The sequence below is a fragment of the Engystomops pustulosus genome, chromosome 1 (genome assembly GCF_040894005.1).
Source record: "Engystomops pustulosus chromosome 1, aEngPut4.maternal, whole genome shotgun sequence".
In the NCBI taxonomy this organism is placed as follows: domain Eukaryota; kingdom Metazoa; phylum Chordata; class Amphibia; order Anura; family Leptodactylidae; genus Engystomops; species Engystomops pustulosus.
Genome location: NC_092411.1, coordinates 68,503,007 through 68,622,043, shown reverse-complemented (window position 1 = coordinate 68,622,043; position 119,037 = coordinate 68,503,007). Strand labels below are relative to the sequence as shown.

Genomic DNA, 119,037 nt, shown 5'->3' with positions numbered 1-119,037 from the left:
GTGAAGACCTTGGCTCCATGGAGGCGGTAAAAGAGTTACGTGATCAAGGGTAGTTGATACCGGTTCTTTGCCGTAACCTTTTTAAGACCACGGTAGTCGATGCAGGGGCGGAGAGACCCGTCTTTCTTGACCACAAAGAAGAAACCAGCACCGGCAGGAGAAGAAGATTTGGGAATGAACCCATTCTGCAAATTCTCCTTGATGTAGGCCAACATCGCTGTGGTTTCTGGCACATTGAGTATACCCGACCCTGTGGAGGAGATGTGCCCAGCAGCAGGTCAATAGGACAGTCGTAGGGACGGTGCTGTGAGTCTGCTTGCTTCTCCGAGAAAACGTCAGCAAAGTCCATAGATGGAGTGGGAAGACGCACCAAAGGCTTGGAGGACATCAGAGAAGCGGGACTGGCATTACGGTCCCCAGCTAAGAACTTCACAAGTCAACCAGTTGGGCACAGGTGTGTGGCGCTGCAACCACGGAAGGCCCAGAAGAACAGACAACATGGAACGAGGTAGCACGTAAAAAGAAAGATTCTCTACAACACGATCCGGTACCGCACTGAGCCCCTTGCATAGGGAGAATCTCCCCACTGACTGACAGACTAGATGACCAGCGGCTTCTCGAGACAGACCACAGGAAGATGATAATGAGAGGCCAGGGCAGCATCCAGGAAGGCAGAAATTTTAAACATTACCTTTCCCGGAGCTGAGTAAGACTGGTATGTTTAGATGTGGAGAAGCTTTGTTCACACCTAGGGACGCTTCTCCCAAGAACTGGTGCGTGCATTTCCCGGACGCTGAGGATGGAGTGGGCAAGTCTTAAGGAAGTGTTCCTATCTGGCGCAATAGAGACAGAGGTTCTCCGGATGTCTATCTGAGTGACCAGAGAGATGAGTCCCCTCGGTGTAGAAGGCAAGTCATGTGCAAACGGTGTGTCAGAGCCCGCTGCAAAGCGGGTTGGACTTTCTGCAGCGTGGTACCACCAGGTTGCGCCACAGGCATGACTTTTTCTGCGGTGGTGGCCAAGGAATAGAACAAAGTTGTGAGGCAGAAGCATGGTTGGGGACGTAGCGGTAGGTCAGGACAGGCAGCACAGGAGCGAAGTCAGGAATGGAATCTAGATCACAACGGGAAATCGGTATAATTGCAAAGGGAAAAGGACACAGCTTTCTCTCAGGCAGGGGACACAGGAAGGGGCTGGAATTTATTAGGGCAGGCGGACGGCCTTTAAAATCTTACATAGCCATGCCCTTAGATTACATGTGCCCAAGGAAACGGGGACGCGCGCCGCTTAAGCCAAGGAAGGTAAGTGAGTGTGCTGGCTGGCTCCGGGGGCACAGCGACCTGGTATATGGGTCGCAGGAGCACCTGTGACAACAAGGTTGTTAAAGAGAATGTTAATTCTACAAACCACAGTATATAGGATCACAATAGATCATATCAGAATACCAATTCCATAAAAATACATAAATCTTTATTAGTAAATATCACTGCAATCAATGTACAATAAAAACACACATCTAAAAGCCACAAGAACAAACATGTGGTGGTCGCCAGTCCCATCAAGTATACAGGATCATTTTATTCACCTGTGTATTGCATACTGGTCATAAGTACCAGGGACATAAAGGATACTACCACCACAGCACCCCGACGTACATTTCGCTGTCGCTTCCTTGAGGGGGGTTTGTTCTTGTGGCATTTAGATGTGTGTTTTTATTGTATATTGATTGCCACAATATTTATTAATAAAGATTTATGTATTTTACAGATTTGGTATTTTTATATGATATATTGTGATCTATTGTGATAGTATAGGGATTGTTACTTTGCAAGTATAGAGTAATCTTTATTGGTATTCTGGTAGAGAATGTTGTCCAGTTCTGGAGCACTCACAAATACACCTGTACTATGAATGGGGTGAGTGATCACACAGATACATAATGAACCTGGTTTATTAGCAACTGCATATCAACAGCAGCATCAGCACTGACTTAGCCATATCTATGGCTGAATGTGGTCCCCGCACAGCATTCACAATGTGAGCCTCGCTCTGCATATGAACCTTATCGGACAAAAGCTAAGGAAATGCTGATTTGTTAGCTGACTGGATATTATAAGAAGCTGAAAAGATGCTCCATTGTCAGCAGCACATGTCAATCAACACGGGAACATTAGGAAGCTGTCACATGGTGCGTTCTTGGACCGTTCTTGGTGCTTTATTTGTATGCTTACTATATGTTTGGCTGGTTTGAATCTGTTTTTCTTTAACAGCTGCTTACACTTACAGAAATAAACGGATTCAAACCGGCAAAACCCATGTGTTTAATAATGCATGCATTTTCAGTGTGTTTAAAAACGCACCAAGAATGCTCCAAGAACTGTCCAAGAAGGCACCCATGTGACAGCACCGTTCAGTCAGTTTCTAGATGTCGTTTTTGAAGCCAAAAGCAGGTGTGGATCAAAATGGGTAAGAACATATCATTCAGAGCTGCTACTCCTCTTTTTTTTTTTTACTCCTGGTATGGATATAAAAAACTGCATCTGGAAAAACTGAACGTTTGAACGCACCCTCAAAACGCACCCGTAGGTTACCTTTGTACAATAAAAACAAACCCGATTTACATCAGCGTCTGAGATCTTCTCATGCACTGATTGATGGCAGTAGAAAAAGACTGCAAGGGCTATTGGCTCATACAGTCATGGCCAAAAGTTTTGAGAATGATAAAAATGTTAATTTTTACAAAGTCTACTGCATCAGGTTTTATAATGGCAATTTGCATATACTCAATGTTATAAAGAGTGATCAGCTTAACAGCAATTAATTGCAAAGTCAATATTTGCCTATAAAATGAACTTTTTCCCCCAAAACGCATTTCAACGTCATTGCAGGCCTGCCTTAAAAGAAGCAGCTAACATCGTTTCAGTGATTGCTCCATTAACACATGTGTGAGTGTTGATGAGGACAGGGCTGGAGATCAATCTGTCATGATTAAGTAAGAATCACACCACTGGACACTTTAAAAGGAGGCTGGTGCTTGGTAACCATGGTTAACAGAAGAGAAACAATGATATCTCTAAAGAAACATGTGCAGTCATCATTGCACTGCACAAAACTGAACAGGGAAGAGTATCTCAGCTAGAAAGATTGCAACTCAGTCAATAATCTATCACATCTTCAAGGAGACAGGTTCCATTGTGGCCAAAAAGGCTCCAGGGTGCCAAGAGCCAGGACAATCTCTTAAAAGTGTTTCAGCTTAGGGATGGGGCTACCAGCAGTGCAGAGCTTGCTCAGGAATGGCAGCAGGCAGGTGTGAGTGCATCTGCATGACTCTTGGAGCAAGGCCTGGTGTCAAGGAGGGCAGCAAAGAAGCCACTTCTCACCAGAAAAAATATCAGGGACAGACTGATATTCTGCAAAAGATACAGGGAGTGGACTGCTGATGACTGGGGTAAAGTCATTTTCTCTGATGAATCCCCTTTCCGATTGTTTGGAACATCTGGGAAACAGCTTGTTAGGAGAAGACAAGGTGAGCGATACCACCAGTCTTGTCTCGTGCCAACTGAAAAGCATCCTGCAACCATTCATGTGTGGGGTTGCTTCTCAGCCAAGGGAATCGGCTCTCTCACAGTCTTGCCTAAAAACACATCCATGAATAAATAATGGTACCAGAATGTCCTCCAAGAGCAACTTCTCCCAACCGTCCAAGAGCAGTTTGATCAACAATTCCTTTTCCAGCATGATGACACCTTGCCATAAAGCAAAGGTGATAACTAAATGACTCAGGGAACAAAACATAGAGATTTTGGGTCCATGGCCTGGAAACTCCCCAGATCTTAATCCCATTGAGAACTTGTGGTCAATCATCAAGAGACGGGTGGAGAAACAAAGACCAACAAATTGTGACAAAATGCAAGCATTGATTGTGCAGGAATGGACTTAGGATTTGGTCCAGAAGTTCATTGAGAGCTGCCAGGGAGAATTGCAGAGGTCCAGAAGAAGAAGGGTCAACACTGCAAATATTGACTTGCTGGAGGGGCGTGGCCTAGCTGCCGATGGATTAAGCCGCACGGCGCCGGAGCTCCGCAACAGAATCCTGCTTACCGCTATTATACGGCCTGGTGGAGGGTGACAGGGCACGGGTCCCCAGCGGTATCCTCCGGTGAGCGGTGCAGGCGGGTCCGCGAGCAGAATGCCGGGAAATAAGAGGCAGAAATCGGTGGGGAGGCAGCCGCAGCGGAGCTCCCAAGATGGCGGCCGCCAGTCAGAGGAAGGGCGGGCCCTGAGAGCTGACACTGCCGCCAAGCTCAGCAGCTTTGCCCGGGCGGTGAACCCGGTGAGCAAGTATGTGAAGGGGAGCAGGACACCACACAGGACCTCAGGCAAGTCACCAGGGTCCAGATTTGAGGTGCTGTCTGAGCCCATGTCTGAGGAGGAGGACACATCGGCGGAGGAGAGGGAGATGGAGGAACCTGTGACAGCAGCAGGGGAAGGAGAGGGGGAGGCTGCAGAACCCACGCTGGCTGACATTCTAAAGGCTGTGCAGCATAATGCGACAACATTGCTTAAACTCACAGGCCGGGTAGATAGCCTAAAGGAGGATATTTTATTGATGCGTCACGATATACATAAAGTGGCAGAGAGAACCACTGCGGTGGAAGTGAGAGTGCAAGAAGTGGAAGACATCCTCCCTCCCCTGCGCCAGGAAGTGCGTGACCAGTCACAAGCAGTGTTAACTCTACAAGCCAAGGCGGATGACTTGGAAAATAGGCTTCGCCGCAATAATGTGAGAATCGTAGGCATGCCAGAGAAGGTGGAGGGTCAAAATCCGGATGAGTACTTCGAGAAATGGCTTTTGGAGGTTTTTGGAAAAGATAATCTCACTTCCTTGTTTGCGGTGGAGAGGGCGCATCGGGTGCCTACCAGGCCAGGACCACCGGGAAGACCACCTCGACCAGTACTGGTCAAGTTATTGCACTACAAGGACCGTGATCGTATCCTGCGAATGGCCCGGGACCGTAATGATATAACGGTTAATGGGGTGAGAGTGGCATTCTTCCAGGATTTCTCGGCGGAGGTCCAGAGGAAGCGCATGCAGTTTATGGATATCAAGAGGAGGCTGAGAGCTTTGGAGGTGCCCTATTCAATGCTGTACCCGGCAAGGCTGAGGGTGGCAGCTTTTGGAAGCACACAATTCTTTGATACACCTAGAGCTGCGCTGCAATGGGTAGATGCCAATGAAGGGCGTCTGAGAAGACCAGCGGAGAACCCGGCGAGAGAATAGACTTCTCCACATCTGCCTAGTTTTGGGAACTGTTGCTTTGGTGGGGGAGCCATTGATGCCTTGGGGCTTAAAACCAGGTCGTATATCTATATACACTGTTGTGAATGTTCAAATCCTGTTTGTAGCGGGAGTTAATATGTAACATATCCTGCTTGCGGAAGGCGAAATGTAATACCTCTGTATAGTGGGATTACGTTCAGAGGGGTGGGAGTTGCAAGGTTGGAGGGATCGGGGGATACGTTGTTTAAAATTGCTATTCTTTATATGGTTTGCTAGGGTGCAAATTGTTCGCCCTGTCTTAGTTGGAAAAAGGGTTCAAATGTTTATGGTTTCAAGGGGGAGGTTAGCGGTCCAAGGTAAAGCTGGATTAAGGAGAAAGTTGCTGTGCCTCACAGGAGGGAGCCTACGGGATAATTGGGGGGAGAGGGAGAAAGCGGGTCGAAATGGCAATGATTGAAAAATTTACCTGCTTATCCTGGAATATACGGGGATTGGGATCAGCTAGGAAGAGGAAGGCTGTATTCGAGTGTATTAAAGAACGTTCAGCAAAGGTGGTAGGACTACAGGAGACACATCTCTCGAAAGAAACGGCACACTTAGTTTGTAGGGGGGGGTTCACTAAGGGCTACCATGCTTTTCACACTAGTTATTCTAGGGGAGTGAGCTTGCTTATACACAAGGATCTACCCTTTACATGTCACTCTACATTTACTGATCGGGAGGGCAGATATGTGGGAGTCCATGGCCAGATATACAGATGGGAATGTGTACTGGTGGTAATCTACATTCCTCCTCCATATACTAGTGGACCTCTAAGGGATTTGCTGAGGGAATTAGCAAAGGTACCAGAGGTGCCTGTGATAGTAATGGGAGATTTTAATGTGGTACTATGTGAGGGACAGGATAGATTGACTTCGGGGGGGAGGGGAGGGAGTAATGACTTGACGTCATTTGGGCGGCTGTGCAAGGAAGTCGGATTGCATGACTTGTGGCGGGAGCGAAATGTGAATGTGCGACAGTATTCATGTGTATCTTCCACGTATGGGTCTCTGTCGAGGATCGATATGGTCTTGGGGTCTGAATCTGTAATACCTGTGGTGCTAGACATTCAATATTTGCCGAGGCAAGTATCAGATCATACTCCTATACTTGTATCGATAAAATGTGGAGGGGAGTGGAGAAGATGCAAAGGGGGATGGAGGATGAATGCTTTCTGGCTAAAGGTGATTAACTGTATGTTAGTTAAAGATAGGGTGAAGGAGTATTTAGAATTTAACCAGGGCTCGGTACCGAGAGTAGTACTATGGGACGCAATGAAAATTTTTCTACAAGGGGCTTTGGCTAGGGAAATAAAACAGGTAAAGGATAGATCGAGACAACTGGGGCAAGAGCTGCAGGGGAAAGTGGTGGAGTCGGAGGAGAGCTATGTCCGGCACGGGACAGCGGAGATGAAGGAAGAATGGGTAGCGGCTCAAAAGCGGTACACGGAACACCTATTGGATCAGGCGGATAATAAGCGGATGTTCCTGAAGGAACAGTTTTACGCGGAGGGGGAGCAGACGGGTAGATTGCTGGCGAGAATGGCACAGGCCCAGAAGGATCATCCCTATGTGTATAAGTTAAAGGATATGGGTGGTAATTTGGTCAGCGATACCAAAGGGGTCTTGGAGACATTTACTGATTTTTATAGACAGCTGTATGCAACACGAGCGAATTATACGGGGGACCAATTGGGGGATTTTCTGAGGGAGATTGACATGCCGGTGCTGGGAAGGGAGGCATGGGAGTTATTGGAGTCCCCGATCACTCTGGAAGAGCTGGAAGCAGCAGTGGGAAGTATGGCAAGCGATAAAGCCCCTGGGATGGATGGGCTCCCGACGGAGGTATATAAGGAATTTGGAGATATATTGTTGCCGCAATGGTGGGAGACGCTAAAAGAATGTTTTGAAGGGGGGAGTCTTCCGAAATCGTGTTATGAAGCCTTGATAGTAGTCCTTTTGAAAGAAGGAAAGGATGCACAGTTACCTGACTCCTATAGACCGGTGTCACTTTTATCATCGGATATTAAAATCCTAGCCAAAGTTTTAGCCAATAGACTGAGCTTAGTGATAGGAACAGTAGTCCACAGGGATCAATCAGGGTTTATCCCGACTAAATCCACAGCGATTAATTTGAGAAGGCTTTTTCTGAACCTGCAGGCGGGAAGGGAGGAGCGGGAGGAGTCTGCAATAGTCTCTTTAGACGCCGCTAAAGCCTTCGACAGTATAGAATGGAGGTATATGTGGGCTGTCTTGGCAAAGGTGGGAATTGGACCGAACTTTATCAAATGGGTCCGTTTATTATATCAGGCACCAGTAGCATGCGTTCGGGTGAATGGGGTCATCTCGGAACAATTCTCCTTACAACGGGGTACGCGCCAGGGATGCCCTTTATCGCCTTTGCTATTCGCTTTGGCCATGGAGCCATTAGCTTGTTGGATCCGGCAGCATGACAGAATTCAAGGCTTTCGGTACAGTGGGGGGGAGGAGAGAATAGCGTTATATGCGGATGATGTCCTGTTGTTCCTTTCCAGGGTTCAGCAGTCACTGCCAACGGTGATGGAAGTCATCAAGAGATTTGGGGAGTACTCCGGACTACGCATTAACTGGTCGAAGTCTGCGATATTACCACTAGCTCAAAACCAACAATTGCGGGTAGGGGAGGAGGAAATCCCGGTGGTGGAAGAAGTTAAGTACCTAGGTATCAGGATTACTAGGAGAGTCTCCGATTTTATTGATCTAAATTTGGCTCCAATATTGTCCAATATGCGATCTAGAATAAGAGTGTGGAAAACACTACCTCTTTCTCCTTTGGGACGGGCCAATCTTATTAAAATGACTTTAATGCCACAATTACTATACGTACTGCACAACTCCCCGGTATGGATACCAAAATATTGGTTTCAGAGAATTCACGGGCAATTTAGGGAATTGATCTGGAAACAAGGGGCTCCTCGTATCAAACTTACGAAATTGCAGCTACCTAAATTTAAGGGGGGACTGGCGGTGCCGGATGCGTGGGCATACTACCTAGCAGCCCAATGTCAGCATTTTGGAGGATGGGCTCTGGAAGGGAGAGAGTCATGGTGCCCGTTGGTAGTCAGGCACTTTGGGGGGATATTGTCACCGGTGGCGCTACTGGAGACAGGGAAGTTGGGAAACAGTGCAAGGCAATATTCGACTATGGCATTGATGAATAAGGTATGGCGGACTTATAAGCAAGTAGTGGGGGTGGGGTCCTGGAATAAGTACACGCCTTTGTGGGATAATCCGTTTTTGGGAGAGGTATACATGCTAGATGACACAAGGCGGTGGGAGCAGAAAGGGATTAAATACTTACACCAACTATATGTAGATTCGGTATTGAAATCATTTCAGCAGCTGGAGGAGGAGTTTGAGGTTCCCAGGCAAATGTTTTACCAGTATCTCCAATTAAGGCATAGTTTACAGTCGCAGTTTGAGTCAGGGGAAGTGGAGTTTTCTTCACTAGGAGTGATGACGGGGGTGGTTCAGGCGAAATCCATGAGAGGACTAATCTCTCTGCTCTACGGAGAGGTACTGGATAAGGTGCTGGGAGACCAGATGAATGGGATACGGCAAAAGTGGGAAAGGGATATGGGTGAATTGGAAGAGGAAGAGTGGGAAGAAGCACTAGAGTCCCCCTGTAAATTATCACTGAACGTGGCACAGCGGCGCTCGCAGCTATTCTTAGTACATAGAGCTTATCGTACTCCAGTCCTGTTGAGAAAAATGGGGATCCGTAGCGAGGCTAGGTGTCCGCGATGTTTGATGGATGAGGCTGACATTATGCACATGTTCTGGTCTTGTCCGGCGTTGAGGGACCTATGGGATAAGGCTAATAGACTGGTAGAAAGAGTGTTTGGTGTGACAATAGGGTCTGACCCAAAGGTGTGTGTACTGGGTTGTGTGGGGAAACTGGAGAGTACCAGAGCACAACAACAAGCAATATCTAAGATCTTATATCAAGTGAGGAAGACAATAGCTACACATTGGCTGGATGTTGCGCCTCCTGGTATATCAGAGGTTAAGAAAATGTTGAATGGCACAATTCGTATGGAAATGGGGGTTTACCTCAAACGTAATGCATTAAGGAAGTTTGAAAAGCAGTGGAGCAAATGGTTGGCTTGCCCAAGACTTGGGTCAGAAGAGCTGCTCAGAAGGTGGAGGCAGGTGTGCCCAGAGGGACTGTTAGGGGGAAGGCAGGAAGCGATATAACACAGGGGCGAGTTGTGAGGTGCAGCAAAAAAGGGAGTTTAATCCTGGACTAGAAGGGACTGGACCGCTGGGTGGGAGGGGAGGGGGGGTTTGTTAAGAAAGGGAGGGGAGGGGTTGATTCATGGTTTTGGTCATGTGATGTAATTTATACATTGGAATTTATACCAATACAAATGTCTGTTTTTCAAAATGGATGTAAATTTATATGCTTTAATAAAGACCATCTGATTTAAAAAAAAATATTGACTTGCTGCATTAACTCATTCTAACTGTCAATAAAAGCTTTTGTTACTCATAATATGATTGCACTTGTATTTCTGTATGTGATAAAAACATCTGACAAACAGACATAAAAACCAGAGGGTAACAGATCATGTGAAAATATAATATTTATGTCATTCTCAAAACTTTTGGCAATGACTGTATATGGGACCATGTGTGTGAACCAATTGATATACGAGGAGCTGAGGTTACTTGCTACCCAGTGAAACAACAGCTAGCACTCAGCCCAAAATAATGTTAGTGTGCATGTAGACTTAGTCTGAAGATTTGATAAAGAGATATTTTTACCATCTTCCATAAAAGTCTTGGTCCTAATAAGACTTTTGTTACACTTTTTTTTTAATGAAGCTCTTGCTGCTGTTGTAATGTTTTACATGACTTCAGCTTGGATAGTGGAAATCTTACCCTGACACATTCTTTCACACTTTCTAAAAATATACAATCATGATATAAGATATGACATGCCTGCTTTCTGCAATTTTTTTTTTTAGTCAAGTAATTTTCCACTCTGACACCTGCAGCACAGTAGATGTGTGTATTACAATGTAATAAATACATCTATCCTATGCTGTTGTTTTTAATAATTTGAATAGTTAATATTTCCCCACATCATGTGATTAGATTTTATCTCTAACTTCCTGATACCATTCATTGTCTGAAGTACATAAACTATTACCACTAAAATGCACCTATTGTATCACAGATGAACGTTTCTGTCGCTGAACTTCTGTGGAAAGAGTGACACCTGCAGGTCTTTTCAATATTAAAAGAGGAAGCTAGTTCAGCACTAATTCTGGAAGGTGACCGTGTCTTTCAGAATAATAGTGTTTTTACACAATGGGTATATTTACGTAGGAAACCTACACTGCTGGACGATTTCTTTGCACATTTACTTACCCATCCGTGGAGTTCACAGAAAGTGCATTGTCCAACAATAATTCACTAAGATTGTGTGCCCGATTTCCTGCACAGGTCCAACGGAGTTCGCCTTATTCTACCTGGTGCATGTAAGTGCATTGTCTTGCAACACAATTTGAAACTTAAATCCTGCGCTTTGTCTGTATCATTCGGCATGCCCCCCCATTTCTTTCGCATGAAAGCCAGTGCAGCTGCTCCAAAATCTAATCACGTGCGACACAATCCCAACGCAGACACCTGTTAAATACCTGTCAAAGTCGTGCAAATCCCAAAAATGGCGAACAGTCCGACGAAAGTGCGATTCGGAACCGTTGGAAAATAAGCCCTATTGTGATTTTCACTGAACAATTGTAATAATAAATCACTATGTAGGATAAATACTTACCTGTCTCATAATTGGAAAATATTTTTAAAATCTTGTTATTTCTGCTGTCAGGCAAAAAAATCCTTATTTTAAAGACTTTTGGCCATTAAAATATCTTGTATTCCCCCTGAAGAGCAACAGGTGAGATGAAGTGTGACTGTGACTTACTGGATATAACGGGTACCTAGCTGTCTAATGACATCTAACCTGTGAGACTAAAGGCAATGACCTGAGTAGCTATTTTCCCTAAATGGTTAACCCTTTAGATGATGCACTTTTTGATTTCTGGTGGGGGGAATGAGGCTCTTTCTTTCTATTCTGTTCTGTTCTAGGCATTACCATCCATGACAACATCTGCAAAAGGCTTAAAATACAGGCAAACCCTTGTAATCCCAGTTTACCCCCGTGACATAAATAACATAAATGGAACACAGATTAGGAGGTTAGTCAGTAAAAGTGGCATCTAATAACTTTCAGATAACGATCTGCTACTTCAGATACAGGACTTCATGGCACCTTCTCCTGACTACGCTGTTACCCCCACATAAATCATATATATATTTATTTGGATTCAAAATTTGAGACTAAACTCCCTTCCCAGCCTGATTGCCTCACATTACTCTAAGGGTCCATGAACAGGAACGTATAGGGAACGTAAATACAGCCGCAAATTTATGGCCACATATACGTCCCCAATAGTTGTCTATGGTGCCTGGGCTCTGTACTGTGAGCACAACGTGTGCTCACTGTACAGTGCCATAGCCGCAAAAAAAAAACAGCCTGCTCTATCTTATGGTCGTGCGGCACTATTTTCTATGAAGAGGAGAGGGGTGAGCAGCACTCGTTTTTCCTCCTCTTTAATGCGCCCGATGTGTGCCCACCTGGCGTAGCAAGTGGAACATCTACAAGACATTCCCTCCCTGTGCCAAAGTGCAAAAGAAAGAGATATACACAAGTAAAAAAAAAAACACAGAAGAATAGTCTTCAGATTTGGATCACGCAACAAAGAGGGCAAATGTAGTAAAAAATCACAAAGCAGAAGGAAAGTCAAAATACAGGCTAAAGTCAAGATACGAAAATTTTTTTTTTTTTAGAAAATAACAATTACATGCTCACCGTAAGTATTTCACTTAACAATTTTTTCTTGGAGGAGCCTTTTCGATACTGTTGCCTTTATTGACATGTAGGTAATACCTATCTATTCAGATGTCTCTTGCTCCTCCTTGTGGGTGTGTACAATGTCGTAACACAAGAGTTCTGTGTCTATTTTTTTGTATGAATAAATTGACAACTGGGTGTTGCCTTTTCCCTGCTGGAGGGATTGCACAAAGAAACAAAACATTTTTGTATATAAAATGTCTGGAAGTTTCTGCATATTCTACACCCTTCCTGTTGTAAAGATCGCTGAATCCAGGTGGTGGGGTGACTCAATGTCTGGCCACTGCTCCCAGAGTGTGGGGTGGTTGTGTCCGGAGAAGCCATCTTGTTTCTCAGGGCCAACATGGCTACATTTATGAGAAATTATCTTCACAAAGGAACATTTTTTTTAACAATATCCAATTGAAGAAATGTTTACATATGGCAAATGAATTTATTTAAATGTGAATGCCCAGATGGGAATACCCCTTTAATGCACTTGACAGGAAGGGGGAGGGAGCTGTACGAATGTGGAGGAGAGGAGACAGGGACTGAGATAATGTAAATTAAACTTATATAAACTACTGAAATCTACAGATAGGAATATCCCTTTAATGTTATTGTTGCATCTGGCAGGTATTAAGAAGGTCATGAGGACATCTCAGGTCAAATTGAAAGAAATGGAAGCTGCCAATAATGAATGTTCAACCCACACTAGTTTTATGTTTTTTGTAAACACAACTGCATTGTAATGTTGAAAGAAAACCATTGTATCTGAAACTGGCAAATTATATATCCAAGGAGTATATAAGGTCATGTATCTCCACAAAACCCCTAGAAGCCAAGACACTGGTTCATATATGGTGTGCCAACTTTGACTGAATGGTCTGTAAAACTTGTGTTTTGTGTGGAAATATTTACTATTGAATAATGAAGTAAATCATAATATTACGACAAAGAACGGAATAGGGCGTGCACAGCTGTAGTATAGACTGGTCCGCACACCAACAAGAGACAATATACACTAAGAAGAAAAGAAGTGTGCTATTCCGGACCCAAAACTGATTTTCAATACAATTCAATCTTTATTAAATAATTCATGAAATACACAACTGCTTGTTTAAAATCAATTAAAAATATCAAAAAAGGCACCCACTCTGTCCTGTGTCCTTTTTTGATATTTTTAATTGATTTTAAACAAGCAGTTGTGTATTTCATGAATTATTTAATAAAGATTGAATTGTATTGAAAATCAGTTTTGGGTCCGGAATAGCACACTTCTTTTCTTCTTAGTGTAAATCATAATATTATTTATTTGTTATAGAGTACTATTAATTCCATGGTGCTGTACAAACAATAAGAGGTTGACATACATTACACTACCAAAAGAAAAAAAATGCAATGACAATACAAAAACTACAGGGATCAGGAACATGTGGACGGAGGACTCTGTCCATGAGGGCTCACAATCTATATGGAGGGTTGATGGAGACACAAGGTGAGGGAGCAGAGCAGTGCACTAATTGTGTGTTGTAGGCGATCCTGAACAGATGGGTTTTCAGGTTACATTTGGAAGGTGGGGGATAGTCTTACACAGTGAAGCACATTTATTTCCTCGGTCCTGCAGAGTTCACGAAAGTGCATTGTGCGACGATCATGCATTGTGCCGCGATTCACTAAGATCACGCGCCCAATATCCTGCATGTGTCCTGCATTCCTGCATGTAAGTGCTTGATCTTGCGAAAAAATTTAAAAGTTAAATCCTGTGCTCAGTCCGAATCAATCGGATCGTCCGACAGCCCGCACACCGATTTCTGTTGCATAAAAGCCAGCGCAGCTGCGCCACAATCCCCAGTTAAATACCTGTCATAGGGGTACCCTTAGAAAATAAGCCCCATTAAAGGGGTATTCCAGGAATCAGCATAATTCATATACAAATGGGTACTTAAAATCTAAGCTAATATGTAATTAGTTGTTATTTAAAAATTTGCTCCCCTTAGCAGAAAATGCTGGTGACATAGACTGTAAAGAAGAATTAAAATGCTACTGGCCCTTTAATTAGTCCGTCTGGCGTGCAGACACATGACAGAAGATGCCGCTGGTCAAATGTCCACATCACATGTCTTGCACCTGCCTGGGCAGGTCATGTGATCATCACTATGTTTGGCTGTAGTGGGTTGGTTGCAGTGCATCCAGTATGACCAGTGTTGTAGTGAGACATCATCTCAGTGCAGTAATGTGCAGTGATGGCAGTTACACATCATTACTATGGGAACAGAGCAGGACAGTTACATCATCACTAGGAGCAGAGCATAAGAGGGAGGAGGAGTTAATGAGAACAAAAGGATCATGTGACTTGTAGTTTCCAATGGCATCCATCTTGATGATAACTTCGCATACTTTAGAGTGGCCATAAAATTTTGTGAATCATAAAATCAAACTATTGTAGCTACATTTTGTGACTAACAACATCGAGTTTTGTTACATTCATTTATTTATAGCATTATGGATTTTTGTATCAAGAATTCATATTCCTGGAATACTCCTTTAACTAGAAATGCTATACAAAACTTCATCCATCTTCATAGATGTTGAATCCCAATCATGTCCAAAGCAGCTGTTTGGGCCTGGCACAATAGTGTACAGACCTGGAAGCTAATTTCTCCATGCCTGTGTAGTCACTGTCCACCATTACTGCATGCTTGGCTCTTGTACATGCATTGTGCCAGACATATAGTATTTTCCTGGCACATAAACTATTCACTTCTATGAGAGCTGTATAGTAGCAGATGGATGGCAACACTGCGCTGATGTGATACACCTCCACCTATAGATAGGTCAGTAGTAGTTTATGTGTCCATAACCCTTACAAAACCCTTGTAATCTGGAATTTAAGGGAATCTGTCAGCAGGATCAGGGTACATAAACTACCACAGGGTTACAGTTAGATTCTCAAACTTAGTAATCACAGTGTTACCTATCTCCATTTACCTAATCCATCTATCTTTTGGGTGTAACTTTTAATTTACTGGAGATAAGTCCCACAATTCTATGTCTTTAGGCACATGCACATATAATTACACATTAATTCATTGCAGTAAAGTGAGACTTACTGTCTTGGCTCCACCAGCACACGGTAAATAATTGCAGACTAACTTATAATTTGCCAGAGATGAGTCTTGCACTCAGCACTGGCAAATTAGGTTATTAAACTTAAACACTGAGTGACAAATGTGATTGAAATAAGGATATTTTGGTGCTTTAAGGGTCCCCAGTTTGATAACAAGTTCTTTGTAACGGATTTGATAGATTACAATTTTCTATACAGTATATATATATATATATATATATATATCTCCCAATATGGCTGTATATATATATATTCAGTGTCAAAAAACAAATACATGTTCCAATGTGTTGAGGATTACTTATCTTAGAACTCTTTGAAATTTTGTTTGGGTCGCAGCCACATGAAACATGAGACAAAATACGCTCAAACAGCCCACCAGCTATCTCCAAATATATCAGATATTTAGATGCTGAATCAGTTCCACTTTGTGAGCTCCATACAGAGATATGTCATCCAACCCCCGAGGCGGGACAAAAGCTGGAGGCCCTACCGTCATAGTGTTCTGTTGCCATGGCCACCACTCCTATTGTTGTGTGTGGCTACTCTTGGATTGTAGATCACTGTGCCTTGCTGCTGCCGCTTTCTTTCCAGATACTTTAAATTGGGATCTTTAAAATTATACATTATCGTCTTCACAAGCAAGATTTGTATGGTAAGGTCTGTATAATATTATAATATCTAGTGAATTGAAGAATTTATAATAATTTCTATGGAATTATGTCTAATCACATTTTAGCACAGAATGAAGTGGTAAGGAACAATCACTTCCCTGCATTGACAATATGTATACTTCTGTCTGGAGGTGTTTTACTATATAGTTATTAACAGCAAAAAAAAAAGTAAACATATATAAGTGTTCCAATGTAAAAAAAAAGTAAATCACATGTCATCATGTAATCACAGAAATTGAGTCATCTAAAGCGCTATTGCTACAGTGAATGTCTTACTAGTTTTTAGTTACTTGATTTTTATTATTTTAATATGATTTAACATGTAAAAAGTTTGCATTAAAAAGCATTTCACTGGTTCTCTATTTCCCCAGGTTGCAGGTTATAGAGTTGTTTCAGGAAAACATAATTAGGGAATATCTCAAAAAATAAAACAGTGCAAGGTAAAAGTAGAAAAGCTTACGCCGTACCACAGTTATGAAACAGTTTGATGCTGGATGATACATCTGGCATAGTGTAAGACAATGGGGCTTATTTACTAAGGGATTTAGAAGGGGATTGTGTCGCATGTGACCGGATTTTGGCGCATCGGCGCCGGCTTTCATGTGACCGAATCCGACTGATTTGGACAGAGCGTGAGATTTAACTTTAAAATTGTGTCGCAAGCCATGCACTTACATACACCGGGAAAAGGAAGGTGAACTCCGGCGGACCTGAGCGGGGAAGCGACACATGCAGGATATTGGGCGCACGATGTAAGTGAATCGCGGCAGAGTGCATGATCGTCGGACACTCTGGATCGGAGAACTCGCAGGACCTCGTAAGTAAATGTGCCCCAATGAATTCTAACTATGCACCTCCTATTTTTGTGGTTTAGGAAAAACTTAGATGGTCTTGTGCAACACAGAAGTGGCGCAAATAATTCCGCAATCTTTTGGCTAATGCAAAATACCAACAGTGTGAGTATTAGGCTGCCTAGGACCCAGTATTAAGATAGAAGAAAAGTATATAACATGTGTATATAACATGTACTATATGTGATGTATATATGCTGTATGTGTATAGGTGTCTGTGTATACTGTATGCAAGTATAAATATTTTTGTTTGTATATGGCACTGTATGTATGTGTGTGCATGCTTTATATGTGTGCGCATTAGTGTAAAATGGAAAAAGTTCAAGTCCGCACAGTAAAGTGACTCCTGAGAAGGAGGGGTGCAATGCCTCCAAGGATTTCGGCTTGATCCTGGTTTGTAGTCAACGAATGGAAAAGGCAGGCAGCACTACAAGGTTCAAATCAAACGTGAGTGATTTTTATTGAAACGGGTAGCGACGTTTCGGTGTTGGACATTTGGACGTTTCGGTGTTGGACGCATAACATAATTTTTCAACAGTGGCTTTATAATCCTCTTAACCAGTGTTGTTTGTCAAGAAGAAGGCCAAATGTTCCCTTTTGCTTGTCACAAATACAAATATCATATTTTAGGTCCATTTACAAGGATATCATGTGGTTGTGATTTCAGGTGGTGATGCCTTTTGTAAAACATCCCAAGAACATTGAGCCACCCTGGAAAGATTGGGACAGAAAAGCACAAAAGTGTGGCCTGAGGCATACAGTTTACTGTGTGAATGGGGATCAATACACAGGAGAGTGGCTAAATAATCAAAAGCATGGTAAGTCTAGAAATCTGTGCCTTCCATTAACATTCCATAAAAGCCAATGCAAAGGAAAATTGAAGAATTAGTTACTTTACAGTTACAGTACTCTAACCTTTCATTTTTAAGATTTAATAGATACACCTAACTTATATCTTACGGACACACAATCAAGAGTGGTTCCTGTCATGTTAATGATGCCCAGAATACTACCATGCTCAACATGCTACTGTTTACTGCAAAGAAGGGTTAATTTACAAAGGATTTTGTAATTATTTCATTTAAAAAATCTTTTTGCAATTTTGAATTTGGGATTTTTCAGGTAAGGGCACTTTTCTATGGAAAAGCACCAACTCCATTTATGAAGGGGAATGGAAATGTGGAAAAAGAAGTGGTTTTGGGACATATAATGTGGAAGACCCCAACACTGGAGAATATGTAAAGGTTTACTCTGGAAGCTGGAAGAACGACAAAAAACATGTATGTTGCTGTTTTAATTACTGAAAAAGATAAGATGCATATAAACATTTAAAGTTTATAAAGTTTATATAAGTTAAATTTACATTATCTCAGTCCCTGTCTCCTCTCCTCCACATTCGTGCAGCTCCCTCCCCCTTTCTGTCATGTGCATTAAAGGGGTATTCCCATGTGGGCATTCACATTTAAATAAATTAATTTGCCATATGTAAACATTTCTTCAATTGGATGTTATTAGAAAAAAAATGTTCCTGTGTGAAGATAATTTCTCATAAATGTAGTCATATGGTCCCTTAGAAACGAGATAGATTCCTCAGATACGAGCACCTCACATTTTGGCAGCAGTGGGCAGACATGCGCTATTGAGTCCTGTCTGACCTCCTGATTCAGCGATCACTACCACAGGACGGCTGTGGGACATGTAGTAACTCCCGGACATTTTATATACAATAACCTTTTGTTTCTTTGTGCAATCCATCCAGCGGTCCCTCCAGAGGTGACCATATCCAAGGACACAGTCTTGTTTCTAAGGGACCATATGACTACATTTATGAGAAATTATCTTCACACAGGTAAAAAAAATTTACCGTAATAACATCTAATTGAAGAAATGTTTATGTATGGCAGATTAATACAAATGCACTGAGTTGCCGCAATGTCATTGACTGATTAGAAATTAAGTGTTATATATATATATATATACACTCACCGGCCACTTTATTAGGTACACCTGTCCAACTGCTCGTTAACACTTAATTTCTTATCAGTGCATTTAGGCATGTAGACATGGTCAAGGCAATCTCCTGCAGTTCAAACCGAGCATCAGTATGGGGAAGAAAGGTGATTTGAGTGCCTTTGAACATGGCATGGTTGTTGGTGCCAGAAGAGCTGGTCTGAGTATTTCAGAAACTGCTGATCTACTGGGATTTTCACACACAACCATCTCTAGGGTTTACATAGAATGGTCCGAAAAAGAAAAAACATCCAGTGAGCGGCAGTTCTGTGGGCGGAAATGCCTTGTTGATGCCAGAGGTCAGAGGAGAATGGGCAGACTGGTTTGAGTTGATAGAAAGGCAACAGTGACTCAAATCGCCACCCGTTACAACCAAGGTAGGCAGAAGAGCATCTCTGAACGCACAGTACGTCGAACTTTGAGGGAGATGGGCTACAGCAGCAGAAGACCACACCGGGTGCCACTCCTTTCAGCTAAGAACAGGAAACTGAGGCTACAATTTGCACAAGCTCATCGAAATTGGACAGTAGAAGATTGGAAAAACGTTGCCTGGTCTGATGAGTCTCAATTTCTGCTGCGACATTCGGATGGTAGGATCAGAATTTGGCGTCAACAACATGAAAGCATGGATCCATCCTGCCTTGTATCAACGGTTCAGGCTGGTGGTGCTGGTGTCATGGTGTGGGGAATATTTTCTTGGCACTCTTTGGGCCCCTTGGTACCAATTGAGCATCGTTGCAACGCCACAGCCTACCTGAGTATTGTTGCTGACCATTTCCATCCCTTTATGACCACAATGTGCCCAACATCTGATGGCTACTTTCAGCAGGATAATGCGCCATGTCATAAAGCTGGAATCATCTCAGACTGGTTTCTTGAACATGACAATGAGTTCACTGTACTCAAATGGCCTCCACAGTCACCAGATCTCAATCCAATAGAGCATCTTTGGGATGTGGTGGAACGGGAGATTCACATCATGGATGTGCAGCCGACAAATCTGCGGCAACTGTGTGATGCCATCATGTCAATATGGACCAAAATCTCTGAGGAATGCTTCCAGCACCTTGTTGAATCTATGCCACGAAGAATTGAGGCAGTTCTGAAGGCAAAAGGGGGTCCAACCCGTTTCTAGCATGGTGTACCTAATAAAGTGGCCGGTGAGTGTATGTGTATATATATATATGTATGTGTGTGTGTGTATGTTTTTTTTTTAAGAAAGCTAAATGGATCTTGGTGTATCTCACTGAACTTTATAGGACTACCTCTGCCCATCTAAATAGAAACCAATTTCCACCGCCCAGCTGAAAATATGAAGACATTTTCTTTCATGTGTTCTTTAAAATGGTCAGATGGAAATTATGTGCAGTAGATTTGAAACTGTACAAACAAAGGTAGATACTCTAATACGTTTTTTTCTTAGGGTTACGGGACATACTTCTACACAGATAAAGAATATTATGAAGGCGACTGGCAGGATGGACAAAGAAGTGGTTGGGGCAGAATGTACTTTGCTAATGGAGATATTTATGAAGGAGAATGGATTGAAGATAAATACTGTGGCCAAGGGATGTTACGTTTAGGTAAATCAGATTGTCATTGTCTTTTGTGGTAATGTATCTCGGCTCAAACAAGGTGAATGAAATGATGAACACAATACAGCATGAAGAATCTGCATGACGATTCACATCATAAAATGTGCAGAAAATCTCCATAAGTTACTGCAGAGTTTCATGAAATATCAGTAATTTCATGAAACAGGGAATTTTTTTGTATACAGAGGCCAGCAGTGCCTTCCCGACAGCTGCCGCACTCCTGGTACACACTGAATGGTGTAGAAGGCATGGGGCAGTGATTGGGATGTCTCCATCCGGCCTCTGTAAACAAATAGTGACGGATTGCACAGTGGCTGAACGGGAGTGCCAGAGGAGGTGAGAAGTTCGTTATTTTTACAGCCCCTGCCATATTTGTGGTAGATATTTTAGGACTACACAGAGCATCCTGACAGAGGATTGACCTGACAGTGGCAGGTAAGTTATAAAGCACAATTATATTGTAATGACAGGTTCCTTTACATTACAAACTTCTACTTTCTCGCATTTATACAGTCACTAAAATGCAGACTTTAATCATACTTATCATACTTTAAAAAAAAATCTCATATTATATTATTAAGTAAAAAATGTTACATTATGCAAGGTTCAGGCTGTGTCAGACAATTCTCATTTATTTGTCATATTTATTGTCATATTGGGAGAGATTTATTAACCAGTCTATGACAGAATTCTGTCATAGTTTGCACTAAAATACTGTCTGCACTATATTTATAAAGGGTTTTAGACAGTTTTCTGTCTCTCCTACGACTAGCTCGACAAAAGGGGCTTGGACTCGCACCAAAAAAAAGGTTTGTGCGCCAAAAATACTGCTGACCCGACAGAATTGTGTCCTAATTTTCTGGTGTAAAGTAAACCAACTAATAGGAGGTGCAGAGTACGACTAGACAGTCTTATACTGTACCAGATTTATCACCCAGCACCAAAAAATTATTTGAATGCGGTGCAGAATAAGACTGTCTAGTCTAACTTTGCACTGTCTAACCTTAGGACTCTTTTTATAAATTTGCCCCAAATTTTGTATTTACAGCAAATGAAAATCGCTATGAAGGTTCCTGGAAAGAGGGGAAGAAGCATGGACCTGGAAAGTTTTATTACCTTGACAAAGGCCAAATGTATGAAGGGATATGGGTAGAAGATATTCCAAAGTGTGGATCTGTGGTAGATTTTGGACGTTCAGAAGCACCATGCCCTACCAAATATCCTATTCCAGAGGTAAAAAAAAAAAATCTTTATTTTTTGAACCAATAGAGAGTAAAATAACTACAGGCTTGCAAAGTAATAGAAATAAACAGCACTACTCATCTATTGAAAGTTCTTATTGGCAGTGGCGTAACTAGAGTTCTCTGGGTCCAGGAGCAAAAATCCTTATGGGGCCCCTTCTCATAATCAAAATAACTTATAAAAAGTCTACCATTTATCAAGGGAATCCTTGACGTCCCATGGGAGATTGTTATTCAAAAATCCACTATATAAACCCAAGTGCCCCCTTTTTGTTGCCGAATCCTCCCTTTCTTTATGTCAAGTGCCACCTCTTTTCCAAGTGCCCCTTATTTTTTTATGCCAAGTATCCACTTTTTTGACAAATGCCCCACTTCTTTACAAAGTGCCCTCTCCCTTTTTGCAGTGTTGCAGAAAAAAAAGTACTAGCCTTTGCCATGATGACCCTGTGCGTGGCTTTGACACTCTACTAATGGTGGTGAGAACAAATGTTCATAACCACATTACAGAATAAAGAAGCTTAGGACGTCAATTAACGGCACGCTGGCCCTTTAAATCTTCTGAAGCCGGCGTGTGCGCCTAGGAGACAGGACTGGAAGCAGGAGCGAGGACGGGCGAGTAGATTTTGTGGGATACGGGGGCACAGAGAGAGGCACAGGTGAGCTTCAGATTATTAAATCTGCCTATTTGTTGAATTGCCATAGATTATCCTCACAGATTACACCATTTAACATTAGGGAGTCTAAAGGCACATGTATTAACCAATAATACTGAGTGAAAACTTATTTTCAATTATTTATCAGTGCATATAGACACTATACATTTCAGACAGCATGTTTGAAAATAATGGCCCACATTTACTAAAAACAGTGTAGTCTGTACTAAATGCAGTTTGCCTGTGTAGTGTGCAGGGGGCGCCAGATTCAAGATTTGTGGTGCTTGTTCTTTATGAATCTGGTGTCCTTTACACTGCTCCGACAGAGTGTGCCATTTTTTTTGTGCACCTTTAACATGCATGTTAAATGTGGCGCACGATCCGACTGTTCACCAGGACCCCACTTTCAGTACAACATTTTGTGTTGCGTTGGGTATAGTGCAGTGTGCCCCACAATTTGTGACACAAATGTGTTTCGGACAATTCTTAAATACATGTGCAAGCAGTTTGAACGTGCAAAGTCTGACTGGCGCAGGAGCTTTAGTAAATATGTGCCAATTAGTCCAAAAGGCCTCCCAAACCTATAAAGGGGACTTAAACTTAGCAATTTCGCACATTTTTTTGCTGTAATTCGATGTACTATTTTATGGTTGCACAATTCAGCCTACAATTTTTTTTTACATTTTTGGGCCTCTTCCTGTATCTGTGCTGGGTGTGTAACCAAATCTAAAATGCACATGCAGATTTGTCTCTGCCTCTATGCAGCACGATTTGTGACTTGAGTGGCATTTTGGAATTTATAGACCCCCTTCACTTATGGCTCCCACCACCCAACATTTTGCCGGTCATTGATCAAATACTCATCCTGTAAAATGTTACTGGGAACAGTATAATTTTATAATAGGACAGATCAATGGGAGCTACCAGTATTTTAGCACATGACTGCTGTGCAAGTAGATTGAGAGGACAGCCAGAATACTGGTTACATTTATTTATTTGTGGTTGTCAAACTAGGACATCAGTTGCTGGTATTTTTTTTTTTAACTAAGGGGACAACCGCTATGGGCTGCTTAAAGTACCCCTGCAATGCATCTTTGTTGACAGACAATGCCCACTCCTTACTGCAAACCACACAGTGCAAAGTTCTATGTATACTTTCATGCTGTGCAATGTTCATCTAAACTAAAGATACATACATATAAGTAGTCAATAGAGGGCACTCACTCATATTTTCCAAGACCTGCACTTCAAGCTAGAAGATAACAGAACTACTAATGACAGACCATTTTTTCTACATCAGGAAGTTGTGACATGACATGTTTTTCAGAACTATTGGCACACAGACCAAGCATCTCTCTTGCAATCACATATCCTTTATTTAGAGGCAAAAGTAATATCTTTATTTGAAAATTGTAAAAAAAACATTAATTTAAAAAACTATAAATGATACATTCAAATATTTTATACCCCCAAATAAAAATAAAATTGAGACATTCACAGAGATAAACCTTTTAAGGTTTTCTTCATAAATATGGACCCCCCCTTCCTTCCCCAGGGGGCTGAAATGGCTTAAAAAAAACTCATTTACTGGTACTTCTGGGTTTCAGGGGCTCACTTCATCCAATGAGTGTCCTCCTCAGACCAGTGTAGTGAAGTTCCCTAGAAAACTGAAGTGACGTCCTATGGTCTGAAGTGGCCACTCATTAAATGATGGGAGTCTTGAGACTCCCCAGAATTCCTGGCCTGGTCCAGGCCCAAAATTGGGAAGTACAGGAGCAACTCTCGGAGCCAGAGCTGGATAAGTATGTCTTCTTTTTTCTTCTCCACCTCGCCCATTCTATAACCTATTCCATACTGTACATCTGCATAGAAAAGAAGTCAAGTTTGATTTCTTCATTGATCTTTTTATCTAACTGATCAATTCTGTGAACAAGGGGTTAAATCTACTGCAAACCTTACACTTAAAAAGAAAAATAACAGGAAATTGGAAAGGAGCCAAAAAAAAAATATTGAAGTATAGTAGCATTTAAAAAAAAAGTGGTAAAAGCGCACATTACTTCCCCTATATAAAAAGAAGAAGAATGCTCTTAATCATAATTGTCAGCACTTAAACAGAGTTCTCATCATTTTAACACAAAGAATAATTGCCTATTAATATAAACTATAGCAGCATTAATTCTCAAGGGACTTGATTTCTTTATTCAACCCGCTGACTATGTGACTATGTAGTGTCAAAAATACCATCTGTTTCCTCCAGTCTACTGTGCATCCTGTTTCCGCCACTTCTTCTAGAAAGCAAACCACCCATTCTCTCCATAGCGTTTCAGAGAAGAACAAGTTATCAGATATAACGTGAAATGTAAAAAAAAAAAAAAAATCACTAGTCTACAGTAAACACCCACAGCATGAAATATATATATATATATATATATAGTGTGCTGTTTATCAAAGCTAATGTCAATGGTTAGAAAATACCCGAAAAATTACACACCTAAAGCATTGTGTATTGTGGGAGTATAATTTTTGGTTAAATCAATATTTCTAGTTAAGACACATGGAAACCTTATTTCATTAGTGCACTATTTTTATGCATTGAAAACATGATTTATTTTAGCTTCCATAATCAAATTTTTAGTATTATTTTTTTTTTTAAACAAATTGAGCATATGGTGCCAAATCTAATATACAGTCTTTGGAGATTGCACTGTATTTAAGAAGAGTCTGCACTAGTTTTGTGCCCTGGCTGTACTGTTTCTGACAAGACAGAAAAAATTGCTCCTAGAGGCAAGTGTTAGTGCTTAGTCGGATATTGCGACAGATTTAATACATTGACTCCACAGAATTCTGTCTCACGCTGTATGTTAATGGTGCACCAAAAAAAAAAAAAGAGATCAAATTGCATTGTATCAATTTAGCTATAAGGTGAAATGCATACACTTTCTGGATGCAGCCAACAGCTAAACAATTTACCGTGTACCCCTCAACACCCGCTGATTATGGTTCCTTCCTAATCATGCCTAGTGAAAGGAGCCTGTACTGTATTTTTCTGTATTGTTATTGTACATTTATTAATTCTGTTAATAAAATTTAAAATGAAAAAAGTGCCCCACCTAATAATACCCACACTGAATAATGACTAAGTAATGCCACCCACCGCAAGTATTAAAGTTTACCTGTCCCCAGACTTTCAATAATAAGCCTAATTACAAGTTCCCATAGCACTACACTAACTTGTGCCCACACTGGGGAACATTTACTTACCTGGTCCTGTCGCAATCCCCGAGGTGCGTTGTCTGACGAGGATGAAGTCCGGCGCGATTCACTAAGATCGTGCGCCCAATATCCTGCATGTGTCGCTTCCCAGCTCAAGGCCACTGGAGTTCACCCTTTTTCTTCCCGGTGTATGTGAGTGCATGTCTTGTGACACAATTTGAATTTTAAATACCGCGCTTAGTCCGAATTAGTGGAGTTGTCCAAAGGCCACGCCCCCGCATGAAAGTTGGCGCGATTGCGCAAAATCCAATTGCGTGCGACAAAAACCCCTGTTAAATGCAAAACGCAAAGCGGAAATAGTCAGGAAACCTGATGGAAATGCGGTCCATGGACCCTTAGTAAATGTGCCCCACTGTATTTAGCTAAAAAATGCATAGTTCATATCCCCAGAAAATAAAGTTTGTAAGCCTACCTGGCACCCTGCATGACGGAGAAGGTGGTGCTGATAACTCTATTCTCCAATACATTACTCATCCCTACACAGAGCGTACGCTTAGATCATCCTGCTCAAAATCAGTTCAGTGACTTATCACAGTGATCAGTTTCCTGTAATGTAATTGTACCAACACAGCTACACTTCAGGTGTATCTAAATAAGACAAGCTGTGACAGAGGTTGCTATTACTGGAATACAGTGAAGCTGCTTTTCCGCTTTCAGCAGTGACGCAGTTTCTGTGTTTTTGCTGTGGTGGGAAAGGGGGGGTCAGTGCGCAACTTTTTATGAAATGGAAGAAGTATATTTGTATAAATGACATCCACTACACTACTACTGTAATACACTGTGGATTGTCAGAGTGTAATATGGATTACATCTGAGTTGGCGTGAAACCAAAATTTGGACTTAATTCCTAAATATTAGTGGCCTATGTTGACATCAATTAATGTATGTCATCTGTCTAGTGCCACCTAACACTTCCCGCCCAGCCAGCAGGGCCAGGGAGCCAAGGTTCTGTACACATTGTACAAATTTTTGCGGAAACAACCAATTTTAGCAGAACGGGTATATCTTATCTATGGGGGATTCCTAACTTTCACCCTTTGACAGATTTTAGTAAAAAGAAAATAGACTTCATTGATCCTATCTTTTACTGTCATGGCAGATAAGACTAGATAAAATGATCTGGCATTGACTTATTCCCCACTAATTTTGAAGAGCACACGTGTATGGGGAAGGAGTGGAAGGGCACCTTCACTTTACTATCATAACTATGCTCCACTACTCCACAGTAAAAAAAACAAACATCTTTAAGGCCACATTCACACGACAGTAGGGGGACGTATGTATGGCCGCATACGTCCCCCATAGATCGGCAATGGCTGCATGGAGCCATATTTACCGCTGCATACATGGGAAAAAAGATTTCCTTCATTCCCCGTGTCACAGGCCGTATGTAATGCAATGGAGAAGGGTCACCCCCCCGCTCCTCTCCATGGTGACCGACGTATGCACGTCCGGTCGTAGCCACGCGGGCATACGTCAGTGTGAATGTAGCCTAAGTGTACGTAACTCCTGGACTATTTTTTTTCTCTCCGCAGGTAAAAGTAGCAGATCCTGAAGGTGTTCTTGAAGCAGCTCGACTGGAATTTCTTGAAAAAGAATAATGATAACAAACCTCACTAAAGCTTTATCTCTGTGCCATTTGTATATAACTGTATTACTACAATCAGATTGTCATATTTAGATAGAGACTTGTGTACTAGATGGGAAACAGGACTAGCATCTATATGGACATCTATATTTACACTGCTTTACTAGGAAATAAGGAGCAAAAAAGATTTCCCTTACAATCTTCTGTACTTTAATAATTAGATAATTCTTTTATTTATATAGGGCACACAGATTCCACAGCCCTGCACAGAGCTTGCCAAATCGGTCCTTATGTAGTATGAAGGGCGAGTATAATCCTGGTGACGTATCTCACAAAATAACAGCCAGGAAAAAAAATTTACATCCTGATGTTCTTATAACCAAAGGCACCAACTCAAAATAAAACATAAATGCTCCCTGGTTATCCAAATAGAGAGCTTTTTAGGAACACACTAGGGTACATGCAGTAGGAAACAGAATATCTTGCAATCTTCTGGCCAATTGTAACAGGTTACTGATATGTTGCAGTGAACATTTGACCAGTCTATGATAGCATACATTTAAAACAATAAATACTTTGGCAAAATAAAAAAAAATAAAAAAAATTTGTTAAATGAGCCTATTGGAAACTAAATACAGAGGGTACATATGTGGACCATAGAGTTACATGTTTGGATGTCTCTTTTTCATTAGTTCTCTAATTAAAAGAGTTGGCCACTTTTAACAAATAATGTAATTGTTTATGTAATGAAAAATTTTGCAATATACTTTCTATAGAATCTTCATTGTTTGTGTATATAATTCTGTCATGGTCATGTGACATCACACAGGTGCATGACTCATTATTAGGGATGAGCGGACCCGGGCCTGAATGCACATCCCCACCGGAAACATCCTTTAAATGATGCAGGTGGGAGTGTGCTTCACCATTTTCCTGAGGATTATTGCTCCCTGTGATCTCATTGGGGCACGACCATCATGAAGTGCCAATGTGCATGCAGAATTTAAAGAGTTAACACCTTCCTGGAGATAACATTGCAGTTTGGGTCATCACTACTTGTTATCACACACTGCCCCGATTTCTATCTGCAATAATAAGTTGTGTACCTTTGTGTCACCACATTACAATGGGCAGATATATATCCACAGGAAGTAAAAATGAAGCTTCTTATAGTATTACAGCAAGCAGTGATCTAGAAAACCACAAGGAATTGATTGGATATTGAAAAAGTATATAACTTTTGTTTACTCAAACAATATATCAATTATTTGCTGAAAGTAGAAAATTCCTTTAACAAAAAAAAAAAAAGTCAGCTGCATCGCTACTTTGGCTGCGAGAAATAACTGTACAAACTGACAGAAGTCGCCTAACGATGGTGTAAACTTGGCCTTAAATCATGTGTATAGTTTGAAAAGAGATCTCCAGAATCGGGGGAGTTTGTATCTCTGGACATCTATCTCACCATAAGCAAGAAAGAAGGCAAATACATGTGTGCAGATCATGGTTCTGAAGAATCTCTAGACAATTCTGCACAACCTATAATAAATGAAGAATAAAAGGCACAAGACATGGAAAGTTCACCCAGCCTCCCTTTTATTTAAAGGCTCTGAAGTATAAATAATTTTAGTAAAATGACATTCTGCAGTTTTCTTTCTTACAGTGCTTCTAGCAATTGCAGTATCATGGTGTGCTCATTACATATACTGTTCCATATAGAAGGACATACAATAGCTGTGCATGAAGACAGGACGTGATGGACCTACGTGCGCAGAGGGTTAGACATTTATATCCATGTCCCCATTTCTTAGCATTTTACAATTACAAAGAGAAACATTACAACATGTTGAATACACCAGGTTTTCTGGTAATCTCACAGCGACCATTGCAACTCACAGTTCACATTTTAAGATTGTTCAAAATATATGTAAATGTGTACATATAAAAATATATATATCCCTCCTTCTTTGTAAGGAAAACTATAGCCAAAACAAATGTCTTTACCATGCTGGCAAAGTATTAGGGTTTAATAATAATTCCTTTATTTATATAGCGCCTACAGATTGCGCAGCACAGAGTTTACCAAATCAGTCCTTGTCCCCAATGGGGCTCACATTCTAATCAACCTACCAGTATGTGTTGGAGTGTGGGAGAAAACCAGAGGACCTGGAGGAAACCCACGCAAACACATTTATTGACCGCAGACAGGTGCCGTGGCTTATCCTTTTCATTTTCTTAGTCCATTTCCATTGTCATTTATTTTGTAACATTTGTAAAATAAATTCAAGGGTTTCTGTAAAATTGATCTAAACCACCTTTTCGAGGAGGCAGTTCTTTCGGGATTTTTTATAGGTGTATAAAAATGTGATACAAATAACATCATAATTTTATCAAGGTCTCTTTGGTGCAGTACTTTGTGTGCATTAACGTTACTATAGCAGAAGTTCCACAAACACCCCTGAGGGTCTGTGAAACTTACAATGCAGTACTTTCAGTATCCACAGAGCAAGTGCACTTAAGCACAGCAAGATTTGTAAGAAACAAAAGTGCAAATCTTTACAGTTAAGCTTTTCCTCTGTTTATGATGCATGATTTTCTCTAAAAAAAAAAAACATTTTGCAATATATTGACCCATGTACTACAGTACTATATCAAAGTAGACTGTCACTGGTTATACTTTTGTGGTACCTTACACATTGATATTCTGCCAATTAATATTCTAGATCTATTTTTTGGTTGACTTAAAACATAGTGCTACTCTGTGTTTTAACACAAAAAAACTAAGCATCAAATCATGTCTATCTTTACCTCAATTGCCTGTGATGAATTGTTCAGCAGGAGTGGCATGTGGATGGATGCAATCCCCTTATAATTCACATAAACAGATGTATCTTCTTTATTATATGTATTACATGTATCCTATTATTATACTTCTTTAGTAGATTCCTAACCGTCAGTGTAGAGAAATATCAAAATGTGTCTATAAAATGTAAACTCTGCTGTTCAGTTTCTACAGCAATGATAATTTTATATGTAACGGAACTGGTGCAATCACATAAAATACTGATTTTATGATCCTGGCACACCGTAACAGGGAAAGTTTTTAATAATACTGACAGAACACATATTTTTGCTTAATTTTTATAAAATAATAACCTAATCACTTGATATGAAAGTGCCCTATAGGATGACCAACAGTCTGGGCAAAGGGATTTAGAGGAATAAAGTGTAGGTATGTGTGTAGGTGTAGGGGTGTAGATGTAGGTGTGACAATTCAGATATATTTGTTATATAGTTTCCCTTTATAGGTCACAACAAAGTCTAGAAGCAATTATCTCTGTTGCCACTTTATCAATGTGCTTCAATTAAGAAACATAATGAATATACATTTTTCTTCATTTAATAAAAAAAAAATAATCTTCTTACAGAAGAGAGGCTATACCTGTATTTTTTCCCCATTAGTGGCCAAGAGTTGCAATAACCATTACCATTTCAACAAGACCCTCACATTATTGCAACAGGGTGTGAGTCCATATTTGTACATATAATGTAACAGATCAGATCAATGCATCGGAGGCACTTTAGACAACATGGTAAACATATGCAAAAGATTACAAAGGTGTGAAAAATGCTGTAGAAATGTTGATTGGGGTCAACTATACAAAACTGTATATTTTTTAGAAACACTCTTGGTTAAATATATAAAGCAATCCAGTGGCTCACACAAATGGCTAATGTGGCATGCATAACAAAAGCTTTTCTGCCAACTTCCCTGCATGCAGCTGAAGACTTCCAGTGACAACGACAAGCAAAGCAGCCAAATACTCATTGCTCGCCCAGAGAAAGGAGTAAGACAGCTGTATTCCTCATATCAATTATATAAATGGGAAAAATCCAGGCAAACATGCTGCAATGTAACATAACAGTGATAAGTATATTTTCTGAAGGTCTAAACCAGGACTGGTCCACAGCATGAATGGAGATTTCCAAGCAGCTAGTTGTGGAACGCAGACTATGCCAAAAGCCTGCAAAACCCACAGTGTGCCCTGAGAGAGCTAGATCTTAGGCAAACTGAGAATGCATAGATATTTACCCCTCCCCATTTCACACTGGACAATGGTCATAAAGAACCGATTGAGTTCTAGATATGATTTCTGCCTCAAAGTGCATTCCTATCATTAAAGAATTAGCCCTTCCTGAGCTCCAACTCAGCCCTCTTCTCACTTATGTATCCCAAACCTCATAAGACGGAAGCAATAAACCCTTTATAAAAACAATTCTTATGGGTAATGACCAGGAGATTGGACCGAGTCCCCTCTGTGATCCAACTGGTCCTGAAGTTGAGCCAGTTCTGCAAGTTCATTCAACTCCTGGAACTGTCTATCCGTTTTGTGACCAACAAGTGACCTATAAAAGTGAACAGCGAACACTATAAAAATTAATCCAAATGGCACCATTATGCAGGTTGAAGCTATGGCAGCTTCTTTCCCAGGACTGATGGAGGAGTTATTATTGACCAATGACTTGGGATTGTTCACTGGGAGAAATTTTACCCAACAAAGCAGCACAACCTCTGCCAGAAAGAGAAGAGTTCCAATAACCGTGGAGAAAGCCCAAGCTAACTCGATGTGACGGTGCATCCTTTCATGGGGAGATTCCTTCACAGAGTTGAGATTGTGGACGTTGCTCACCGCTTCAATGTTCGGTAAGATGCAAGTGCTGATCATAAGTGCAAATAAGTGTACAGCAACCAACACAGTGGTACAGGCACTGAAAGCTATGAGGAGGCCGGCTGGGTACTCATGTCCTGCATCTAACTGAACTTCCACCATTGCAACCTAAAATGAGAAAGAAATACAAAAAACTGAGTAACTTCTCATAAAACAAAACAATAAAATGCAACAAATGTAAAAATATACAGCTACTATACTTTTATGGTGAATGTAATCTAGCTACTGTTTGTACAGCTAGCATACAGTTGCCAAATATGGTCGTGTAAAAGGGGCTATAAAAAAAAAAAAAAAAAATCCATGCATCAACCCATTACTATATAATAGTCATTTCATATTGAATAACAGAGCTTTTAGCAAAGATTATCCCGAAATATTTAAGAAAACTTTTTTTTTTTGGTGTGGTTAAAAAAGGAAAATAATTATAGCTACAAAAATGTTGTCAATCAAATACAGGATCAGTTACTGTTCTCCGTATAAACCTGGCTAAATTAAAAAAAAAAAAAAAAAAAAAAAGGATAATGAAAATTTGTACTTGAAAAAGTGCTTGGCAACTGTAGAAGATTCATTTGTTCCTTACTCTCCCCCTCTTGACCTTATATAGACTGGGAGAGGGGGACAAGACGGGGCTGCCGTACAGCTGACCCACCAATCCGACATGCTGCGTTCAGTTCAGCTTAATTGGATTTTAGAGCAGTAAAGAACACACAGGAAGGGTATTCAGGGATACACAACTTTATTCAGGACAAAAACCCTGGTCGCATAGTATTTGAGAACTGTCGATAATAGGTTATATGTGCATGTTTATCCGTAGATATGACAGATACTATTTACACATACACAACACTTCACAGAGATGATGAAAAAGCAGCCGCTGGATAACCTAGTAGGAGGAGCCTACAACAAGAATCCATAACTAGCACACAGCTTATTCCAGCTATTATGGAGATTTCTAGTCATATTTAAGGGATTAGGCAAGTATTAATAAGTGTCTGAAAGCAACATAACCATGGAGATGCCAGACTTATGGGATGGAAACTAAGTAGCTTTGTTCTGCAACAATTCCCTTTATGTTTCTGCTATTTATTTGTAATGCGGGCATACCGCCGTGTGCTGGAGAGGAGGTGACCCCTCCTCCCACCACAGAAAACAGCGGTGTGCGGCCGCACACTCGCAAAAAGATATCTTTTTGCGATGTATGGCGCAGATCAGTGCCACACATTTGTGGCACCATACCGCCGCTGGGCTGCCAAATTTGCGGCCGCATGCATGTCCCCCTATACGGCAGTCTGAATGAGCTCTAAGAATCATTTTCCAATATACCTAGACACCCATCTGCTAAATTTACTTGAAGATATATAGAGAGAATACTAGCAATCACATGAAAGGATGTTTGCAAGTTCTCATGAAAGAACAAATGGTTCCAGGATTTTCTTTTTAATTAAGAAATTCCTCCCTCCAACAAGGGATATATTCAATGTTAGGTTCAAAGGCGAAGTATTAAGCCAAACAACGCCCCTGAGCTCCGACAATTGTCCATTTATCACCAACTACATAGAAACCAAACACAGCGTAGTGCAGGATGTGGTCAGTGTTTACACTATACCCTGCATTTCCAATTTCCCAAAGTTTTCACAAAGAAGGGAGAAACAAGTGATTTGCTTCTGATTAGAGAGGAAGACAAATAGTAAATGAGAAGAAAAGAAAAAGCAATAGACAGGCAAAAAGCCATATTCTTGAAATAAATCGATATGACCAAACATTAAAGGGGTATTCCCATCTGGGTATTTACATTTAATTAAATCCATTTGCCTTATGTAAACATTTCTTCAATTGGATGTTAATAAAAAAAAATGTTCCTTTGTGAAGATAATTTCTCATAAATGTAGTCATGTTGTCCCTTAGAAACCAGATAGCTTCCTTGGATACGACCACATCACACTCTGGCAGCGGTGGCCAGACATGCGCTAGAGAGTCCTGCCGGACCACCAGGATTCAGCAATCATTACCACAGGACGGCTGTGCGACATCTAGTAACTCCCGGACATTTTATATACAATAACCTTTTGTTTCTTTGTGCAATCCCTCCAGCAGAGGTGGCCGTATCCGAGGAAGCTATCTCGTTTCTAAGGGACAACATGACTATATTTATGAGAAATTATCTTCATACAGGAACATTTTTTTTAATAACATCAAATTGAAGAAATGTTTACATATGGCAGATTAATGAAACTGAATGTGAATGCCCAGACGAGAATACCCCTTTAAGTACCAGATATTTTTTTTTATGCATTTTCATTTCTCACTCCAAGGCTACATTCACACTGACGTATGGGGGACGTATATACGCGCAGCACCGTACCCCGGAAAAAGATAGGACATGTTAGGGGCGGTGACTGCCAAATGACGCGCGGTAGTCACCGCCGGCCTATGGAGCGAGCGGGTGGTCCGGGGAAGAGGCAGCGCCTCGGACCGCCCCTCATGAATACATCGGACCGCTTTGAGAGCAGTCCGATGATTACACTGTGCCCCGTCGCAGTGTTAGATAGCGTTTCCGGTAATGCTATCCTTCTAACACTGCGGCGTTTGTTCAAGCATTTTCGTAAGCAGCTCCTAGTGCCAAATTTTAGGTGACAGGTCCTCTAACTTTATTTTTTATTTCTCTATATACAGAGTTGTATGAGGGCTTGTTTTCTTCCTAGTGATGGCATTTCATATTCCACTTAGTGTATTGGGAAGCCAGAAATTTTTTTTTTTTTAAATGCAATGAAATTACAGAAAAAAACCCAACTTTTGCACCATTTTCTTGTGTACACCGCTTTTACTGTGCACTCCGAATAACACCTCTCATGTATTTTCACAGGTTGGTCTGATCATAGGTAAATTTGTATAGGTTTACTTATGTTTTAATAGATTTTAAAACATTTAAAGCTTTTGAACGAAAGAAAAAAAGGTTCTTCATCTTGCCCTATTCTGACACTAATACGTTTTTCATACTATGGTATACGGTGATGTGTAAGGTGTAATGTTTTGCTGTGCAAGAGCTTTTAAGAGATGTATAATGGTTAATTATCCCCCCCCCTGCTTTACAAAAACATAACAAAATAGCCAACCCTAGTGTAAGAGGCTATATTATGCAGATATAATTCCAACCTGTATCTATCAGTCCTGGTGTATACAATTTTGGTTGCCCTGGGATCCGACCCTAAATCAGAGGTCTGCTAGAAAGTGATTAAAAGGTCACACACAGTCTAAAATGGTAGCAATGAAAACGTCATTTCATCTCCAAAAAAATTACATACAAAGTATGAAAGAGTTAAAAGCCTCAAAAGATGGTGAAACTTTTTTTGTACACATTTAAAAAAAAAAAATGAAAACAAAGAAAACCGACAATGAAACCTGTATAAATTTGGCATCACCATGATCGCACCAAACCGAAAAAATTAAGGAGACAAAGTAGACAAATTAAGTAGACATATCATTTGGAGCAATTTCACCATATTTGGATTTTTTTCCCCCACCTTCCCAGCACATGGCACGAAATAATAAATAATGTCACCAAGTCAAATTTGTTATGCAGGAAATAAACCTTCACACAGCCCTGTACATGGAAAAATGAAAAAGTTATTGATTTTTGAACATGGGGAACAAAGAAATGAATGAAAAAAAACACTGCAACACGAAGGTATTAAATGGTCGCAGATGGAGAGTCATGTGATCTTCTGTCCATGATCTACCTTCCAGGACCCTAATCTTATGTTCATGAATACTATCATAAGGTCCTGGCAGGTGATCAAATGATCCTCAATCTGCAGCCATTTTATGGGCAGGAATCACTGATTAGTTAAAAGACCTATAAAGAAAGTAGTGCAGAACCTTTAATAGATATAATAATATATTGGCAAGTTACCTAGTATCCTTTCCCCCCACTTTATAGAAAGCATGAGGTATAGTGGCCAGCCCCTTTAAAAACTTCCATTACAGTAACCATAAAAGGGTTAATTTTACAACCAGCCGCAGGCACAATTCATTTTTATCCCCCCACCTCCGGCTTATTCAATCTTCATGGCTAAATCTCATGATGAAAGCTGGAGCTAAAGAGCACCGTGGCAATGTCCTAATCTATAAATACTTGTATTTCATAATCCTAAACTATGCCGAGGCTTAACTACAAGAACTAGGTCTGGGGCACACGGCAAAAGCCCAATACATTGTAAAGTGAGCAGTGAACAACCGAAATACACATCTCACAAAAGATGGTAAATGAAAGATTTAAATAGATTAAGTAGCAATGTCATTTGCAGGATGTCTCATATGTCTGTATATTACAGTATGGTGACTGGACACCAACCAAAACAGAACTGACATACAGATGGTTTATAATGAGCCAATGGGTTCTCGTAACTGGATTCCAATGAGTCTGATCACCTTGAAGGGGTTATTCTGGTCATCTTGAGTACAGGATAGCAGCTGCACATCAACCAACAACTGTTGTCCATTCTTTTGCGGGAACAAGAGATCCCTGTTCCCGTGATCAGTGCGAGTCACTAATGCATAGTTGCTCCATTCATTCTCTATGTGACGGCTGGGATCCAGTTGAATAACGCAAACCACCAATATATAGCTTTCACATCAAACCGGATGAACAGGTACTAAGCAATTCTAGAAATCCTTTCATCAATCATCCAATACCCTGGCAGACCTCAAAAAGTCAGCGGGACTGTTGGATATACTTGTCAGCTGTCTGACAGACTGGGCAACGGATCAGGGTTTCCGATTATAATTATGTGAACAGAGTATTAGGATAAGATTTTAATGCATTCACAAGAAGGAAATCAGCCGACACGTCATTCTATCTTTTTGGCTTCACTTTAACACAATACAAAAGTATCATTGTAGGGCGTTGGGCCTCCTTCTTATACATATGTTTTCATTTTTAAAGCAAGTTTAAAAAGTTTACCAAAAAACAAAACAACACACACACAAATGATTCTGCAGCCTGTTACAATAGCTGCTTGATGAAGCATTACACAGTGATATTATGTTCTGGGTCAGTGCTTGTGAAGAGGTGACAGGGTTACCTAGAGCTCATGCCTAAAGCAGCCTAGATGAATAGGATCAATGACATTCATCCGATGTCCATCCATATTTCGCCCTCGATTTGTGTTTGATACGACCATGGCTGGTATTGCAGCTAGGTTCTATACAAATGGACAGAGCTTGTAATACCACACACTACCTATAGTCAGATGTGGTGCTGTTTTAGAAAGAAAGCAGCCATGTGTTACAACTTTAGACAACCCCTTTAAAATCAGTTTCTCAATTTTTATTTAATACTCTGTCTAAATAGCCGGGTTTATGCAAGTGCAATACAAACATTTTCTATGTTTTAACAACTGTATGTTATATCCCGCTCACAGTAAAGGGGGTAATATATTGATTGGTAGGGGCACGACTGCTGGAGCCCCAATGATCATAAGAACAGGGTCCTGTTTCTCCTAATAAATGAAGAAATTTATTTACTGGTGTGTACAGTGCTCTGCCACGTACAGCATAGCCATAAAGCATGATTCACAAAGCTCCCAGAAGTTAGACCTCCAAAATAACTTAAAAGGACAACAGTCAGCCCCCACATTCAACATGTACAGGGTCCCTGATGACCGTTTTCCGGGAAAGGCAATAGCAGCTTTCCAGTTTCAATGACAGGCCTTTTCTTTTATTGATATAGAGGTCTTGTGCCGGACAGGTAGAAGCCTCACAACAGACTCATCTCAGCATGCCTCAAATTTTAACTTCCGTGCTTTTTCTAAAATGCTGAGATCTGGATCCTGTGGGGACCTCATGCTATCTGTGGAGTGCGCTACCAAAGGCGTACAGCATGGACATGTAATAACAAACAAGAACTTGTTTTAAAGTGTTCCAGGATTCCCCATTTTTTCTGCAATTACATGAACATCAGGTTCCCCCTGCCAACATCTGATGTACAGGCAAAAAAAAAATTACAAATATTCTAAACAGATAATAAACAATTAATCCCAACAAATAAAACGCCGCTATAAACTATGTCAATAACAAAAGCTTTGCTTCCCAAAAGAATATAGCACAAAATCTTTTTATTTTTGTTTTAATAAAGGTGCCATTACGTGTAATGCCAAAGAAACCTTTGTGTAAGGAAGAACATTGTGTAACCGATGTCAGTGAGTTAATGCTGCACCTCTGCTCCACAACAATTTACCCTACATATAGCATCCGCTGTACCAGTCACTGAAGTCCAAAATTCTGAAGGAGCAGATGAGAAGACTCTTGGACTGTGGACTGGTTGCCATGCACCGAAGACTCTGATCCCATTCATCCCAGAGATCATTGACCACATCACAGCATCCGCTAATAGAGGAAATAGCCAAAAGGATGAGGGGTGGCAGAAACAGAGGGCTGCCAGGGGTAATGAGACATCAGGGGTCACTGGAGCAGAAGTGAGGTAACTGGCTGCTCCTCTAGTCACCACACAAGCAGCAGTAACGTGACATACAGCAGCAGCCGTGAAGTAACTGGCTGCTCCTCTAGTCACCACACAAGCAGCAGTGACGTGACATACAGCAGCAGCCGTGAAGTAACTGGCTGCTCCTCTAGTCACCACACAAGCAGCAGTAACGTGACATACAGCAGCAGCCGTGAAGTAACTGGCTGCTCCTCTAGTCACCACACAAGCAGCAGTAACGTGACGTGAAGTAACTGGCTGCTCCTCTAGTCACCACACAAGCAGCAGTAACGTGACATACAGCAGCAGACATGAAGTAACTGGCTGCTCCTCTAGTCACCACACAAGCAGCAGTCAGTGTGAGCACAGGCCTCTACATTCTCTGACCTATGAAACATAAAACTTGCAGGCACACAAGCCCCCCCGGGCCGCCGTACCAGTCGCGTCCATGCAGTGACAGGGGGTAACCTTGAGCAGACACAGCGGCCTCTCTTACCATGGCGAATCCGGAGAGCAGCGCCGAGGTGCGGCTGGAGGCTTTGAGCTTGGCCCGGCTCAGATAGAGCTTCCTCCAGGACAGCGCCTGCATCGAGTGCTCGTTCAGACTCATGAGCTCCACGTAGCTCCGGCTAATCCACTCAGGGTAGGACAACTCCTCCTCCTTCACCTCCTGCTGCTGCTGCTGCTGGGGCCGCGGGCGGGATCTCTGTGGCACTGGACTGCGCTCTGGTAACATTTGCCCAAAGCCTAGTAGAGGTAAGTCATGGTACACACCGGGGAACTGCGTGGCCTCCTACCGAGACAGACACCACGAGCGCTGCAGGCCTCTGCCAGAGAGGGCGTCACCCACCCCTTTCCGTCAAGTCTGACTAAATTGTCGCCTTACTTCTGCCAACCACTTTTCCACTTCCGCCAGCCGGCTACAGCGCGCAGGACGTCAGGAAAGGCGCTATTATATGCTTGTCAGACATTTACTGCTGTCTTTCTACGCCCCCTGGTGGCTGCAGCAGGGAGCTACAGATCACACCAGCGCTCCTAAATTATGTTCGTTGGAAAACCCCTTTAACTATTGCGTTCCTTTAGCCCTAAAATTTTAACATTTACAAAAGATAAAAAAAGAAACCCATCTTAAAATTTGTTACGCAATTTCTCCCAATTACAGAGACACCCCACATGTGGACGTTACTTGTTGTAGGGGCACAGTTTTGCGTTTTAGTGGTAGAATTTAGTGGTTTTTAGTTGGTTCATGGTGCACCTTTTTGAGCTATAAAATATTTGTCTATCCGTTAATGTTGGCTTATTATCGGTGAGATGAGATGCATTTTTCAATCATACCATATACCCTAAGTAACATGTTAAATTTATTGAACGGTTCAGTACAGTTACCTAAATTTCTATATTTTTTGCATATGTTTTATCAATTTTGTACAAAAAGCCCTAATGAGGGGATAAAAATCTAGAATTTTTACATCACTATTTTCCAATAGCGCTTAATCTATATAGCTTTATAACCCTGACAGGCAGAAGTGATAAATTGTTGCACCATCGCCCAGCAGCTGTGTATGAGTCATCTAAATCAGGTTGATTAGTCCTGTCTGGACAGTTCATGCAGCTCCTGTGTATGTGGAAGGAATGTGTTTTTCCCAAGCTTTCCCAAGGTCCTGAATTTTATAATTGTTTTTTGAGCAAAACCATTCAGCACAGGGATTAAACAAGATTTGTTTCTGCATCAGTGTAGCTACAGTATTGTCAAGGTATGTTTGGTTCACAATGCATAAAAACAAATGATAGATTTCCTTTAAAGCAATCAGAAAGATTGCAGTTGTGTGTATATTCAGAGGGCAGAATGGGGAGTTAAGGGTAAGGCTTAAGTGTTTAAATGAGGCAAAGCCACAGGTACATACATGCAGAGACATGTCTAATGGAAGAGATTATTTGAAAAGTCAACCCCTCTAAACTTATAAACAGATTCTCTTTATATGGGGTGCAAAATGTTGATACCTTTGGGGCAGATTCTACACCATTAACAAAATGCCTCAGCAGTGAAATAAAGGTAAATGGGAAAGCAAGTCTAATAATAAATTATATGTATTTTTTTGTTATTTACACAATGCAAAGATCTAAAACATTTTTGGCACACAACGTTCGGAATCTCATTTTCACCATTTTTATGAAATAACTGTGCCATAAAGAACAAATGTTCTAGTCTAGACCGCTGAGCTTGGCATTAAAAACAAAATGGGTGTGGTACTATGTACATTGTGCCAACAGTTTAGTGACAAACAAAACTAACTTATTCCTGGTATAAATTTGGCAGATTTACCCATAAAGTAACCCATTTAACTGCTTAAAGGCTCCAGAGAGATGGAGGAGGCTAGTATAAATGACCTTCCTTTGTACTCAAGAAGAGTGAAGAAATCAGGAGATACCTCTCTGCTCTCTAGCCACCACCCTTGCATTCCAGGACAAGCTCACACACACAGACTTCCTGCTGGCAAACAACAACTTATCAACACATCATAATGAGCGTAAGGGTGCATTCAGACGGCCGTCTGGGGGGATGTATATGCACCCGCAAATTTGCGGGGACATATATTGGGCCGCACATATATGCATATGTGTGTTCCGTGCCATACACGAGGAAAAGATAGAGCATGCTCTATCTTTCCCTGTGTGTGAGGCCCTGGTCCGCTTTTCTCTATGGAGGGGTCACCTCCTCTCCAGCGCTCAGTGGTATGCCTGCTCAGCTGTAGCCAGACGGACATACGCCTGTGTGAATGTACCTGAAAGCTGCAAGCTACAGACAGATAAGATCTTTATATCAGGGAAGGGAGGTATATAGCAGAACTGTGTGTGTTATAGGCAACCAGATACTAGTACAATGTTCAGAAGCTAAATAAAAGTGTATATAAACCTGTACCTGTGCCTGCACTTCATGATCCGTCTATTGCTGTGTGGTGACAATGTGGTTAGATTATCAGGGTACAGGTTTATATACACTTTTATTTAGCTTCTGAACATTGAGAGTCCCCACCCACACCCTGGGATTTTACACAGACCATCACAGAGTTATAGAAGCTAAAACGGCAATAAAAACTGAGTAAAATTGTAAAGTAAGGGGTTAAATATGATAAGGGGATTGAAATTTGAAATTGAGAATCCTCTTTCATGGGCAAACCCGTTTAAAGGTTCTGTACAATGAAACCTATACAGATTACTACTACTCCTATAAGGCATTAAAGGTTCACAGATTCTGTAAAATAACCTATCCAGCAGGATGTTATAATTGTCCCGGGCTGAACTCTCTTCATACAGATTGAGTGTTTGCTACATTTTGAGTCCCAGAGGTTAACCCCATAAATGCCACTTTTATTGTCATTTTGCAACTCATAAAAATGTAAATAAAAATTGATCAAAAGGTTGTAACGTCCCACACATGGTAATAATGTAAAAGTCCTTTCATCCTGCAAAAATGACACTTTACATAGCTCCATACTCTAAAGTATGAAAACGTTATCAGCCTCAGAATATGTCACCCCACACCCTGGGCCTCACATCTCTTGAATAATTTTTATCCCCTTCTCACTCTGCACAGGATCTGTCTACTAGAAAACCTCTGCCACCTCTGTGCTTAGGAATGAAGTATCACATCCATAACATGATCGGGGCGGGGCAATTGGACTGGTGAGTGGTGGCATCAGAGCGGTCACACATAACATATTGTGTCATATTACTATCCAATTGTGTACTTATGGGGTCTTCTCTCTTTCAGCATTCTTACACCTTCTGGGACCCTCCTCCATCTCTCTGACACATAGTCATGTACTCTCACATTCCCCTTACGAAACATTTTCCTTCCAGCCGCGGAGCCATGACAAGAGAAGCTGCAGCGTGACCCCCCACACACACACACCATACAGAGGACCACTATGAATTTATAAGAATTATAATAAATTAATCTAATGTATTTATCACTTCAAGGTCTGGATTATTCTGTGGGGAAGGGGGGTTGCTATACGGGGGCCCTGAGATATTGGGGTCAACACTGCACCAACTATTCAGTAATTATAAGAAGATTCATTAGTACCCCCCCCCCCCCCCAACTCTCTCCAACTCTACATCTGCTACTGTGTAATGTATACAGACTTTACACAATGTATATGGCCAGCATTACACCTCCACAGGTCACTACAAATATTCTAATGGGTGTTAATGGGGTATTTTAATGGTATTACTTTAGTCACAAATGGATATAATTTGGATCTGCCATGTGACTGCAAGGCCCATTAGAGACACTGAGGGGAATTGATTAAGACTGACATTTTAAAGGGGTTTTCCCCATGAAAGAAAATACTCAAATTTCAATCCCCTAGTGATGTTAACACAATAAAGATAATTGTTAACCCTTTACTTCAAAATTTTACTAGTTTTATTGCTGTTTTATCTCCTATCACTCAGTGATGGTACGTGTAAAATTTAAGAGGCCCATTATGATCCATCTAGTTCTGTGAGCTGACAATGTGGTTACAAGGTTTATATACACTTTCATTTACGTTCTGAACATCCTAAAAGTATCTGACACATAGAAAGAGAGATGGGACAGATCAGAGATGATAAGCTCCATGAGATGCCTATTGCACACAATGACAGGCAGCTCTCCTACATCTCTGCTATTCCACAACACACTAGCTCTGTTGTGTCTCCCCAAATAAATAACTTATCTGTCTGTAGCTTGTAGCTATCCTCACGCTGCTGCTGGTAGGAACTCTATGTATTACAGCAGGAAGTCAGTGGGTGGGGGGGGACGGTTACTTATACTTTCACAACCTTGACTGTTGGAATCTGAGATCAGACTACGGAAAGCATAGACTGATGTATTAAATTAGTGCACGGCTGTAAGTAATGCGCACACAAAACTTATCAGTTGGGCGACATAAAAATGCTGACACAAATGAGATGTGTGCCGAAATACATGAATTGCACCTTTTTTATTTATTTCAATCCATTTTTTTCTTGGTCTGTTTTGCGCCAAATATTGCGCCTAAAAAAAGCCAATAAACTCCACATAAATGTGGTGGATGAGGTGGAAAAGATAGGCCATGCCTACTTGCGCCAAAAAAAAGAGGGACGAGTTGGGATTGTCGGAAGAAACCATTCTTTCTGGCGCAAAACCCATTGTAAGTGATCTGCGTACATTATGCGCCACAAAGACAGACATTACCCGGCACTTTTATGGCGCAGATACGATAATACATCTGCCCCAGTGTGTGAGCACCGTCCTGGACTGCAGGGGGGTGGGGCTAGAGTGCAGGTAGTAGTCCATGGCTGTCAAACAGAAATCCAAGATGGCGTCCCCAACGCTAAGTCAAAAGTTGCAGGGTCGTATCTAGGGGCAACTAAAAATGTGTACAGCAGGACTGATAGACAGGTTGGACTTTTATCTGAGAAATGCAGTATTTTTTTTAATAACAGTGAATTAGAGAATGTGTTATTTTGTTATCCTGAGTATATTTAAGAAACTTGTCTTCTGCAACAATAAATCTATCTATAAATCTTTATAATCTTTCATATTTATCTATCTCCTATAAAATTCTCTTACAGCCCCATATTACACATTGTCTAACCATACTACTGTTTGTAAACTACAAAGTGTTACTATTGTGCAGGACTACTACTATTGTGCAGCGACTGTTAATAATAGTTTTATTTTGTGGCCCTACTTTGTTTAAAACCGATTCACCACCATAAGCAAACGTGAGCACAGAACTAAATCCACCCCAATATCTGTGAACAATAGTGACCAGAAGCCGCACCACCACCGAGACAAAAAGAGCCCTGTGCTAGGACAACAAAAACACATGCAGCAAGGGGCGGGGAAACCCTGCGCACAGGCCCCGCCCCCTCAGATGGCTGTTGTGGAAACTACAGAGGAGCACACTTCACGCACTAGTCATAACAAATAAAGGAGTGAGCTGCTACCGCGCCTGCGCACACCCAGCCCCCGTGACCGGCCAAAACATCAATAGGAAAAGGGCTTCCGAGTGTCAGCAAATGCCTGCCGTAGTGTCAGCAGCAGTGGCAGCCCACGCGTGTCCGCAGGAAACTTGGCAGTCATGTGGCCCCTGCTGCGCCCGGAGCCAGTACTGCCCCCTATAGGGCATGACGTCAGCGGCCCCGCAGCCTGCGCCGCTTCCTCGTACTTTGTAGAGCGGAGCGGGGAGCAGTAACTTTTTATTGTTCGGGCACAGGACAATGCGTGGCAGAGCACCGGCCCCCTGCTGCAAGCACTTTATAGCCCTGCTCCATCACTAACATGGAGGCAAAGAAAGCGCCTGGAAGGAGACTGGTGTGTACCTGTGTTGTAGTGTCGGTAGTGTCCTTTGTGTGGATGCTGGGGGCAGCACTGAGGCTCTGGAGTGGGCTCGGCATGGCTTTGTTATGGTTTGTGCTGTGAGCGTGCAGCTCCGTGTGTCCCCAGCTGCTGCTGCTGCTCATAGACACAGCAGGCCCCGAGCCGTGCCCTGTGATCCAGCCTCCGCTTCCGTGTTTATGTCCACACATGGCGTTTAAATGTCCTGCGTGGGTTCTTCATGGCTCGCTGTAGTTATGCTTTTCATATATGTAATGATGTTGCAGAACAACCAATCCCCCCGCTAGAGGATGACTCGGGCAGTAATGGTTGTGTTCACTGGTTGTTCAGCTCTGAGCTCGTCCATGTCTGTTCTCCCCACAGCGGACCATCGACCGGACCCAGTACGCGGAGAGCGAGGATCTGTCTGATGTGGACGACATGGTCAGCGTCCGCGGCTTCAGCCTGGAGCAAAAGCTTAGCAGCAACAACTACCGCGGGGACTACGTGCAGTCCATGGACGGCAAAGGTAGTGACTGCTGCCCGGGCACCGGACACCGCCGCCTGCACGTGTGCTGCTCGGGGGACGCTTCAAATTTCCCGCCACGAGTCGTACACAAGGTGTAATGACGCAGCGTCATACATGGAGGGACTACTGTGAGGGGAGGTTTAGGACTGGATGAGGGAAGGGCCACACACTGGATGCTCTTATTTACAGAACATGCTCTTCTACACCATACAGAGAGTGTTTAAAATAAAAATATATACATTTTTATAATGTCATATAAAAGACATTATAGATTAAATACTACTGAAGGGAAACTGTAAGCTGCATTCACACCTGTCCGTCTGACCACTGACACACAGGGCAGGCATCTCCAGTTTCAAAACGTGGTCCACACAGCGGACGCGCTTCACAGTTGGGTTGAGTTGCGGCATATTTATATGTAACACTACTGCACTGTATTTACAATGTCGCTGGTTAACCCGGGAAAGCAACTAGAAGCCATGCCGTTTTCACCGAGAATCTGAAGGCATTTCTCAGGAATATAAACGCAACATTTATTCCAATCAATTAAAAAAAAGATACACGAGAGCTGTTGCTATAAAAACAAAGCAAAAAAACCTGCCATCTTAGGCTGGGTTCACATCACATTGTTTGAAATATGTTGTAAGTACAGGTCCTTACAACGTATGGCACAGATGTATCCCACTGTATACGATGTATGGGGTGCTTGCCTAGTGATGTCACTGTCCCAACATGGACAGTGACATCACTGGATCCCCCTCCCAGAGTGACGTATCCGCTCCGTGAGGCTGGGGGGAACGTATGCAATACGCTACATCGACTCCCCATAGGCGTCTATTGTCTTCGATGTACGCATACATCGCTCAGCAAGAGGCCTCGCTACGTCCTTCCATTCTATGTCATTGTTTAAGCTCGGCATATACGCTCATATATACACTGAACGTATACAGTATATGATGTGAACCAAGCCTTAGTTGTACTTCACATGAGTTACAGGTGTGGTGGGACTCAACATGCAGAGCTAGGCTTTTATTACAGGTCTGTTGGACTTCTGAATATGAGATAACTAGCCTCTTTACTTCTATCTGCAACTTATCAAGTTGGTACCTAATTATTAAAAAATAAACGTACACTGGCGATTTCATATGATCAGTGTGGCATTTAAGTGTAATTTTAAGTGTAAGTGCAGATGGGGCTATATATTATATTAGAACCTCTGCTAGGCTGATCTGTCCATTTAGTCTTAGCGTTAAAGGGAACCTATCACCACAAATCTACCTATAAAGGTAGATTGGGTGGTAGGTGGATCAATGGGACGTGAGGATAGCCCTTTTAAGGGCAAATTTACTTATGCGGCTACTGGGGCGTGGAGTAGCCACATCTGAGGTTACACGAGGCGGCTACTCCACGCCCCGGTAGCCTCTTTTCCCCTCCTACTCACCATCTTCGGCGCGCAGCTCCGCGTAGCTGCGAGCCCTCGTCCGGCGATCCTGCCATCTGCGCATGCGCAGAAGAGCAGGCCTGCGCCTGTTTCAGAGCAGTGACCGCGCAGGCGCGGGCCTGCTCTTCTGCCCATGCGCAGACGGCAGGATCGCCGGACGAGGGCGCGGAGCTGCGCGCCGAAGATGGTGAGTAGGAGGGGGAAAAGAGGCTACCGGGGCTATCCTCATGTCCCATGGATCCACCTACCACCCGATCTACCTTTATAGGTAGATTTGTGGTGGAAGGTTCCCTTTAAGGATCCCTCCTTTGTATCTTTAGGAGCCTGCTTGTGACAAACTCCATGTGGGCTGGAGATTTAGTATCCTAAAATGTTGCATAATTGACCCCTGTTGATTTATGGCATTAATGACACGTGTCTGGTCAAAATATCTTAAACGCTAAGGGTGTGATCACACGTTCCGCCTTGATTCCATCTGTGCCATGGCCCAATTGCATAGTAATTTTATGGTAACGTATGCAATCCGTAATCAGCACCCAGTGTCTTGTATTGTCTAAATACCACAGAAACGCATATGTAATTGGGCTGTGGCACGCCTGTGTGTGCTTTGATTCAGTTTAAAACGTACATGTGACAGCACCCTAAGGCTACATTCACACGACCGTATGATTTCTCCAGTCCCGTATTTACGGGTTGTATATACGTGACGTTTTTCATCCGTATGCAGCACGTATGTAACCAGTATTTTATACGTCCCCATAGACTTCTAGGGCATACGGAACTGAAATACGGGAGAAAATAGGACATGCTCTATATTTTTATACGGCTAGTATACGATACGGTACGGAACGGAGTTAACAACGGCAATATAAATGGTCAGATGTATTGTCCATTGAAATGAATGTGGCCGTATGTAATCCGTAAAAAAACGGTACGGTACGGATACGGCCGTTTTCATACGTCCGTGTGAATGTAGCCGAAGACTAAGGGGCAGAACAGCCTAGCAGAGGATCTAGTATCATAAGTAATCTATAGCCCCATCTGCACTTTGCAGTTACACCACACGGTGCCACACAGATCATATGAAATTGCCAGTGTTGGGACCCGTTGTACGTTTATTTTTAAGCAATTTGGTGCTAAAGTGATGAATATGGGGTAACTAGTCTCTTTAGTACCTAAATCTGCAGATTAACAGACCTGTAATAAAAGGCTCTATCCCTGCATGTTGAGCACCACTACACCACAGTTACTCATACGAAGCACAACTAAGGTGGCAGCTTTTTTAGCAACAGTCCTCTCAAGTATGTTCTTTTAAGGGATTGAATTAAATGTTAACTTTTAATTCCTGCCAATTGCCTCCAGATTCTCAGTGAAAATAGCCATTTTTTTAGGTGACATAAACTTAACCCCTTAACGTCTTGTGATGTACTACTAGGGCACGCATTGGCTGTGGTGCTAGCGAGGGCGGCGCCATGTTGGCTAAGATCATATCTTCTCGTGATGTCATCGGGGAGCCTTGCATCACACAGAGACGCGAGGCTGTTATACACCATCGACTACAATGTGCGATTTTCACATTGTAATAGATGATGTTGACTATCCCCATATGCTGCCATACTGTGGTAAGATCAATCAGACAACCTAGGGTTAAAGTACCCTAGGGCAGTGATGGCGAACCTTTTAGAGACAGAGTGCCCAAACTACAACCAAAATGTATTATTTGTTAGCAAAGTGCCAACATGACAATTTAACCCATATGCTATTTATACCTGCTGTATGACAAGTTTCAATTGTATTGGCATCCTTAGAACACCAATACAATAGAATGATAATGGAGAAATTTGGATTGCAGCTTCCCTCTAAGGTCCCCTGAAGAGGAAGAAGCAGGGGACTCAGAGCAGGAGCTCCAACGATAATCCGTCTCTGTCTACACCAGGGGTCCCCAAACTTTTTACATAGGGGGCTGTTCACTGTCCCTCTCAGACTGTTGGAGGGCTGGACTAAAATTTAAAGGTAAATTGCGGTACATGTGACCACATCCGTAATACACTGCCCCCCCTTCAATTAATTATTTAATATACTGCACCCCCTTGTGAACTATTTTATATATTGGGCCAATTAATTAAGTGGGTCAATTAATTATTAAATATACTGGGACCCCCTCTCCATTAATTTTTGAACATGCTGTCCCCCATTAATTACTAGACTGCCCCTCATAATTATTTTCTATACCCCCCCTTCCACCATTAATTATTTTCTATGCTCCCCTCCACCATTAATTATTTCCTATGTTGCCCTCCCCCACACCATGTGCAGTCCTGGGCTGTCTTGGACTACAGGAGGAAGCTTCGAATCCTGTCTGGTGAATTCTGTACTGGGTGCCCACATAAAGGGCTCTTAGTGCCACCTCTGGCACCCGTGCCATAGGTTTGCCACCACTGCCCAAGGGGGTGGCAAAAATTCTACCCCCCCCCCTTCCCTAGAACTGATAGCTAATACGTCGATACCTAATGTGTTTATGATTTTTACTGTTTATTTATATCAGTTCTAGGGAAAGGGGGGTGATTTGAATGTTTGTTTTTTATTATAACTTTTTTTTAGTATTTTTCAGACTCCCTAGGTACTTTTAACCCTAGGTTGTCTGATCGATCCTACCATATACTGCCAATATGGGGATTTTCCTCCTTATTCATTACAATATGCTGATAGCACATTGTAATGAAAGGGTTAACACGAAGCAGCCTCGGGTCTATGGAGAGGGCTCTGCCCGTGAGCCCTCTTCATGCACCCGGCTTGTGATGTAGTACTACGTCACATGTTAAGGGGTTAAATACCGTCACTATGAAGTGCAATTTGTTACACAGAGCTCTTTACATGGAAAAATAAAAAAGTGATGGTTTTTTTTAAAGTAGGGAGTGAAATATGAAAAAGCAAAATCGAAAAAGGGCCTGGTCGTTAATGGGATAATACTGCAGTCCCGTTTCTCAGTGAAACTAGAGGGAGGACCATGCTACCAGAATTGAACAAGGCCCTCTGGACGTGTAGTGCAAAAAACAAGCTACACTGTTCGAGGCTGCACTTAAGCTGTGCTTTTGCATTGTGTTTAGAAATGCAATGCAAGGGAAAAGGGCTCAGCGGTAACGAGAGCTCGGAGTTTTGCACATACACAAAGCAAAACATTGGGTGCTTCTTGCCAATTATATCTGTTCAGGTGCTTTCAGAAAAAGGGTACAATGGTTTATTATTATTATTATAAAGCAGTTTCCTTAAAAAGTTACTCCTATTGGTAAGGCACACATAGTTTCCATTTATAAGGGCGCGGTCACACAGTGCGTTTTGGTAGCACTTAATTGTGGTTTGAAACGCATTGCAACAGCTGAGGAGAGGTGATTTGCCTAATTACATTACTGTTAACATTTGCGTTTCCAAACGCAATGTGATGTTAACGCATATTTTAACAATATAGTTATTTGTTTTGTTAATGCATGCGTTGACATCACGTTTACATTGTGTTTTGTAAATGGAAATGTTAACAGTAATGTAATTAGGCAAATCACCTTGTTTTGTAAATGCTAATGTTTACAATAATACATTATTAATGTTTACAATAATGACAAATCACCTCTGTTGTAATGTTTCAAAGTGAAATGAAAACGTAACCAAATTGCACCATGTTACTGCGCCCTAAAGGAAATCACAACAGAACCACACACATTTGTGGTGTTTGTCACCTTGGCCAGGAGAATTTGGGTGTATGCTTGTAACATAGTCTTAATCTTATGGGTGCATGTCTTGGTATCTTTTATATAAATATTATTCTTATTTACATTAGTTTGAACATAACTATAGAAATTGTAGGTCAGTGTTACATGAAGTTTACAGTAAGATTTACTTGAGTATTATGTATGATTAATTTTGAAAAAATTTAATTTATACAGATTTCACTTACAAGTATGCTCAAAGAGAAGCTCTCAAAGTCCCTCTTCTCTTTCGCACAAAGGAGGGATTAGGTATTAAGTGAGTATCGCTATAAATGAAGATATACTTTTTCTAAAATCTTTTATGGGATTTGGTAATGGTGTTTGCTTTGGTGGTTATGTTTTAATCTGCACTATATTGCAAAGTATGCAATTGTCCCTTGCAAAAATATATGAAAACGAATGCAAACTGCCTTAGTCCAGTTTGCCTCACTGGTGTGCACTTTGCGCCACGTTATTTAATAGTGTAGCAGGCTCTTGGTTAATCTGTATCTCAAACTACAAATAAGCAATTGTTGCTCAAACACATAATGAATATACACTCACTGGCCACTTTATTAGTCCAACTGCTCGTCAACACTTAATTTCTAATCGGCCAATCACATGGCGGCAACTCAGTGCATTTAGGCATGTAGACATGGTCAAGACAATCTCCTGCAGTTCAAACCGAGCATCAGTATGGGGAAGTAAGGTGATATGAGTGCCTTTGAACGTGGCATGGTTGTTGGTGCCAGAAGGGCTGGTCTGAGTATTTCAGAAACTGCTGATCTACTGGGATTTTCACGCACAACCATCTCTAGGGTTTACAGAGAATGGTCTGAAAAAGAAAAAACATCCAGTGAGCGGCAGTTCTGTGGGCGGAAATGCCTTGTTGATGGCAGAGGTCAGAGGAGAATGAGCAGACTGGTTCGAGCTGATAGAAAGGCAACAGTGACTCAAATCGCCACCCGTTACAACCAACGTAGGCAGAAGAGCATCTCTGAACGCACAGTACGTCGAACTTGGAGGCAGATGGGCTACAGCAGCAGAAGACCACACCGGGTGCCACTCCTTTCAGCTAAGAACAGGAAACTAAGGCTACAATTTGCACAAGCTCATCGAAATTGGACAGTAGAAGATTGGAAAAACGTTGCCTGGTCTGATGAGTCTCGATTTCTGCTGCGACATTCGGATGGTAGGGTCAACAACATGAAAGCAGGTGGTGGTGGTGTCATGGTGTGGGGAATATTTTCTTGGCACTCTTTGGGCCCCTTGGTACCAATTGAGCATCGTTGCAACGCCACAGCCTACCTGAGTATTGTTGCTGACCATGTCCATCCCTTTATGACCACAATGTACCCAACATCTGATGGCTACTTTCAGCAGGATAATGCGCCATGTCATAAAGCTGGAATCATCTCAGACTGGTTTCTTGAACATGACAATGAGTTCACTGTACTCAAATGGCCTCCACAGTCGCCAGATCTCAATCCAATAGAGCATCTTTGGGATGTGGTGGAACGGGAGATTCGCATCATGGATGTGCAGCCGACAAATCTGCGGCAACTGTGTGATGCCATCATGTCAATATGGACCAAAATCTCTGAGGAATGCTTCCAGCACCTTGTTGAATCTATGCCACGAAGAATTGAGGCAGTTCTGAAGGCAAAAGGGGGTCCAACCCGTTACTAGCATGGTGTACCTAATAAAGTGGCCGGTGAGTGTATGTGCAAGCTCCAAAGACACTACGCATACATCAGAACACAATGGGGGACGTTTACTTAAAGTGTCGGTGTCTGCATTGGCTTTGTTACCAACCTACTCTCGGAAAGAAGATACACATTTAATATTGTGGAGCTGTGCAGATACATTTCTGGTGCAGAGACCTTTTTCTGTCCCTGGGACCAAAATCTGTCTCTAGCACCAGAAATGTGTCCAACAGGCAGACCAAATGTGTCCCTGGTAGACCAAATTTCTTTTGGTCTACTTTCCGCCAGTTTACAGCGCCCAAAAATGGCCGTGACACACATTATTGTGTCTGAGTTTCCACTCCGCCAAAGCCACGCCGCTTTTCGGAGAAGAATCAGAGCAGGCGGAAAAAGTCATTATCTGCTGGTGCCGACAGCTAATAAATAGGTAGGAGAGCAGAACATGTGGTGAGTGCGCCACAAAATCTCACTGTCATTTTAACAGTTAATATTTAATTTTCCCTGGCATCTAGAAAAACAATCCTAGATACATGCGAAAGATGAGATTCTCCACTTTCAAAATTGAAAGATTGGGCTATAATTTTGGATCCCTGGCAACTACAAAGTTATAGTTTGCACCTATCCCAACAGCTTAGCTGGCAGAAGGAGGAGGGTGCACACGGATAAAATAAATATTGACTTTATCTGTAGCTAATTTTTTGAAAGGGATAACATGAACTTAATATTATTAACCTTTTCCTATCCAGAACAATGAAAGAGCAGACTTGCTCTCTGTCCTGTATTGAGTGATTGTTTGTTTTTTATTTTGTAATGGAGTGAGGGGGTGAACATTTCATCTTTGCCTAATGTGGCTACATTATAACACCACCCAAAACTTGTCCAAAAAGTATCGTGTAACATCTAAAACACACAAACGTTCCTGAATAAAGTTCTTATTTTACACTGTCCCTTCATTATTTGTTTATTTATACCTATGTTATGGCATTCTTATTCAGATTAACAAGATTAGCCAGCTTGGGGCATTTGGAAGATCTATATCGTGATACAATTAGTGTCACCCTGTGTAAACACATGGTGATAGAACAGTGGCCAGGGGCTTTGGAAACGCCCACCAGAGCCCCTCAGGCTCATTGGCATAATTTTAAAAGTTGATTTTAGAAGGAAGGAGGCCATGTATAACAAATATAAGATTACCACAGTTACGGTGCCTGGATCTGTTAGTAAGTCTCCATCATTTAGCATGATGGGTGGGTTTTGATAGCAATTTCCTTTAAAGAGTATTTAATTTTTAGTCAGTTTTGAGTAGGTTAGTTTAGTTACCGTATAAGCTGGATTTTCTAGCACAAAAAATGGGCAGAAAATCCTCTGCTTATATTGAAGTAAAAAAAAAAAAAAACGAAAGTCAAAACTACCTTTGACCCCATGTCACAGTTCGGCGCACAAGCTATGACGTCAGTCGCTGCTGACATCACAGTGTGTGCCAGCAGCCGGAACACACAATATTATGACTGTGCCACTGCTCTAATATTGCGTGTTCCGGCTGATGTCACAGCTTGTGCGCCGGACTGCGACATGGACCTGCCGGGCGGATCACGGAGAAGACCATTGGTGGGCATCCAAAAGGTGAGTTTTGACTTTCTTTTTTTATGAACTGGGCAAACTGGAGCTGGTGAAAGGCCGGCTATATACTGGCCGGAGGCTGTGACAAATGCATTTCCCACCCTTGGCTTATACTCGAGTCAATAAGTTTTCACAGTTTTTTGGTGTAAATTAGTAAAATAAGTAAATTAAAACAAAAAAAATGAATACAGATGCTCCACCTTATTTTTTATTTTTATTTTTTTTCTCGCAGAATGCCTGGAAAAGATTTCACTGTCAGAGATGTAAAACTACTGGTGGGTAAGTGATTACTTTTAAAAGGCTGGGCCATTTTGCACCTTCCTGATGCAGCCCATTCTGACATGTGTAGCTATAAGTGGTTATGACTTGTAGTGAAAATTTTAATGCTTGATTTTCGAAATTTGTTTATGACACATTGTCCTAACACCAAAATAACTGAGTCCTCTCATTTTTGTAGGCTTAGAACTTTAGGTGCAATTTATTACATTTTCTTAAAAAATGCTAAATCTTACTATTGAGGGACCTGCTCAGCTTTCAAGTCACTATGTGAAGCCCAAATAATAGTAAAACTCCATAAATTAACCCATTATAGAAACTACACCCTTTAACATATGTAAAACAACTTTTATGAAGTTTGTTAAACCTTTAATTGTTTCACAGGGGTTAAAACAAAATCAGGTGAAATTTTAATGTTTTGGGGTTAATTAATACATTTTCCAAAAATATACACATTCTTGATTAAAATAACAAAACGCTCCACAAACTTTGATGCCCAATTTCTAATATACAGATGACACCCGCTGCTTCTGGTACTTGCTATGTGGTATATAATTACTATAATTATATAATAATATATTTACCGTATTTTTCGGACTATAAGGCGCACAAAAAATCCATTGAATTTCTCAGAAATCAAAGGTGCGCCTTATAGTCCAGTGCGCCTTATATATGAACTGACTTACAGACAACAGCTGCCTTGAACTGTGCACAGGTCTGCCACCTGCTGGTAATTTATCCTTATAATCATGTGCGCCTTATAATGCGGTGCGCCTTATATATGAACCTAGACATTTTAGCAGGCATTTATTGATGGTGCGCCTTATAGTCCGAAAAATACTGTAATTAATTCATAATCAAGCTTATGTTATGTTACATGTAATGCTGACTACATTGCCCCCCCCCCTTCTTATATGCCACAAGACTTTCTGTAACTGCTCATAACCCTTCTGTAATAGCGGAATCCTTTTTTATTTGTTTTATTATGTAGATAATTGGACAAATGTTTTAGATTGGTATCGGTCATATTTGGGTATAAATGCATTAAAATTATGGGGGGCAGAATCTATATAATGAAACTGTCAAAATGAAAAGCTATTTAATGTATAGCAATCAAAGCTGCTTGGCCACTGTTGATGAATGTATTTACCTAAAAAATTAAAAAATGTAAATTCTGGCGCACAGTTTAAACCAACCTAAAGTAGGAACCAACAGTCTTCTGGATCACAGTGATAAAAAATGTTTTCCAGCTAGAGATTAGCAGAACAAGATACACATTAAAAATGAAACTTCCCTCACAATGTTGCATTCTGCAACTGTTCTCTACTAGTATAGTACACGCAAACATGGTGATAATGGGAATAATGCCATACTATTACGTACTCGCTGGCTGAGCCCTCTCCATAGCTGGTAAGTCCTTGCTGCATATTGCAGCAAACACTTAATGGTAACACTTTTAATCAGGTGTTGTCCCGTCCATCTTGGTGAAGATCGTTGCTCCCCGTGACATCATCGGGGGGCAGCGATCGGTTGCCACGACAGCCTCGGGTCTTCCGAAGACCCAAGGCTCTTGTTTTAACCCATTCATTACAATGTGCGATTTGCTCAATGTAATGAATGAGGAGGAAAAGCGCTATATACTGCCATAGATTTTTGAAGGTGGGGAGTGAAAAATGGCAATGAAAAAAACAAAAAAGGACCAGGTGTTAAGGGGTTAAAGGGAACCTGTTAAAAGCAGCCTTTTTTAGCTTTCATGTCCCCACAGACAATATATAGCTTATGGCTATAAAATTTCAGGCATTAGTGGTGAAAACAATAACTCAGGCTACATTCAGGTGATGTATGCCCGCTGTATTGTAGTACGGCGGGTATACATCTGCGGAGAGGAGCAGGGGATGAGCGCAGCTCACCCCCGCCCCTCTCCATAGGCATATACAGAGCACAGTGCCGTATCACGTAGAAAGGTAGGACATGTCCTATCTCGCTACGGAGCGGTACAGTGCCGCACGTGTGCAGCACCGTACCGCTCCCGTATGGTGCCGTGAGCCCATAGATGTGTATGGGGGACGTATATCAGCCGTATATACGTCCCCCATACATGTGTGAATGTAGCCTTATATTGAAGTTTACCTGGTGCCCTGCCCGCTTTATGTCCTGTGTGCGTTGGGAGTGTTCAGCATGGAGTTTCATGGAAGAGGCTCAAAAAGGCCAGGTGTCCTTCTAATGCTTGCGCCAAGATGCAGCACTGTGAATCTATCAGTTTTTTTCATGTGAGATTTAAAAAAAAAAAAAAAAACGCGAAACATGAAATTTGTTGAGGTTCTATTGATTTTGGGTATAATCAACAGAGACTCTTTTGATTTTACTTGGTGTGTGATACTGCTCTCTTAGTGTAATGTGTTGTGCTGCAAGAGTTACTGTGAATCTGTAGCCTAAAGTGAAGACAAAGGGGGTTATTTATCATATGTAGGATAACCCTGCCGCTACTCTGGGGAAGCACGATACATCATGAGGCACCAGCCTAAACACGAATTGTGGCGAATTGTCACATATGAAAATTTGCTTGCTGCAGCAACACCTTGCAACACCCTACCCAGCCGTAGCACCCTTCACATCCCCCACATACAGCATACAGAAGTACTAGCCTCAATCTTCATGGTAATGATTTTAAATGGGTTGTCTATTTTCATCAAATAAATCTATTGAAATGGAGAAATTTTTGTTCACGGGAAGTAAACTTAGAAATTTTCTATAGAATGACAGCAAACAGAGATGTGGAAAATAGTAAGGGTGCATTCATGCATAGCGTTTTGACTGCTCTGGAAGCGTTTGTCTTCATTGCTGTAAGTGTAAGCAGATGTGAAAATATTTACCAATTGGCTGCAATGAAACATTTAAAGGGGTCTATGTACCCACTGTATGTGTGTATATATTTGGATAATAGAATCATTTAATTTTTTTTTTCCCCTTTTTTTTTGGATTGAAACTTCTTCTCTAGGAAGCCGACGCATGGTGGATGTGATGGATGTGAACACACAAAAGGCCACAGACATGAGTATGTCACAGTTTGTCCGATACTACGAAACACCAGAAACTGAAAGGGAAAAACTATACAATGTGATCAGCCTGGAGTTCAGCCACACCAAGCTAGAAAAAGTAGTCAAGCGGCCATCTGTGGTATGGTGATTACATCCCAATATAAGTTTTAGGCAAATATTGGTCCAAAGTAATCCAACAGGATGGAAAGCTATCAGTGGAACAATCTGCTATAATCTTGACCTTTTTATATGCAAATTACAGCATGTATCAGTTTAACATCTGATTTTATTTTTTAGAATAAATAGGAAAAAATTGTTATACAATAAACCTTGATTGTTAAAGGAAATAGAATGACCTAATAGGGTTGTACGATGTAATGAAACTTTGATACTTTCAAACTTATGGTTCAATACTGGATTTCTGTCATTTTGGTTCTGAATGACTTGTGCTGTTCTACAGACTCCTAGTATCTGTCTGCAGGGAATTCTTTGTATAGATGTGATTGGCCAGCAGCAAGACAAGGAGAACGTCGTCAGGGAAATATAATGAACTCTCTATCTATTTTGTTTCTGCAACTCCCAGGGCTTCCCTTGACACAGAGTCTTAAAATATTTAATTGAATAATATGAAATCATTTAATTTCCCAGACAGGATTTGAACTCTCAACCTGCATTCTTTACCTGCCATAGAGATGCAGCACCTCTATCCAGTAGACTATGGGCTTACTAGTTATCAACAGGAAAATTTCCTAGAATTAACCGTCATGCACTTGACCGTATGTTTGTTTTATCCTGTATTTTGGCTTTAAATACGTTTTACACCCGGATAAGCAAGTATGGCACCGTATCTGTCTAAAATACAGTGGGCCGGCAAATGATGGATGGCTGACTATTGGCTGGCTGACAAAATGCACCTCTTCCTGGATACTGCACATATGTATGGCATCCTAGGCTGCACTGCCATATGCCACACATATGCAACCTGTATTTTATACGTTCCCGTAGACTTACGGGGACCTGTGGGGCGTACGGAATGGAAATGCATGCAAAATTGGATATGCTATATGTATACAGGCGGTCCCCTACTTAAGAACACCGACTTACAGACGACCCCTAGTTACAAACGGACCTCTAGATGTTGGTAATTTACTGTACTTTAGTCCAAAGCTACAATAAACAGCTATAACAGTTATGTCTGTAGTTAAGGTTTATTGTTAATCCTGGTTCTTATGACAATCCAACGTTTTTAAAAATCCAACTGTCACAGAGACCAAAAAAAAATTTGTCTGGAGTTACAAATTCAATTTAAGAACAAACGTACAGAACCTATCTTGTACGTAACCCGGGGACTGCCTGTATATGGCAAATTTCATACATTCTTGTGTGTGAGGCCTTACACTGTGAAACATGCTTAACCAACCTTTTTGTATTTGGGGACTGGCTGTACACTAAAAATTTTTTCAAGGATCGGAACCATGGTCCCTGAAAAAAAATTGTTTGTACAGCAAATAGCCCACATCTAACCCCAACCCATATAACGTATATACTCGAGTATAAGCCGCAGCCCCTAATTTTACCACCAAAACTGGGAAAACCTAATGACTCAAGTATAAGCGAAGGGTGGGAAATGCGTTGGTCACAGCCCGCCCCCTGTGGTATGTAGCCAGCCAACCATAAAAACCCTCTATACTCACCTCTGGCACTCCTGTTCTCCCCGCGGCTCCAGGATCTTTTTCCCCTGTGGCTTTGCAGCAAACGGCAAGAGGCAAGTCAATGCTCAATGCTAGTGCGCACATTACCAGGACAACGTCACAATACATATTATAAACTGTTATTATAAAAAGCAAAAGTTCTCCTTGCAAAACCCTGACTGATCGTTATTGATCACATGCGTTTCATTGGGTTGAGCCCTGTCCTCAGATGTTTGCATTGTGTTTCTAAACTGCACCTTTTAACATTAAATTCAGATAATCCTTATTTATTTTCATAAAAGTATCGAGTATCGTGATACTTCTCTAGGTATCGTATCACACTCTAAGTAATGGTATCGGTCCAACCCTGCAGTGGAGACTCCTTTTTATGACCTTTTTATTGGTAGCAAATTAGTGATATGTCACAAATTGTTGTAGATCTAGCTGCAAGCCTTTCCATCAGAAAAGACATGGCAGCAGCTTGCAGAACGGTTGCGGGATTACCGTATATACTCGAGTATAAGCCGAGACCCCTAATTTTACCACCAAAAACTGGGAAAACCTATTGACTCGAGTATAAGCCGAGGGTGGGAAATGCATTGGTCACAGACCCAGCCAAGTATATAACCAGCCAGCCCCCTATAATATACAGCCAGCCCCCTATAATATACAGCTTGCCCCCAGTAGTATACAGCCTGCCCCCCAGTAGTATACAGCCTGCCCCCCAGTAGTATACAGCCTGCCCCCCAGTAGTATACAGCCTGCCCCCCAGTAGTATACAGCACTGCCCCCCAGTAGTATACAGTCAGCCCAGTATAAAAAAAATAAACTTATTTACTCACCCTCCGGTGGCCCCGATGCGCAGCGCTGCTCCCCTGATGTCATCGCGGCTCCTCTTCTGGCTTCCCGGCTCCTCTTCTTGCTTCTGCGCCGTCTTCTGTCTTCTTTAACATCGCGTTGGGCGCCGCAACTGTTCTCTCCCGTGCGGCACCTAGTATGACGCGCCGCTGCTGACGTCTGTAAATCCTGCAGCCATTCTGCATCATGTGTTGTTACCCTTAGAGCTGTGTATTATGTCCTGTTAGCAGCATTTATAATACATCTTGAAGTAGATTGTATAGAATAGTTTTTTTTTTTTTTCCTTTTAAAAGCACTCTAGATTCATGATCTCATGAACTGTTATGTTGACTTTTGCATTAAATTTTTCTATAGGTGGATGCCGTAGATTGGGTGGATAATATGTGGCCTCAGCATTTAAAGGAGAGACAAAAAGATGCAACAAATGTGATATCTGAGATGAAATATCCCAAAGTTAAAAAGTATGTAAATTTAAATTCTCCTTTTCATATGTGAGAAAGCTTTGTCCTTCTGTTTTGTGATTATAGTTTCATCGCAGCATATACTGTGCTTGTATGAAATTATCGATCTATAAAAGTATAACTGCTATTATACTGCACTTTACATTTTATCTTCACTCCTGTTTGTTAGCTCACCTAGGATTCATCGGAGACCTCTTGAAATTCATACGTTTTGTTTGTTTATTTGGTACAGGAAAATTTAGTACAGGCAGTACAAGATAGGGTTTGTTCTTAAGTTGAATTTGTATGTAGGTTGAAACTGCATATTTTATAATGGTAGATCCAGACAAAAAAAAAATTGGCCCCAGTGACAATTGGAGTTTAAACATTTTTTGATGTATTGGGAGCAAGGATTATCAATAAAGCTTCATTACAGACACCTCACAGCCGATCATTGCAGCCTGGGTCTATAGTAAAGCATTCAGAAAGCTTCACCAGAGGTCTGTCTGTAACTATGGATTGTCTGTAAGTCAGGTGTCCTTAAGTAGGGGACCGCCTGTACTAGGTAAACTTTCAGCTCTGCAGTCACCTGTAAATTAAATGTAAGGCTTTATTTGTGAAATGTTCTGCATCATAAGGCGTTTTGGGCCGTTCTTAAGCAGTCCATTAAAAACGTTTTAATTAAGATAATTGGTAAAACTGGTCAAAAGCTGATGTGCTTTAAAAAAGGCGATTTTTAACGGACTTCTTAAAAACGGCCCAAAAACTGATTCAAAACGCTATGTGTGCCGCCGGCATACGTATGCTATTCCTGAAAAAAAAGCATGAATGCAGAGGATTTTTTATTTCTAATTAAATTCTAATTAGCATTATGTTCGTGGACCTGGCCACAATGTCAGTACACCCTCTTTTGTCCTAAATTAGGAGAAGGGAACAATCAGTAAAGGTTTAGAGGCAGGCGTCGGAGGTTGAACCTGGGTGGCTGATCACTCAACTTTGCCTTCAAATTGGCAAAATGCCCCTTTAAATTAAAATTAAGATCTTTGTATTTCGGCAAAGTGGAATGGAATGTGTGCACTTCACCAATAAAGGTTGTTTGTTAAGATGTGAGCTACAAGATTCAGGTTAACCTGTTTTATAGCTGTCAGCTCGGTCAGGCTGCATTCACACATTTCGTTTGGGCGTTTCAAAACATAACCCAGGCAGAATGGAGAGGAACAGATTTCCATGCAATACACGAACTCGGTGTTTTCTATTGTTCCTATCGAGTTACAAGTTCTCCCCTCTTACTTATCAGTCCCTACATTCCAGAATGTGATTCTGCAGATCTTTCCCTGCACCTTATGCTGTGTCATAGACTCTTCTGTAGAACCCTCTATCACCTACTGTTATCCATTTTTTTACACAGAAGAAAAGCTGTTAACCCTTAGTGCTCACACAACATGCTCCTACATGTGATAAAAGCTCCCAGGCCGTTCCCGCTATAAATATATGTACACTGAGAATTCATGGGAACTGTGGGCAGTGTACATTTGACTCTGCTACAGGGCAGATACAGGACATTGTTTGTTTTACATTGCCACATATGACAATTTAGTAAAAATCATTATGAAGCTGGAGTAGGTGTAAGAAAAAAAATAGAAAATATGTACTTGCCCTGCTACGGCTGCTGACAGCCACATCTGCGCCAGGAGTGTTGGTCGGTACAGCTGCAGCCAGACTTGAAGGACATCTACCACCAGGATGAAGGACTGTATGCAAATGAGCCAGAAGGGCTCCAGACACCGTGGCTGTTAATGAAGCCTGTATACAGTCTTTCATCCTGGTGGTAGATGTCCTTTTAATATAAAACTACCATTTATTTCACCATTTTGCCACCTATAAAAATGTTTAATAAAATGCAATCAAAATGTAAAGTTCCTATAACCATATTCTTGAAAACCTTTGCTCATATTTGAATCCACTGAGCCAAAGAATAAAGGAATGTGCAATTTGAACGCCATAAAAACTAAGCCTGCAAGAAAATCTCGCTATTGTTTTGTTTTGTTTTTTTTGTGTTTGTCAACCAAATGGAAACATAATAAAGTTTTGGATTTAGTAAGGTGGGAAATGAAAAACTGAACTGCAAAAAAAGAAAGTGAGAGCCTGGTCCTGAGGGTTTGAAAGGTTGTAACATTCACTTTATGGCTTAACGCCAAAGCCACTTTTCCTGACACAGTCCAATTTTTTTCAAATCTACCCTGTGCCACTATAAGTGGTTATAACTTCGGAATGCTTTAACATATCAAAGTGGTTTTAAAATAGTTTTCTCGTGACCCTTAGTACTTCAAGTTAGTTAAAAAATTTTGTTGGTATGTTTTTCATTTTATTTATGGAAAAAAAACTATATTTGGTGAAAATTTGGAAAAAGTCTGTTTTACTTTTTCCATACATAGTTGCTAACGAACATGTGTTTTTTTTTTTTTTTAATGAAGTCTCTAATTTTTGTAAGATGTTATGGGGCTTTGAACTTTAGGTGCCAGTTCTCACATTTTCATTAAAAAAACACAAAATCATGCTTTTGTGGGACCTGCTCAGATTTCAAGTCACTTTAAGAGTCCTAAATAAAAGTAAAACCCCATAAATTACCCCATTATTAAAACTACACCCCTTAACTTTTGTAAAACAACTTTCATGAAGTTTGTTAACCCTTTAATTGTTTTACAGGGAATAAAACAAAATCGGGTGCAATTTTGAAATTAAAATTTTTTTTTAGCTAAATTAATGTATTTTTTCAAAAAATTCTCTGTCGTTAAAATACAAAGTTTGATACTCAATTTCTCCTCAGTGTAACAATAGAACTTATGTGTTGGTAAACTGCTGTATGGGCACACGCCAGGGAAGCTGCGCCATACAGAGCAGATTATGCGTTGACCCTTCTTATTGGCTATACAATCTTTAATTTTTGGGGAAATTTGGACATATAAGGTCTTTTTTTTTTTTTTTGCGACATTAGATGCACTTTACAAATACTTTTATTTTAGTGGGTCATTAGCTCATTGATGATATTTTATTAACTCTTAAATGTATGTAGGGAAAAAAAATCGTAAATTTTGGTTTCTTCTTGTATTTTTTGTGGCCGTACTATAAAAATAACATATTATCTTTATTCTATGGATCATTACGATTATGGTGATACCGCATTTATATAATGGGTTTTTTTTGTTTTTTTTTTCAGTAAAATTGTAAAAATATATATTAAAAAAAAAAAATACAGAGAATCTCATTTATTTTCGTATCGCCATCTTTTCGGAGACGCAACTTAAATTTTTGGTTGACAAAGCTGGTTTAGGGCCTATTTTTTTGCATGTTGAGTTGTCCTTTTCAATGGTACTATTTTGGAGCACATAACTGTTTCTGAGTTATTGTACATATTGTTATGGTCGCGGCAATACCAAATATGTGGGGGGGTTTTGGTGTTTTTGTTAAGTGACGATATCTCTGGAAAAGCATCATAACATTTTTCTTTATTTTATTTTTTTCAAGACATGTTAGACTTTATCTTTGATACAATAGTTTTAATAATTGCATATTTAAAATTTGCCAATAATTGACTACAAATGTGAAAAATAAAAATAAGTTGGTTTTTTTGGGTCATGTTTCCAATTAGTGTTTTTTTTTTTTTTTTTTTATAAAGTAATAACTTTTAACAGACCTATATTATAAATAAAGCATTTATTCCATCTACAGATAAATGTAGAGGGTGCATGTACTTCTGCAATAATGAAAAGTGAAAGTCTTTCCCACAGCTCCTTCTATATTCTGACTTCAGCTGACTGTCTGGTGGGGGCACACTTCAAACACCTATGTCTTCTGAACCCTTGGACCTAAAAACAACTTTAAGGGTGGATAACTCGGGCTCTGTGAAGCATCCATATACAATCATCTTCTATCATGTACATCATATTAAAGGGGATTCTCCTGATTAATTTGACACCAGAATTGTGTTTCTAGATGCCAGGTTTCAGAAGATAAAACCATTTGAAGTTGGCTTTGTCTTGACGTAAAAAAAAACTTCCTTTCTGCAATCTGTCACAGTAAAAGCTGCCATAAATTTACGTGCTGCATTACTGAATGGTTTAATGATAATCTTTTAAGTTTAATTTTTACCAAAAATAAATCCTTTTTTATGTGACCATCACTTGTTGATCTTTAACAACTCACTGGAGTCAGCAGCCTTTGGGTTTTAATGGCACATGCACAGTTGTTCACTAGAGTCTTTCTAGTCAAAGGGAACCTGTTAACACTCCTATACATTGTAATCTGGGGAAAGTGAGAAAACTGAGATTCATTAAAGGATTTACATTTATGCACCCGAAAAAGGTGTATGTCCATGTCAAGTGGGTGCTAAAAAAAAAGCATCATCAAAAATGTATGTAAATGCTAACTTGCAGTTTTGTTGTTGTTTAAAAAGAACAGTCAGGAAAATAACCCCCCTAAACTAAATATATTTTCATAAACTGCCATTAGAGAGCATTGCCTCTATCCCTTCATTGTCCCTCTACATGCCTGTAAACTTAAGCAATTAGGTCCTAAAGCCGTATGCAAATGACCTGTGAGATGTCAAATGAGTCATTATCATATTCAAGCTGTCCAGTTTATTCATGAGTGGGAGGCACAGTCACACCCCGCAGTGCTTGACTGACAGCCTGTATAATGGTGTGAGGTATAATGGTGTAATGACTCCTCCATGTGCTTCCTGGTGCTGGCGCCCCCTGCAGCCTGTGTGTACAGGAGATACAACAGCTCCAGGTGTATTAGGAGGAGAGGGCTTGTCAGCAGATAAAGCACAGACACTAGTAATGCTTTACTATACATCACACACAGACTTGAGCAGGGGGAGGAGAGGGGAGGGGTAACAGGGGTGACATCACTGCCTCTGACCATGTGACCAGTCAGACTCGTTTACATAATAAAGAAAAGATGATTTTATAATTAATGTATGACTTGACTAGACAAAGGCTGGGATGGATCCTTGTGAGCTGCTCCAACAGGTAGAGGTGACAGAAATAGTGACAGAGACCTGATGACGGGCGTCCTTTAATATCCTGACCAGTGATGTAAAATGTTTGTTTTTTTTTTTTAACTTTGATGGGTATACTGAAAAACATATATAGAAGTTAACCCCACTAACAACCAGGCCCTTTTTCGTTTTTGCGTTTTAATTTTTCACTCTCCACCTTCAAAAATCTATCTTTTTATTTTTCGATGTAAAGAGCTGTTAGGGCTTGTTTTCTGCGTAACAAATTGCAATTCATAGTGATGATATTTAATTCAATGCTGTGTTATGGGAAGCAGAAAAAAAAATTCCAAATGCAGTGAAAAAAACGCATTTGCACAGTATTCTTGTGGGCTTGGATTTTACGGCTTTCACTGTGCACTGTAAATAACATGTCTACTTTATTCTTTGGGTTGGTGCGATCACAGGGATACCAAATTTGTATAGGTTTTATGTTTTCATGCATTTACAAAAATTAAAACCACCTGTACAAAAAAAAACAACTTCGTTTTGCCATATTCTGGCGCTAATAACTTTTTATACTTCTGTGTCCAGAGCCATGTGTGTGGTATCATTTTTTGCAACTTTTGATTACTTTTTCAGTGCTACCATTTTAAAGGAAACCTACCCCTTGAAGTGGTAGGTGTAAGATGCATATACCCGGCACCAGCTCACCCAGCTGGTGCTCGGTATATGTATCTTACACCTACCACTTCAAGTGGTAGGTTTCCTTTAAGGACTGTATCACTTTTTATTGAATTTCTTAAAGATGACCTGTCACCCTGGAAAACCCACCCACCAAATGTGCCCCCCATAATCCTCCCCCCAGCCCCTTTCTCCCTAGCCATTTTTACTTGAAATTTATGTGCAGTTGCTAAATAAGAGGTCGGATTGTGTATTCGGCGCACTGGCAGTCGGCCTTATTCATTAGGGGGCGTGCTGACACACCCCCAGCACGCCCCCGCCAGCGGTCACATTGTAGGAGAAGCTGGCAGCATTGCATCAGCAGCAGCGCGGCTGGCCATATGAGTCAGCAAGGTTGCAGCCGCTGCTAGCGCGGCGCGGCCGCATCGTGGAGAGCCGGCAGCGATACGATTCTGCCGGCTTCTCCTACAATGTGACCGCTGGCAGGGGCATGCTGAGGGTGTGTCGGCACGCACCCTAATGAATTTAGTAAGAGGTCTTATTTAGTAAGAGGTCGGATCGGTTTAAATTTTACTGCACATAAATTTCAAATAAAAATGGCTAGGGAGAAAGGGGCTGGGCGGAGGATTATGGGGGGCATATTTGGTGGGTGGGTTTTCCAAGGTGACAGGTCCTCTTTAAATTATGCAAAATGGCAAAAAAGTGGCATTTCCGAACGCAAGGAATAAGCATTATAATATTTTGATCGCATATTTTGGGACACGGCAATACCGAACATGATTTTTACTGTTTATTTATATCAGTTCTAGGGAAAGGGGGAGGGGGGTGATCTGAATTTATATATTTATTTTTTACGATTTTTAATACCCCCCCTAGGATACTTTAACCTTATATTGTCTGATTGATCCTACTATATACTGCCATACTACAGATTTTGCACATCATCTATTATAGAGAGTGACGAACCGAGTCACTGGCCGGTTGAATGCCGCTGGCAGCTTTGCCGGTGGTGATCAAAGTGTTATCACCAATCGTGGGTGTTTGGTGACGGGTGTTTGCTGCATTGTGCAGCAAACATCCGGTAAATATGAAGAGGACTCAGCCCGTAAGCCCTCTTCATACTCTCCCTTCCACTACAGGACGTTCAGGAACATCCAAATGCGGTAAGTGGTTTTCGCATCTGGGCATTCAGATTTAATTGAATTCATTTGCCATATGTAAACATTTCTTCAATTGGATGTGATTAAAAAAATGTTCCTGTGTGAAGATAATTTCTCATAAATGTAGTCATGTTGTCCCTCAGAAATAAGATGGCTTTCTCGGATACAACCACCCCACACTCTGGCAACAGTGGCCAGACATGCCCTATTGAGCCCGGCCTGACCACCTGGATTCAGCAATCATTACCACAGGTCGGATGTAGGACATGCAGTAGCTCCCAGACATTTTCTATTCTAGAATCTTTTGTTTCTTTGTGCAATCCTTCCAGCAGAGGTGGCCGTATCCAAGGACACAGTCTTGTTTCTAAGGGAACATACGACTACATTAATGAGAAATTGTTGGAGTGTCCTAGAAGCAATGCAAAATGGCAGTCACAGAATCCAACAGAAATATCCTCCATTTACCAGTGGGACATGGGAGCTATTATAAGAGTCCATTCACCAGTGAGTGTTTTCTGTACCACACATGGCTGTATGCATTTAGACCGAAGAAGTTACTGAGACAAAAAATTGGGGATAAGGGTACAAGCGCAGAGTCCATATGCTTCATTTCTTGGCATAAAAGTGATCTCAAAAATCATGTTGGGAACCTCATCATATGTGTACATGCAGTAGACCCACCACTGGCTGGAAGGGACACGATCCTATACTGTCTAAGCTGTGATCGGTCACATGGACCCACTTACCAGTCTACATGTGATGTCAATGTGAACTCGTCCTATAATGTTTTCTGCATCTTTCTACTTGCATGGAAATATGTGGTCCTTTCTGTGGACTTGTATATATTTAGCATAAAAAGGAGAAGATTTGATTTGGTTCTGCATCTGTTTATGCCCTATGGCATGTAATGTCAGACTTCTGAACATGGAAGATTGTCTTTCTGACAGCAATGCGTATCATTTCATCAAGCCCAATTCTGGATGTAGTTGCTAGGCAGCCGGGGCTGATGCAGTAGAGGTGTCTCAGGTTTGCGCCAGCCTCTTATTTGCAGAGACCATGCATGCTGTCTGCATTTGGCTGACATCTTTCAGCTCTGTGTGTATGGGGAGGAGGGGGTGAAGCTTCCCTTTCCAAGACGTTTGTGACCAATCGTTGTTTCTGCTGCAGAGAGGTAATGGAGGTTGTGGAGGACTAATCCCCTCCGTGTTCATTTAGTGGTTTGTGTGTGGTAGAGGGTACAAGTATTCCGCTCTTCTTGGTTTCTAGATCATTAAGAATGATGGATGAATATGTAAACTGAATCTTCTCAGCTTTGCATGAGAAATAAAGAATTTATTTATGGTCGACTTTTTGTAAACATTTAATGTCGCACAGCAAATAATTTTTAAATGGTTAATGAATAATGTTTAATTGTAGCCATTTCATATGATGTGGGATTCTACAGCTAGAGATTAGATTTGGTCTTTTTTTTTTTTTTTTACGCTCCGTGTATTTGGTGTATGTCTGTGTAATAGGTCCAGGGCATACAAATATGTCTGATGTATTAAAGATAATGAATTATACCTGCATTGAATAGACAATACAAATTTTAGAGTGAAGTCATGTGATTTTATTTTTTGGTTTCCTATAACTGAGCGCAACAAGAAAAAAAAGCTGTGCTGAGGCATTATGAGGTTGATTGCACAGCAGAGTAGAAATCTGTAATTTAAGATGTAGTCACTTTTTAAATTGTAGATAACATTTTGGTAATATTATTGAATACCAAGGTAATGCAAAACATCTGCTGGTTATCCAGACAGTGTGTTATCAGCTTAGATTGTTGCCGTTACCATTGTCCGCAGTTAGACTCATTGGGGGTCATTTAGTATAGAAAAAGGTGCAAATGGTGTCCTTTTCTACACCATTAACATTTAATGTTTTGCCCACATATTCTTTTCCTCAACCTTGCTACTTCCAGAAAAGAGGGTGTGCCAAGGATTGGAAAAGGCAGAGCCAACCAGCTTCTCCCAACTTAGTCACTTAAAAGCAAGTTACAATGGCCTCTAGACCCCTACTGGATTAAGTTTTTAGGCAGGCCTTGCACCACATTTATAACCATGTTTGCACCTCATCATATATTAGACCCATTCTTAAAGAGAACCCGTCAGGCAAAATAACCCCCTAAACTAAATATATTTTCTTAAACTGCCATTAGAGAGCATTGCCTCTATCCCTTCATTGTCCCTCTACATGTCTGTAAACCTAAGCAATGAGGTCCTAAAGCTGTATGCAAATGAGCTGTGAAATGTCCAATGAGTCATTAGCATATTCAGCAGTCCAACTTATTCATGAGTGGGAGGTACAGCCACACCCCCAGTGCTTGACTGACAGCCTGTATAATGGTGTGTGGTGTAATGGTGTGGTATGTATTTCCTGGTGCTGGCGCCTCCAGGCAGCCATGTTATTGCAGAACATGTCAGGTACTTGTGTAGCTGATGTCTGTGTCTCTCACATATGTATTAGGAGGAAAAGAATATCAGCAGATAAAGCACAGATACTAACAATGCTTTACTATACATTACACACAGACATGAGGAGGGGTAACAGATGTGACATCACTGCCTTTGACCATGTGACCAGCCTCATTTACATAATAAAGAAAAGATGATTTAACAATGATAAACCTCTTAAGGAGCCTTTTTGTAGCTTAAGGCTCAGCCCATCGCTTCACATGGTTATAACTTTTTAACACTGTTACTTATCAAAACGATTCGGAGATTGTTTTTTTTTTTTTTTGTTTTTTTTTTTCTTTCTTCATTTTACTGGTAATTGTTGGCTGATTAAGTTTTGCGTTTATTTACAAAAGAAAAAATTATATTTTTTTTGAAAAATTTGCCATTGTCGAAATTAGAAATCATTGCGTTTTCAGGCAGATAGATTTACCACCTAAATAAGTTGCTGAATAAAACTTCCCATATGTCTACTTTACATTTTCATAAATTTTGAAATGTCTGGATAATTTATTTTGATGTCACGTGACTTACAAATCGAACATCGATTTTTCGTATTTTCAGAATTGACTATTTTGGGGATAAATCCGTTTTGAATGAAACTTTACACATTTAGCATCAAAAAACCCCTATATAACCAACCTATTTTCAAATCTGCACCCCTCAAGCTATCAGAAACAGCTTTTAGGAAGATTGTTAACCCCTTGATCTTCATAATGAAATCAAAATGGAGGTGAAATTTAGAATGGTCAAATTGTGCCGGTTATACGTTCATTTAGCCCTAAAATTTACACATTTCCAAAAGATAAAATCCACCATACAATTTGTTCTATAATTTCTCCCAAGTACAGAGACCCCCCCCCCCCCACACATGTGGCTGTAACTTGTTTTATGATCGCACACGTGGCGCAGAAGGGAAGGAGGGACCTTCAGCTGCCAGGATTTTAGTTTCCTCATTGGCTCCTTTTTGTAGGCTATAAAATTTTCGCTTTTTCGTTATTGGGGCCATGTGATGGCATTTTTTTTTGTGGGATGAGATGCTTTTTCCAGTGTTACCATATTGGGGTAGGTATCTCCTACTGTTGAAAATTTAGAACTTCTTTTTTTTTTTCAGGTCACGAGTAAAAAATAATCAATCCTGTACTGGATTTTTTCCTTTTTTTTTTTTTTTTGTGTGTGTGTTCACCGTTTAGCCTAATAATCATGTTATCTTTATTCTATGGGTCGATACGATTACGGGGATACCATACATGAATATATTTTCTTACTTTTTACTAAATTTGCCAAATAAAACCCTAAAGTGGTAAAAATCTATCATTTTTGCATTGCCGTCTTCCAAGTGGCATAACATTTTTATTTTATTTTTTTTTTGGCTACAGAGCTGGTTGATGGCTTGTTTTTTGCGGGACATGTTGTACTTTGCATCTGGAGTACATATGGTTTTTTTAACACTTAATTGCATTTTTGTGGGATTCAATAGGTAAAAATCATAATTTTTGGCTGATATATTTTTTTTTTTTTACGTTCATCATGCGGGTTCAATAATTAGTTTTATTCTACGGATTGTTATGGATGCGGTGTTACTATATATGTGGGGTTTGTGTTATGATTTAGCGTTATATGTCTCTTTATATGTTAGAGGCATTTTTAGTGATTTATTACTTTATTTTATTTTATTTTTTATTGAAAAACATACAGAACCTGTCATCAGAAATCTGCCTAATAAACCACTCCCAGTGTGTTGTCAAGCAGTTGAACAGCTTCCAGATCATGTTTCTTTCATGATCCAGCTCGGTGGGATCAATCAGAAAATTTACTTTTGAAGTTAGATGTATAAAGTCAGGGAGGTGGAGAGTTTAACATTTAAAGTCAAGCTCTCTCTGCCTCTGATCACCGCCTCCCATGTAATTGACATTACGCAGCGTACTTCGGGAGATCTGATTAATGATGTCCCTGGACGCAGGGCCATCAATTACAGTGAAAGGGGGTATACTGAGGCAGGGGAAGCTTGACTTCAGTATTAAACTCTCCGCCTCCTTGACCTCCTAAAACCAATTTACATCTCACTTCAAAGTTAATTTTCTGGATTATGCTATCACATTAGGTCATGAAAGAAACATCATCTAGAAGCTGGCAATCTGCTTAACAACATACTGGTAGTGGTTTACTAGGCCAATTTCTGATGACCGGTTCCCTTTAAAGCTACAATTGGAAATAGAAAGTCGTAAATAAAAATCACATTATTTTACAATTTTAGGAGTAATATATATATGATTCTATGTAGCATCTATACACAATGTAGATATCATATTAAAGGGGAGATTCTCTGGTTTAATATGACTTCCTATCTGCTCGGGGCATGTGCAAATAGGACGTATATAACTGCATGGCAGTCGTGAAGGGGTTAAAGAAGAAGCCCCATCATGCACGTTATGGCTTCATCCGACATTCTCTATTTGAAGATGACCAAAAATAAAAAGTGCTTTTTCAGGCACCCAGTTAGGTAAAGAGAACACCTATTTTTTTATTTTTTACACTTGCTGAATGAACAGCCCATGACTGCTGAGGCCAGGAAGACCAATAGCCTCATTATGAGGTTGGCTTCCCATGGGATTATTCCAGAGTAGAAAAACTCTTTAATTGATCTTTCACATGTAAATATAAGATGCTGTGTTGCATAAAATACAGCATACTTTACTCCACTGAAACAAGCAAATGTGTACAAAGCCTCCTTGATTTTCAAACTTTAAAATGTTCTACTTTTTCCATACATAGTCATAACCGCAAAAAAACTTAATAACTAACATTCACCAAATGTCTAATTTATGTGGACATGGTTTTTTCTGCATACTCTTATTTTTGTAGGATGTTATGGGCCTTTGAACGTTAGGTGCGATTTTTCACATTTTCATAAAAAACGCAAAATCCTGCTATTGAGGGACCTGCTCTGGTTTCAAGTCACTTTGAGAGGCCTAAATAATAAATTGTGAATACCAATAACTGTACCCACTACTCTTGTAACAGATCCCTATGCTGCTCAAACAATGAATACCAACAGAAAGCATACAATACCAAAAACTGTACTCAAAGTACCGTATAGTAATTCAATATAATGTAAATCTTTATTAATACACAGGGGGAAATCAAAAATGGACATTAAAAACACACACGTTAAAATCCACAAAGACAAACAACATGGTGGTGGTCAATCCATAATCTGCATTACCAAGTATCAAGTCATATACACATATCAATAAATAAATACATGTAGGAAAGGGCTGTGCAAAGTACGCAATTATAAGGTCTCACCAAGTAATACCACAAGTGCCAAAAATACCTTGCCTAAAGTAAATGAGCCCCAGACCACCACCACAGCACCCCGTTTCGCCGTCGCTTCCTCGAGGCGGTTTTTGGTCTTCTAAATAAGAAATTACCCCATTATAGAAACTACACCCCTCAACGTACGTGAAACAACTTTAATGAAGTTTGTTAACCCTTTAATTGTTTTACAGGGGTTAAAACAAAATCGGATGCAATTTTGAAATTAAAATTTTTTTGGCTAAATTAATGTGTTTTTTAAAAAAATGTACAAATTCTCAGTGGAAAACATACCAAAACGCTCCACAAAATTTGATGCATAATCCCTCCTGCGTATAACAATACCCCATATGTGGTGGTAACCTGCTGTATGGGCAGACGCCAGGGCATCGAAGGGAAGCTGTGCCATTCAGAGCAGATTAACTGTAATTAATTCTTTTTATTAAAAAAATGATTTTATTTAATGTTTTTAACTTTTTTTAATTAACTTTTACAGGTTAGCTTGAACAAGCGATCCACTGATCGCTTGTTCAAGCTCTTCTTCACATTACAGTGTTATATAGATGTATTGCACTGTGTAATGTAACACATGCGCATGCTCCGTGTGTTACAGCCGGGTGCTGCCAGAAGGCACGGACCAGGCTCACGGAGGAGGTTCGCGCAGCCCCGGGCACTGACAGTCCCTGGGCTGTGATCGGAGCAGCAACCACGGCGTGTCATGGGGTTAACACCCGCGATCGGACAAATCCCCGATCTCAGGTGTTATAGCCGACACCAGCAGCTTCTGGCGCCGGCTCCGTTCAGGAGACTGTGCCAGAAGCATGACGTAATAGTACTGCATTTTGCAGGAACACACCTCCCGCGATGCAGTACTATTATGTCAAATGTCGGGAAGGGGTTAACAAACTTTGTTGTTAAGTGATTCTACCCCAGGGCTATATACTTAACAAAAATCTCATGGTTGCACACCATAAGGCCAGGTTCACAGGTTGCATATGAATTGCGTTTAGAAACGCGTATCTTGCCTGGTAAACCATGCAAAAGACATGTTGCTCATTTAGGGTGATGCCACACATGGCGTTTTGAACCCGTTTTTGGTCTGTTTTTAAGCAGTCCGATAAACGCATGTGTTAAAAAACGCATCAGTTTTTTTAAAAATGTATGCATTTTTTGAAAACTCATCCGTTTTTGGCAGGTTTTGCCAACTATCTTAATTAAAAATGGTAAAAAGCAGATGCGTTTTTAAACGGACCAAAAACGGGTTCACAACGCCATGTGACATCACCCTTAGGTGTAGACCCATATGCAACCGGAAGAAATCTCTCCCCGTTGTGCTTGATTTATGTTACTTAATTCAATTCAAATGCATTGTGTGCTGAGTGCTGCTATGGTCCATGTTCTACTCCTCTGTCTTAACCCCTTCAAGACCGATGGTTATTGGATATCTCCGGTTCTGTGAAGCATCCATACACAATCCGATTTGGATATCTCCGGTTCTGTGAAGCATCCATACACAATCCATATTTTATATTAAAGGGGAGATTCTCCTGTTTAAATTGACCTTGTGTTTCTAGGTGCCAGGGTTCAGGAGATATAGCCGTTTGAAGTTGGCCACTATCATGACGTAAATAAACGTCCTTTCTGCAATATGTCACAGTAAAAGCTGCCGTATATTCCTTGGAGCGGTCCTGAAGAGGTTAAATGGTCTGTGTATATATTGGATTTAACTGACCTGAACCTAAATCAGCTGACATGAACTCTACATGTTTAATCTGATTAACACACAGACCATGTAAACTGTGCAAAATTGACCTGTTAAATTACTATTTATGTAATGAGAACAAACATTTTATACCTATTAAACTGCTGCCCCCCCCCCTCAAAAGAAAACCAAATCCCTGCTTATATCTGGTCTAGCTTAAATGTAACATATTTTACAGGTATTGTTTGATGAGCGTCAAGGGCTGCTTCACAGATTTTCACATTGATTTTGGAGGAACGTCAGTTTGGTACCATGTATTCCGCGGTGGAAAGGCAAGTCTATGATACATGTGTTGTCCTGTGTGTTAATGTTATAAATATGTAAAAATAAGAAATGTTGTAAATTGAATATTAAATAAACATAAAGAATAAAATAACAAAAGTTTTTGTCAGCTGTTCTACCAATTTTTGACATTTATGACCTATCCACTGGATCTGTGTTAAATATATCAGTCCAACCTACAAAACCCTAGTCTTGTAACTACTGTGAATGTAGAAATGGCTGTGGATGCCAAAAGGAGGTCCTGGAGAGAGCTGTGGAAATGCCACAAATAGAATATGGTACCCCTGTGGAAGTTCCTACGGGTGACAATACTAACCCCACCCCTGTCTGTGGTATGCCGGCTACCTGCCTCTAACTTTATATGGTGTATTGCCATGGGTGACTATTCTGCGGTATTTTTGGTGTGATGTTGCCTCCCAGTGTTTATAGATCTCTAGGTTGAGTTTATGGTTAGCAGATGTTTGCTTGTAGATGCTTGTACCCATCCTGATCCTATGCCACATGTCATTGTTAGACCTTTGTGTATAGGCAGGCATTGTATGGTATACTTTCACCCTTTTCATACAGGTGGTGTGTGATTAGGGGGATCATACCCTGTCCCCCTTATCAGGTTTCTTATTGTACTCTGGTAGTTTAAACTTCTTTTCTTCATATTAATATCTTGTATAAAGATAATTTTACCCCCATATAATGTCACTGGCACAACCAGGATTTGTAATTTAACATATTATATTTATAAGACATTAAGAGTTGTCATGGAAAACCTCCAATAGACGGAGTAGGAGCAAGGAGCCCCTTCTTGCAACACAGACCTCCTCTCCCATGTTGTCACCTCGAGCTGAGTGAGTGTCCGTGTTTACATGATTGTTGACACCAGCAGAAATGCATAACCAGAACAGGTTGCGGTCACATGTACTGCTAGCACTGCGCTTACAAGCGGTACCGGGCGGGACTCAGGCTGGTTGGGTATATGTTTCTATGGAAATGCAAGTGATTGGTAACCAGAACTCGTTTTAATGCAAAACACTGACACATTGTGTAAACGCAGATCTAGCGGTATGTGTTACCGCACCCGCAGGGTACAGGTAGCTGGAGCTAGTATGTTTTTGTTTTATTTTGTTCATCACTGGGTATTCAGTCCCCTGGGTTTTTGTTATACCCTATCTAAAGAATAGGGAGAATTATCTAATCTGTTGGGGTCCAACTGCTAGAATCACTACCAATCACAAAAATGGGACACACAGCTCTCCAGAGAACAGGGATCCCGTCCTGGCTGATGGATGGAGCAGAAAGAAGCGATCGGAGATAGAACATCTCTGTGTTCGGCTACTTGCGTCATTCCCATAAAATTGAATGTGGGGTGCATTCTTGTCTTGCGCTTCACCCAGAATAAGTAGCACAATGCTATAATTATAGACTTCAAAACTGTTCATCAGCTTCCCTTTAGCGTTTTCCCATTATCATTCTATTTGGTTAGCCATTTTTATAAATTCTCAATTTTTTTTTAAATGGACTATTTTAGCCAAATAGTGCCGCTCTGTGTTGTAGTTATAGCAGTTTTCAGCACATGAGGACATAATGAGCGTGTAAGTAGTACAAGTCTACCATTGGCCAATCTGATGATGATTTCCTTTGACCCCTTGCAACAAATCGGTGTAATGGCATGTCAGTGGATGACAAAAGAAGTATGGAGAGGGCTTACAGAATTGAACCCTCTTCATACAGCCAGAGTATTTGCTGCATATTTCAGCTAACACCCACGAACGGTTCTGGCACTGATCTTGGGTGTTAACCCTTTAAATGCCTCTGACAGAATTGGTTATCGGGCAGCATGTGGGCACCGCTATATTGGCTCAGATAATCTCTGTAAAATCCTCAAGGAGTAATGATCTATAAACATGGTTGCTATGGATTCATAGCAATACTGCCATAAAATGCAATACAGTAGTATTGCAGTAAATGATGGGAACGATCAGACCCACAACAGTCAAAATAGCTTGGGGCGGGGGCGTAAAAAAAGGGTGGAAAAAGGAAAAAATAGAAATTTTGAAAGTTAAAATCATCCCCCTGTCCCTAGAACTGATATGGTTGATTTTCTTTTTTGTTTATATTTTTTTTTATTGCCGCTTCCCAAAAGTACAGCTATAAAAATATTATAACTGTTATTCACAGCGGTGAACCTTAATGGAAAATATTGGCCAAATATCCGAACTTCCACTTTTTAACCATTTTGCAACCCATAAAAAAATTAATAAAAAGTGTTAAATAGGTTGTACAGACCCCATTATGGTAGCAATAAAAACGACCCCACCAAAACTCCTTTCATAGTCTAAAAATAAATTTAAAAAATGTATTAGTTTCAGTAAAGGGTGAAACAAAATTTGTTGTGCAAAATGTTTAAATTATGTAACGGGATTGACCTGAAAAATAAAGGAGAGGTGTCATTTGAAGCGAATAGTGAAAGCCATAAAAGCATGGAGCAAATGCATTTTATGTTAATTTATGCAAAAAAGGGAACTCAAAAATAAAAAATGGCATCAGCTGAAAAGGTAAAATCAACACTGTAAAGCCAAAAAAGAGAAGTTTGGCCATATCTTCCTTCAAGAAAACTTATAAAATGTGATTACCGGTATATGTGCCTGTAAAAAGAACATGTACTGCAAAAACAAACCCTCAACATGCTTTGTCTATAGAAAAATAAAAATGTTGCTTTTCTCGGAAGATGTTGGTGTAAAAATATTCCAAAATAAAAAAAGGAATCTCTTTCGGCAAAAATTAAGCTCTGCTACGGCCACACTAACGGGTGTAAGCTATATTGTACATACCCTGGTAAAAAATGTATTTTGTCAATAGGAGCTGCAGGTCACAGGAACTGTCGGCAGCAGGACTCTGGATGACTTGTATTCTTGGCATGCCCCTCCATACACTGACATGGTGTTCATGCAGTCAACATTACACAACCCCCTGATCCGTATGACATGAGCATCACGGTCAAAAGATAGTTTTTAATTTTGTCTTCTCTTAGGGCAAAGAAGCAGAGAAAAAGGTGGAAATGTCTCTCCCATAAAGTAATAGATTTTGGCAAAAAAATAAGTGTGCTTGGCCCCACCCTTAAAGCTTACCTGGACCAGGCTGGATTTATGGTAATATAAAGTGGCACTGACTTGCAAGGTGCCTCTTATAGGAGGTCATGCAAAATGTTGGCATTTGCCAATTCATTAGACTTTAAATTTAGCACCTATATTGACAAACAGAATAAATACCTTCTCTATACACTTGGTACAGAATCTAAACTGCTCCTGACCAGAATGCAGAAACAGTAGTTCCCTTCTCATATTTTGTTGATTAGTATTATTGATAATCTCTATTTGTATACCACCAACGTATTACACAGCACTTTACAATTGGGGAAGTATCAAGCAAGTCAAGCAATTTATTAAAAAAGGAACAAACGGGACCAAAACCTGCTTACAATCTGCTAGAAATACAATGGCAGGTCACACTAGACTGTATATTAGTTCTCCCCAGCGTATATGGAAGCCGCATAAACCATTATGGACTTGTGGCATCGCCCCAAAACGTAATGCATTGTTAAAGGGCATCTACCACCAAGATGAAGGACTGCATGCAAATGAGCCTAAGGGGCTCCAGGCTCCATAGGTGGTAATGGAGCCTGGAGCCCCTCAGACTAATTTGCATAGTCCTTCATCCTGGTGGTAGATGCCCTTTAATTGTAGTGGTCTCCTCCTATTGGGAAGAGACTTTTCATGGACCACCAAACAAAAGGACCATTTGCACCACAAAATGGACAACCATAATTCTTACCTAGTGCACATCAGAGCTATGTTCCAGATGTTTATGTGATCAGTTGTGAAACTAAATACTCAAATGCAAAGGAATCCTAGCGCGTTAAACTCTGATCCGTTCAGTTCCGTTATGCCTCTCTTTTTATAGCCATTGTTTTTTCATGTTAGTATATTTTATTCTTAGAGTACCTTGTCTGATCTCTACCACAGGTATTTTGGTTGATTCCTCCCACTGTATATAATTTGCAGCTTTATGAGGAATGGCTTTTATCAGGAAAGCAAACTGACATCTTTTTGGGAGACCGATCACAAGGTTGTCAGAGGATTGAAATCCAGCAAGGACATACTTTCTTTATTCCATCAGGTAATGATGTACCTAAAATATTGACTGCAAATCTTTACTGTAGGTGCAATAACAAACCTTTTGTGATGTCTTATGTATGATCAACAACAAATCAGCCATAATGTAGTATCATGAAATTACAGCACATTTATAATGTTAACTGCATTTATGCAGAATTTATGAAACTCTGCAACAAAAAAGAAACACAATGTGGCATCTGTTTAAGTTCCACGGAATAGGGCCTAACTTGCTGATCAGTGGGGGTCTTAGTGATGGGACCCCCACAGATTAGCGAGTCCCAATGTACTCCTTGACAAGTGACCTCAAGTGATTGTTCCGTTCATCTCTATGGAGTTGACAGAGATTGACGAGTACTGTGTTTCATGGGAAAACCCCTTTAATGGGTGGCCATTTGATGATGCCTCGTCGTTGTGGTAGACTTATTTTTGCAGAATTGTAGTGAACATTATTTGCTGTAAATTTTGTGACAAAACTGCAGCACAACCGATGTGATGGTGGAACTAGCTTTCCACAACAATTGGCGACTTCTGCTGTGGAAGTATAGTAAAGGACTCTTCCCTTTTAAGAGGATCTGTCACCACGATTTTCCTACCCAAATTAACTGCAATACTATTTAGGACTTTGCCCACACATGGCATCCATACTTTTTTTTTGTTTTTATTGACCAGCTGCTCTTTCTATGTCAAAACTTCACTTTAAAAATATACAAATGAGGCGGAAGTGTTTTTGGCTTCACATCTTGCTGGACCCTGGCTTGATGTAGCTATCGTGGGATGGATGAGTGAAGGCGCCAGGCAGTAGAAGTATTGTGGGGGGGCATTGCTATATGAGCAATCCAAGACGTGTGTGGGTATAGCCCTACGTAACACAGCAGTTCATTCAGGTAGGCAAATTATGTGAAAAAGTAATAAATGCTGTTAAAAGGAATCAGTTAACATAAATATATGATTGCTGGGATCCCACAGATAATGGGAAGCAGAACACATGGCCTATCCCCATTAAACACTGTTCCGTTATGAAACAATAAAAATCAATAAAGTCTATAAAGAGTGTTGGAATATAACCCCCAAATCCTCACTTTTAAAAATTAAACTATTTAGTATTGCAGTCAATAATGCCATTTTAGCGATCTAGACCTGTGACTGATCCTGCTGAAATGTAGATTTGCAGATTCCCTAAATGACTGACATTGCTAATGTAGACCGTTTGCTATCAATTATTCTTAAAGCCAGCTGAGCCATGCCTAGTCCTATTTGACTTTGGGTTGGCATTGGGGCTGCCATTGATGTCAGACTGCTAAATGCTACTTCTCTTAGGGTCCATTCTCAAGTTCAGTTTTTCAGATGCAGTTTCCAATGTTCAAACCAGTAGTGGAGTGAAAAACAGAGGAGTATTAGCACCTCTCAGTGATATGTTCTCACCCATTATGATCCACACCTGCTTTTGACTTTGAAAACTGCATCTGAAAAACTGAAAGTGTGAACTCGCCCTCACTCTTTTACCGTTTCCATGGATGATCTCCTGTATATTTCATCATTCTAGTTATACTGATTTATATTAAATACCTTGGTGCTCTAGACCAGTGATCCCCAACCTGTTTTTATTTGGGGACCAGCTGCAACTAAAGTTTTTTTTTTTAAATCATGGTCCCCCCTTTTTATACCACATATACTCAAGTATAAGTCAATAGTAATGTCTCCCCATAGTGATGTCTCCTGCCCGGCCACCTTATCTCAGCCCCCTTAAAAATAAAGAGCTGTATACTTACTTGCCTTTGATGCTCTTTTTCTCCCTGCAGCTCCAGGTTCCTCTTCGCCACGCGGCTTCCTGCCAGAGGCACGTCTATGTGTGCTGCCAGTGGGCACACGCTGATGTAATAGGGTGCCTCATAGTGTGTGCACACTGGCAGCGTGCATAGATGTGGCTGTTGTAGTCTGCCAGGAAGTCGTGAAGCGAAGAGGAGTGCCGGAGATGAGTATGCAGTTCTTTATTTTATGTTCTTTTGGCCCGGTCTAGGGCTGCGGCTGGGTTGTTGGGGACCACCGCTCTAGACCACCACAGATGTTGCTGTTAAAAGGGTTTTGCAATAAGGTGTTACCTAGAAAGAAAAAAAAAAGGAAAGTGTTCTAAGGGTACGGGCACACATACTGATAGCAGGATGGGGCAAGGCCCGATTGAATATGCATTTCTGTGGAAACGCAAGCGATCGGTAACCAAAACCCGGTGTCTGGCAAGACAATGTAAGACACCAGGTTCTGGTTACCAATTCTGGTTTTGGAAATGCCGCGGTACACGTAACCTCACCCTAACTCATTCCCAGGCCCCGGTTTCACTGTGTTGGTTGAAAAGATGTCACTTGTTTGATGTCACTGGGGCCTTTGATTAAAGCAAGTCTGTGACCCTGGCATTTGTGCTAGCTGGTAGAAGGGATTACAGGAAAACCTTTTTTTACACAAACTTTAAAAGACTTATCCAGGTGTAAAATTTTTGTTACATGTGGCTCGCACCCGTCTCCCGTGGCGCTGCCCATCACCACCAGTTTCTGTTTGTATACAGAGGCCAGCGGTGCCATCCTGACCAATGCTACTGCCTGAAAACAAATGGTGTGGCAGACGCACGGCTGTGGATGGGATCACTGGCCTCTCTTTCTGTAATGGGCGCTGCTGTAACTGAAAGAGAGGTGAGTAAAAACTCTTTACAGCCCAACCCCAAAGTATACAATGGTTTTGTTTAGTTTTTTTCCTTTTTATTCCTGGACAACCCCTTTAAACTTCAGTGCTGAAGACCACCAGGAATGTTAATGTATCCCCCTTCATGACCTCATATCGCCAGGGATGACAAAGTTTACCTCATTACTATCCCGGACTTTCTATTTGATTTTCCTTTTTAGAAATGATTGTACATAAACCTAGTAGTAGGGGCTTAGTCCATGGTTTAGTGGTGTCCCGCCTGCCCTGCATGCCGTGTGTGACGAGGATTGTGTGCACTTCCTTCCCCTGAGCTGGCCGGGGATGGCTTCCTTGGAGCACACGTCGTAGCTGGGCTGTAATGGCCCGGGTGTCTTCCCCCTGGGGAGGGGGCTGGGAGTCGCTGATGGGAAGTGACTGGCTGCAGCGCAGTGTGAGGGCACACGGAGGATGAGGCGCGATGCTACACTGGGCAGGACGATGCCAGGAGCCGGCCGTGTGCTGCCGCAGGCCAGTACCGCCTCTGTGACGCCTGCCCGTGTGTACAGCCGCTCACTGCCGCTTACTTTCCTCTTCCAGGATGGATTCACGCCGTGTACACTCCCGCAGACTCGCTGGTGTTTGGTGGCAACATACTGCACAGCTTTAATATTCCCATGCAACTCCGTGTGTATGAGATAGAAGACAGGACAAGGGTAAGACCCCAGAATGTTGTTATTGATCGGGGTGTAAGATGACTGCAGTGCCCGCTCCGGTGCCGCATCTCTATAACCTTCCATGACCTTTGTGTACAGCAGTTCCATCCGATTGTTATTACAGACACCACATGCCACATGTAGCAAGATGACCTGTCTCCTATACACACACTACAAGGTTATGGAGCAGAGAGGCCCTAGTGCAGGTTATAGGCCTACATTGAACACCCAGTCATATTTTGCTACATCAGACATTGCATCTAATTTAAGGAGATATGAAACATGGAGTCCCTCGCTAAGTCTCCATACACAAGAGAGTTTACCTCTGATCCAGCAAACCTAATGGTATTTTTCACTTTTCAGGAAACTGGTTATTACAAGGTACACTCATAGAAGGTCCGATTTCCTGCGTACACCCAGATGTTTATGTTCTGCAGCACATGTAATTTTCATGTACAGTTCTGTATCTGTTGCAGTCAGCCCATAAAGTCTATGGGATCCTTTGCTGGGGAGTGGCTGTAGTGTCAGATTTCAGACCGGAAGGCCAGAAAAATGTCAGTGGTCACGCTGTAAGAGCCATTGAAGAATAAGGCAGTATGAACCAGAGGTCTGTAGGTCGTCAGCAGAGCTGTACTGAGATTATCCTCGTTCACATTCAGTCCCCAGTAGGGCATAAAGTCCAATTTTCCTATTTTTCATTCACAAACACAGTTTATAGGAATCCAGTAAGTTTATCACTGCGTTTTCAGAGCATAGGAGAACCTGGAGGAAATACACATTCAAACTTCAAACCCAGGACCATTGTACAGAGGCATGAGCCCTTGTATATTGTTTTTGCATATTGTGTCCTTGTATAGGTTAGGGCTACTTTTGTACAAATTAATGATGCTATTTTAGCTCTTTTATATTAAATGGAGAAAATAATTCCCTAGCTACTATGTAACTGCAATAAAACATTGCAATAGGTGCAAGAAAATGTTTGACTCCTTTTCCCTACCAGAATGAAATGTGCAACACAGTGTACTGATTCCTCAAAGCACTGGGGTCCTGGGTCCACATTTGCCCAAGGGTAACATTTGCATGGTGTTTGCCTTTCCCATCTCGGTGTGGGTTCCCCCCAGGTACTATGGTTTCCTCTCAACTATCAACTGAAAAGCATTTTACAAAGAATAAATGATGGCATTTTTACCTTGCGCTGTTGAGTTGCCCTGCCCTTCTAGGTTCCTGCAGTGGTTGACGACAAGAATAAAGAAGTATATGTGTAAACATATGTAATACATGTAATGCTTGCATCCTTCTACTGTAATATTTGTGCTTTTTTTTTTTCCTCCACCTCTAAAGGTGAATGCAAAGTTCCGCTATCCTTTCTATTATGAGATGTGCTGGTATGTCTTGGAGAGATATGTTTGCACCTTAACAAAACGCTGTCACCTTAACAAAGGCTTTCAGAAGGAGTCAATGCTATTTGGTAAGCTCAGTTCAGGTTCCAATCTTTATAATTGAGTGTGTATTTAAAGCTTGGTAAATTTTCCTGTTTGTTATATGTGCCTCCTTTACTTGCTGGTCACCATTCAATGTTTGTCCAATAAGCAGCTTCTTCTCCATGTCTATTACAATTTGCCCCTGCTTGATCTTTGTTTTGGTTTACTATTGCTTGGGCTTTATTCCCCTTTAAATGTTAGACAGAAGAAAACTGTATTGCATGATATCTTATAAATAACTTCTGATTTGTGTATCCAAGATCCAGAAAGAGAACATAGTACAGACAGCTTATCCTCAGATTCTTGGTTAGAAATGGAGGAAGAGTCCGGTGATGCTCATGTGCTTAAGGAAAAAGATGACCATGGAGACAAATTATTGAAATTATCAGGTGATGAATCCATAACGCCCATTAGTGCACTGGAAGATGGCAAAGAATCAGTGGAAAAAAGACAAAAGGCAACCTTGATGCAATACCTTAAGAGGACTTTGTCAAATGACTCTGAGGAAAGCTCCAAGTCCATTGTCCACACTGATTTCCCAAAAACTCCATCAGGATCTCCAGCCACAGAGCCAGGCTCTAGGTGGACGCATCTCACAGAGTTTGAACTTAAAGGTTTAAAAGCTCTTGTGGAAAAACTAGAATCTCTTCCTGAAAATAAGAAATGTGTCCCAGATGGAATTGAAAATCCACATGCACTTTTGGAGGACATGAAGGTTAGTGTGAAACCATTTTAATCAAGTTTTTGGCTCATCAGTATGTATTTTAACCCCTTAAGGACGCAGGGTTTTTTTCGCTCATTTCTCGCTCTCCACCTTCAAAAATCCATAACTTTTTTCATTTTGTGCGTAACAAATTTAACTTTCCCATAATGTTATTTATTTTAACATGCCGTGTACTGCGAAGCTGGAAAATAAATCCAAATTTGGGAAAATTGTAAAAACTGAGCCCAAAATAACTTTTTTAGACTTTGACTGTGAACTCCAAATAACACCTCCACTTTATTCTTTGGTTTGGTACAATCACGGTGATACCAAATTTACACAGGTTTTATTGCGTTTTAATACATTTTCAAAAATTAAACGAATGTGCACAAAAAAGAAAAGAAAAATTTTGCCATCTTCTGATGCTAATAACTTTTTCATACTTTGGGGTACAGAGCAGTGTGAGGTGTCATTTTTTTGCAAAATGAGCCGACGTTTTCAATGCTACTTTTGGGAGGACTTTCCACAAAGTTTAAAGTTTCTGAATGTGTGATCTGTCTTGCAGTCAGCGTTTCAAATCATCCTAACTTAGATTTAGTTCAGCATTCTGGGGAGGGGGTCGTGTTTGATAAGATGGGCATTTTAAACACCCCAGCCTCTACCTGTTCACGTGACAAATCGCACCTATAGCGGCGTGCGAGGAACTAAAAACCGAAAATTAGCTGAAATTCTGAGACTTGTCTGCCAGAAAACTGGTGGATAAGGCAGAGGCGCACAGTCAGAAGCCATGAAAGAAGCCTTCTCGATAACTGGGAGTTATCAGTTGTGCAAATTTTTTTGTATAATTTGTATGCAGTAGGATTATTGCTGTATTACTTTAATCCCTTCCCTACATTTGCATAATAGTACTGTATGGCGGGAGGTGTGTTCCCGGATTTTGCAGTATTATTACGTCTAGCTTCTGGCACCGGCTGCCAAACGGAGCCGGCGCCAGGAGCTGCGAGTGTCGGCTGTATATTACACCCGCCTCTAACACCAGGGATCGGAATTCCACCAATTGTGGGTGTTAACCCCTTACACGCCGCTGTCACGCTTGACCGTGGCGTGTAAGGGGCATCTCATCTCAGCACTTGGCAGGGCCCGGCTGTAACACACTGAGCATGCACACCCACTAAAATGAAGTATTTGTAAAGTGCATCTCATGTTGCAAAAAGTAAGCCCTTATATATCCAAATTGCAAAAAAATAAAGATTGTATAGCCAATAAAAAGTGATAATGCGTTATCTGCTCTGAATGGTGTAGCTTCTCTTCAATGCCCTGGGGTTTGCCAATACCGCAAGTTACCAACACGTTTGGGGTATTGTTATACGCGGGAGAGATTGGGTTTCATTGTTTGTGGAGCGATTTGGTATTTTATCCACTGAGAATTTGTACATTTTTTGAAAAACGCATTCATTTAGCAAAAAATTTTAATTTCAAAATTGCATCTAATTGTTTTACAGGGGTTAAAACATAATCAAAGGGTTAACAAACTTCATAAAAGTTGTTTTGGGTACATTGAGGGGTGTAGTTTTTAAAATGGGGTAATTTATGGGGTTTTACTTTTATTTAGGCTTCTTAAAGTCACTTGAAATCTGAGCAGGTCCCTCAATAACGGTTTTTAAATGAAAATGTGAAATATCGCACCTAACGTTCAGAGCCCCTACAAAAATTTATAATATGCATAAAAAACCATGTCCACATAAAGTAGACATTCAGTGAATGTTGGTTATTAAGGGTTTTTTTTTGTTTTGTTTTTTTTGCTGTTATGACTATGTGGAAAAAGTAGAACATTTTGAAAATCAAGAATTTTTTTCCAAATTTTCACCAAATATCTGATTTTCTCATAAATAAATGCAAAACATACCACAAATTCTTTTCAACTAACATGAAGTACAAAGTGTCACAAGAAAACAATTTAAAAATCACTTGGATATGTTAAAACGTTCCAAAGTTATAACCACTTTTAGTGACACGGCCTATTTTTTTTAAATCTGTCCTGTGTCAGGAAGGTGAAAAATGGATTTGCGTTATGTTGGTTTGGTCCAGACCCTATTAACCCGCTTAAGACCCCATATCTTGTCCCACATTAGGGTAGTCGTTATGTAATCTGGTAGTTTGGTTTCTCCAGGCGCCAACAAAATCTGGATGCTAATTGTGATTGTGGATGCTGACACTACTGCAGCCGATACTTGCATATTGTACATGATGTTGTCGGGGCTGGTGTGTAGCTGCACATTTAATGAAGCTCATTTTACTATTTTCACATTTTTTTTGAATGTCCTTGACTTAATTAGTCAAAAGTAAGCAAGTATGCTGTATGTATCTTAGGCTAAGATCACATCTATGTTGCACATTACATTGAAGATCATGGACAAAATAGTTTGGCAGAAATGACTTTTTAATTCTTATATTATGGAAGTGCCAATAGCACCTATCGTAGTTATAGACATCTTTTGGGCATTGTTGGGGGATTTTATTTCTATAATTCTGTTTTTATAACGGAGAATAATGTTACTTCAGGTTGACAAGTTCTCATGTAGCTTCATGTTGGTTCACGTAGCCTTCCATATGTAGTGTCCCTCTTAGTATACACTATTATGTGGAATATGTTGTTCTTGTGCAGAGCCTAGCATCTTTCTTTCTTGCAAGTAGATAGCAGATATGTTGATGCTGAACAGTTATTTCTGTTGCAGACTGTGCTGAAGGAGCATGCAGACGATGACCAAAATCTAGCAATTTCTGGGATACCCATAGTGTCCTGGCCTAAGAAGCCAGCTAAGGTAAGAGTAAAGTAAATGATTAAAAACAGAATTGTCACACTTAAATTGACTATTTTTTTAAGAAGATCTAAAAACATTTTACATATTAATTTATATCTAAATGTTGAAACCTTTATAGAAAAGATCGTTTCTGGATTTAGTATTTGATGTTGTTGTTGTGGTTTTAAATTTTACAAGTAAAAGAAATGAAGTTTCTCTTTAACTTGTTGCCCATGAGCAACTTCGGTTTGAGAAGCTCGCTCTGTGCATTTGTGGGCTTTCAATAAACAAAACCTCTTACAGCTCTGCATTCAGTTGTAGAATGTGCATTTACTCTTGAAATTTTACATATACATATTTTACATAATATTACAAGTTTTTAAAGAATCTCTATTTTGGGATAATAAGCGAGAACTTGGTTTCGGAGTACTGCTAAATTACAGTAGTTATTGGCATAATGGAGAAAAGCTTTACCCCTTTAATAAACATCAATTTGACGGGGGTCAGTAAGGGACCTTAGGCGTGGATGCTACCTTGCTGTGTTAATCTTGTGCTATATTAGCATATCTGCTGATATTCTGATGTAAGTTGGATGCCACAAAACATCTACTTTTCAGAGGCTGGTTTGCATCTATTATTGACAGAGTGGCATAGGGTTCCATATTGTTTGTGGATATAATAAAGGCAAATACGGTGCAATCAAAAATCAAGCCTGATAAACAGCGCCAAGGCCCAGAGCTGCTGGGAGGACCCACATAAGGCTAAAGGCTGTGCATAAGCAATCCATGGGGTTGAGGGGTGCTTAGAAATAGAAAAAATAAAATAGAAAAATATCAAATGCCCATGCAGAGGATATTCTGGAATTATAAACTAGGAAATATTTTAGGGAACTGGAGTCTGTTTCTGAATTTTTAATGCTGTCATGTCAATTCACTGCAAAGGGGCTACTGAGGCTCAGTCACCCAGAGGCCTACTAAAACCTGCAGTAGACCCTGCTGATAACTTGCCATATATTTGAGTTAAGCCGAGTTTTTCAGCACAATTTTAAATTATTAAAAAAAATTACTCACCCCTGGCGTGCTCTTCTCCCCGCAGCACCTCTTGCAGATGCAAGTCTATGTGATCCTACTGCATAGAAACCATCACATCAGTAGGCGGCAACACTGGCGCATCATATTTTGTTTGCCGGCAGTTCGCATAGACTGGTATCCGCCAGTTCAGAAATGGGGGTATGGGGTGTCATTGTAAAAACCTGTAAATCTGCAGGTGCTCTGGTAGCGTCCCAGTAGCCCTTTGGGCTCATTGGCATAATTGTAAAAGTTGATTTTAGAAGGAAGGAGGCCAAAACAAATATGATAAAATGACCAGTCATGGTGCCTGGATCTACACTCACCGGCCACTTTATTAGGTACACCTGTCCAACTGCTCGTTAACACTTAATTTCTAATCAGCCAATCACATGGCGGCAACTCAGTGCATTTAGGCATGTAGACATGGTCAAGACAATCTCCTGCAGTTCAAACCGAGCATCAGTATGGGGAAGAAAGGTGATTTGAGTGCCTTTGAACATGACATGGTTGTTGGTGCCAGAAGGGCTGGTCTGAGTATTTCAGAAACTGCTGATCTACTGGGATTTTCACACACAACCATCTCTAGGGTTTACAGAGAATGGTCCGAAAAAGAAAAAAACATCCAGTGAGTGGCAGTTCTGTGGGCGGAAATGCCTTGTTGATGCCAGAGGTCAGAGGAGAATGGGCAGACTGGTTCGAGCTGATAGAAAGGCAACAGTGACTCAAATCGCCACCTGTTACAACCAAGGTAGGCAGAAGAGCATCTCTGAACGCACAGTACGTCGAACTTTGAGGCAGATGGGCTACAGCAGCAGAAGACCACACCGGGTGCCACTCCTTTCAGCTAAGAACAGGAAACTGAGGCTACAATTTGCACAAGCTCATTGAAATTGGACAGTAGAAGATTGGAAAAACGTTGCCTGGTCTGATGAGTCTCGATTTCTGCTACGACATTCGGATGGTAGGGTCAGAATTTGGCATCAACAACATGAAAGCATGGATCCATCCTGCCTTGTATCAACGGTTCAGGCTGGTGGTGGTGGTGGTGTCATGGTGTGGGGAATATTTTCTTGGCACTCTTTGGGCCCCTTGGTACCAATTGGGCATCATTGCAACGCCACAGCCTACCTGAGTCTTGTTGCTGACCATGTCCATCCCTTTATGACCACAATGTACCCAACATCTGATGGCTACTTTCAGCAGGATAATACGCCATGTCATAAAGCTGGAATCATCTGACTGGTTTCTTGAACATGACAATGAGTTCACTGTACTCAAATGGCCTCCACAGTCACCAGATCTCAATCAAATAGAGCATCTTTGGGATGTGGTGGAACGGGAGATTCGCATCATGGATGTGCAGCCGACAAATCTGCAGCAACTGTGTGATGCCATCATGTCAATATGGACCAAAATCTCTGAGGAATGCTTCCAGCACCTTGTTGAATCTATGCCACGAAGAATTGAGGCAGTTCTGAAGGCAAAAGGGGGTCCAACCCGTTACTACTTATTAGGTGTACCTAATAAAGTGGCCGGTGAGTGTATGTGTAAGTGCCCCTTGTTTATTCATGCTTGATTTTGATGGTAGATGTACTAAACCCTCACCCTTTTTGTTTTTTCATTTTTCACTCCCCACAATCAAAAATCTATAATTATTTTTTTTTTTTTACATGTAAAGAGCTTTGTGACGGCTTGTTTTCTGCGTAACAAATTGCGCTTCATAGTGATGGCATTGAATATTCCATGGCGTGTACTAGGAAGCGGGAAAGAAATTCCAAATGCAGTGAAATTGATGAAAAACCGCATTTACGGCCTTGGAATTTACAGCTTTCACTGTGCCCCCCTAATGACATGTCTACTCTATTCTTTGGGTCGGTGCGATCACAGGGATTCCAAATTTGTATAGGTTTTATAATGTTTTCATACATTTTAAAACAAATTAAAAACTTGCGTAGAAAATGATTTTTTTTTTTTTTTTAATTTTGCCATCTTTTGCTGCTAATAACTTTTTTATACTTCGGTGTACAGAGCTGTGGGTGGTATCTTTTTTTGTGACTTTTGATGAAGTTTTCAATGCTATAATTTTTAGGACCGTATGCCAAAAGTGCCATTTTCGACTCTGGGCGCTATTTTCAGTTACGGGGGTTAAACACTGTGAAAAACCGTTATTATATTTTGATAGATGGGGCATTTTCTGATGTGGCGATACCTAATGTGTGTTTGATTTTTACTGTTTATTTAGATTTATTTCAGTTCTAGGCAAAGGGGAGTGACTTGAATTTTTAGATTTTAATATCTATCTATCTAGAATTTTTTTTTTTTTTACAATTTTTCAGACTTCCTAGGGTACTATCATATACTGCCATACTATAGTATGGAAGTATATGGGGATTTTCATCCTTATACATTACAATATGCAATTCGCACATAGTAATGAATGGGTTAAATCCAGACAGCCTTGGGTCTTCGGAAGACCCAAGGCTGTCATGGCAACCGATTGCTGCTCCCCAATGACTTCTATCTGTAAAACCATCTTGTGTCTTTTGTGTAAACCATCTATAGACTAGGGTGTGTTCACATGATGCGTTTGCATTGCATTTTTAATTTTATTGTGAAGAATGCATGTTTAGAAACACATGGAAACGGGTCTCTGCTCCATCACATATGCTTTTCCATGGAATTGGTAACCAGCACTTGGTGTCTTGCATTTAAACAATGGAAAACGGGTGCTGGTTACCGATGCTTTTACATGGAAACACCAATGCAATTGGGCTGAGGGCCTCCCCTTGGACTTGCGTTCCATTTTTCTAAACGCAATTCAAGCGCTGCACCTAAATCACGAGACAAAGCAACACAAAGCCGGGCATGTAGTCCTGTATACTGGTGGAGGGCCATGTGGTATGTCCTGGTGTACTGCGTGTTATAAGACCCCTGCTTGTTCTTATTAGATATCTGTGATAAAGTACTCGCCCACACATGATGGTATATACCACTCGATTGTGGGCCTCGTCCAAAGGCTGAGCACCTACCTACCTGACTTATGCTGGTAGCGCTGATTACAACCAAAATATGCTGGCAGCTCCAATTACATACCTACCTACCTGGCTGTAAGCTGGCAGCGCCGAGCAGCTCTGTACCTACCTGTAAGCTGGCAGCGCCGAGCAGCTACGTACCTACCTGTAAGCTGGCAGCGCCGAGCAGCTCTGTACCTACCTGTAAGCTGGCAGCGCCGAGCAGCTCTGTACCTACCTGTAAGCTGGCAGCGCCGAGCAGCTCTGTACCTACCTGTAAGCTGGCAGCGCCGAGCAGCTCTGTACCTACCTGTAAGCTGGCAGCGCCGAGCAGCTCTGTACCTACCTGTAAGCTGGCAGCGCCGAGCAGCTACGTACCTACCTGTAAGCTGGCAGCGCCGAGCAGCTACGTACCTACCTGTAAGCTGACAGCGCTGAGCAGCTATGTACCTACCTGTAAGCTGACAGCGCTGAGCAGCTATGTACCTACCTGTAAGCTGACAGCGCTGAGCAGCTATGTACCTACCTGTAAGCTGACAGCGCTGAGCAGCTATGTACCTACCTGTAAGCTGACAGCGCTGAGCAGCTATGTACCTACCTGTAAGCTGACAGCGCTGAGCAGCTATGTACCTACCTGTAAGCTGACAGCGCTGAGCAGCTCTGTACCTACCTGTAAGCTGGCAGCGCTGAGCAGCTCTGTACCTACCTGTAAGCTGGCAGCGCCGAGCAGCTATGTACCTACCTGTAAGCTGGCAGCGCCGAGCAGCTATGTACCTACCTGTAAGCTGGCAGCGCCGAGCAGCTATGTACCTACCTGTAAGCTGGCAGCGCCGAGCAGCTACCTACCTGTTAGCTGGGAGCGCCAGGCACGGGGCGGCTATTGGTGCTGAGCAGGTGGCAATCCCTTTCCTGGGCCGAGCTCATGAATAATGTGCGTTGCTCTCCTCCTCCCCTTTGTGCGAGCAGTGTGTGCGCTGAGCCCTCCCCCTCCTCCTCAGTAGCCGCCGTACACTGTCCCTGCTCTATGTCACACCGCACAGGCCCGGATCCGGGGACATGGCGCTCTCACTCAGCAACGATGATGAGGAATACGATTCCGAGCAGGAGCAGGTCGGTACCGGGCGGAGGGAACTTCATCTGTGAATGCGGGGGCACCGCGGGCTGCTGGAGGGAGGGGGGACGTACCCCGGAGCATCAGGCTTCCCTTTCCGTGCCTAGGATCCGCTCAGCAGCCGAGGGGTTAATGGATCCTTTCTCCCCCTCTATCATGTTGTAGCACGGGCAGGGCCAATGTGCAGGGAAGGCAGCACCGCCGGGGACGTGACATGTGGCCCAGGTGATAGACCCCGATCACTGGGGGGGAGGGGGTAAATAACATCCTGCTAAATGCCCCCAACCAGGACAGTGACAGCTGTAACCTGATGTCACTGATGGCACCAGAGTGGCCATGATCCAGTGCTGGTACCAGCAGAACCACTAAATACAAAGGGGGACTCTACCTATCTCATTGTCCGAGAGAAGACATGATATGGGCAGCATAAAGACTAATACATATGTAAGTTGCATGCTTGTTCTTACATGTGATGGGTTGGGATTCCTGAGAGGAGATGGATGCTCAGCCAGGGGAAGGACTGACAAACAAACTCATTGTTAAATTGTACCATTCTGGAAAGAAATTGGTCAGATTTCAGCCCTTCTGCTATTCTACCATCTGTTTTGGTAGTTCTAGTGACATCCTAGTTTTGTCAAATTATCCAATCTGCCCTCTTTGAGCTGCTTCTTTGAAACCATTGGATGAAAAGGTGTCCACACTGGGATGTATTTGATCCACTGACTGACTTCAGTGGGTGAGTTTTACACACTGTTTGGATCAGAGAAGTGCATGTTGCATTTTTCTTGGATATAAATAGATTAATGCACCATGAAAAAACAATGATTTGAGGTAGACTCCGCCACCACCAAAACCGTTTGTGGCCAAAGGTCTCCACTTACTGTATACCTCGTTGCATCTGCTCCTGATCTACATTGCTAAGTGTCTGAGCTTTTTCCAAGGGTTTTAAAAACCGTATTAGTAAGTGCTGCAAGTATTGTAACAGAAAAGGACATCCTATGGGCTATCAATTGCTAAAAATATGAGAAATTTACATATTTACGACTGGTTGGAAAAATCAGAGGCAAAAGTTAGCGTTTCCCTTTGCACTTTAGATTTGTACAGATTGGCTTTAGGCAAGTTTGACATAACTGTCAGTGCACAGGTTGCAGTTCTAGAACCGACCATAGCCTTCTGAACCAAACTTGCTATGTCGCAGTGAAATGTGGCACATAAGATCCTTGAATGACTGACTGGAGCACTACTGAACTGATCTGTATCCTAACACTATGATTTGGGTCACATAGCCCTGGTTGGTCCATGAAATACAGTTGATATGCAGATCTTGTGAGAACCTGCTTAGACAAATCTGCAGCAGAGCATTGAATGTCGTCCTCGTTGTATGAGGATTAGACCTATTGTCATTCACTAGAGCTAAAGAACTATTTCAAATGCAGAAAAACACATGGCAGCTTTCTGCCAGGAGTTGTGTGTGATATATCAGTTCAGTTTTTAATAAAGTGAACATGTTGTTTTTAACCCTAAACAATCCCTTAACATTTTTTCACACTAGTAACTAATATTGCAATAGACCATAGTTTTAAAGAGCATTGTTCTAGGACATAGAATATTTCCCTAGTTCGCCTGGGGTCTATACGAAATAGTGTAAATGAATGAATTCCTTTATATATATATATATATTAGTGTAGCCCATCTATCACACCCATGTGCTTTAATGGCACGTGGAGTAAATCGACAGCTGGTTCTAGTAGTTACTCTCTTCTGCAAAAATATTTGGGCTTGGTTATTTAGGTTAAGGCACATGATCTTGTGCCGTATATCTACAGCATTTGCTGAGTACATAGCTCCTGGGCAGATTTACTTTTAGAAATATGGGAAAGCTGTAGGTAAACATTTTGCGTAATAATGCAAGCCGTGTTGGCTGTCACAAGCTTTCCCATAAACAAGCAAATACAATTTTAAAAATTTAGAATATATCCAAGTACTTTAATCACAGTCAGCAGCACTTTTTATTTTTAAATGGCGGTAACGGTAAAAAAAATTGCACTGGAGCCAGCACGAGTAATGCAAATGTGAACTTGGCCTCTGAATTAACATACTGCATGTTCCAAATGTGTCTTTTACACAGCACATGGATGGAATTGTTTTACATTTTTAGATAGTGTTACGCCTAAGTGCACAAGTGACTTGCCCAGAAGAGTTATCCTAAAGGTTGGGCTCGCTCTTAGGTACTTTGTTACTAATCCATATGGCACTAGTCATTTGTACTGGATGATTGATGCTGTCACATTTACCTGTAGGAAATGCTTGGAGTACATGTAGATGTTATAGGTCGTGTTGTATAATGTATCAACAAGCTGTCCTATATTTGCTCATTCATAAGTTACAAATGTTTTTTTGTCTTGAATAGAACCGAGCCGTGGGAAGACCAAAAGGTAAACTTGCTACCTCTCCTGCCGTGAAATTGTCCGCTAACCGGACCAGCGCCGGAGCGCGAAGGAGACGGACACGTTGCCGAAAATGTGAAGCCTGCTTACGCACAGAATGTGGAGAATGTCACTTTTGCAAGGACATGAAGAAGTTTGGAGGACCAGGGCGAATGAAACAGTCATGTATCATGCGTCAGTGTATAGCTGTATGTAATAAATTTTATACCTCCATATAGAATATAGTTTCTGCTTTGTAAAACTTCCATACACTGCCATTTCACTCTTGTTTCTGGTCTTTTCTTAGCCTGTTCTGCCACATACAGCCGTTTGTTTAGTGTGTGGAGAAGCGGGAAAGGAGGACTGTGTGGAAGGCCAAGAAGCAAAATTTAATGTCATGCTGATGGAATGCTCCATCTGTAATGAAATAATCCACCCAGGTTGCCTGAAGGTAAGTCAGACTAGCGCAACATTTTTTTCAAAGGTATACTTGCTATGGATGGCTAGTTTGGTCAGGGGTGTACCAATACAATGTGTATTTTTCCTGCAGTCCTCAACATCATATTTGTATGTAAAAAGCCTCGCTATTGTCACTGTTTTCTGCCAGCACAGTTTTTATACAGTTGGCAGAGTTCCACTGGTAATAGTCTTGCAGAAATTCTGAATAGCTTTCTGTAGCTATAATTAGTTTTTTATGCAAGTGCCAACATCTGGTCTGCTACTTTAACTTCTTCGATACAAAGGGACAGAATAATGCTGTAATCATGACTTCTGCCATGTGAAAAGACCTCTATAATGCAAAAAATGACTGTGCCCATCCAGTCCAATTGAAAAGCTGAATGATTGACACTTTGTTGTCATTTGTTCATTGCAAATTAAAAAGACCATCAATGTTTTTTTTTTGTTTGTTTGTTTTTTTGTCTAAAAGGTGAACATGACTTAAGACTTGTTAAAATGGTTCACTATTCTTTAGTTCAGTATATATTTAGCTTTTTTTGTTTTTTTTTTAAATTGAACCTCCTATAAACTTTTATCGCTTGATTATTTAATCTGTACTTATGACGTTTTAACTTTTAAAGGAAATCTAACATTTGCTTTTATGCATTATGAACCAAACATGCGTTAAGAATGCTGTAGTTACACTGATGCAGAAATATATCTTGTTTAATCCCTGAACTGAGTGGTTTTGCTGGAAAAACAATTATAAAATTATGATAATGAGTTTGTCGCTCCTGGGGCTACCCCTACGATCTAATTATGCACTGCTCCAGACTTGTCCCGCCCAGCATATGCCAATAATATGTAATCACTGTGTTGTCCCTGACAGGCAGAAGTAATCAATCGCTGCAGCATCCCCCAGCTGTTGTGTATCCTATCTGGACACTTCAGTATTGTATTTATGTACTGCAGCCAGCCTGCACACAGTTTTCCCAAGGTCCTGAATTTTATCATTGTTTTTTGAGCAAAACCACTCAATTCAGGGATTAAATAAGACCTAGAACTGCATCAGTGTAGCTAGCTACAGCATCCTCAAGGTATGTTTGGATCACAATGCATAAAATCAAATGATATATACTGTGGCATTGTTTTTGTTGGAAATGTATACATACTTTGATGTTTGGGTGTATTGGGTGAACAGTCAGATTCTCATTTGATGCTCCCAATATGTATCAATACACCCCTTCTAAGTAATAACTTATAGCTTAAATAACCATAGTGAAGATGAAAACAGAGGAACATGGTTGGACTGTGAATTGGGGACCAGAAGTGGCTGGTTTTTATGGAATGAGCACAGCCCTGGGAATTGGAAATAGTGATATATGATTGAAGGAGTCACTTCTTCCCCCCCGAACTGAAAGAAGGAACTCCTTAAGTCATATATCATCATGATGCATACAGTGATGTCCCTGGAACTGTGGTTAGTTTTTGTTATGAGTTTGAAAATTCTACCCTTTTGTCAGGGGCGTTGCTAGTGTGGTAAAAGATCCGGGTCATGGGCCCCAATGCATGTGTATCACACTTTCAGTAATATCCACTTCTGTACATAACTCCCTCACATTTGCTTGTGCCAATAACAACTTTACTGAGAGTATATACAGCTACAGATACACAGGAGAAATCCCTACTTGCACCCAGTGACTGCAGGTGACGTGTCCACTTCAATGTTTGGGCCATTATCACTGCGTAGGTGCGTTCACATGTTGCAGTTAAAAATGCATAGGGGCGTCGCTAGTTCAAAGGATCCGGGACTCGTGCCCCAGATCTCCTGGGGTCAGCCGGACATCTGCCCGGGCACAGATCGTGATGAGAACAAGTGCATTTCTTTCCCCAGCAGTATCTGCAATCCCCAGGAAAATAATACTCCCAGAGGCTGAAGGACCTTTGATGATGTCATGGTCACATGACCTGCCGGGGAAAGCAGTGCACACACACAGCTGCATCAGTGAGATGGGGGGGGGGGGGGGCTGTGTGGGGACATTACTTATTGGGGGCTGTGTGGGCACATTTCTTGGGGCGTGTTCACACGTTGCACTAGGATAGGCCTTGCGTTTCCAGTAATACCCATGTGATGGGTAACAAGCACCTGGTGTTTTTTTAAATGCAAGACAAACGTGTGAATACAGATTTACAGTATTTGGGGGAGTTTGTTAGGGGCAGCAGCGGGATAACATTGCTAGGGAACCAAGATTTAGGTACAATGAGAAACATAAGATGTAGTGATACATAAGCCTAATGGAGGACGCGTCACCTGCAGTCACTGGATGTAAGTAGGGATTTTTCCAGTGGTTTCTGTAGCTGTATACACCGTCAGTAAAGTTATTGGCACAACCACATATGAGCGGGTTATATACAGGAGGGGGCATTACTGTAAGAGCGCTACATATGTATTTGGGCCCGTGCCCTGGATCTTTTACAACTCTAGAAACGCCCCTACATTGCGATCAGTTTTGAGGTGGTTTTGGGTGCAGTTTTGTTAATTTAACATTTGTGGAACCGTTGAACAGGTGAAACATGAACTGAACAGGTGAAGGGGAAACCTAACCTAAAACCACCTCAAAACTGATTGTGATGCAGTTGTAACTGCAACGTGTGAACGCAACCTGACAGTGTTATCCTGTTGCTACCCCTAATGGCGCGTTCACACGTTGCGTTTTGACCTGCGTTTTCAATGCGTTTGAAAAGCATATACAACAGCTGAGGGGTGATTTGCCTAATTATATCACTGTTAACATTTCCGTTTACAAAACGCATTGTAAACGCGATGTTAACACATGCGTAAACAGTGCGTTAACATATGTGTTTTGTTAACACATGCGTTAACATTGCGTTTACAAACGTAAACGGTAATGTAATCGGGCAAATCACCCCTCCTCAGCTGTTGTATATGCGTTTCAAACGCAATGAAAACGCGACCAAAACGCAACGTGTGAACGCACCCTCACACTCAAACACCCAAAATACTGTAAGGCTGCGTTCACATGTTTGTCTCGCATTTAAACAAATACAAGACACCACGTGCTCATTATTGATCACATGTGTTTCACTGAAAATTCACGTGAGATCAAACCGAGGCCCGTCCTACTGCCACGTGTGAACACACCCCAAGAAATTGCCCCACACAGATCCCCCTATGTTCTCCCCCTCACTTCACTCGTGCAGCTCTGCACTGCTTCCCCCTGCAGGTCATGTGATCACGATATCATCACAGGTCCTACAAGAGAAAGCAGTGTGCACTTTCCTGAGGACACAGATCGTGACGAGAGAGGGGAGGATGCCCGGGCTGACCCGGGGACATTCTGGGCTCCGGCCAAAAGATCTAGAGCACGGGCTCTGGATCTTTTAACCTAGCGAGGTCCCCTTTCCTGAAACACAAACTGACTCTGGTTATCTGAAGTAGCCCTTCCACCAATTTTTGTTGATTTATTTATAGAATTTCAAAAGAGGAAAGGGAAACTGAATGTTTATTTATTTGGAAATAAAAGTATTTAATAAACAATAAGGGTTTTGGATGAAGTTTAATTGTTATACCTATATATTTCTAGCGCTACTGTAGACTATATAGATTACATGAATGTAATGGCAGGAGGAATGCTTGATCTAATACTCCATCATTTTCGGTGAAACATAACCCCTTTCTTGTAAATTTGTGAGCATCCCAGCAGTTGGACCCTTGCGCATTGGTAACCCTTTAATTCAGAAGTCATTTTATATGGATGGGTCTGTGTTTGAATGCAAATACTGATATAACCCTATTGGCATACTGACCAGTTTCTTTTCTCTACTATGAAAAATAATACCCTGGAATGTAAATACTGTTGGAATGCTAAACAAATACTTTTAGGCCCTTCCATTGACTGCAATCGGGTTATAGGAGAGGATAAACTAGGAAATTTAGCGTTTTTCAAATATGGATGTAAATAGAACATTAGATTACAATTGGCAACCTATTATAGACCTCAGAATACGGTTATAATATGCCTTGTTTCACATGAAAACATTTACAAGCGAAGCTATGCAGGGCACTGGATGTGTGAATAGTGTGCAGTAATATTTAGAAGTCTACTGGCAAAGGGTCGGTTTCGGTCTTAGTGTAGTAGTGAATTGGACTGTACTCAGCAAAGGGGGAGCGCACACATGAGAAAGGAGTCCTGGTCATAGCCTTTTAAGCTAGTCACTAGTGTAAAAGTTGTTTCCTGACCATTTGTAAAGTAATTAGAAAGTGGCCAACCTCTTCTTAATCCTACAGATTTTCACTGTTGCTGATGTAATAGTCATCTCGGATGCACTGCAGTATAACTACATAACTAAGTTGTTGGGTTTTAGCCAGGCAGCACAGTGCAAGTGCCAAGTATGATCCAACAGATTTATTACTGTAACTAAAGAATTTCTTTACAGTGAGTAAAACTAATTCTTGTAGATTACATTTAAATACTTGGTATGGAATTATAAAGCAATACAAATGGCTTCAATTGTACTAACCAAGTTCAATGCTCATCTTTTTTTAACTTAATTTAATATTTCATATTACATGGTACATCCAATGCAGGAAAAAAAACTGTCACATCCCCACCAATCGCCTATTAATAACATCAGCTTTGGTAGAATGGGAAGGGGTGGGGGAGAAAATAGCTTAAAGGGAACCTGTCACTAGGTACCTCATTTTCACTAAAGACAGGTTACAGAAGGCCATTGCAGCTGCATTGCAAATTTGCCTTTCTGCCTTTTCTAATCATCTAATTGTTTGTTCTATCATACCTTGCACCCTGACAGAATCCTCTGTTTAGTCTTAGGAAAAAACTACATGTGACTTGTCTGTGCTGCAGACTGCTCAGCTCTTGCCCCACACACCTTTGTGCTCCTGTACAGCTCCTCCCTCCCCCACTGATGATAGCTCCCCAGGCTGTGACCTCTGTGAAGAAGCAGGGGGGAGGAGCTGTACAGGAGCACAAAGGTGGGGGGCAAGAGCTGAGCAGTCTACAGCACAGACACGTCATATGTTGTTTTTTGAAATGCATCCAAATCAAAGCCCAGCTCCTGGGACTATACAGAGGATTCTGTCAGGGTGCAAGGAACGTTATAACACACAATTATATTGAAATGCAAATGCTGAGAGAAAGCAGAAAGGTATCTTTGCAATGCAGCTGTAATGGACTTCTGTAATCTGTCTTTAGTGAAAATGAGGTCCCTGGTGACAGGTTCCCTTTAAAGTATACCATATCAAGAACAAACTTATTCAGATGAAGACTCCCTTATATGCAACACAACAGAATTTAAAGGGAACCTGTTAGTACATTTGCACATATTCAGCCAGTGACAGTTAATAGGGCTCTATGGGAACCATAACTGACACCTTTTTTTACTCAAAAATTGTTTCACTTACATCAAGATAAATCGCCCCTTATCTTATATTACCTGGCTCCAAAGGGATCGTGTCCTGCTCATCTGGCTCCTTCCCATGCCTGATGCCTCCTTCCTGGTCACAGTTCAGGTCATGTGACCAGGGTACATCATCTTGGGTCCTTTAGCCTCTTAACAATAGCACACTCTACCCAATATATGTATCTATGTGATCACATGAAGTCACAGCTACCTCCATGGACTTCTACTCCTCTCCATCCTCCATGGAGGGTGCTGTTATTTTATGTAATTACATACATGGAGTACGGTTAGAGGGCTAAAGGACCTGTGATGATGTCCCTCTTGTCACGTGACATGAATGTAACACAAGGCACAGTGTAAAAAAAAATTACACAATATTTCCTATAAGTTCATAGAGCTTTATATGTCTGTAGTTAAATATTAGCATATAGTCCCTAGGTACGAGGAGAGACAGGACAGTGATTTGAAGAGACACAGAGCTGTCAGTCAGAACAATGAGAGAGGGAAGTCAGAAAAGCTAATTTGCATATCAGAAAAACATCTGTAATTAAGGTACAGTGCCCCACTGGCAGCTAATTTTTAGGTGATATGGGGAGGACTTGTAACTCTTTATCAGCAGGTTTTGCTAGTCAGTGGGGTCAAAATCTGGTGACAGGTCCTCTTTTTTTAACAGCACCTGCAAAGCTAAATATTTCTGTGCACGCTTCTGCACCACTATTACAACTGGCCAGCTGGGATTCTCTACATCTCCTCGTGTATTATAGATGGAGGTATGCGAATATAAAGCTGGTTAAGTATGTCTTGGATATACTACATACACAACAGCATGTCTGGTGTTGATATCTCTGCAGGTAAAGGAATCTGATGGTGTGGTAAATGACGAACTTCCAAACTGCTGGGAATGTCCAAAATGTAACCATGCTGGAAAAACTGGGAAAGTGAGTATAAAGGAACTCTTTGGCAAATATCAATTCAATTTGTATAGTTTGTTTAATAGTTTTTTTTTTTTTTCCCCCGTTTTTTTAAAATCAGGTAACTTTTATTAAAGCATATAATTGTTACAGCAGTAATATACAATAATAACTGTAACTGTACAGATATACAAGTTTAATACTAATGTTACTCCTGTAGCTTTTGATAAAGTGTGAAAATGGATGGAATGGATAACCTGTTTCTTTCAGATATTTCCTGTTTTAGTGTTCCATCTTTTGTACATCTCAACCTTTGTAGTGTTGTAAGAAGGAAAATGCAACTATTCACCCAAAAGAGTGTGGCGTAATTATTTTTTGTTTTTTCCATTTTATTTTTTTTTTAATCCGCAATGGAAGTCTCTCTGCGGTACCCCTTTACATTTTTGATACAAAAAGATCTGGTGACAAGACATGGCTATCCGAGTAATGCAGTCATCATACAGAGAGTGTTACCCAGTTAAACTCCTTACACCAAAGTGATGCATTTAGTTTAATTATTGGAAAAGACCTTTGACACGTCTGACATGGCCAAAGTTTTAAGGCTTATATAATATTGTTGACATTTATTATGGTTTGTGGTTATAAGCTCTGCTGTGTTTTTCATTTGTTTGTTATACATAAAATATTAGATGCGTTATCACCCTGTTCAGTGGCAAATGATTCAGGTGTCAATAGACTTTTCCAGTAGAGCCCATTATAAGTCATTGTAGTGGATCTGACTGTTGTATACTGTAAAATCAGAAGCTGCCACCACCCTGGTATCAGCAGAACTAGAGTAGTTTCAAAGACATAAATAAAGTACTAAGCCTTCAGTGCATAAGGGACTCTTATGGGGGGAAAATCAGCAACCTGTTTGAGCTAATTGAGCAAGTTTGTATACAATTAATAGAAGTTGGCTCCATGTAGTGGATTATTATTATTATGCCTTAATGGAAACCTACCATGAGGAATCTAGCTATGTTGTTATTCTATGGAAAGCTTCTGTGTTTGCTACTAGTGGACAGAAATCTGACCGTGGTCACACTCGTTATATTACAGACTGTAATCAGAGCTGTGTGATATAACGAACTGGGCTCCGGTGTGACTATGGTCAGATTTCTGTCCACAAGTAGTCAACATAGAAGTTTTTCATAGAATGACAGCAAGCGGAGATGCTTAAAACTGTAGGGTATTGATACAGAAAGTTTTTATTGGAAATATTTTTTATAACTTTTATCATAAAAAGAATGACCTTAATTTGCTGTAATGGGAATACCCCTTTAATAGGTAGATTCCTAATGGTAGGTAGCTGTGGCTCTTTTCACATATATGGGAGCCATGACTACAGGTATGGCTTCTGGACACTACACCAGCGTATTTACAATAGTGCAGGGGTTGGAAGTTGGTCCTCCACCTTTACAACACTAATGGCCTATCCTGGTTATTCTTGAACAATCCCTTTTAATAAATAGGAAAACAAAGGAGCAAGAGAGAGACATTTTAATCAATTTTGGTGTAAAGCTGATTTATTATTGGAGTTGCACTGTGAATGATAAATGTGATGCAATATTTCTGGAGTGCTGTATATATACTACAATCCCTCCTTACCACATAACATCAAGATGGTTCTAATAATGAAACTCATACATTTGCTGTGTTACCAATGTCATTTATGTACATCAAAATCACACGGCTCTATCGCTATGTGTAGTCCAAATTCCTGGACAACCTTGTTATTCAGTATCTAGAGAGTAGACCGGTTTTCATTTTCACTGAAAGATGAGTTGTCCGGAGTTTGAAAAGCATGTCTGTCAATGGTTTGTGCCGGTATTGAAACTCAGCTGCTTAGAGCTGAATGGAGCCGAGTTGAATGCCGACACAAACTGTAGTCAGGTGTGACGCTGTTTTGGAATAAATCAGACATGTTTTTCCGGACAGCCCATTCTATGGAGTGGAAGGGAGCAGAAGCAGAGAGAATAAAGCGAGCACACTGATGCTGCCCGCAGTAAGGACTTGTTCACATGGGCCTGTCCAATGCATCAATTCCCCTCTGCCATGGGGGAGAGATGCCAGAGGAATACTCATAATACATCCCTTTGTATCTGATGTAGCCTGAGATATACCAGAATATAAGTTTTCAGAAGCCAGATTATAAAATGTTTCATGCCATGTTTTTAAGTCCATCTCAATGTTTCCACATGAGTGTGTCCAGCGTATACTGAGGTCATCAGTCATGTACTGCATGAATCTGGTGGCCTGACACTAATATAATATAACTAATATATGCAACTCCTAAGCAATTTATTTATTTCTATCTTGCCCAATCTTTGACCCATGAATATGTCCTTACTGTGGATCTGTGCCTTCCAAGGATATCTATATGTGTTCTCAAAATTTATGGTTCTATTTTCGGACCATCGTTTATTAGGGGGAAAAAAAAGTCCATCACCCATGTAAGTGAATGGTTCATTGAAAACTATAGACTGTGCCATCCACATGTTGTCCATGTTCCCCGGAGATGCACTTATGTAGTGAGCGATGTAACCTCCTTCAGGTTAGCCCTTAAAAATGGACATGAAAAATGGATGAGATCCAGATGGAAAGTCGCAGACACAACTGATTAGAAAGACATTTTCATGGATGAAAAGGAACACTGGTGTCAATAAAGCCTTGGGCTGCCTGCACACAAACGTTTCTGTTTTTTGCAGCTGATTACCCCAGTCTGGCATCCGTTTATAACAAATCACCAAATTATACTCAGAACAAGGATCTGACTAGGACAGACTCTACTCCTTTAGCGATCAGTTGCATGATCCGTTAAAATAACAGCCACCCGGCGATACCTTTTTTTGAGGCTAACTGAGTATATTTGATGGGGAACTTTCGAGAATACTAGTTCTTTTAGTTAACATCATGTCTGACGAAGAGAACTAGTATTCTCGAAAGCTCCCCATCAAATATGCTCAGTTAGCCTCAAAAAGGTATCGCCTGATTTCTTCACTCTTCTTCTGCTCTCCATGGCTGACACGGTACAAATCTACACTACCAGTAAAAGTAATGCATTTAGTGCAGCCGAGAGTTTTCTGTTCAAGAAACTTAACCGCATATGGCGATTTACACAGTTATGCTGAAGTGTTAGGATCTGCTATAGCATGCTGGCTTCTCTTACTAATTACTAAAGTCTTTTTGAGATATCTGTCCTCTCATCTCTCCTCTGCTTCTATTTTCCTACCCCCCTCCATAGACTTCTTTCGGGAACCTAATCTCTCAATAAGCGTTATATTCTGTATCCAGTATGGAAACAGCTCTGTCTTTGATTTTGGAGAAAATGAACAGTTAAAGAAGGTGGTGGTGGCCTGAAAAGGCATAAAAAAGCCTCTAATATATATTGCAAAATCTTTGCTTGTACACTCTGCTGTGATTTTGGACAGCACTATCCACTGGGTAAAGGCCATGAATGGCATTGCATCAAAAATACTATCTTTGTAAATGTAAAAAATTGCTTCGGTACCATACACAGTCACTACCCAATGGATGGAGCTGTGGTGGTCAATGCAAACTAATTATCTTCTCTTGGACTATTGATTTATGTAAAGTGATTTTCTGATTTGAGGTATACTTCAAGTACAAATGTATGTGTCTGATTTTTGCCTTAAAGGGGATGTCCCACCACAGACCCTTATCCTCTCTATGGTGTGGATACTGTATACTCTACTGTATACTGATGTGGCTAGAGAACCAGTCCCACATACACATTGACACTTCATTCATCGGGATGAATAAGTGGGACCAGCACTAGGACCCTTCTGGTTAAGGGATATCTGTTTGTGGTGGGGTAACCCCTTTCAAAACCAAATGATTGTATTTCTTTCTTCTTCACTTTTGAAGCTACATTGACTAGATGTCTAGTAAATCTCTCAAATGCTAAATATTTACTGGAGTTCCTGAAGACTCAATTGGCTCCGGCCTCTATTCTGTAAACGAGACTTGTCTGTCTGGTTATGGTTGGCCATTTCACAAGCAGCCTGGCCATTTCTTTCTCTATACAACCATGGTTAGATCAGTTCAGTGTAGCTCAAAAGTGGAGCCACATTTATAAGCATAAGATATAAAGTCGCTTGTGTTTTCTCACTTTTTGGCCTACAAGCAAAAAAGAGGTCCAGGATTTAAATACGCCTCCAACCTGCCTGGGTCTCTGCTTAAAGAACAAAAGATGAATAGGGATAATAAAGAGTTAACAGAACTGGTGAAAAAGAAAGAACGGGAGGAGACCCCCAGGCAGACCCCAGAGGAGCCACCAAAAAAGAAAATTCTGGAAGGGATTGTAAAACGCAAACTTGAAGATGGTGTTTTTAAGAGGAAAAGACCACTTGAAAAGAATATGGACCCTACAGTCAAGAAACGGGTTAGTACAGATGAGCATGTGGACATTAAGGATCTATATGGATTTCTTAAAAGCTTTTTGGCTTTTTTTTTTTAAAAGGGTTAGTTTTTTTGTTTTTTTGCAATAGTGCTTTTGTATATTAGACTTGTGCAGGGATTCCAGCAAATAAAACAATCAGGTGTTGTCTTTTATGTTTCCTTCCCCTCCATCTTTACAGGCATTATTACATGTTCTAGGTGCTGTATATATTCACTCATTATTTTCATAGTGGAAATGTGCAGCAATGGCTAGAAACCCTTAAACTTCACAGGGCGTAGACTATCCCAAAGTAGAACTGGTTATAGATGTTGAGATTTCCAATATTTTTTTTTTTATGTGCAGGGTGCCAATTGGAAAAGGCTTCCGCACCATTAGATATTCGGCAGAGGATTGGGCTGCATGGCGTCAAACATGGTCGCTGTGTATTTTACTCACTTGTAATTTTCTGGAAAATGGTGAAGAATATAAAAGTGTGGGATGGGTAAAGGCTACGCATGGTATTGTGGCAAAACCTAAGTGGAAAAGGTGCTACAGTATCGTACAGTTTTTGCTCAATTGATGGAGCAGTGGTGGTCAATGGGTAAAGAAACCCCGTTTGATGCATCATTCACTGTTTGCAAAAAATAATATTAGAAACCAGTGTTCTCTGATATGATTTATCATTGCACTCATGAGCTTGCCAATCTCTAAATCACAATGCATGCACTTTAACACCACTCTCCTCTGGATTATTGGGTTAGCAGCCCCTACCGAAAAGATCTAGTGACATATCCAGTGATGAGAATTAGATATATGGGCAGCAGACTGCAATACTTACAAGAACTCCTAAATATCCCTCATCCACAGCATAACTTTTGTAATCCACTGTAAGAAATGAATCTGTGTTGTCATTGGCTGCTGTGAGCAAAAAAGGCTTACTAGTATCTGATTGTAGAGACATACCCTAGTGGTCAGGTAAATTTAAGCATACTATTATCAATGTATTAATTTCCAGGGGGGATAACAGAGGGATAGGGGATACTATAGAATTTATTTCATACAAGTTTTTATTTACAGCCTTTTCCCAAGCGGCAAGCAATGGCTCCTAATCAGTAGCTGTGGGTATCGCATACCTTCAATAACCGCAGCTGTGTTTGTGACCTACCTAACAGCCTGCAGCATGTAGATGGGCAGGCACAGTAATACATGGAATATGTAGTAAGAGAAAAGGTTATCAAATACAACTTGACCTGATAACTGTGTAAATATATCAAAGGTCACTAGAGAAATCTGACTGTGTTGGCATAGACAAGTTTTACCAATGTAAGGTTGTTTTGACGCACACAGAGCACTGCAAAATGTTTTCAGTGGTGTTCATTAGCATGTGTTTCACGTTTGTTTTCTTTCTTGTGTCTAAAAATTTTTATATATATTTTGTCCAAATAGTACTATATATATAAATATTGCAATGTTTGTATATACAGCATGTTAGCATTTGTACCGTTTTGGGAATTGGGTCAAAGACCAGCATGCGCCAGTTGTTAAGCTTTTTTTTTTTTTGTATTTGTTTGGTTTTTTACTACCTTTCTAAATAGATTACAGTTAAGAACTTAAAAATTAATATTTGCATTGACATTGCATAGAAATGCATGAAAAATAAATGCATGACTTTTTCTCCTCGCCAGAGGATATTATAGCTAAGTACAGTATTGTAAAAAGTTTAACAGGGGACATAAAAGAAAGCTATTAGAGGTAGCATGCTGCAACAATAGGTATAGTACTGTAGGTCACAAGTTCTGTGGGTTTCACTGACTGCACAGCTCTATTGCTGTAAATACTAAGCGACAGGAGCACAAACTAGACCTTTAATAATAAAAAATTATTATTCTGCAATGAAGAGGGTGAAAAAAATGGAGAAGTGGGGGATTTTGTCACCACTACCAGCTTCTTTTACTTGTACTCTACAGACTGATTGCAGGAAATGAACTAAAGCCATTCATGATGTACAACTAATATATCTGATTGGGGAACACTTATTCACTTCCATCACTTATTTTCTTGTTTCCACTTAAAATTTGATGTAAATAATTAATTTGAGAATTGTACATGTATAATGATAGTAATAAATGTTAAAGGCCTTCTGTCTGCCAATGTCCACATCCTGACTTGAATAACAATGGCTGAAGTATGAATATCATATATATGTACAAAGTGTTCTATAGGTTGTCATTATTGATGTGTGATACAGTGGCCTATAATGTAATACTTTTATTAGTGTAGCGTCCTGTATTGTCATACAAGGAATTAATTGCATTATTTCTTTCTTTTTCAAGCTCAAACATGGAAAAGAAGAGAAGCTCTTCAAGAAAAAGGTACATTTGTTTCTGAGGAAATAGCTTGTCAAAATCAGTTCCAAGAACAATAGAATACTGCTTCAAATTCTGTTCTCACACCAAAATCTTAGATTAAGTTGATTTTATTGTGCTAAAGTAAAATAATTTGTCCTTTACTGAAACTAAAGTTACCGACATACAATTAAGTGTATGTAAAACGTCTGATGACTTGCACTCTAGATGAATGTCCAGATTAACTCATTTAGAGCAGGCTTACTAATATAGTGTCTAAATGTTACAGTGCAAAGTTAGACTACACTAGTGTTCAATTCCGAATGAGAAATCGGGCACCTCCCAGTTTGTTTGCTTCGCTTGCGCCAGAAAATTGATCCCAGTTTTTATACATTTGCATACTTTTGGGCACTGTTTGGGCCACACCTACTTTGTTGTGATATAGTTCCCATGTTTCCCATATTGTCTTAAAACACTTGTAAATGCCTTGCACCACAATTATCATTTTTGGCACAATTAAAATTTGCTGTTAACTGAGAAATAGGCCTCATTATGTAGACTTAAGAGTAACTAAACTTTTGTGTAAATCGGTAGTAAAAATGATCCTGGCAAACGTTGTAATGTACATTTAGTTAAGAAATATGTTCCTACATATGGATGGAGTTGATCGTTGGCTTCTTTCTGTATCCATCTGCTGTGTACATACTTGAGAAGGCTTTAAGAAATTATGCTCATTGCGGGAGAAGAAAGGAGCAAGAAAAATGGCACAGGAGGTTTTTTTTTTTTTTTAAATAAAGTTTATTTCAGTGTTTACTAACACCTACACTACTCATTTCTTTAAAAAAAAAAAAGCTTCAAAGATTAAATTGCACCAATTTCTTTTCCCGGATTCCTTAGCTTCATTGAAGTAAGCTCGTATAATTTGGCATAGCTACTATTTTTCTTTGGCTGAAAAAGTTTAACTTTAATTTTTGTGATTTTAGAAAAGGCCTTGGAAGACTCATGATTCCTTCATGGCCAAAACATTAAGGCGCATAAAACAGGAGCCTGATGATGATTTGCAAGAGGCAGCCCCGAAACCTAAGGAAAGTGACCAGTCAAGATCCAGCTCACCAACGGCAGGTCCCAGCAATGAAGGCCCAGAACTAAAGGAGAAGAAGAAAAACCGAAAGAAAAGGAAAGTTCCAAACAAAGAATTGAGTAAAGAACTGAGCAAGGAACTTAACCAAGAGATACAAAAAACTGAGAACAGCTTGGCAAATGAGAACCATCATCCCATCAAATCTGAACCAGAGAGTGATGGCGAGGAGCCCAGAAAATGTTTGAACAGTAATGGGGAGAGGGTTCATCGGATCCCTAAGCTGAATGGGACCCCAAAGGAGTATAAGCATCAGTCTTTCCCGAGCCCAAGAAGCACACCAAAGGCTGTTACACGCCCTCCTCCTTCCTTATCACCTCCTAAATGTATGCAGATGGAGCGCCATGTAATAAGGCCTCCTCCAATCAGCCCTCCTCCGGATTCCCTCCCTCTGGAGAATGGTGCAACTCATGTGATGCAAAGAGAGGTCTGGATGGCCATCTTCAGCTACCTCAGCCACAGGGATTTGTGCATCTGTATGAGAGTCTGCAGAACATGGAACAGATGGTAATCCAAAATATTTTATTTTATTCATTCATCTCTCCAAACAATTGCTTTCTTTACCTTCACTTCTATTGGACGTACAGGAAGCTATATGATCTGCTGTACAATTGAATGAAACTGAAAAATGGGCATTACTGCTTTAACTACACAGGGGAGCCTGTGGACCTATGATCTTAAAGGAAACCTACCATTTCAAATGGTAGGTGTAAGCTGTAAACACCGAGCACCAGCTCAGGGTGAGCTGGTGCCGGTGCTTAGTTTCGTTAGTGTTAAAATCGTGGTTTTAACACTTTTTAAACTTTATAGCAGAAACTGCTTCGGCGTTGCGCGCGCACGGTCGCACGCAGCGCCGAAGCAGCTTCTGCTATAAAGTTTAAAAAGTGTTAAAACAGCGATACCGCGGTTTTAACACTAACAAAGCTAAGCACCGGCACCAGCTCACCCTGAGCTGGTGCTCGGTGTTTACAGCTTACACCGACGATTTGAAATGGTAGGTTTCCTTTAATTCAGTGTTCAGATACCTCTATTCTCTGGATACATATTTGGGACAAGGGCTAACAGAAGTCCCCACATCTATCTAGCCTGACAACCCAAAACCCACCCCCTCCCCACCTCTAACATAGCCGTGCAAAACCCGAACACGTCGGAAAGTCTGGCGAAAGTGCGATCGCGGACCCTTGGTGAATAGGCCCCAATGTTCTTGTGCATCAGACCTTGGTGCTATACATACAAACAGCCCTTTGGGTTCATGTGCATAAAAGCACTTGTGTGTGTCTAGTTGAGATAAGTTGTGCTAGCGTTATAACCTTATTACCGGATGCCAGTGCCTTGCCACCTCCAGCAGTTACATGCACATCAGCGTTTATTCACTTCTGCTCACATTCTGCTTAGCTATTCATAGACTTGTTCCCAAAATAAATTGGCTTATTATTAATGCATATGCTGTGCATTGTCTGCCTGTACAGGTAAGCACATTTCCTAGAGAGGGGGAATTATGTACAGGTTCTACCCCAAACTGTGCGCATAAATTGCAAGAAAGGTACAGTTCTAGAAGCGGAACAATTTTCTATAATGAAATATAATAGTTATGTTTAAACATAATTTCGTATAGTTCTGTTTAATATAATATTAGACTTGCACTGGCATATGACTCTTTGTACAATAAACCAAATAACTATTGGGTTCCTAAAAATGTAACATAAGATTCTTGGCCAAGAAATAGAAACTTTCCCCTATTCACATTAGCATTTCACTCTTTTTTTGACATGACATTCCTGTGTGTAAACAGGATGTGATACCAGCAAATGCAAACTGTGTAGGGATAAATGATCATATTGGAGATGGCCCATTCCCGTTTGTCAATTATTGCCCCATGTAACAGGTGACCTATAACATGTGTAATCTAGTTGCTATATTGTTGCTTGATGCTTTCTGCCCATGTGCAGTGTCCTGCGTAGATTATCTGTTGGATCAGCCATTATGGAAAATGTTAGCTTTCCACCCCAGTATGATGGCGCTTTTTATGTGGAGACTTTCTCTTAAGAGATACCTGTGTTTAGGTAATGGTATAATCTTATTTTTCTATATTAATCTGATAGGTGTTGTGATAAAAGATTGTGGACTCACATCGACTTAAACCGCTGCAAATCCATCACTCCTCTTATGCTCAGTGGGATTATCAGAAGACAACCGCTGTCCTTAGATTTAAGTTGGACAAACATATCAAAAAAACAGCTCAGCTGGCTGATGAACAGGCTTCCAGGTATGAACCAAGGATCTTGGTAATTTGTCATGTTTGTGTTGAAAGGTTAAAAAGGCAGAATTGTTTATCTAGTATCTCCATCCTTATCCCTTCTTGACATTGAGGAAAGGCTTGGAGATGCCCGATAAGAACTGCATCTCCTGTATGCAGAAAGCTGGGGCCAGGCAGACAACTTCCACTATTGCAATATCAAGTCCACTTTCTTATTGGGGCCCCTTTCACACTGCTGTTGTGAGAACATATATCTTGTGCCTGGATATATGTTCCCGTATGGTTTACTGTGGATTACACCTCCTTTTATTTATTTTTTCTAGCCCTACGAGAACTCAATTTATCTGGCTGCTCTTGGATTGCCGTTTCTGCACTTTGTAGTTCCAGCTGTCCTTTGCTAAGGTCTCTTAATGTTCAGTGGGTGGAAGGGCTGAAGGATGCACAGATGAGGGACCTCCTATCACCTCCAACAGACAACAGACCAGGTAATGCAGAGTAAATATCAGAATTTCTGGATTGTTATAGAGTGATGCGTTTGACTATATTCCATGCATGTTGTATCTCTACAGATACTGGAATCCATTGCTGGGATGTTCTGTATTCACTTTCTTTTACATTCTTTCAGGACAAATGGACAACCGCAGCAAATTGAGAAACATTACAGAGCTTCGTCTAGCAGGACTGGACATCACAGACACCTCACTGCGCCTCATGATTCGGCACATGCCTCTACTGTCCAAATTGGATCTGAGCTTCTGTAACCATGTAACTGATCAGTCCATTAATCTGCTCACTGCAGTGGGTACATCTACCAGGGATTCTTTATCAGAAATTAATTTATCAGGTAAACATAATCTGGGTGCAGTCATGGTTGCATAATTGTCTTGTAGTCACTGGTGTACTTGGGGGCTTGTTACTGTTCTTTTCTGCTTGTTACGGTTTTCTTTTCTGAAGATCATCAGTGTAATTTTGTTTTCTATAAATGTCACGTAGCACAATTATATAAGGTGAAAATAACTGAACTGCAGTTCTCACAACAAATTCTATTAAAACAGTTGCACACAATTCAGTGTTAATGGTGGAAATTTATATGCAACCCAAGGGCTAATGTATACATCATCATAGGGAAATCAGTAACTCCGTATCTTACATCACTATGGTGCACAGGGTTAACTCTGGTAAAGTCAACTGTCGCGCATCCATATTTAACAAGTGAAAATGGACTTGGATGGTTGATCTGTATGGAGTAATAGTATCTGAAAGCTTAGCTGTCAATCCAATGTGATGGTAAGATGAGGAATTAATTAGCTATTTTAATAGAAAATAAGCCCACAGTTCCAGCTGATTCTCTTTCCTGCTCATGGCCGGCAATGCTGTACCGCAGATGTGTTTTTGGGGTTTTTTTTTTTAACAACAACTGCGATCAGTAATACTATTAATTAAAAAATGGTCCTACTTAAACCCCTTTTTGGTCGTGAGTATGGAGTGGGCTCACGGACTGAGAACCCTCCATACGCGTTGGCTGTATTACACAGCTGACGCCTATCGGGAACTGTCGTAGTTGGTACTCGCACAGATGGGGGTGGTCAACCTTTAGGGTGCCGCAGTCAGCTTTGACACCTAACCAGCATGCTGCAGGGCACCGCCATCTATAAATGGTGGTTGGCGACTACGGGGAGCCCAAGACATATTGTAATATAGAAGAAGTGTATCATACTATTGTATTACAGTATATTGTCTAAGGCAGCGATAGCGAACCTATGGCACGCGTGCCACAGACGGCACGCAAAGCCGTTTCTGTGGGCACGCATACCGTCGCCGATAAGCCTCTGCCCGTCTAAATTTGTCTATGCGAGCGGCGGAACTACGTGCCACTCCATAGACAGCACCACAGAGCTTTCGCACATGCGCGGTAACTCGGGAAGCACTGAAAGTATCAGTCGCTCCCATAGAAACCAGAAAATAGTTACCACGCATGCGCAGTAATTATCCGACCAGGGAGCGCTGACTGAATTGCTGCACCCATAGAAATTCATGCATGTTAATTGCATGTGGTTGGGAGAAGGCAATTTTAAAGCTGCTCCCACATCATAGGATGGGGGTCAGCGGACCCCTATTTGTGACAGGGCATATTAATAAATATTTTAGATATTTTAGTATGTGGCACTATGTATAATGCTGGTTGACAGCACAGCCTCAGCCAATCAGATGCAGGTTTAATATGAGCTCAGCCCTTCCCCCCTCCCTCCCCCCATTCTTTCCCCTGAACAGTCCTGTCAGTGTTTTCTAATGTTAACTACAAAGTTCCCTGTTTTTACACATATGTAAGTAATATTTCTGGGGAGATCATTTAAACCATAGAAATGGAATATTGGAATTTCTCATAGTGATCACACATCTTTGTGGGAACAATATCTAACACTGGCTGTGTGATACGTGATCAAAACTTATGACCGATTCCATTTTAATTGTTCAAAAGCACAGAAAATGCAAACCTTTTGAGCTCTGTTTATAGTGTTTTTATTGTAATACAAAAGATTGTAACGTTTGAGTTATTTTTTCTCAATTAAAACCTTGTTATTATAGTTACATTTTTGTGTAATAATTTTTGTGTTATAAATAAAGCAGGGTTTTTTTCACTGGTGTACTTCATGCCCATACCCCTAGTCTAGTGAAACTTGTGTTTCCAACCGGAATAAAAGCTGCCGATCGTTGCCCTGGCAGCCCTGAGGTCCAGTGAAAAGCCCTACGCTGATATAAAGCAGACATTTGGGAAATGTTAGTTAGTCGTAGCACCAAGTAACTTTATATCTGCCTGAAAAGCTGAGAATTTCGAACTTTGACAAATCTCATTTTTAAACTGACTAAACACAAAAGTTCTATTCATTTTCTATTCATTTGAAGTGCAATGTGTGACCAGAAAACAATCTCAAAATCCCCTGGATATGTTAGTGTTACAAAGCTATAACCTCCTATAATGACACAGGTCCTAAAGCCCTAAAATGGCTTAGTCACAAAGGGGTTAAACTTTAACAGTGCGGTCACACACTGCCCTTACACTGCGTTTTCAAGCGCAGGGTGCTGTGCCTCGGCCCAATCTCCTTACCGTTTCCAGCAAAAGGCATACGATTGTTTACCCAACTAATGCGTTTCACTGCAAACCCAAATGCGTTTGGCCGAGGCATGCCCACATTGCGCTTGCACTACACATGTAAACGCAGTGCTAGCGCAACATGTGTCTGCACCCGAAGATTTGTAATCCTTTACTTGGTGACATATAGCCAATCCAATATTTGATGCCCAGTTACATCAATGCAAAGGTAAATTCTACAGCAGCTCAGAAAACTGCTGTGATTCAGGCTGTGCCACCAGGTAGAAAGAAAACTATTTAAAAAATCATCCATTGACGATTCCATCTTTAGGTCAGTAAAAGGGGTTGGCCACTTTACCGCATGTTTTGTGTAATGTGTGGGGGACACTATATTTGGGTAATTTATCAATATACAACTATTAATATTTCTGCTCTGCTTTTTTTGATAAGTAAAATGAAGCCTTCCATCCTTTACCTCATCAGCCATAGATTCCTGACCATAAAATGGCTGTAAGTTGTGCAGAACTTTTAATACATGTATATTGGTAACTTGCCTAATATCCCCCCCCCCCCTTGCATTACAAAAGTCATGAGGTAAAGTGGCCAACTCCTTTAAAGAGAACCCGTCATGTAAATAACCCCCTAAACTAAATATATTTTCATAAACTGCCATTAGAGAGCATTGCCTGTATCCCTTCATTGTCCCTCTACATGCCTGTAAACTTAAGCAATGAGGTCCTAAAGCTGTATGCAAATGACCTGTGAAATGTTCAATGAGTCATTATCATATTCAAGCGGTCCAGCTTATTCATGAGTGGGAGGCACAGCCACACCCCCAGTGCTTGACTGACAGCCTGTGTAATGGCTCCTCCATGTGCTTCCTGGTGCTGGCGTCCCCTGCTGCCTGTGTGTGTATGAGATACTCCTATGCACATGACTGACAGCCTGTATAATGGTGTGAGGTATAATGGTGTAATGGCTCCTCCATGTGCTTGCTGGTGGCCACGCCCCCTGCAGCCTGTGTGTATGAGATACTCCTATACACATGACTGACAGCCTGTATAATGTGAGGTATAATGGTGTAATGTCTCCTCCATGTGCTCCCTGGTGCTGGCGCCCCTTCAAGCCTGTGTGTGTATAGGAGAGATACAACAGCTTCAGGCAGCCATGTTATAGCAGAACATGTCAGGTACTTGTGTGGTTGATGTCTGTGTCTCTCACATGTGTTATTAGGAGGCAGAAGCATGTCAACAGACACTAGCAATGCTTTACTATACATTACACAGACCTGAGCAGGGGGGGGGGCAGGGGTGACATAACTGCCTCTATTATGTAAATGAGGCTGGTCACATGGTCAAAGAAAAGATGATTTTAGAATGATTAATGTATGAATTGACTAGATAAAGGCTGGGATGGGATCCTTGTGAGCTGCTCCAACAGGTAGTAGTGACAGAACTAGTGGCAGAGACCTGATGACAGGTGTCCTTTAAGTTCTGAACACACTTTGTAGCATAGCCATGATCTCTGGTGACTATTACGCTGGTAGTGTGTTGGGTATAGCACATACATGCAAAATGAAGTATTTCAGTGATCCAACCACTCCAAAATCTGCCTTGGACAAGGAGAGACTCGGGACACTTCTGATAAGTCTCACCCATTGGATGTAATAGTAGTAATTTCAGCCACCGATTTGGAGATTTTTTTCTTCTCCAAAAAAGTCCCTCCAGCTTTTGGTCTCTGTGCAAATAAAATAATTTGTCAGCGAGACTTCATTCTCCTTTTGCTGATGGTCAATGAATAATTTCAGACCAATTTCTTTTCAGTTTTTAACCTCCTCTCTTTCTTCTACCTGCCTTAGACTGCAATAACGTTACAGACCAGTGCCTGACCTACTTCAAGCGATGCGGCAACATCTGTCTGATAGACCTCCGGTTCTGCAAGCAGGTTACTAAGGAGAGCTGTGAGCAGTTCATAGCCGAAATGTCTGTCATTGTACAATTTGGACAAACAGAGGAAAAGCTGCTTCAGAAGATCAGCTAACCGGAAAATGTCTCCATGACTTTTCAGTGAAGCTGCTCCTGAAAGACAATATTGGCCTTAAAAGTAGAGATTTGAGGTTGACCGGCCTCCTTTATACCGAGACTTCCTCCAGCACCACATATACCAGCTGTTCAAGGTTGACACTGGAACAAAAGTTTGACCTTTTAAGGACACTTTTCTTTCTGAAAATCCAAGGGCATGCGCTTGGTCATGTTTATTGTATTGGCTCTTAAACTGTTCTATTTCTTTGTGGGTCTTAATAGTGGACCATCCAGAACATAGAAGCCTTCCAAAATATGCTGAAAATAATAATTTGTCATACATTATGCAGAAATATTTTTGTACATGACTATTTGAAAGTTCTATTTCCAATGTATGATGCCAGTGTTCATTTTTGGGGTGTTTATTGGTTGGGGGTGAACTGCTGATCTTTCCATGTACAGTTTATGAAGGCAGTGAAGCCCCCTGTGCCCACTTCTAAAGCATGTTGAAATGAGTATTTTTCTTTTTCTTCATGAAACATATGCATGCTGAGCAGACATACATGTTTATTCCTTTCTGCATATGAAGATCCAGCACAGCATGAAGTGATGCAGGGCAAACCCGTCAGGCGGTCTCCACTATCGTGCCACTGGACCACTGTGTCCACCTGTATACACACTAGTCCTCAGAAGTGCCATTGTCGTAAGGTGTGTCCCCCCCCCCCCCCATTTTTGTAGAATGCCCCCAGTTTTAAACTAGAGTTTTGTGTTCACAGGACAAAATGTTTCTCCCCGTTTACTGGCTACAGATTGTTAATGGTTAGAGAGCCAGATCAGGTACAAAGAAGAACTTGGGTCTCTTCAAACGCCACTTGTAAATCTCCTTTTGTAAAATAGACGCCCCTTGCACTGGAAATATAAGAATGGGGCTATCACTGTATAGGAGACTACACAGGTAAATGCATTTACACTGATGCATTGCCATCTCCTGCACCATGGAGGCAGATGTATACTTTTTTTTTAATGTAAGTAATGTTGTTGGAATTTAAAAGTGTATCATGTTTATTTATGGACACATTTATTAAAATCTTTTACTAAATGACCCGTGGCTCATTTCACAGAGAGAATCGGACACTCCATTGCAGAACTCCATTGCACACTCCTAGAAAGATGTTAAGCTCCTTCAGGACCAAGGGGTTTTTTTGGTGTTTGTTTTTCACTGCTCCTTCTCCAAGCCATAACTTTTTAGATTTGTTTAGTTTATATGAGGCTTGTCTAGTGGCACCATTTAATATTCTGTGCCATGTACTTGGAAGCGTGGTGCAATAGAAAACACCATGGCACCCTATTCTAATTGGCTTTAATGAGTTTTCAGTTTGTGGTCAAGACGGCACCTCTCCTTTGTTCTTTGGATTAGTACAAGCAAGAGATGTAAGGTGTCATTAGTTGTGGGATGAGATGACGTCTTCATTGATACCATTTTGAAAACTGTACAACCTTTTGATTGCTTCTTTATTCAAATTTTTATCAAAATGGTGAAAAAGTGCTGATTCAGCCTTGTAGATGTTATTTTCCATTACAGGGTTCATCACTGACAATAATTGGCTTTGATGTTTGAATAGATCAGACATTTTGGGAAATGGGGTGATTAAAATGTTTCACTTTTCATATTCAACTTTCTTTAACTTCATATTTCAGCCCCCCAGAGGGATCTGATCATTTCAGAATGTAAGCGGCAGTATATTGTATATCTCACTGGTCAGCATTTATAGATGGCTGTACCCAACAGCAGACCTATTAGGTGTGGTAATCCGTGCCCGCACCGGGGAGATGTCAGCTGTGTAATGTAGCTGACACCCACAGCGTATGGAAAGGGCTTGGTTACTGAACCCTCTCCATATTGCCCCTTCATTGCAGCCTGACACTTTTGGGTGGTCATGAAG

The 119,037-nt window shown here is 41.0% G+C and overlaps 3 protein-coding genes across 12 annotated transcripts; 2 read left to right on the top strand and 1 right to left on the bottom strand.

Moving 5' to 3' along the window:
• The first annotated feature begins 15,904 nt into the window (after positions 1–15,904).
• On the top strand, positions 15,905–29,858 carry MORN3 (MORN repeat containing 3). Of its 3 annotated transcripts, XM_072143524.1 has the most exons (7): positions 15,908–16,038; positions 16,932–17,013; positions 17,576–17,726; positions 18,031–18,188; positions 20,342–20,501; positions 21,562–21,746; positions 27,216–29,858. In XM_072143524.1, the coding sequence occupies exons 2-7, from the start codon at positions 16,996–16,998 to the stop codon at positions 27,279–27,281; spliced, it is 738 nt and encodes a 245-aa protein (XP_071999625.1). In that variant the 5' UTR covers positions 15,908–16,038; positions 16,932–16,995; the 3' UTR covers positions 27,282–29,858. The 3 variants fall into 3 exon arrangements, with proteins under 3 accessions (XP_071999634.1, XP_071999643.1, XP_071999625.1); XM_072143533.1 differs by lacking the exon at positions 16,932–17,013 and having other exon boundaries at positions 15,905–16,038; XM_072143542.1 differs by lacking the exon at positions 16,932–17,013 and having other exon boundaries at positions 15,906–16,043.
• On the bottom strand, positions 28,840–39,468 carry LOC140122532 (calcium release-activated calcium channel protein 1-like). 2 transcript variants are annotated; one of them, XM_072143511.1, is made up of 2 exons: positions 39,360–39,468; positions 28,840–32,103 (listed from the first exon to the last, which is right to left on the bottom strand). In XM_072143511.1, exon 2 carries the CDS (start codon positions 32,095–32,097, stop codon positions 31,546–31,548), a length of 552 nt encoding a protein of 183 aa, XP_071999612.1. In that variant the 5' UTR covers positions 32,098–32,103; positions 39,360–39,468; the 3' UTR covers positions 28,840–31,545. The 2 variants fall into 2 exon arrangements, with proteins under 2 accessions (XP_071999612.1, XP_071999603.1); XM_072143502.1 differs by lacking the exon at positions 39,360–39,468 and adding an exon at positions 38,970–39,352.
• On the top strand, positions 39,132–118,193 carry KDM2B (lysine demethylase 2B). 7 transcript variants are annotated; one of them, XM_072143395.1, is made up of 22 exons: positions 39,132–39,229; positions 45,207–45,351; positions 50,731–50,809; positions 54,091–54,137; positions 57,133–57,311; positions 60,076–60,182; positions 74,752–74,845; positions 78,872–79,025; positions 82,292–82,407; positions 83,749–83,875; positions 84,149–84,603; positions 87,327–87,413; positions 94,995–95,219; positions 95,318–95,461; positions 101,742–101,829; positions 105,980–106,245; positions 108,576–108,614; positions 109,571–110,232; positions 111,828–111,991; positions 112,306–112,467; positions 112,608–112,826; positions 116,932–118,193. In XM_072143395.1, the coding sequence occupies exons 2-22, from the start codon at positions 45,264–45,266 to the stop codon at positions 117,111–117,113; spliced, it is 3,684 nt and encodes a 1,227-aa protein (XP_071999496.1). In that variant the 5' UTR covers positions 39,132–39,229; positions 45,207–45,263; the 3' UTR covers positions 117,114–118,193. The 7 variants fall into 7 exon arrangements, with proteins under 7 accessions (XP_071999496.1, XP_071999490.1, XP_071999481.1 ...); XM_072143389.1 differs by lacking the exon at positions 39,132–39,229 and adding an exon at positions 44,440–44,819 and having other exon boundaries at positions 101,742–101,828; positions 105,988–106,245; XM_072143380.1 differs by lacking the exon at positions 39,132–39,229 and adding an exon at positions 44,441–44,819.
• Positions 118,194–119,037: the final 844 nt, after the last annotated feature.

Bases quoted from the DNA above. Each gene is read 5' to 3' on its own strand.
- MORN3 (XM_072143524.1), top strand. The intron at 17,727-18,030 runs GTAAGTCTAGAA...GGGATTTTTCAG, and splicing joins GCTAAATAATCAAAAGCATG to GTAAGGGCACTTTTCTATGG. The intron at 21,747-27,215 runs GTAAAAAAAAAA...TTCTCTCCGCAG, and splicing joins CCAAATATCCTATTCCAGAG to GTAAAAGTAGCAGATCCTGA.
- LOC140122532 (XM_072143502.1), bottom strand. From the start codon at position 39,209: ATGTTACCAGAGCGCAGTCCAGTGCCACAGAGATCCCGCCCGCGGCCC. The intron at 32,104-38,969 runs GTAAGAGAGGCC...TTCTCATTTTAG, and splicing joins TGCTCTCCGGATTCGCCATG to GTTGCAATGGTGGAAGTTCA.
- KDM2B (XM_072143380.1), top strand. From the start codon at position 44,787: ATGGAGGCAAAGAAAGCGCCTGGAAGGAGACTG. The intron at 44,820-45,206 runs GTGTGTACCTGT...TTCTCCCCACAG, and splicing joins AAGCGCCTGGAAGGAGACTG to CGGACCATCGACCGGACCCA. The intron at 50,810-54,090 runs GTGAGTATCGCT...TTTTTCTCGCAG, and splicing joins AAGGAGGGATTAGGTATTAA to AATGCCTGGAAAAGATTTCA.